The 144,179-nt window shown below is 42.2% G+C and overlaps 2 protein-coding genes and 1 non-coding gene across 26 annotated transcripts in view; 2 read left to right on the top strand and 1 right to left on the bottom strand.

Annotated features, from left to right (window-relative positions):
• Positions 1 to 12,733, top strand: part of LOC104151557 (uncharacterized) — a 19,093-nt gene extending 6,360 nt beyond the window's left edge. For 4 of the 5 annotated variants that reach the window (XR_011138666.1, XR_011138667.1, XR_011138668.1 and 1 more), the window contains 3 exons: positions 795 to 893; positions 1,338 to 1,426; positions 9,797 to 12,733. This is a non-coding gene — a transcript (uncharacterized protein). Of the gene's footprint in view, positions 1 to 794; positions 894 to 1,337; positions 1,427 to 9,499; positions 9,599 to 9,796 lie in introns of all 5 variants that reach the window. The other variant, XR_011138670.1, reaches the window with a different exon arrangement.
• Positions 12,734 to 64,928: 52,195 nt separating this feature from the next.
• Positions 64,929 to 114,173, top strand: RFXAP (regulatory factor X associated protein). 11 transcript variants are annotated; one of them, XR_011138664.1, is made up of 5 exons: positions 64,929 to 65,531; positions 65,963 to 66,036; positions 67,835 to 67,942; positions 69,408 to 69,550; positions 70,979 to 73,327. XR_011138664.1 is itself a non-coding variant. In XM_068930042.1 (4 exons), the coding sequence occupies exons 1-3, from the start codon at positions 65,085 to 65,087 to the stop codon at positions 67,914 to 67,916; spliced, it is 603 nt and encodes a 200-aa protein (XP_068786143.1). In that variant the 5' UTR covers positions 64,929 to 65,084; the 3' UTR covers positions 67,917 to 67,942; positions 113,384 to 114,173. The 11 variants fall into 11 exon arrangements, 8 of the variants coding, with proteins under 8 accessions (XP_068786143.1, XP_068786140.1, XP_068786141.1 ...); XR_011138663.1 differs by lacking the exon at positions 65,963 to 66,036; XR_011138665.1 differs by lacking the exons at positions 69,408 to 69,550; positions 70,979 to 73,327 and adding an exon at positions 66,773 to 66,854 and having other exon boundaries at positions 67,835 to 67,943.
• SMAD9 (SMAD family member 9) lies at positions 73,609 to 116,893 on the bottom strand. Of its 10 annotated transcripts, XM_068930028.1 has the most exons (9): positions 116,658 to 116,893; positions 106,709 to 106,810; positions 106,319 to 106,372; positions 102,049 to 102,646; positions 95,446 to 95,703; positions 92,236 to 92,373; positions 90,189 to 90,410; positions 85,525 to 85,781; positions 73,609 to 80,798 (listed from the first exon to the last, which is right to left on the bottom strand). In XM_068930028.1, the coding sequence occupies exons 4-9, from the start codon at positions 102,458 to 102,460 to the stop codon at positions 80,655 to 80,657; spliced, it is 1,431 nt and encodes a 476-aa protein (XP_068786129.1). In that variant the 5' UTR covers positions 102,461 to 102,646; positions 106,319 to 106,372; positions 106,709 to 106,810; positions 116,658 to 116,893; the 3' UTR covers positions 73,609 to 80,654. The 10 variants fall into 10 exon arrangements, with proteins under 10 accessions (XP_068786129.1, XP_068786130.1, XP_068786131.1 ...); XM_068930029.1 differs by lacking the exon at positions 106,709 to 106,810 and having other exon boundaries at positions 116,658 to 116,730; XM_068930030.1 differs by lacking the exon at positions 106,319 to 106,372 and having other exon boundaries at positions 116,658 to 116,723.
• Between the last annotated feature and the right edge of the window lie 27,286 nt (positions 116,894 to 144,179).

Raw genomic sequence — 144,179 nt, 5'->3', positions numbered from 1 at the left:
ACAATGCATTAACATTCATCCCCAGAGAACTGTTTCTCTAATGCAGTTCAAACCAAATGTGCTGCAAGGGTAGAGCTTTGAGAGATATGATGATTGTGTGAGTGACTCTTTATTTTAATTTATTTCCTGGAGGGGAGGATCTTTTTTGAAAGTGGCCCTAATTTTGGTTTGATCTGCATTGTCGGGGATTGTTCTTCATATGCAATCAATTGGATTTGCTTTATTAAAGGCAGCGTGGAGGCTGGATTCTAATTTTAGGTATTTGATGAATTTAGCACACAAAAATCTGCTAGCTATCCTTGTGCATATATTGTATTAAGTTTGGGGATTTCAGGTAAGTGAATTTAAACTTAAGATTATCTGAGATAAAGAGAATAAATACTGCTTAATCCAGAAAGACCTGATTCCCGGCAGGAGTCTTTAGGTAATAACGTGAAATGGGCTAGAATATAGATATGCTCTCCAGTGCTTAAAAGCTGTGCCAGAGGACAGCAGTCTGTCAAGGTCCTGGAGCACTTTGCAAAAGAAGAGGAGAAAGGTATTATAAAGGCATGGCTGTAAAGCAGAGATCAAGGGAAAAGCATGATTTTGTTCTTATAGATGTGATGCTGTAACTGGACTGTAGAAGGATGTGGCTAGCAGAAATAAATAACTCACCAGCTTTCCATTCAGTTTGTCTTTCACCGAAATTTCTGGCCCTGAAAACAGTGGAAATTCAGTGCTTCTCCTATATTTCTTCTTTATTAATTTAGTCACTACTAAACTCTTTGGCTTGGATTTGCTTTTTGTTTTAGGGGCTTTTCTCGGCTTGCTGTCCCGTTAGATCTGGATGTGATAACAAACTACAGCCTAGGCATTGGGTATTTGGCTTGCATCTCTGCATCTTCCTGCTTGTAAGTATTTTATTCCTTTTTTTTTTTTTTGCTTGCTTTTCACTAACTTTTAAGGAACAGATTCAATTGACAGGTTCTGGGTCTGATCCTAGGTCAGGATATCTTTGCTTTATGCTGATATAAATAACCGTATAGTGTGCAGATCAATGGAAAATGTAAATGACAGAGGCATTTGACTCTATTTGGATTGAGCTAAGTTATGTACATGGCTCTGAGAGTTTCCTATTCCCAGTCCCATAGAAAACCCCAAACAAAATATAACTTGATTTTAACCTGCAACAAAACCATCTGGGCACTTGTCTTGTTAGATTTTAAAAGTCATAAATTGAAATCATATTAGATCATAATAAACAATGAAATTAGATCATAAATTAAAAGGCAGACTTTGCTTGTGGCAGGAAATAGTTTTTCCTTTTCCTTATGTGCACTTTTTTATTGAGTCAGTAGGTAACTGACCCTGGTTCCCAGACGCAGTGGTAAAGGGATTCCTGGAGGGTCCATCTGTATGAGGAAAAAAGGAGGAAAAAACCCAGGTATTCCTAATTACTTCTGGTCATTCAATTGCCAAAGGCATTTATGCAAGAATAAGAAGTATTAGGGATTATATTGTTGTTAAATTCCAAGTGAACAACCATTCTTTGCCTTTCTTACCTTATCATTCTACATTTTCAGCTTCATAAAATGTTGCCAAATTCTTTTCTATTCAGAGCTGTTGTCTAATTTAGTCACATGATGTTAAACTGTTACATTTTTCCAGTTTAGAGTGAATTGCCTTTCAAGGCTGAAGAGTTTCCGGTGTGTAAAGTTCAGTCAATCTTTTGGAATGCGCACGTAAAAGGATTTTAATAGCATTAAATGCTTTTTGTAATGTTAGTTGGAAAGATATGTGATAATATAGTCTGTATACTAAAGGAAACAAATGTAGATAACAAAGGTGGAGGTGAAGAAGATGGAAGAATTAAACTGGAAGCTTGCTGGCCTTTGTGCATATATTAAATTAGCAAAGATCATAAAAAATCTTAATCTTTTTAACAGATGTAATGAAAACTTGCTGCCAGCTTTTGGAAACAATCACTATGATAACAGCACTTGTGGGTGGAGAATCGTTAATGATCAAGAGGTTTCATCCTGGAACTGGCATTACGCTATTGCTTGGGTTCTCTTCTGGGAATCTGCATAATTATTCTCCTGTTCTTTCTGCTCTGATGCTGAACAAAGGAGTGGAGGTTTTTTTCAGGTCATGAGGGGATGATATCATTATCTACTCACTCCTGGCTTAAATTTCCAAAATGGCAAAAAAGAACAGAGAACACACTTGTGAGTCCTTTAATAGAGATAATCAGTGTCAACTCTAATGAATGTTCTCTGCCTCTCCTCCCCTATTCTAAACAAAGAGCTGCCAGCCTATATATTGAGGAAGCAGTTGCTGCACAGATCCAAAGTACCATCTTGCAACTAACTCCCCTTTCCTAGCCCTTTTCTAGCCAGATTATTGGCCAGTAATTTTGAGTGCCATTTCCTAACCACAAAGATCCCTCATCATCAGGGGAATGGTCCAAAGTCATCCCTTCTGGTTATGTCTGTTTTTCCATCGACTATGGAAAGCCTGTCCTGTAAATGTCCTCACTATCCTCACTGCTCATACCGCAGGCTATGAAGTAAGTGTTCCATTTCTGGAAGAAATCAGAAATGAATGGAATCAATAAGATTTGATGTCTCCTGTACGTCAGCCTCTGTACGAGGCTAGCAGAAGAACTCCTGAGTCTAGGGCCCAAGCCCTGATGGCAGAAGTGAGCAGCTGTCTCTCTGGCTCCCTCAGTGCCGGGTGAAGAGAAGCCCCCCGGCATTTCAGCTCTTTGCAAAGCACTATGCAAAGTCTTCTCCGCTTCCCCCTGCCTGCTGACGTGTGAGAACTAGTGCGGATGTGCTTCACCAGCCTTCATGTCTGCATCCCCCAGTATGGAGCTGCATGTGTTTGCTCCCAGTTGGTAGTACCAATTCTTGTGAAGGCGGGGAGAGGGTAGGGGGGAGCATCATCCCTAGAGAGATTAAGTGGAGTTGACATAATCAAACCTAGCGACGCCAGTCTTCTGCAATGACTTTGACGGGGCCATATTTGATAGCGTGGATGTAACCTTGTGTGCAGTTGTCTGTTTCTAGAGCCTGAATACTCCAGCATCCGTTAGGCATTCAGGAGCTTATAAAGGCAATGTTTTGCATGGGGTACCCCTTTCAGTAGTATGAATAATTACACAGTTAGCCAAACCTCTGCAGCATAGGCCTCAAATGTTTGACCTAATGCCTGTGCCCCATGGTTGTGTGATCCCACCCACCTGCCCTGCACTCCCTGGGACTTTTATGTTGCTGACTGAGCGAGGAGCAGTGCGTGTGAGCAAGCACAGGCACTGGAGCTAGTCCTGTGGGAGAACTAGGGTGTACAGAGATAGTAACAAGAGGGTTATTGTGCTGGGATCCCTGGGCATCTAGCATGGGGCCAGTTTATTAGCCTGTCCCTCGCTGGGGTGATGGAGGGACTCCCTGTCCTCTATGGAGCCATCCATTCTCAAGAGATTGAAGAAACCCTATCTCTTTGAGCCAAGAGGATTTTAAGTTATTAGGGAAGGAAGGCAGATACCACTAGCAGCCTGTTGGTGTCTGAAGTGACAAGGAACCTCACTGCTGTAACTGATGTAAATGCAAATTAAGCTCTCTTCTGTTAGGAGATGTTTACAATAAGAAAAGCACTTTTCAGGATGCCTTTTACCTGTTAAGGAAGAGTTGCTGGGAGATTGTAGCAAAAAATATTAGTTTATTTAGAACAAAAACATTGATTTTCTTTGATGTCAGTCTGCTCTCAGCTTGAACACTTTGAAGCTTTTGAAATAGCTAAAATATTTCTCAGCTTGTCACCACAAAAAGTCAGGAAGAACCAAAAAACCAAAGTGTTTATCTGTGTCTGATAAATTCTTAAGAAAATGAATCTACTAGACTTATCTTTTTTCCCTATTCCTCAATTTTTAGAGCCTCAGTAGTTATGAGTATGCTCCGTTAAATTATATTTCACTGATTCTGGAGAAACAGAGTTGTTGCATCAAGATACGGAGTGAAATAAAATACAGGCAACCGGACTGTAAGGGATTTATGACAATGACTATCTGAAAAAGCTCTCTGTTTACTGCATGCCATCTTGGAGAGTGCTGCAGTCTCATTTAAAATTCACGTTAGACTGAACTGGGAGACAAAAACTGTCTCAGTGATGCTCCGTATTAAATTACGTATGTTACATATATTTTGGTGCCCTGGGCATATACTAATTGATGAGGCCTCCACTCCTGAGCACATTTCAGTTTTCTGAAGAAACAGACTTTATGACTGGTGCCATCAAGGGAAAGGTGCAAATGGCTGATAGTTTTGACATAGCTACCCAGACATGACAGTGCATGGCAAGCCAGGGTTTGCAGGGGTTTAGTCCTTACGTAGTAATGATTTACTTAATCCCTCACCTCCCCAGTTTGCCCTGCTTTCAGTGGAGGCCAGTTTGCCCATGTCACACTTATCACAGGATAAAAGAAAAGATGACAAACTGCAACTGAACCTGCCTACAGTGCCTGTCATATAGCCCTACCCTTGGAATAAGAGTGGATGTCCTCACCTGTGAAGAATAAGTTATAGCAAGGAAATTAATGGAGGAACAATGCATATCTGCAGAGTAATACCTCAATAGTGGTTCTGTTCAAAAAGTGAGCATATAAAAAGACATCGTGAGTGCCAGCAGTCATATTTGGGAGTGGAGGTAAAGTCTGTCCCTTCCTCAGACTCTGAGTAGTTTTGCTGAACTGACTGCTGAAATTGGTAAATCTATATAAGCTTTTGCCCATCAGAGCAGCAAGGTTGTGTAACAACCTTTCAACTGGTGTTACAGAGTGAAAACTCAGGCGGTGTATGAAAGGGAGTGCATGACTTGTTACTTACCATAGCAGCGAGGAATGGCTCAACTCAAGCAGTCTCTTCGAGTTGCGTGTCCCTGCCCTGGGATTGTGTAGTTGCCTCTGAGAAGGTAATCTAGATCTAGCAGCGGCACAGAAATATGAGTTCTCCAGTGTACAGTTCTCCTGTATAAGGAGTTTTCAGGACTGGTTATTTAGGAAGTCAGACAAAACAAAAGAAGGATAAAGCATTCCTCTGTCAGAGTAAAAGATCCTCTTCTAGTTATTCAGGGATAACGATTGGACTTTAAGTTTACACTTTACCTTAAAACAAAGCAACTTTCCAACCAGAGAAAAGGGAAAGGCAGGGACCATTACAGAGTTTGAAAACTTTGGTTCCTTAGCTCTGATTTCTTTAATCAGTTTAGGGTTCTCAAAAAGACTAGGTGTTTATTACACTCAGTCAATTTCCATTTTGTCATAATATTTTGAAGCCAGTGACAAAATTCCCAATGATTTTACTTTGGACTAAATTTGGGCTCAAAGTTTTGATGTTCTATTTAGTTTTTGGTAATGCACAAAAACTATTCCCAAGAAAGAAGAAGTTAATACGCGGATTTATTGGGGGTTATTCCTTTGGGAGGGTTAGATCCCAGAAGAGCAGTCAAATGGCTGTGCCATTTACCTCCTTGTCTCAGAAGAAGCAGGGACTCGATCCAAACCGGTGGGTGTAGTGCACTGACTAGATATGCTTGTGGAGCCCCTCATCAAGGACTGGGAGGTCTTATCTGCCTCAAGGCATGTTCATGCAGTCCTAGGGTTATATGTTCATGCAGTCCTAGGGTTGTGTTGCTATATTTCCCCATCCCGAATTGCTTTTCCACCCTTCATACTACACTACCAGACAGACTAACTAGCTGAGTAGGTCTGGCTGTGTTCCAGCTTTTTTGCAAATGCTGGAGTAGCGCCAGGGAACTTCAGCGACGATCTGGATAGGATTCATTTATATCTCTGTACATGTTTTGTACCTTTTCTATCAATGCTATTCAGATGTTGGGACTGGGTAGGCTTATCCCATACGATTTTACTGTTAACTTCAACAGGATGTAGATGGTTTGTAAAAATCCTTTAGATGGAGTAGGACCTTACATTTTAGGTCCCTGCTTTTTAAATGTGTGATTAAAACAACAGGCATTTTTTTTACTCCTAAAATAATACCTCATTATTATTCCGGGGGAGTGAGATAAGTAAGATCTGGGCCATAGTCATTTGGAGTCAGAGTTTTCAGTGTCTCTGAACTCGCTGCAACATACACAATTTAAAAATAGCCCAATGAACATAGTAAGACCTATAAAGGCTCTGATCTAGCAAGGCACTTACATCTCTGCTTAGCTTTAAGCTCCTGATTAGTCCTGTTTATAACCATAAATTTTCCACTAACTTCAAAGAAAGTCCTATGCCAAAGTTCTTCCTTGTACTGGGGCCAAAATTCTTAATAGTAAAAGTAGAACATAGCAGATTTCAAGTTTGTGAAGAATTTTAAAGTCTTTTAACTTCTGCCATGTTAAAGAATTTACGTGAATTAATTCCTTAAATTATATTGTAGAGAAACTCAATTAATAAAGGATCTGCTTTTCATTATGGTGAGTAATCAAGGATAAACATCTTTGATATCAAAGCCTATCTTTTAAAAAGGATAAATTAGCTATGAGACACTTAACTACTTCCAGAACATGAAATGAACACATATCGTTCCATTAGTTAGTTCTGGATCACTAAATTAAAGATAGTTCAAAAGGAATATAATCTCATAAGGATCTCTCTTTGTTCAGTCTATTGTGACTCATTTAACAATTTATGACAAATGCTGTGTCTTGAGGGGTAAATAATATTAGGGTTATAAAATGGCTTTGGTTTAGTATATTTTATGCATCAGTACTTGTATACTACAAGGGTTAGAATATTTATATCTAATATTTGCAGATGTAGTTTTGTGCTTCTGAGTATGTTAGTACTCCTGGGATGCTTGATTAAGACTACCAAAAGCTCAGCAATAAAACAATATCCAGAATATAAATTGTTATCATTCAAAGCATTATGGATGTGTGTATACTAGCATATTAATGCAAGGCAGGCCATCAGTCTTTCATCATCTCTCCTTTTGAATTACTAGCATACTTCCTGGCATGGTTTTGGCCAGCTAATGTTCACCAAGCAATGCCTAGACATTAGGTTAGGATTAGGATTAGCCTAGGATTAGGATTAGGTTAGGGTTAGGACTGGCCATTATTCATTCCCGAAGGCAGTTGTGACGTGGCCACCCTGCCCTTGAGGAGAAAAGGAAGTTTAGCCATCTTGATGGAAAGTGTGCCTTCCATGTTGTTCTTGAGACCAAAGAATAGCCTTGTCCTGTTTTATGCAGTAGTGCAGATTTAGCTCTGTGCTATAGGAAACAAATAAGGGTTTAAAAACAGGATTATACCACTCAGTGTAGTCCTTGTTATTTTCAAGCACTTAGGGCTTTCTATGGAATATAGTATAATATTCTGAATTAAATTTAAAGTGTGGAAGTATGGTGGTAACTCTATGCAAATAATTTCAGAGACTGAAAAGCAAACTTCTTGTCATTTTCAGTGAGTGTCTCCCAAAGCTTCCATGTTCTAACGGAGAAGAAACAGCACCAGCCGAATGGTATCTTACCCTTCTTAAGGGTCATTAGTTCAGACTGGGGCCTTTTTGGTTACTGCTAGCATCAAAAAATGTCAGCCTCTTGAAGAAAAAGGTGCTTTAACCAAGTTAGCAGTAGTAGTATGTTTAAAGGAAAAATTATAAGGCAGAGCATCGCAGGGAAGTGTTGGAACACTTTCATGGAAACACAGGAAGATGTTTCAGGAGTTGTGTGACGCATAAAAAGAGAAACTTGCAAATGATCACACTGTTATTTGAAGGACCTGATTCTGTCTCTTTGACTCATACTGATAGTGTTTGCTCTCTCTACCACAATGAAAATCAGTGGGATTTTCCAAAGAGCAAGACGTTGTTCATTATGAGTTAGACTGGATTATTTTAATTAACCCTGAGAATATCAGCAGTGAAGTAGAGGCTGTACTGAAGAATGCAGTGTTGTCTACAATGGCACTTGGAATCTGTGATAAGAACTAGTTAATTCAGGAATAAATTATTTCAAAGGGATAACAAGTTTTTTTCTGCACTGGGTAGTCTTTTTTACTTTCTGAGATTGTGGAGATGAAGTTTTCCAAGGACATTGCATAAAAAATCCATATTCCCCTTTTCAGGCCTGATGGATTGTGACCTGGACGTGTGCCAGGAGACTTAAGATTGGATAAGGCACAGTGCCTCCAGGGAAGCAGAAGAAAAGGAGTCCTGTACCTCCTTTTGGGTCTGTCTTTTGAGTCATTTGGGTCTAGCAAGAGCTCCCAGGATTTCATGATTCTCTGTAGAAAACCTAGCACTGGGAACAACATTAGACTTCAGCATCTTTCAGCTCCTGCAGATCTGGTAAAAACTCTTCTAAGGAACACAATAACGGAAGGACCAGCTTGTGCTCTTTCCTATGTGTTCTTGCAGAACGGAGCAAAACAGAGCCTTAAGGCACGTGAAAAGATTGCTATCTCCATTTAACTGTAGAACATCCACTTGCATAATGGAAATATACAACTGTTCACCTACAGAACAACTGTAAACCTGCAGAAGACAAACGTTAGCAATGGAAAATCATTCTGCCTACCCTCTGTGAAGTGGCGTTCATGAGAAGTGCTCCACAAAGCCTGGGAACTGAGAGTTACAAATATTGAACGGAGACCACAGGATGAGGCCTAAAGCAAGATCAATATGAGAAGGACCACTCTGGAAATGCAGTTCTTTATGGATATTGTCTTCCCAGAAGGGAGGAAAGCTCACCACCTTTTTTTACAATATACGAGTATGTGCAGTGAGAGGTTGACCATGGATGGATAAATAGAAAGATAGGACGTGGATGATATATACAGAAAATGAGCTTGATGTCCTACCCATTTACATCTTGCATTACCTATTTGTATCAAAACAAAGTTAATGGATTATGGCATGTAATTCATCTATATCACAACGTTAGCTTTTTACAAGCATCCCGTTATCGCTGAGCCTTCCCTTATGCTTCCAGTCTGTACTTAGGGATTGACTACTGTGCTTTAAAAAAGCAGCTTAGCATACGACGATCTTCTCATCCTGTTCTACTCTGACCTTTGCCAGCACCAGAGCTGCCATGTTTAAACACAAAGTGGCTGGAGGCAAAGCTTTTCCAAAGCTGACCTCTTTTCCTCTTCAGCATTCATTGCCCTGAGAAAGTCCTCTCACACTTGCTGAGCTGCAAGGGCTGCCTGTTTCCTCAGGATTTTGCTTGTAGGTGATAGAAGCGGCAACTTTTCACTGAAATGTGCCTGCCAGTGAGATCAGTATTAGAGCAAGACACATTTAAATCTTTGAAATCATTTCATCCATGTTATAAGCATACAGTAAGAAATTAGGTCTGGTGGATTTTCTGGTTCTGGTTATTTCAGGCAACATAGTATGGAATAGCAGCTAAGGGTGGTGGATTTCCCGCCCATCCTCGTGTTAAACAGTCTTGCTCTAGGATGACAAGCTGAAGTCTTGAAAGAGATTTTCTCATTCTTTGACTAGCTTTCATCCAGACAAATTTGGATTGCCATACTTCTGTCCTGCACAAAGTGCGAAGATATTTGGATTTGTTCTCAGTTAAACAACCCATGGTGGGAAAGGGTGAGTCTGAATTTCAGTTTATCCCTATGTTTTGGCAAACAGAGATATGAAGATAGTAGTTAGCTAATGCTTTTAAAATTACAGCTTAATGCTAAGGAATAATAATTTGTAACTGTTTAGAATTGGATTGTCTCAGGTACACAATTAAATCACATTATCCATTAGTAAATTAATCTTACTTTTTTTTTTTTTTTCCAGTTCTGAAGGAAAGAATCTTTCATTACCCTGGGCTTGAGCAGTAAAAGATAAATGTGATCACTGGCTGACTCGTCATCTCTTCATTGTGATGGAAGAATGGTTGTCTAAAATAAATCCTTTGTTATGCTGCTAAAACTGCCTTTGAATCCAAGATTTGTGGTGATTTTAAAAACACAAAACCAAAAATGCCAGAACCAGACTCTTCATCTGGATTTGTAGGAAACATGGAAAATGGGACTTTTCTGGAGCTGTATCCTACATCCCTGTCAACTTCAGTGGATTCATCATCTGACCGTTTATCCAATGTCTATGTATATGTTTCTATATTCCTTAGTCTCTTAGCTTTTCTCCTTTTACTATTGATCATTGCACTCCAGAGGCTGAAAAACATAATTTCTTCCACTTCCTCTTACCCAGAATATAATAGCGACGCTGGGAGTTCTTTCACTAATTTAGAAGTCTGTAGTATTTCTTCCCAACGATCCACTTTCTCAAACCTTTCTTCATGAAAATAAATGAAAGGGAAGACACAGGGAATGGAGCGGCTTTGTCTAGCTTCGTGGGGAGGTAGTGCATGCAGCATTTAGAAGACCATCACAAAGAGGTGACTTTTAAAGTTTCCTTATCTTTTTCTTTCCTTTTTAGCCTTCATTTCCTCTTTTACTAACGTTTATTTTCATTTCACAAAAAGGAAAATGACACTCAATCATTTTTTCATGCCTCTAATAGTGATACCGTTTCTCTTTTACACATTTATGTGCATTCAGTAACGGTATTCCTGCCAGACTGTAATATGGTTCTAACTGGATGTGTCATTTTTCTGCTGTAGTTGTGATCCCTTTTCTGGCTGTGTTTCAGTAGTACTGCTGACTTCTTTTCTTTTTCCTTTTTTACTTAGATAAGGACTTCTTGATAAAACCCGTAGTGCAAAAGTATCACAAAATCAGCTTAAATTATAAATTGAGTCCCAGGACAATTGAAAGTTGTTGGTGTTGTTTCTTTTCCAATTTTTGTTATTATTTTCAGTATTTATTGATGTTTATAAAACAAGATGAAAATCTACTTCCTGAAGAATATTACTTTCGTTTATTTGTACTACCACATCTTTCTATATAATGTCACCGTATTTCTGTTTTTGAATCTCTGAAATTTTTGGTTAATTTAGTAAAGCAACTACAATAACTATGCTCACTGGTGAATGTATAGAGAGATTTTTGGACCACATTGCATATAATTTGCCTAATGACTTGTTTCTCTGAGGGGGTGTTTTTTTGCTGCTGATTCATAAATATCACACAACTCCTTTCCATCCTTCACTGAGGCTGTAGCTTGCTCTTAATGAGTATCGATACAAAATGATGGGCTTCTTTAGGAGATCTGCCTGCTATCACCATAGCTAGGAACTGTATAGTTTCTATAACTGTCCTTTCTTCTAGGCACAAGATATTTGTACTCATGTGAGTAGGCCCAGTAGAGACAGAAATCATTTGCACTGGTGAGAACTTCCTGGGCCACACTGTGCCTGTAATTTCACAGATGCATGCAAGGGTGGAGGGGGGACACAGGGATCTGCGTAATGGCCAGGCAGATCTGTACTTTGACGCTCCGGAGGTGCAAAGTGCATCTGGAGGGGGTGGGAGGAGATGGGGAGGAAAAAGGCCAGTGGCTGTGCCCTTCTCCCATATCAGCCTCAGGAGAAGCCAGAGATGCTGGGGTGAAGAACGGGTGACCTTGCACATGCCACTACCCCTTGCTATGCCATAGCCTGCCTTATGACTTCCTCCTACCCGAAATGTTACCCAGCACTCAATTTCTGCTGTAAAATGCCTAGCAGTATGTTGTATAAGATCCTGTGGTCAGCTGTGAAGTAATTAAAATCAAATGTGCAAATTAATTAAAATCAAATGGTCAAAGATATGATTCAAAATGCAAAGTGTGACCTACCAGGCTTGCAGATTGCAGTCCCATACTGTGCTGTGTTATTCCTTGTTATCCTTATCACAATACATGAGCAGAGCCCGGTCCTGCTTCCGCTTAAGTCCCTGCAAATTTTGCTATATTGGCAGCATCCAAGTCACTTGGGAGCCCAGGGGAAGGGCATGGAAATGTCACTGCTGTTTCTGTTGCTGGCTTAGCAGCGCTCGTAGCTTTGGGTGATGGGAAGGTCTCAGCAGGAGAAACGTGTGTGACTGGTCTTACGAACTGCTGCTGCCCATGCAAAACTCCTCCAGGGACACACCAGCTCCTCTCATTGCCCAGCGCAAAGTGGCATGCAGTAGAATCACGTGCTGTGTTATTTGCTCAGCAGCCTTAAGGGTTAAGGATAAAGGAAAGTCAAAAAGGGTTAAGGCCATAGTCAATATGGCGAGCTGCATGCAGAAGGCTTCCCAGCCAGATTTTTATGAATACCCTCCCTCTGAGATATCAATTTGTTTATCAGCAGGATGCATTCTGCCATTAACTATACAGTCCTTAATGGAAAAGTTTTAAAAGTCCAGTGTAAACATAATCATTAGAAACACAGCTATTCAGTGCCAAACAACATACAGATTATGCTGGAGTTGGTGTTCTCAATTTTTAAAAGTGAACCTATGGCATAATAAACGGTGATGGATTTTGGTGTTGATTAGCTCCTTACAAAGGTTAAAGTATTTGCTGACCCGTAAAGAACTTAAGCCTATAGGATCTCTGAGCCAAACTGTCTTTATGAATATATTTTGTCTCTTGAATATTTTATTCATCTAGACAAAATTTTCCTGTGATATGTTCCATCATTTTTCACTAGTACTTGACAATAGGCCTTGAAAACACAGCAAATTGTTTAAAAGGCATCAGGAAACTTTATTTCCTTTTTGAAAGCTGTTTAACATCACAAATCTGTAACATAATGTATTTGTGTGTTGACTTGTAGATAAAAATAAATGAACTTGAAATCAAGACAGAGCAACTTTTCAGTTATCTTCTCTTACCTATGAGGTTATAAATTCCTTGCTTCCTTTGCAGCAAAATGTGGGAAACTAATCCAAAATAGAGATGGGTATTTATTCCCAGCAATGTGATATTTCCTATTACTAGTTTAAGCTTATTGATATAAGACCTTTAAATATTAAATATAAACTGTTGAAAACTCATTGGTGTTCAACCAGCTTTTGTCAGACTTCACAAGGGCAAAAATTATTTTTCAGTCTGTACAAAGTAGCAAAGGTGACTGAAACCACACAATCAGTTTTGCTTTATAGTTTACTAGATACTATTACAATATTTTTTCCACTCTGCAGTGACATATGGGACTGTATACAGTCATCATGATTTCAGCTGAGTTGCACCTGTTCTTCCCAGGACAGATATAAGTTGGAACAAGTTGAATCCAATAGCGTAGCCTCAGGAGAAACCGCAGGCAAAAGGCACCATGGCATTTTCTAGGATTACTAAGGACTATCCTAGCTTACCTGAGCTTGAGTTAACTTGAGTTAGTGTTTCAGGGATTTTTGCACTATGGTAAAATGAAAACCAAATTCAGTTCTTCATATTCATCAAATGTCTGTGTTTTCTGCCTCTCTCTCTCTTCCTGTCGTTGTCACACACATATGTGCACATGCACAGGCTTGTGATATCCTGAACACTCGGGAAAATAAAGCTTTGATGTAAACTTCTCAGTGAGTTCTACAAATAACAAGTGTTTTCTTAGCAGAGTAGGAATAAAATTAATTTTATTGTTCATGCTATGTCTTACATGCCACCTGCATGTAATCTGCACAGAAATCTGCTTCTGAATCATGATTGGTGTAGCCCCAGTTATGACTGCCTGAGGTAACCTTGTACGCACACGTAGTTGCGTGTACCACAAACATCAGGGAAATGCAGTAATGGTGAAAGTTAGGTGGTGCGTGGCTTTACAGTTGACCAATATGTCCACGGGTGATACCCTTTTCTCTCTCGGAGGGAACACTAGGGGAATCATTATACTGTCCAAAACAGCAATGGATCTCCTCCATTGCACTGCCAGAAAAGTAGTACCCAGAGGCCCAAACAGTGATTTTGAAAAACTCTTGAGAAAATAAGAGTATGGCTTTTTAACTCTGAAGGATAAATCACTATTGGACCCACTTTTGAAATTCTCTCTAGCTACCTGACCAGTGACTTTAAAATATAGTCCATTACTTTTAGCTGGTTGTATAGACCTCTCAGCAAACGAGACACTGTCCCAAACTCTTCCTGGAAGAAAAAATTTTTGCATGTGACTTCATGAACATAAAGCCCTGTAGTGTCTTACTGCAATCAGTGAGCATGGGATTGGCATCTGAATTCATTTCTATGGCTCCAACAGGCAAATCTAATTTCATCTCTATGTCACCAATTGGCAAACCGAATCCCAAGTGGCCTGAGCGAGTAGAGACACAGAGGGAGATCGGGTGAAAAGGTATATGGTTTCTTTGCAGATCAGGACTTCTTAAATATTACTCAGGCATATTTCCTACCAAATTTATCTCTGAATTGCAATAGAAGTTCAGAGCTGGACAGCTGAAAATTTTTCCTTGAAACTCTTTTCAATTAATGACACATTTTCCTAGAAATTATCTGCTTCCTACAGCAGATTTTTGCTGATATGTTTAAGCTGAAAGTTGAAAGTCTCCTACGAGTTGGAAGATTTTTGGTTGCATGAACTCATTTACACACATAGATGATAGACCTGCGAAGTAATAGTTTGTTCATCTGACTTAATGTCAGTGCAGAACCCTGGTGGCCTCTAACTCGCTGCCTCCTCTGACGTGGTTGCTCATCTCTGGAGCTAAGAAAACCACGTCTCTGCTGGGGGGGTGAGTTGTTCAATAACGTGTTATTGGAGAGCTGCTATGTTGCTTCACAGTCTGTTCCTCCTGCCTACAGCCTCACACTGTCCAAACAGCTTCCCCACTGCCCTTCTGTGGTGTGGGTTCTCATTTCACAGCAGTTTTTGCCCTGGGCCTTAAAAAAATTTTTGTAATTTTTTTACTAAGTAACTGTTGTAGCAGAGGCCCATCTGATTGCAATAGAGCTGCCATTAGCTTCAACGAGATACAACTCAAAGACTGCATGGCTTAAGATAGTTGCAAAGTATACCTGGAAATCGCTATAAAGAAAAATACCAATACAGCAGGGATAAGAGAACAGCAGAAGGAGCTTCTGGATCACACAGAAAAAATATTTTGCTTTAATTCAACAAATATGTTCCATTTACTAGTATTTCATCAAGAGTACCTGTTTAAGCTTGTATTAGCTTCTGTATCTAAGATTAGACTCTTTTGTGCTGCTGGCCTCACCGGCCCTAATGCCAGGTTAACTCATGACACTCATCTATTCTTTATTTTACTGATTTCTTCCTATCTCTTTCTTAAAACCGTGTCACCCTCTTTACTTAGCAACTCTTCACCTATGTAGAGAGTTTATTCTGCTGAGTCAATCTCTCCTTTCAGCCCTTCTGTGTCTGCCAGCTCACCTGAAAGGTTTTTCTCTGCAACTCTTGACTCTTCTCCCTACAAATATCTTCGAATTTGGGAACCATTCTTATTCTTCTCCTGTGCAGCCGAGGGCAGCAAAGTGTTAAGCCTGGCCTGTTCTCCCTCCTCTTTCACTGTCTCATCCAGGGAACTCTTGGTAACATTGAACCCCCGTGAAGCCTCGTACTGCAGTATACACGAGCATTTTTCTTTCAGAATCTTTTTTTCAATGAGATTACTGGGAAAGGCCTCTGCGTGGGAAGGTTATTTATGAGGTCTATATACCTTCCGTTTTTCTTGACTGGAGTGTTTTTGCTGCATCTGTTACAGTTGTCTAAGGAAACACTGCGAATTATAGCCCAGCTGCTTCCTGAACTGAATGGCCTTTTCAAGTTTGCAGCCCCTCAACCGCTCTCAAAGACAACGGCCCCACACTCTGTGGCTACAGCAGAGGATTACTTGGCCCAAATTCAGGGTGCAAAGTAGCCCGAAGATGCTGTTTTTCTCCGAGAAATAGGCTTGCTCTGCATTAAGCCAACATCTTTGGCAAAGTTAGAACAGCCTTCAAACTGCTTTACACTAAATGAGCTATGTGATCGTAGTCGGCCTGACGTGCAAATGGGACTCGCCTGCAATCACAGCCCCACTGTCAGGTCATGGCTCAACAAAACTCCTGGCTCTGTAAAGCTCTTCTGGAAGGCTAGTGTGTAGGAAACCTTGGCTGCATCCTTTTGCCATAGAATGCCTCTGTTACACCAGAAATCACAGAGAGCATAGAAATAGTTAAAACTGCTTTAAAATCTCCATTCTTGGCCCATCTTCTACCAGCTACACTGGCTTTAAAGCCTTTTCTCACATGTGAGGTGGCCCAAGCTGGCTAAGGCACCACCCCAGAGTGGAGCTACACCAGAGGTGTTTCTTGCTGACGCAATGGGAAGACCTACTTACTGCTGCTCCCTGCTCTGTATTTTGGAGATAAAAGCAGCATTAGCCTCCTGCTTATTTGCGCTCAAGGCCAGGTAAGTGCATTAGTGTGCAGCACGTTCTGGCCTATCAGCACTGGTAACCATCGTGCAGGCAAGCGAGAAGCAGCACCAGTTACAGAGGTTTGCTGCCCTGCACAGCAAGGCCAAGGCTTTCCATGCGATGAGCTGTTTCTCACTTTTTTGGGTGTTTTCAGCATTTTGGAACACCCACTGTAAGTCTGAAAATGCCAGCAGGTGGCTAGCAGCATGTCTAAGACTGCTGTGAGCTTTCACTAATTTGAGGTGGGCTCCTTTGCTTGTTTAAATTTACCTCCTGTTCCTTAAGGACAGCAGCAAAATGGGTGAATTTCCACAGATAATGCACTCACCAACCAATGCAGCTTTAGTACAATTAACTTCTGTGAACAGCTTTATTTGGAAAAGTAAAAACAAACAAAATCTATTTTTTAAAATACAATCTCATGTATAATTTTTTTACAAATAGAAACTTCAAAAATTATCATTGGAAAATTATATTTTTCCCCAACACCTATTGTACAAGATGGAGACTAAGCTGTTAGCCGGTGCATTATGCCTTCACTGTACCTTAAACACGCAGACCAGTTTGTCTTTTGTCTTAGAATATTAGTTATAGTCAATACATCATTTGCCAGGTTTTATCTTGTGCCTAGGCTCAGCAGTTGCTGACGAGTGAAAAATAAGTGCAAAATGTCATTACTACTGTCTTGAAGGGCTTCGAACGCTTATTTTCAGAAATGCCTTTTCTATGCCAAGCTGATGAAATGGATTAAATCCTTACTCTGGATTTGCAAGGTAAGCAGGCTCTCTGGAGCTTTTGAGGACAACGAGCTGGAGGAATAGGTTTAAATACACGTCTTGGCAATCTCTCTATACTCTACAAATTGAGAATGAGTGCACCCTTGTTAAGTGAGAGGACATTTTCAGAGCAGCCTAACTGATAGATGTATGAGGCTCCCTGCGTAGCTTGTTGCCTAGCGGTGGATCCTGCCCTCCAGCTCAGGCAGCTCCAGCTCTAGTGCCTGGAGCGGCACGCCTAGGGCTGGCTGCCGAGGTACCAGCGGGACTCATCCTGCCTTTGCAAACAGCTTCTTTGTGATTCAGAAGCTGCAAGTAAACAATGAGACTGGTAGATGATATTAAACAAGGAGAACTTGCAAACACCTGCCAGGCCAAAGGAATAATACAAAGGCACCTAGTGAGAACAGAAGCATGGCAGGAAATAAAATGAGATGCAGCCTGAAAAACATGCAAGTTAAAGTCTGAGGCAAAATTCAGTTGAGAATTTTGTGGATGGGAGAAACATGGGCAGCAGTGACAGGAAAGCAACTTCTGATGAGAGAAGGTGGTGAATTAGGTGCAAGTGGGCGATACTGCAGCCAAAAGGTAAGTAAGATTACCATCCCCTCCACGAAGCACAAGGTCCTTTTTTCTTCTGTGCTCAATACCAGTGCTTGGAGCTACATGGGGACACAGGAACCCACAGTCGGTAGGGGTACACCAGGTTTAGTACCTATGCAGATACCTTCACAGGCCCATGCATGGAAAGCCTCCTTGATAGCAGCACACCCTGCAGGGCCTCCCAGGGCGTTAGCCCCTCTGCTGCAGCATTTGCTGTTGCTGCTCTGCTCATGAATCCTTTACCTCTGGCATTTTTTTCTGCTCGGGGCATGCAAGAGTCCTGCTTCACAGTAATTTTTCACATCATTGTGACATTATCGGAAAATCCATAGGCCTGTGTCTAAGTTCTATGGTAAAGTCTGAAGAATGTGATTATCACATATATATATATATATATATATATATATATATATCTTAGTAATTTCTTAAAAGCAAAAACTGCTTCATTGTTTTCAGTTTCCACTCATGCCCTGAGATTTTATTCAAGTCGTAACTTCTGAGTGAACATATCTCTGTATCTCTGCAGGGATAGTCTTGGATTACGCCAGTACATTATATTCATGGAGAAATGACCAGATGTCCATTTTCAGCCATTAGTATCAAAACAAGTGCCCTGTGAGGGATCAATTTCTGATACTAACAGTGGGTTTAAACACAGCCTTAGATTTGCCAGTCAGCCTGGTTAGGCCCAAGCGATCCCAAATTCATGCTGTGGAAGAAACTGCAAGCTAGCTTATGAAAGCCAGGGGTCAGGAAGCTGCCGCCCCTGCTGCTGCAAAGCAAAGGGAGAGTTTCTATTGTGCAAAGGGCTGAGGCGAGCTCCTGCAGCCTGGCCCATGCCAGGAATGAGGGTCTGGCAGAAAGGCTGCCTCCCGTCCTGCCACACTCACTTCAGTCCTCTGCTTCTGTGCAGGGCAGTGGTCTTGGGTGGTGATCTCAGGTGGTGGTGTCTCAGGTGGTGTCCTGGATGGTTGTCTCGGGCGGTGGTCTTGGGTGGTGGTGCTGGCCAGTGGTCCTGAGCAGACTTGGTCCTAGCGTGGTCACTCTGGACAGAGCATCTGCCCTGGCATCCAGGCTTGGGCAAACCCAGGCTGCAGATGTTTAATGGTCTCTGTGACTCCAGTAACCTCTCCTCTACCTCAATAAACTCTGTCAGGTGCTATGGGTGGTTTCTATCTTCATGTGTTTCGAAAGGGCAAACCCAGTGAAGTGCCCTTTCAGCAAGTGCTTCACACCCTTGTCTAAGGTCTGTTCTCAGTTTCTGACATGAGGCCAGCAACATCATTCTGGAGACATAGCCAGCAGCAGGTGCAGCATTTCATCCTCCGATGTTTCTTATAGCTGTACCTGTACTACATCTCTGCCAGACTAACTTCTGTCTTAAAGTGGTTTCCCATAAGTGTTGGCATATAGAGTCAAATATTACTGAATAAAGAACTGTGTCCTCTCCTCTTGAGCCTCTGATTTTTCACTTAAAAAGTACAGTTTTTTTCTGGTTTCTGTATCATGAAGAAAGGCTCTTATAGGTAGACAAAAATGTTAATTCACTGATGCACACTTTGGTTGGCATCAGTAACTCAACCTACATAGAAGTATTGAAAAGGGACCTGCCAGACGTATGTAATATAAGTGCTCCACCCTCTACCCCAGAAAAACATCTAGAAAAATGTATCTGTAAATTCACCATTACATTAGAAAACATTGTAGCTCATGTTCAAGGTAAAGGAGATTGGATTGATATATTTATAATTACTTGGATCTACCGAGAATTCAGAACAATGCAAGCTGTTTGACCAAAGGCGCTTTCTACTGTCTAGTGAATCAGTATTCATTAAGTAGAAATTGAGGCTGCTGGGATGAAAAAGCATATCAGATACAGTAACTTGAACTTTGGCAACATCAAAAGCAATTAGTTACATATTAGAGTCGGAGAGCTTCATTCCAAGTGCAAGAGAAGACAGTAAAAAAACAGCTTTGCATGATTCTGAGTATTACAAAAAATGATCGTAATTTTGTAATACAAGGTGGTTATGAGAAAGAGAAACTGGAAAAAAACAGCACCTAAGACAGCCAGACAGACTGGACATACAGATAACAAATGCCTTTGTGCAGGTTGGGTCCTCCTAGCTCCTGCCGTCCGGCTCTATCCAAAATAGTTGTCAAAAAGACATTTCTACCCTTTCTGTCTCCCATGTCCTCGTCTGTCTGAATATAAGTCCTCTTAAAATAACCCTGGTGGGAGGGACTCCAAGCCCTGGACTCTCTTCCTTTTGGTAGAGGACAGCGCAGAACAGTAGAGGAAGTGCAAAAAAGCACAGAAGTTTTAATCAGAATAAAAATAGATACATAAATAGATAGGCATATACATAATACATAAGGAATGAGAGAAAGAAAAAGGAATTGGAAAAGATGGGCAGATTAAGAGGCTGAAGAGATGAAAATGTCTGTTTAAATTCTATCTGATCTTTCCATTACAAAAAAAAAAAAAAAAAAAGAAGAAAGAAAATGAACGCAGAAAGACAGGAATTAAAAAACAGAAGAAAATATTGTTTTGTGGCATTGTCTTTAAGGAAGGCATTTCTCTCCTGGGCCTGCCGAAATGGGAATGCAGATTATCTCTAATTGCGCAAGGCTGTGTAGCCTCAAGACTGCTTGAGACTGGCTTGTCATGTCAGCAGCAGAAGACACTGCCCCTTTCCTGGCCTCTCTTTCCCTTCACTCTAGATCTGATTTACCGCTAAGATGGGAGTTGAGCTTGATTCCACCTTACAGAGGGCCAGGTAACACAGGCTCTGAGCCTTTTAAACCCAGTAAGAGCTTCATATTTACAACCAAAACCCCGCTAGGCTAAGCACAGAATTAGACCCTCGCTTTTCTACATGTTCTTAGGGGAGAGGAGGGCAATCAGTGCTTCCTCATTCAGCCCAGGGTCATTCACACTCAGGTGCAGGACCCAACACAGAGACAACCCTGGAAAATGTCTTTAGTGTCAGGGTAATATTAACTGTATGATTACTGGGGCTTAGGTATGTGGTCACTCACAGCAGTGCAGCATTTCACACCCCCTCTCTGACTTCATCCACTCATCAGAGGGCGTTATTACCGCTGAACTGTGCTTTTGTTCAAAATAGATAAGTAGAAGGGCATTTAGCAAAATAGATATGATTAAGTGTTTGGAGACCATGATGTCTGCTCCACCAGTGTATTCAGTTGCTCCAGAAGATGCGCCAGAGAATGGAGAAAGAGAGTCATCTCTGAAGACAAGAAATAATGGGTAGGTTGGCTCTGCCTTCTGTAATGCCGGGCTCCATGAGTTTTAAGCAGGCCAGGATTTGCCCCTCATCTGCTTCTATCTACATCCACCCCAGATAGCCCCAGGAACTGTCCTGGCAGCTTCAGACGCCCACATTCATGAGCTCCAGCCACCGTCCCTCTCTCCCTGGCAGTCAGGACAGGGCAGGAGCTGCTGTCAGATACTGTGGCTCCACCTGGGGATGACTGCATACACATCAGGTATAAATGCCATAGGGCAGCTTTGTGTTCACCAAAAGTAGCTATCTGCCCTACCTCTTGCCTGGAAAAAAATATTTTTATACCCCTTGTTTTGTTGTTGTTGTTATTTTATTTAAAGTCAAGACACACACACACACACACACACAGAGGCACAAAGACAAACTTAAAAAAGCAGATCTCACTAATACCTGAACGTACTGGCTTCTGTTACACTGACATGATCTACAGGGAATGTGCCATAGGGAATAAAAAATAATAGTAGACTGAGAGCAAGCCAGAGTACAGGAGTGAGGGACTGACTTCACTTTGGATTATTCCTGATGGTCCTAAGATTTACACCTACTTAATCTATGTATTTTTTTTTTTCAAAATTAAAATTTAAAGAAATAAAAGCAATCCAGAAGTTTCTCCCACCTCTATCAGAGTTGTGTTAGCCCACATGGTTGTGTCTACTCAGACAGGTGCAGGATGCTACAACGTTCCATCTGCTCCTGGGACCTTGGTCAGCTCTGGTCTAGCAGCCATATGCCTGCATCCCTGTAGTGCTGTCCTGAGTCTTTAGGCGTGTATATCTTCTAGAGCAGACCTACTCTCATCCATCTACATCAGAGTCTAGGCAAAGTAAGCTTATCTGTCTCCATCCCTGCATACGCATGCTTTCAGTCCTCTTTCTATTGCATTGGCATATACATCAGGCAACAAATTGTAGGTACATATTATAAAGATGGTGGAAACACCATCCTTGGAGATACTCAACACTCAGCTAGGCAAAGCCCTGAGCAACCTGCTCCAGCTTTGAAGTTCAGCCCACTGAGAGCAGGGGTTTGGACTCCCTCCTCTAGAGGGAGGTCCTCTAGAGATCCCTTCCAATTTAATTTTTTTATGATTCCATGATATGAGTTAGTCTGACACCAACATAGATTAAGGAGACAAGAAATTTATTAGGACTATGAATCTTCTCCATTTTTGTTGGCTGTAACACGAGCCAGCATTTACACTCATTAAATTCTAGTTTGATGTAAAACATATGTGGATGCTATTAGGACTTGAGTGGTTTCTATGGATATCTTTGGTATTCTTATTTCGTGTTTTAAAAGTTTCACTGACAGCAGAACCTGTGTTTGTTGATATACATTCTTCTAGCATAAAGTGAAGAAAATGACAGTTCCGTGACTGCAAAGGACAAGAACACCATTATTTCTGGAGCCCTGAAGACCGCCACCCCTACAGTAACTCCACACCTTCAGTGGAAAAGAGAACTGGACTTCTGGTATGCCAGCACTCTGTGGTTTCTTAGGTGGGACACCGAACCAGTTTGCCGTATGCTACTACTTTGCCTCATTGCTTTTCCAAAATACATGTTTTACATGAATATAAATGCATCAATTCATGCCTCTGCACATTGCAACTGGGAGAGGTGGGACAAGAATCACACTACATCCATGACTTTGAATGACATTTTTCTAGTTAAACAGCTATTTTCACTGATTTTGATTTTATTATCCTTCGTAACTTGTACTCTTAAGAGTACTTAGAATAACCAATGCCTTCCTGTGATGGATATTCTGAACACAAAGCTGGGGTCCTGCCCATCTGCATGTCACCTTGGTCAAAATCACTTTGACTTGCCATGTTCATATCTCAAATTCATTTAAAATCCATCAATGGCCACTGTGCCTTTGGGTCATTATTTTCACTGGAAGATCCTATTACTATTCAGCACTGTTCACCTTATTGTATTCTACTCTGTCCTTGCAGTTGAAGGCAACTTAGACTTGCTATGCTTAAAACAATGCACATGCTTGGGAAGCAGAGTAAAGGCACTGGTTTTAACAGAAAAAAAGATTAGATGGTATTTGCTGAGTTTCTAAAATGAAGGATGTGCAGGGAGGATCTAGGCCGAGGACGCGATGATCCTACTGGAGTTAACCTGCAAGCAGTCAAGCCTATAGGAGAGTCCTATGCAGATATTTCTTTTCTCTACCCATCTTCTCTTTGCTGAAAAATACAGATTACATTTTACTGTAGTGAGCTTCACGCATTTCTGTCCAATTGTTTGGACCGAATAAAATACTGACATTATTTATGAGCTGAAATATTTTATTACATTTTGGAAACAAGCACTATTATGAAAGAAAGACTATTCTGAAATATATTTAAATGTGATTTAAATATTTATGATTTAAAAAGAAGAAAAACCTGTCTGTTCAGGTCAAATAAAACTTTGTTTAACGTAAAAGAACATTCTTTTCAAAAACAGAGCTGTGTTTTTGCGAAGAAAATTTACTTCAAATTGACTGTGATGAATTTTTTCAATTATTTAATTCATCCGGAGAAACAAAAAGTCAGTTATTTATACAACTTTAATGCAATTTTCTCTCATGACTCGATCCTAATGCAAATTTGCACATAGACCTCCTTTTGACCTCACTGGAAGGTACGCATATAAAGGGAATGCAGAACCAGACTCGGCAGACAAAATTAGTGTTTTTCTAATTGCTTTAATTGGTGTTTAATTTTTCCGCTGTTTAGAGCTACAGTTGCTGTCTTTTAATGGGAAAAAGAAATGTATGCTGGAATGAGAATGTAATCAGATTTAAAAAAAGGTTAGCATTATATTAGAGCTCCAGAAACAGAGCAAATGGTAAATGTGAATGTTTTCGTTTGAGTTACAAGTACCACCGATTTCCATTTCTGTTGCCACTTTAACTAATTTGTATTCAGAAAAGCACATCCCTGAAAATGTGTGAAGCACCTGCTATGAGAAAAGGTGGGGTCAACAACTAAATGTGTGCTCCATCATACAGAGACCTCCTGAGCTATAAAGCGGAGGACTTGGTCATCTCCATGATGGGCAGTGACTTGTGAGTTGTCCACAGGAAGGGTCTAACGGCTTTGTTCATTAATTCTACCTACAAGGAAAAAAAAGTGACTCAAAATAGTCAGCAATAGTGCAATGAAAGTATGTTGGGTTTTGAGATGAAACCGCATGACAATGACTTTAACAGACCCTGTTTGTATGCAAGTATTTCAGGAATACCCCCTTTTCCCCCCTTTTCCTTTTTTTTTTTTTAATTTCAGAAAGCACTGCTTGCTGTAGGCACATGGCATGTTATGCTAAGCGATCTGAATCCCTTTGTGGCAGTAACTAGGTATGACTTAACCTGCTGCTGATTTACTGAGCCTAGAGAACCTGTATGATAGCAAGTGCAATGAAACAAGAAGGTAACTTGTCAGTGCCAAATAATAAGGGACTATACCCTCTTGAGTGTACATTTACCCGTGCCCTTTACTGAAGAATAACAACATTGTTTAGTATGCAACACAGCCCTTCTGCTGATAATAGGTAACATCTGCTTTAGATTAAAAGGGTAGGTAACAAGTACCTCTTGCAGGCAGACTCTGCTCATCCTGGCTCTCTGTAGGCAATTTTAAGTAGAGCTGGTGAACAACGAAAACGATAACTGACAACACGTATTTTAAGCCACGTACCTCTCACCTTGCTGTCAATGTACAGCACCTCGCCTGGCTTTTGGATTTGTAACAGTAATGAAATCCTTGATTCTCTAAGTATCTGAGTCCTAGTAAATTCAGTGGGCCTATGTGATGAGCATGTCATGTGGAAAGCCTCTACCGTTACACAGGGACACGTGATAAGTACAGTTTCGGGTAATATGCTTCCTAGGCAAGATAAAGATCAATTACTTTCAATGCTTAAAAGTGGCGTTGCAGCAGTTCTTTACAAAATCCAGATACGAAAATGCTCTTTGGTGACATATTCTGTCACCATTCACTAGGACTATTTAATTTCTCCAATTCTATATTAATCGTTACCAAAGACAGCTATGTTTCCCAGGACAGCTGCCACCTCGAAAAAATTCAGCCCTGAATTAGGTGTCTCATCTATACACAGGCAGTGGGAAGTGTATACGCTTAAATATGACAAATTCTTTCCCTTCCTGAGTGTTAGACAACCTGTGCTCTCGCATGCAGGGGAGCAACTGCTTTCTCTCGCAATTCACAGTATGAACATAGCTATAGCTGCAGGGGGGCTTTTGCCCTTAGAGTCCAAAAATGGCTCCAACCTTTCTGTCAAAGGATGTCAAAGGCAAAGCAGGCAGTTCATTGCCAGGCAAACACAGCTCAGCTTGGGGAGCCCCGAGGCGGAGGGTGCTGACCTACTCTGTCGGGAGGCTCGTATGCCTTAATGTCCGCTTGCACATGGAAGCTTGTGCAGTGTAGAAAGACTTCAGGGAGGGAATTTGCCCAATTCTAGCAAGCCCACAATGGTCTATATACTAGCTGAATTTTTAGGCTTTACAGCTTGTCCAGACCTGGGCAGATTTTCACGGGAAAGTCAAAAGGGACCCTACCCAAATAGAAAGTTCTTAGTGAAATGATTTGAAGTTTCTTGTTAACTTGGGAAAATGTAATGCATTTTTTTTCTCTTCCCCCTTCTGCGAATCATGATTGCTGGGAAGCATTGAAAAAAGATCATCTCAGTAGGACAGCTAGCAAGGAACTCTCAGCCTACACAAATACAATCTGGCAATACAGAAATTGCATAAAGAGGATTTTGCAACGGAAAGCATTGTAACTTACAGAAGTAATAATAGGGGGCTCTATCAGATTCATCTTCATCAAAGTTTTACAATATAAACCTAATCAAGTACGATATAATAAAATGATTAACCGCTAATAGCTAAAATATTAGAATATGCTTCCTATAAATTAACAATTGAGAAAGCAGTCTTGGTTTCTTGAGGGTATTGGATTTTGTGAGCCTTTTTTCCTTGTCCAGAGCTATAATAGAATAGCTGAAGAAATGTGTCAGTAATTTCTATGAGATATCTGTGTTCACAATCTGATAGTAAAATTCTGCATAATTTGTGTTTCTGGGCTGAAGTCCAGTAAAGGAATGTTTAAGAAATCACTTCAAAAGCAATTTCCTTTAGTACAGACTAATGTCTATGAATTTTAATAGACCTTAAGTATATAGTAGCAAGGATTTTGTCTCGTAGTATGGTTTTCCTTCTCTGAAATGACATCATCTTGGTGTATATAATTGTCAAATGCTCTTGAATATACATGAACACACTTTATGCTTTAAATGAATTCCTAGAGGCCAGGCTTTATGTGGCTGGACAACCTCAGATAGGATTATTTCTTTCTCTTAGAACAATACTGGTATTATTCTGTAATATGCATTCTGAAAACATTATTTTCTTCCTTAATTTGTTTCAGATGCTGTCTAATTTGTTTCCATAAAACCCCCATCTGAATAGCTAGACCTCTGTACCACTGGGCCCTGGTGTTCTGGAAGTCCTGCAACATTTCAGTTTTTGCAGGGTTGAGTCATAGCAATATTTTATTTAACAAATCATCCTTATTGTTTAGGGACTTGGTCACACAGATGAATATGTGCATGCCCGCAAAATCCAGCAGCAGAGTCATGGCATTGGGAAAATGTTCAAGAAACACTTTCAATAAAGGCTTTTGGTCTTATAAAGACTATGATTTTACACAGTGCCCGTCACCATGAGCAATGACTGGAAAGTTTGAGTGATGTCAGCACTCTGATTTTCCTTGGGAAACTGAAAGAAACATGAGAAGAGCGCAAACAGCAGGGACAGAGCAAGAGCTGGACTTCCAGGAGTCCCTCTGTGCTGGTGTGAAGGTACTCAGCCACAGGCCCAGGGTTTCTGGAGGCTCCCTGGGGCAGCCCCCACCTCCAGAGGCCAGACAGATCCGTGCTCTGGTGCAAGGACTGTTTTCAGCAAAGATTTCTGCCCACAGAGGAATCAGAAGATAAAACCCCACAAGTAAAGATGTACTCAAACACAGCTTTCTGCAAAAAACCCTTGTGGAAACTCTGCCACCCCAGAAATTTGCTCAGGAGACTATGCTGCGGTGTTGTTCCTCCCCTGCTTTGTGCATGGTCCAGACGGCAAAAAAAGAAGGGGATCTGGTGCTGCCTTAGGGCAGCTCTGCAGCCACATCTTGCAGGGGAAACAGGGGATGAGATGGGGACAGGCACACTGGTCTGCACACTGGCACACCAAGGCACAGCCTGTAAATGTGAAAGGCAGGAAAAATTCTGTCCTTCCCTCATTCTCCTGTGTAGGCATATAGGTAAATTCACAACCAAGACCCTAGATCACAATCAATACAAATATATGGAAGGTATAAACCATCTAAAGAATATACGTTTGAAATATAGGTTTGACTCATGGCCTGCAAATGTTTGTTGGTAATGTCATATGAGTCCATTGTATTTGTTCTCCCACATGTATCAATGTATTTGTGTGCTTGCATGTACGCGACTCAACTCCTCTATCCTCCTAGTCACTTCTACCTGAATCTGTCAATAGTTTCTGGAAAGATGCTCAGCATCCCACATGATGTTCCAGCTCCAGCCACCCCACAGACAGGGAGACCCCACTGCTAAATGCCAGCTTTGCAAGGAGATGCCTTTGCACAAACAGCATCAGATCAGCTGTATCTTGGGACAGCCTTGCATTTAACCATTTTTTGCTCCTCATCTCACTGAACCTTGTTAAACTGTTGCTCTGGTTTCATGCTCCTACTGGGAATCTCTACCCCAGCTGAGGTTCTCCATACACTGTCTTACCATTTTCCAGGTTGAAATGCATTTTGTCTCATGCTTTTTACCTATTATTATTATTATTTCTTTTTCACTGGTGCTGTGAGGCTGCAAAAGAGACTGGCTAAAGCCCTCTCTTTGTTAGAGGCAATGTAAACACGTAGAGAGAGAAAAGCCCCTGCTTTGAAGTGTTTCAAATCTAAATAGGATTGGAGGAAGTAAGTGCAGTTATCACTCTTTTTACCAATAGTTACACAAGGTATAGAGAAATTGTTATCCACATCCTCCAGAGAATTTGGGAGAGTCTGAAATCCCTCATCACCTCTGAAAATCTGATGTAGGGAAGAACTGTATAGTATAGTCAGAAAACTGAACCTGCATCCATTCCATTAACCGTAAAGAAATACTTTTTTTGGGGGGGGGGCATCTTTTCATCAGTTCTTTGCCTTCACTGTGCTCAATTTGTCCCAATTTAGCTTTCCCTTGGGTTTTCTTTTAATGCTCTGTTTACTTCTCCTTCCAGATCATTAAATAAGATGTTAAATAAGCCTGGATGTAAAATCAGCCTCAGCAGCAAGCCACCAAGCACCAACTTGATACATTAATGTTTATCATTACCCTTTGTTTAGGGTACCCTTTGTTCAGAGAGTTTTCACCCAAATCAAAGTGCCTATCAAGACAATTATGAGAGTGATATTTCTTAAGTGACTATATCAAGTGCATTGCTAAAATCTAGTTATTTTATCAGAACTATCAACAAAATAGTGCATTTTACATCTGGAGAAGATCTGCTGCTGTTACATCCTCTGCTTTTATTTTCCCTAATCTGCCTATTTAAGTAATTCTGAGAAAAGCCAAGGCCCAAGAGCAATGTGGGAGTTTGGGTAGTACCTGGAGCCACGGAAGAAACACACCTGGGGGAGTTGCAGACTCCTGCACTGGATGAGCAAAGCCACTTTCCTCCGTGGTGCTTGCTTTCATTTTACAGGTCTGTGGGGATATCCTCTCTCAGCATTTGCTCCATTACATTTTGAGGGGTGGGAGTTTATCCTCATCCAAGTGTAACTGCCAGGGTCATTCTTCCTTTCCAGTGAAAGCAAACTATATTTGTTTTTTCTCTTGTTCACATATGTCTTAGAGCAAGAATTGCCTCATTAGAGAATCTCCTGCTCTTTGGGGTGAACACCATCGATTAACTGACAGTCCCTTCAGCAGAGACCTCCTGTTCACGTGGGATATGTGGAATTACAGAGTTTGCTTAATCATTTTTCATCCACTTCTTCCTGGGTTAAACCATTAATAACTGTTGGAAGCCTCCTGCAAACTGTGCCTTTTCTGCATGACCCAAGAGAGGGGCCTTGTATGAGCAGAAGCCCAGTCTTTGGACTGGGATTCACAGTCAGGGTCTTCCTCTAGCTCAGGGACTGTCACTCAAACTACTAGGTACCGATGACTTCTCCCAGGCACCGTTTCAGCTGTCTTTGGCTTTGCAGCTGCAGGCAGGGTGGCTGCTCCCATTAAACCCTACATGTGCTGCATAAATAACACAGTCCCCACACTACCTGAACCCACTGACGCTTTTGTACGTTCATATTTTCCAAAAGTCCTTATCTCATTTGCAGTTAACAGTTCTTTTATTAGGTTTACTTTACTTCTTAAATGCTCTTTTTCTTTCTCATTACAGACAAAACCTTTTTAGAGAGTCATAGACAAACTCTTTGTACGTGAATTCAGTCCCCTCACTGATTTCTGGATGTTTTCCTTTCTGGTAACCTTTTTCACACATGAGGTGGTCTTTGTTATGTTTTTCATAACTTTTCTAACTATGTATCTATTGGCTTTACCAATGCCCTCTATTTTTATTTTGTTTTGTTTTGTTTTTTTATCTCAGATTTTTTGCATGGCTCATTGGTGTAGACCTGAAGATGAGGATGGTGAAGAAAAAGTAAAATAAAAAGCATTCCTGAAATCTTACCTGTAAGCATGAAATGAAACTCTTCATAAAAGGAGCACTGCCTTCTAGTATGGATTGTTTAGCTGTGTTACGACTAACACCTATTTCTGGGTGGTTTTAGTTTCACTAGTCCTGAAAACACTCAACCTTCCAGCTAGTGGCTCATGAAACCTCTGAGCTTGACATTAGAAGAGCAAAACATGCAGCCACCACTTTTATTCTGAGGGAATATTTGCTGACATTGCCTTTAAGTGACTGGAAAAGCATGAAAACAGCAGAAGGGCTCTGCTTTCTGCAGAAGCACAAACTCAGCTTATCTATTACTTCAGCTGGTGTTAGACTTATTTGCTATGGTACATTCTGGTGCTGCCTGAGTTGACAGTGAAGATTTGAATGGAGCAATTTCATTAATAAAGTGCTTTGCTCATCCACAGTGACTGACTAATAACTACTCCAGGGATGGGTATTTTGTCAGCTCAGACACATTTGCCTTACCACAAGATGCCATGATCTGTGACAGAGCTGAATACAGGAGCCATGTGTTTTATTTTCCCTAATTTTAAACATGAAGATTTTAACAGAAGACTGTCTGAAATAGTGACTATCTGAGTCTTCTTAAAGGAATAGTTAGTAAGGCATGAGATGCTACATTTCAAGCCTGACTGCAAAATTTGGGGGAAGGGAAGGGAGGAAAATGCTTTAGTTTTATTTCAAAGGACTCAGAATTGTGTTTTCAGATATGAGACTGGTCCCTCTTTAATCTCAGTAGCCCACTATACTATCTTTATAGATGATTTGCAAGGCTACTTCTTAAAAGACATAACAACTGTTTATTCAAGAAAATTATATAAAACAGTAATAAAAGCAAAATCTTCTTGAAAGGATTTCTGGAATGTTTTATCTAGTTTGGGCCTCAGTGTAGATCTGAGGCATGAATGTATTTACATAAATTGCAAAGAAATATAGAAAGATCATTGAACTTACCCTAAGCGCTGAGTACACTGCTGTGAATTGAAAGCCTACGTCAAAGGGCTAATTTCACAGTCTCTGTTTCCCTGTTCACCCATTTCAAAATGTGACAATTTTGTATAGTGTTCAAGATCCCTCCCGCTGCATTCAGGCTGTGGAGCCATCACTTACCATGAGCTGAACGACCTTGTTAGGCAGTGGAAATCACTGGCTTTCAGGACACAACGTCAGATCTGCCATGAGATGCACCAGACAAGGACACCTCTGATTTATATTCCAAAGATGACATGCCTCAACATGCACAAATACCAAAATCTCTCCTCTTGCCTCTATTTCTTGGCCCATTCCCCGAAACAGTGTTTTGTCTCTACTATTTATGTTTTACTGTACCTATAGCCTCAAAAGCAACTGGAATTCTAACATGTTAGGCAATGTACAGATGCACAGAAACGCGTGTACAGATGTCCCTGCCCTGAAGAAGCCCAGTCCAAACACAAAAAAAGTGGGAGAAAAAGAAAAGCTGTTTTTCTTCTTTACAGAATGGGATTAGGTTTTTCAATCAGGAAGTTAAATGTCTTTGCCAAGGTTATATTAGATGCTTGTGGCAAATATGGGTATCGGACTTACGTGTCTTGAATCCTAGACCAAGGTCTCACCTATTAGGATCTCTGCTCCTTTGAATATTCAGTTTCAGGATGTATATTTCCTTCCTGCTTTGTATCCCTCAGCCCTGTCTAACAAAGCAAATAAAAGTTACACTGTGCTAAACGACTGTCTCTCTTACATATTAGCTAATAAAATGGGACAAAATTCACAGTGTAAAAAGGGGCGCTATCAAAATGACTTTGAAATGTTTCTCTTTCTACTATTTCAAGGGCAGGGAGGAGGATTGGAGTCTTTTTTTTTACTAACTTTGTTAGTTAATCCAGAGAGTAAAAGTCTCCGACTGAAGAAGAGACATACACAATCAATACCTAGAGTGGAGCTGCTCATCTAAACATAAAGTTTATTTATGCATTTGGTCAGCTCAGTCACTCTCCAGGCTTCATCAAATGTACTGACTGATTTCCATCAGCTAGTACGGGTGCCTAAGCACCTCAGTAGTTTGTAACTACCTACGTGCAGATCCCTTATCTGCAGGCTGAATCCCAGTTCAGTTACTTCGTTCTCTAGTTATCTGCAATGTATATATTAACATCTGAAGACTCTCTTGACAATTAACAGAAGGAAACAGGCATGGGTAATTGTTTATTCAGTAAAATTATACAAAACAGTACAAAACCTTCTCAGGCTCAAATCACCGGACCTATTTCACGCATCTATTTTCTGATGGGGGAGTTCATGATTTAGAACTGATTTTTGACTGTCAAAGAAGTCTAGAGTGACTAGCTGAGGTGTCGACACTGTAGAGGTCAGATGACTCCCACACACTTCTGCTCTCTGAAGTCCTATCATGGACGAGCTGATACAGACAGTCTTTCATCTCCCTTTGCTTGCCGTATCAGTCCCAAACAGGGATCAAATCTTTATCTTTCTGCACAAAAGCTGAGAGCATTAGTGCAGACAATGTTTGAGGTTTGTATTTTTTAGAACTCATTTACTCTATAGCTCCTTTATCATAGGTTGTTTGCTGGAGCAGGATTTATTCTTTTTGTGCAAACTGGAAATTAGCCATTAGATAGCTGAAAATAATAAGTCACTTGAGAAAATCAGTGTTCTCCAATGCAAATGTCCCTCTTGTGTTAGCATTCAGTCCTCAAATAACTATGCATGTAGCAGGGAAAACCGTTCAGTTCTCACAGTTTAAACTAAATCAGGATTGAAGCAGTTTATTGATTTATTAGCAACACATACTTAACCGCTATCTTTGCATCAATATCAGTAATACAACAGATGATAAACCGCATCTCCTGCAGGAGCTGTGGGTGCTCAGGCTTTATGCACACCCTTGCTGCTTCCTGGAACCCAGAAGTGCACACGTCGGTGAGGAAGCCCCCATGGCTCACATACGCATGCCTCAGGTGTGGGTATCATCACTCTGCCTGCTGCCTGCAGGCTCCCGTGGGGACAATGCTCCGTCTGGCATAGGCAGAGGTTGCTATGCTGGCAGGGCACCTTCTGCTAGTGTCAAATCAGCTTTGACTGCTGCTGTTTGCACTCCAGGGTCTCTCCCCCTGCTACAAATTTTCACACTTCTTTCATTCTTCTTTTCAGGTTGACTCCCCCTTTGTTTCAAAAGTCTCTTTGAAGTTTCCCAGTTACAGTATAACCTGCTGATGGTCTCTTGTCCTCTTTAACACCCTCAGCTGGGGGCTGATGGTTGTCTTCATCTTTAATTTTACCAGTTTCGGGCAAATGTCCTCGAGACAGTTTCGTGTATTTGATCCACACACACACTATTTACACCCACATTCTTATCTTACCAGGTGTTGTCATCCAGGCTATTTGCCAATGGTGGGCCTCGTGAGCACCCACACATAGGTATTTTAAAGTGTCGCAGACATTCATCTCTTCCCCAGTCAATTTTTATTTTTTAATTTGGTTTGTGGTTCAGTTTGATTTCTTTGTGGATGCTTGAAACTGTGCCCTTACCTGCACACTTGTTATTCGTGCAGGTACATTGAAATGCAGTTAGCAGCCATTGCCACTGAATTAAACTCTGCATATGCAGCTTCTGATAATTACACGAGCTAAAACAACTCTGGCCATACCCAGTGCACAGAGTGATTAAACCTACTGTTAAGTTAGAGAGGTCATATTGTCATCAGCTTTGTCGCAGCCTGGTGGGCTGAGCAGAGAGCAGGAAACTGAGGAACCCCTTGCTTCTAGACTTGCACTTGCTGTTGATGTACCATGTTATATTAAACAAGTAGCTTAGGAGCTTGGGAGAGCCTAAGCTAGTACCAGCTGTCAAAGTCTTCTGTAACTTCTTCAGCAGAGTGAAGGGTAGTTTCACAGTAGTGGAGGGATCTGCTACAACTCCAAGGGAAATAGCAACTGCAGCAGGCCTTAATAAAACCACTATGTCTCACGCTTCCTTTTAAGACGCTGGGCTGCCAGAGCTTACCCTTATCACAAGAATGTTGTATTGTACTACCTTTGACCCACTGCCATCCTAAGCCTGTTTTAGGGTTGCTTTGTGTTGCTATATGAACGGACAGAGTCTCATGGATGCTTTAATTTATATCATCTGGCTTGCCACCCATGCCACATGCTCAGATTGCATCTCCTGTTCACACCGTTGGAAGGCCCTCTCCTCCTGGCCATGCTGGGGAAGCCACCCTTGACTCCTCAAACCATATGAAGTTCCTTTTGCAGAGCTTCGTCTCAGGACTGGATTGAACTCATGCAGAATGCACAGATGATACTATGAATATGTTGCCTGATTATTTCCATAGTACAGCTATACCACAGTGCATCAAAACATTAGCTTGGTTTGGTAAAGGGCTGTTGCAGGCAGGAAGAAGAGCAGCATGGATGAGGAACAGGCCGAGGTGAGGAGGGGGAAACTGAGAGAAAACAGCCAGCTGTTATCTGCAAAGTGGGAACCCAAGTAATACAATTCTCTGGCAACATTTTGGCCAACTCCATCACCTAGGAAAAAAATTAAATAAAAGGTAGGTAAACTTAGCTGTAAAATTCAAGAGCAGACAATGTCTTGCAATTTATAAATGTAAAGTTGTATTTTTCTGTCTGATAACTGCCATTTTAAACCACAGGCAGAGCACTCCTGCTCTAAGTGCTGTTCCCAGCAGGAAGACTTCTTCAGGGGCTGTCAAACAGGAAAGGCCTAACGGCTGTGCTGAAGAAGAACCGTTTCTTCAACACGACTTCAAAGGACGCATGGTCCAGAATCTACCTTCACATCTCCCGTCCCTGCCCCAAAAAGAGTGTTTCAGTTTCTTCAGCGGTCTCTGATGATTGTATGGGAACCTGCATTGACTATACTCTTCCTGGAAATCCAGATTCATCCCAGCCAGCCTCAAACACCCAGACAGGGCACTTATATTCCTTTTCCTGTACAGCAATAGAAACTGATCAGTAGACAGTTCATTCATCCCAGATACAGACAGTTTCAGCTCCCAGTCCTACCTATGAAGTAAGAAGGAACTGTAAATAAGCATGCCATTTGCTGGAAAAGTGTGAAGAGTGGTAGCACTGCGTATAAAAAGAGAAGCCTGCTTTCACCCCCAATGTCTGAAAAGAAAGCGTTTGCTGGTACTTCACTTTGTGTAGGATTTTACCTGGTAAGGATATGAGAAATTACTTGATAAATGGTTCCCAGCTGGACTTTGGGGACAGTTAAGCATCTAGCAGATTAAGCACCTTAAAACTGAACTGCTTCTGGGCTTGCACAGAAGCATTACTTTACGTATATGGAGAACAGTGTAGGGAAAACTGAGTTGGCTACCGCGCACAGGTGCTTCATGCTTAGACAGCTCCTGAATAGAAACGGGATAACTGGACCTCAGCAACAGCTGTGTGTGTGCACAGGGTACAAGCAAGAAGAGGTGAGACAGACCTTCACCTGGTGAACTCTAGATGATTGTGCCTAAACCCTTGCGAGACCATTGTACCTAGCAGAAAAATTTTGGCATGACGTTGTGATTTAGCAAAGTACCTAGCTGATAAAACACCAGCGAGAAGAGATTCTGGCTTTCTGTCCTGTATACACTTTCCACAGCTAACAGGCATAAAAATGTTCAGTAATGGCTTTTTATGACATGTCTGAAGAGCATATGCTATGTAAAAACATCACATGAAGTTAAGATGTTGATTGGTTCATAAGAAATTGTTCAGCACATGAGCTTTCACAAGGGGGAAATTGATTTATAAATTATTGCCTAATCATTTTCATTATAAAACTGAGCTTTCACATCTTTTCATATTTTTTTAAGTTGAAAATGGCCTGTAAACCTAATAAAAATAACTGAATTATATCTATGTTGAGTAGTTGTCACAATGAAAATTAAAAGGTTATGTGAATTGATAAAGAAATGAAGCAACATGATTAACATAGTAGCCTTGCCAAAATAAGGCCTTTGCACAATAAAATGTTAACACTGCACACCCACAGTTTAGTTTTACAGTCCTTTCAAAATGAAAAGTGACGTAAAGGGCTGTTATGGGGTTCTGTGCTTGTTGTATCTTGGCTACTTTCAGGTAAAATATTCTCCCTTTATCAATAAGAGATGTTGTCTGCCAGCCCTGAAAATTCCACCTGATTTCTAAAACTCTGACTAGCTTCTCTTCTCCTTTTGTTTGTTTCGATACCTATAAAGTCATGCTGTGAATTTATTCAAGATTCCTCAGCCCTAATACCTTCCAATTGTGCAATTTTTTGATTTGCATACAATTCCATGTCCCCCGAGTTTGGTGATGACTGTATGAGAACGCTCTTGAATGATTCAACTCATTCAATTTTAACCATATTATGTATATGAAGCGCTTGCAGAAATGCAACAGAGAAAAGAATATTTCTGTCACTAAATAGGCAGATTTGACTGCAGTGCATACACAGAAGTGATCTGTTGAGCAAGATGGCATTTTTACATATCTCCTTTCCAGAGTATGACTACACTCTAATTATTTTTGGCAATACATCAGAGTGACGTACTTAGATATATTCTGTAAAATTAATGAAGCCATAGTAATGCCAGGTGTAAATGCAACACTTTGCTATTAAAACCTCAGTGAGTGATTAATTATAGAATTAGAGACTTCTTAGCAAGAACCTGTCCATTCTCCCACTAGTGCAAGTAGAGTTTGAAAGGCTTTGGAAAAAGTTGATTTGTAGGTTAATGAAATATAAATTAATAAAATGAATAAAACAAACTAATAAGCTTCCTCTGTAACAAAAGATGGCAGAACTTTTATAGAAAGAAGCCTAATTATTCTGTTCAAAGTATGAATATGTGTACACTTGCAAAACTGATTTGCTTGCTGTGACCTATGTCTTTAAATGCCAGATATTTTGTTCTGTGTGACTGCAGTCACAAAGGATAGACATTCACTTTAGTTCCTTCTTGGAGCCTTAAGCATATTTATTCTAGCTCTTTTTTATCTTAAGAATGAGTTGTTTGCTGAGAAAGCATGTCTTACTCACTTTGGGATGGAGTTTTACTCATTTTAAGTGTGGAAATAAACCAAAATACATATTTCTTTTTTTGTTGGATGCCTTCAATCTGGGAAGTAACGTTGATTTCATCTTCCTGAATCATCTTCCTGAAGAAATTCATGGCTGTGTTGCCCACTAACAGGTAAAGAAAAATCCTTGTATTAAAACTGATAAGCCATCGTAGGCAAATTAGACTAAGTGGAAACCAGAACCTTAAGACTTTTAGAGATGTTTAATCAAAGAAACACTTTTCAGCACTTGCAATTAAAGTGATATTCTTAAAAGCCTTTATCAGTAGGTTTATGAGAAACAGTTGGTGAGACAGAAAAAATCAGTTAATCATATTCAGACAATGTAATAAATTAATAAGCGCCCTTTAACCTTGTCATTAAATGTATCTTCCAACTGAGTAGATTAAAAAAAACTTTGGTAAGACTGCAGAGATGAAACAAAGAAATCTAGTGATAAAAAGTTTAGAGCATACCTACAGATTTTTTTTCCACATTCCCTTTTGACTTCTGTAATGTTGAGGGGAAAAGATTATGGTTCTTCTACCTTATAGAAACGAAGAGCATTTTAATCGCCACTATAACCAGTCTCATCAATTATATTTCTAGTAGAGATGAGAAAGCTGGCACTGGCGCTGAAGGAGTTAGTTATGGGCCAGCAAGGAAGAAATGGGCCCGTTGTTGATGATGATTGCCAACGCTTTCCTTAGGGGTGGGAAGCTGCCAACTTCTGTTAAGGAAATTACAGTAACATTGCTGCTCAAAATGCAACACCAGACACATTCTCACTGTTTGCTGCCCAGTTTTTAACATTCTGTTTCTGTTAAGATTACCAGCGTGAGAAAATTTTCAAATTCACTGATTGCCTCAGATATCCTCTGATCTTGTTAGCCTGGGCATGAGTAAGATCCAGATACACAGCTAACGTAAAGCCAGCAGAGCCGAGCTTTGAAGCTAGGCCTCAGACAGTCGTGATGATTTTTTAAAACCCATTTTCAGTCTTCAGGGCACAAAACACGGTCTCTTTTTGCTCAGATACATATGATGAAAGGAGCATGCTAAAGACTGCCAGGGTATCTTTTTTAATAGGATACTAAATGTGTATAAAAGGGCCCTAAAAAGATTTGCGCACAGAAAAGCCTTAGGAATCCACACCAGTATCCTTTGAGGGTGAAACGGTGATGTATAATTTAACAAAATGCCAAGTCAATATACTGTACTATGTCATAAAGACTAAGCCATTGTGGGATTGCCATATGTCAGGTAGGCATCTGAAATCCTGATCCTGACAATTTTAATTGTTTTGTAATTTCTCTTTGTGCAAGAAAATTAGATAAGACAAAAAAGTCAGTATGTATACCTTAAAATTGTGGAACGAAATCATCTGCCTTTCATGGATTTCATGCCGACTTGCCCCAGGAAAGAAAATAACAAGAACCTGACAAAGAATATTCTATCCTACAGGTGGCAGAAGAGCTGGTAAGTCCTGTTTTGTAAAACCGACCTCAGACAAGATCTGACTAATAAAGGTTTCAGTGCACAGTGGTCACAAACATTCATCACAGCCTCATATTTTCATTTGAAAGGACCACTCAAAATAGGCACTTGAGTATTTACACCTCATTCAAATTACACAGCAGGATACCCAAGTTCTTTGTCTGTCATCCAAATATCCTTAGGATATCTTCAACGAAAATGAAGTCCAAAGTCATTCTATCTTCTTGCATCAGAATAAATTAGTATCGAAAACTCTTAATAATTTATGAAGGAGATTGCATGGACAAAGTGATCAAAGCAACACAACGCAGTCATGGGAATTCATTCCCTGAAAGCACGTCTGCTTCTATTGATTTTTAATGTCCTTTTCAGAGGTTTTGTGAGTTAAATCCTGATGCCCTTACAAACAAGAAGACAGTGGTGGTTTTGGCTCAGAAAAACGTAAAATATGGTTACTGATTGACGGACTTCTCAAGTCAAACATTGTTCTGCTTTTTCTTTTCAACAAGTAAACATAAAAACTAGGTTGAGGAATAGGTACAATCAGGTGACAAAAGGCCTTCCAAGGGCATGGTTGGACTGTACACTGTCATCAGCGGTTGTACCAGTGAGAGGTGCTCCCTTCCCTGCAGCTGGAGGTCTCACCCTGTCAGCTGAACTCATACTAGCAAACTGGATGAGACAACTGAGCCCATTTTAAAGGGATATATCTTTTTGAATTTTAAAAAATCCGTTTTTCCTCATTTTCCTCAAAGGATCTATTTCCTTATCATATTCATAACATATCTTCACAAACAGCTCTGCCAGCATAATGGGAGGGGAGTTGCCCACTGCGGCACAGGTGAGGGATGGGGAAGATGGCAGTACCTTAAGGCGTCACTGAACCACAGCCCTCAGACATATGCCCTTTAACTAGACCCTTCAAAAAAGCACACATGCTGGTCTTTCATTTAATTAACTCATAGCTTGTAGCACTGCTTCTAAATGTTATGATGATTTATGCAAACTTATCAATGTATTCATTGCCAGGTCATGTAATAATAAGCTGGCTGATGTTTAGAAATCACTGTAAGTGGTCTACAGTCTGTCAGCCTGACTGGAAAGCAGTTAGTGGGGTTGATACTGCTTTTATTCAGTGCTCCTCAAACAAAGTGCTCCTCTTTCACACACTTTTGATGTCGAGTAAAGTATTTTGCACATAGCTGAGAATCAAGATTTAGTAATTGAGTTTAATTCTGGTGTGTAGACTTAACTGGAATACTTGAAGAACAGCTCCGGTATCAGGATCATGCTGATTTCAGCACCACAATCTGGAGGTGAAGTTAAATATCATGGCTGAGTCAACCCAAAGGTTTGCTGCTGAAAGGCAGAATTTCCGCTTCTTCCTCTTCCCTATGCAGCACCCATGTTAGGGCCCTGGGCACATCAACAGCTTCTTCACTCCGCTTCCAGGGGTCCAGCTATCTCTGCTCAAGGCCAGTTTTGATATGGGTCAGCTGTCCACCCTTAAAGAGAGCTACATGAGAAAGAGATGCAAGAAACCGCTTTGGGATTGTCCCTTTTGCTCAGGAGAGGCTTCTAAGCTGAAGCTCTTGGCCATAGTCCTTGCCTAAACTATGCTGCAGCCATGCCTGCACTGGGCCACGTACCCCACTGATACAGCCCTGATCGACAGGCCTGTCTTCCCAGGTTCTTCTCAGGCCTGCTTTGTCACTATGAACTTGTCTGGTGATCTGGGCTTTTGGCCAGACTCAGTCACTATCAGATGGCCTGTTGTGCTCATCTTGCTGGGTAGTGTGGGACAGGGCTGTGGGTCTCCTTCCTGCCTGTCTCGCTGCCACCCTCAGCTCCCACCTCTCTGATCCTCGTGGTGCCACCCCACTCTTGCTGCTCCCTGGCCTTTCCATTGAGCCTATGGGATTCACTGCTCTGGCAGAAAGTGATTCACATTTTTGTCAGACTAGTTCTCGGCTTAGCATCATTAACATGTCTTATTATAACATATATAACATTGATGTAGCCTGCAAGGTTAATGGACGCATGACTTGACTCTCCGCCCATGGTGCCAGATGTAGAGTGCCTTCTCTGTGGCTTGGCTGGTTCACAGCGTTGGGTGGGCAGCTCCTGTTAAGACGGCATACAAAAGTGAACTGCTTTTGGGGCGGCCTATACCAGGACCCTTCTAGGAAGGATCCTGCAGCCCACTCAACAGCCCAGTGTTACCAGCAGGATATTTGCCTGGAAAAGGGTCAGATAGGTAAGTAGAGTCCTTGAGTCCTTGAGTTGTGAGTAACACTCAAAAACTCTTGAAAGGTAGTACAACTATGCTACTGTGTGCCATAATACACACCTCCATTTCTCACCTTACTAATTGCTTGGGTTCACATTGAGCCAGTGATTAATTTTATCATTTGTCACCTTGATAACAATGTTAAATTCTGCTTTTAGGAACGGAGCTATACAATGGTAAAAAATAGGAGACTTTAATTATGTATTCTTACATTTTAGATATCTCATCTTTATGCCAATTTAAAAATGCTTCCATTCTGCTTAATGAAGAAGTCACATTACCCTAGAGAATTAATCTTTTCTGAGGTACCGCCTGTCAGGAAACCAGCATCTGAAGCCAGATCCTTCCCTCTCCCTTCTGTTCAGTTATGAGGTAAAAAAAAGGTTTACTGCTTTCTCTGCTGTGTTTGGTCAGATTGCTTTCTGAGTGTTGCAAGTAAAAGGAGAGGACCCCAGAGGAGCATGGGTACCTCTCCACAGCAAAAGGGCTCAGGAGAGCAGTAGCTGCTTATAACACGGTCTTACATCCATCAGCTAGAGTGCTCGCTGAGATCTGCCCAGGAAGCAGTGATGATGGCAGCAGCATAAAAGCTAGAATGAGAAAGGAATAGTGAGGGGCTCTTTGCCAGAGGTCATAAGAGGGTTTAGAGACATCAAGAATAGTGCTGGAGCATATAAAAATATTAATCTCAAAAAAATATTAACGATCCAAATTTGTGGAGTAGGACTTGTCTCACTTAATTTGCACACTAGATATCTACTTCAGAGCACCCAGAACTGCCTTTACTACCGACAATGACACAGGCACTCAGAGACCACCACAGTCAGCCGTTTTTAGGTATCTACTTTACAATGAACGCACCTATTCTCTTCACAGACCAAAAGGGAAGACTAAAATGGCAAATATAAACATCCCAACCATATCTCTTGCATTTTCACAGATACCCTCATACATCTCCAGCCTGAACACAGGGATACTTCTTTCTGCAAAAAAATGCTAAGGAAACCAAAAGAGAATGAGGCCCACTGAAAGCAGAGCACTAGAAAGGAAATGCTGAGTGACTGACCCCTTCTTTGTGAGGACTTTTGTATCAGATTTTGAACTTTTATTTTAGAAAAGGTTAGTGCCTTTTTTGAGAAACGAACCCAAATCACAAGGTGTCTCTGCCTTATATAGAAAATTATCTTAAATGAAATCACTTTGTCATGCTGAAATGCAGTTTGGTGGCTCATTACAGAGATTACAGACAGAAAAGATGCATCCAGTTCAGGTTTTAAATGAATCTTCTCACTGATTTATAAATGTTAAATGGTCTGAGGTAGCTGCACTACACCTAGAATGAAAATAAGGTTAGATTTTTTTCAGAGTACCTACACATGCAGTTCAGGAGATGTAAGTTCATTATTTCATTCATGGACATCCGTAGTGAGTGTCATAAAGAGCTTGATCTTTTGCTGAATGCTGCCCAAGCGTGAGAGAGAATCCTCCTGGGTCAAACAGCTGGATAAACATGTGAGTGTGATAATCACTAGCTGACTTTTTTACCAATTTAAAATGAGCTGGTTTCATTTCAAAATGACAGCCAGTGGAAGGGAAAAATACCTTGTATCTCTACAAAAAATCAAACCATGCTTTCCCAACATGAAGATATCACTGACCAATAAAAAAAAAACAACAACAGAACCCACTCTGCCACCTATTTTAAAGCTAGGTACATTTGCATTACATTGCAGTCATAGCAATGATTGCAGTTTATACTCAAAAGAGACTACAAGCTGTACAGAAAAAAAGTGAAAGGCCCTATTATTGCCTCCTGCCTTTGTTCCTCAATTGAGGAAATAAACAATTAATCCTAGATCCTCAAAGATGATTAATCCTGAATTCAGTGGAAGTGTGGGACTAATTATCTCTGAGGATCTGAGCCAAAGTGACTTGCTAAAGGTCACCAGGAAGTCTATGACCACTTCAGAAAAGGAACTCAAATCTGACAAATATTAGTTCAAAACTATAACCAAACACTGCTTCTGACTTCCATTTAGAGTATTTATGAATCATGAGGAGACCATATTGACAGTAACATCTCTGATACTCATAATGTGGCAAGACAAAGAGGTTACTAATAGGTGAGAGAAGCTGTGGCTTCGCAAAGCATTAGTCACCCTGCAGTGACTGTTCTTTATATTGTGGTTAAGTGTCAAATGGTTTGTGCCTCTGTGAAAACAGGCTAAGTACCTCACATTTACAGTAGAGTGAAAACATTCTCACAGGCTCTGCAAGCAAAACAGATACTGTGTCGTAAACTTGCCTTGCAGTAACTTGTTCACGTTCATGCTTCAACTCCTTCCGCTAACTTCAAGGATTAGTAGGAGACATGCCCTGTGGATGAAAAGTGGCCACCTCTTTTTTTTTCCCTCCCAATTTTTTATGATAAATTATGTTAAAATATTTTGGGGGGAGGTGCTTGTCTAGTTTGACTATGAAACAGGCTTAGTGTAATTCTCTGACAGGAGCTCTATCATTACTAAGCTGATTAGAAATCCAGGAGCAACACAGCTGAGCTCTATTATATGTTATCAGTAACAATCACCACTGGGAATTACTGTGTATTCCTGAAGGAACAAAATCCATTTTAAATCAGAATGAGAGAGGGAGAGTCAAGGAAGCCTGGAAGGTGACTGGGTATTGTTATCAGTTAAATAGATTTCTAAAAACATCAATTTTTCAACGCTATACTTATGAACACGGTATAAGACCAGGCCCTCAGGGATTCTGCATCTCATCAGGGGCACAACTTGGCAGCAAGGAAAGAGCTGGGCTGTAAATCAGATCCTGATGGCTTGGTTCCTTGAAAGCCTGCAGCACTGAAAAGCACTGAACTTTTCAAAGTACTTGATCACCCAGCTAGCATGTGCTGAAAGAGGGTTCCAATAAAATGCCTTGGACATGCATTATCAGGTAGCATAAAAAACTGCTGCACATGCAGAACCCCTGGCATGAATCAAAGCCTTGAAGGTTGCATTCAGCTGATACAGAAGTTTCTGAACTTGAAGGACATTTTGCTCTCTCTTCCCACAGATGTCTGACATCATCATCATGATTCATATCTGATGCAGGCCAACTATGCACCACTATGTTAATACGCAAACTAACAATGAACATGCCAACAACTCCGTTACAGAAGCAATCTTGATGGCTGTGTTCTTTGAAGAGGACAGGGTGACATATGATGGCACACAACGGTGTGGCAATGGCAGACCAGCACACGGCTGAGTGTAAACTCTCAGCAGCCTTTCATTTGTTGTGAAATGAGTCTAATTTGACTCACTGCTGCTTCCTCCTCCTTCTCACCTTCCTCTGAATTCCTGGACTCCTGCTGTTATCTTGCTGCTGTTTGATCTCCATCATGATCTTAGCCATCTCCCTGAGTGAGCCTTATAAATCCTTTTTTTTCTTCTCTGTTGAAATAGCTAACAAACGTAGCAAGATAAGGTCTAGGAATGAGATAATTCTCTCTCACAGAGACCACCAAAGACCCTTCAATTTCTCCATTACTGCTGAACTGGGCCGGACAGCTCAGGATGATCATTTTTAAGAGTATCTCAGGACATGTGCTTGCTTACTTTTGAATCTAAAGCATACTGTGTTTGAAACTTATGTCAAGAGGTGATCCCAAAGCCCTAACTCCCGTGGTAACCTCATCCTGGAGGTGCCTACAGCTTGCTATCCAGACTTTTGCCCAGGCCGGCGTACTCTGGGGACCTAGATGCCTAGTTTCTATGTAAACCCCAGCACAGGGAAAGCTACCATACCAGAATTTGGCACTGACTGGCAAAGATCACTTTTATACAAAAACAAGGCAGTAGATACAACATGCTCCTCGGTGAGGGGAGCCGGGGGGGTGTGGGCCCTGCTCACAGAGTTACTTCCGTTTTATTCAACGATTCTGTAATCTGTGTGACTAGTTCAGGGGAAGGAACCCAAGTCTTTGCCTTATAAACTGCTCAGCTGTGAGACACAGGATCTCTTTGGGGATGAGTCTTTCGACCTCATTGTGTCTGCCTTCCTAGCTTCCTAGATACTTAGAGGGAGGTGCTGTGGGTACCCTGTCCCTCTCACCTCTACAGCCTGGAGGTCAAGACACTGTTCTGGAAGGAGGAATAGATGGTTTGCATTCCCTGAGGTTGATGAGGATGCTGAATCCAATTTGCATACTTCCTACGTGAGTACTCTGATAACTAGACTGTTAAAAGGTACGAATGTTGCTCTATGAAGTATTTGTGTCTGGAAGAGGATGTAGCACTCAAGTTGAAGGAGGCTCTTAATACAGGTTCCCATCTCTAACAATAGAGAAGGACTGAAGTTCAAGCACCTGCTTTCCTGTTGGCTTACTCCTGCGTTCCAGTATCTAGGCTTTCTAGATTGCTCTTTGGAGTTGCCCTGGCACATGCCTATGCTGTGTGAAGAAAACAGAGTGAAGCACAGGATGTGCTTCTGCTTTGAGGAGCCACCATGGCACCCGAGTGCTGGTGCTACCTTAGACTTCTGGACTTGGGTCGCACCTCATCACGTGCTCCATGTCTTAACTAGACACTGTCTGCCTTGGTTTCTAACTTACACGCTCTGGCTCACCTGCCAAGGCTAGATGCCTCCTTCTCAAGTATTGTAATGCCTAGGTGGGAGGCATACCAGCATGTGCAGTGGATCTTTTTTAAAATAACTTAAGAGTACAGGTCTCACTGGCTTTGGTGATGGCACTAATTAACTTTGGCCCAAATTCCCAATAGTATTCCCAGTAGTATTCCTCCTAATTTCCAGGAATGTCAATATAAAGGAGGTGTTTAACTACTGTTGGGACCTGTACTATAGGTTCTCTGAAAACCCTGTTGCCCAGCTTTTTAATCTATTACTAATCCTATGATCCAATGCCAGGATTTTTAATTTCTTACTTCAATACCTCTCCTGGGGCTGGTACTAGCTGTGTCTACAAGAGAATTACAAATCAATCATGAGTCTTGACAAGCCGAGTGTTGTACACAATTAGCTGCCCATATACAGTTTTAAAGAGACACTGATCCTATTAGGGCTGTGGTGACTTATGAGTATTTAGGATTCCTAGGATAGGTTTCATTTTTTTTGAGGATGAGTAATTGACATAGCCAGATGTCACTGTTTTCTCAGCACAGGCCATTCACAAGTATATACGTTCTTGTACAGGAAGATCTGGTGCTAGAAGCCAAAAGGAAATTTGTAGTTTTAAAGCTTGCACTTGTAGTTTCAGTGCCAGTACTTGAACTTGAACACAGAACTTCTTCTGGAGTTTTCACATGTTCTGTTCTTTCTCACAACTGGCTCTTACAGACTCAAGTCTTGACTGTGCTGTAAACACTGTTAATGTAGTTACCATAACTGATAATACTAGTTCACTTAGATCACTAATACTAATGATATAGGACAGTTTTTGAATAGAAAAGCTCTTTTGGATGCCGATCTTGTTTTCCATATGTTTTGCTTTAAGTTGTTGAGATAGTACTGACCATAATGAAAAATCTTCTGCCTACTGTGGACACAGCTTGCAACCTTCTAGTCTTAATGTACCCCTTGTAGCGTTTAACATTTGTTTTTTCCCCAAGTAGTGCTTATGCCTTGGCTGCACAGCTCTCTGTAGACTTTCTTTAATCAATGGGAATCTCTTCTTCAAATTGTTTTCAGAGGGAAATCTTCACATACTATAGTTGAAAAACACAATAGACTTCACATTTAAAAGACAATGAGGACACATTTTCCTCTTCTAAAATCTTTTACATTAGAAATGGCCTTAAACACTAGGGACTCAATAAAGTAGTTACTTGTCCATCTTCTATTCCAAGGCATTTCACAGACTAATAGTTACAAATAGGTGTGTTCCTGAGGGAGGTAGCAGTGATCTGCAAAAAGAGATCGCCGAGAGTTAATATGCAATGAGGATGTATCTACCATCTGCTACAGATACGATGCCATGCATTCTTCACTGCCTACAGAAACAGGTGTGGCTTAGTCATGCCTTCCCCATGCCTTAACTGGACCGCTGTCTTTTGCTTGCATGCTTGGTTCCCAAAGACACTTGCCTCAAAAATCTAGAGTAAGCAGTCTGAGAGGGACTTTTATAAGATTATGCCTACCTAAATTCATGAAATTATTTCAACTACGGGAAGAACGTGTTGGGCTATGACTTCTATGAACTGTGTTATATGCATAATTACCCTTCAGTGTGCATCCAGATCATGAGGACTCATTATACCCACTACCAGGGTTTCATCCTGGACTTTTGGAGACAGCCGCTTCGATGTGCAGAATAGCTGAATATCGTAATTGTGGAGGACCTACATCCCTGGAATGAATCACTCCAGACCACAAGCTGCTGGACAAGATGCTAATGGAGGTAAACCAAATCTTGTGGCCAGAGGCTGGCGGCCTCAGCTCCATCACCTTTTTCTAGCCATATTTCTGCATCACACACAGGAGGCTTCAGATGGTCCCTCCACCATACCACCTACATCCATACCTTTCATTACTTCCTGTACATCATGTACTAAGGCTGGCTCTTGCCTTCATCCAATCCTGGTGCAGTGGCAGAGACACTCTGCAACCTCAGCACCTCCCACCTTGATATTCCTTTTACTCTCGCCCACTGACAAAAAAACCATTCAGTGGAGCAGAGTAAAGCTTTTGCTAGTCCTGTGCCCATGGCAGCAGCACAACATCAAACTTGGCATGAATGTGTGGTGGAACCCCTCTAGTCAGTCAACCTTTGATGAAACACTCCAGAGAGCGGTTTCTGGTGCCCATTCAGTAAGGCAAGTTTCTCATGAGGGGAAAAAAAAAAAAGAAAAAGAAAATAGCAACAGTAATTCCCAGGATAACAGGTCAGTATGTTTGGAAAAGGAACAAAGAACAGAACAGTCACAGTAATACTTCTTCAAAGTACTCTCACGGAATCCACCCACCAAATAATGGTTTGAGGACCAAACCAATGCTTCCTGAGTCAGAGAGATTATCACTGTGTATACAACTGCATTATATAATTGTATAATACAATTAGGTTATATACAATTGATATTTAAAAGGTATGTCATATACAGTTGTATATAATACTATTGCATATAGCACAATACATACAAGTTTTCCCTCAGATGTGATTTCTTTCATGGATTTGTCCCCTTTTGAAGTATGTACATTTGTAGCATCCATAACCTTCTGCAACTAGAGGTTCGACAGGTCAACTGAGTAGTGTATGAAAATCCACCTCATTTGTTTTTAATCTAATCAGCCGCTAGTTTCATTTGATGTCCCTTTGCTCTTGAGTTGGATGAGAGAGCTAATAATAACAATTTCTAACTGTCTTTTCTGTACACTCATTTTTGTAGACCTTTATATCCTCAGTTCTCTCTCTGACAGTCTATTCACTTGTCTATTTATTATTTAGTGGTTCCATACCTTTGATTAGCCTTATCAGTCATTTCTGCAGCCTTTCCTGTTTTGCTGCCTTCATTGAGAACTGCAGTGAGCACTTCCTAGAGGCACACTATACCTATTATTTTCTGCTTAATTCATAATTGCTTTCCTAATAACTCTTAACATACTGCTTGCTTTTTGACCTCTACAAATACTGAGCTGGCATTCTCACAGATCATATTTTGGGACCTTGTTTCTGGATAGTGATGGTCAGTTCAGAGAGTAAAATTTTATAAAAGCTACAATTTTTTTTTCCCAGCTGCACCACTTTTCTTTTATTTACATTGAATTTCACCTGATCGCTCATGGGAAATGAGACAGGAAGTAAAGGATTACAATTCCAGCACAGAAGATTCAAGTTAAGATACTAGAATTATTTTCTAGTAGACAGTAAATCATGCAAATAGATTCCTTATAGAGGGTCCAGATCTGTCTCTTAAGAGTTATTTTAGAGCAGGTTAGACTATCTATATTCATATTCATAGCAGATATTCTAGTAAATTATGGTTTGGTTCAGAAGATGAACTAGGTGATTGTTGAGGGCTTTTGAATGATTTCCATTAGTAACAGAGACAATGATTATAAGAGACGTTATTGGGGCTGCTCCAGAGTTCACATGCTGTCATCACTGGTTTTCTTCCTGATGATGCTGGACGTTTGTGAGGCAAGGGCAGCAAGTTTAATGCATCTAAAAAGCAAGTTACATTGATGGTGCTATAGTAAAAACAGCAAAATGAACAATATTTCAGAGAAATACTAACAAAATATCTCAGATTTTCTATCCCCTAATACCAGTGAGCTATGAACTGAGCTTGACAAATATAGCACAAAAGCAACAAAGCTGCTAAAGGGACAAAGAAGTCAGACATATCCTCATGATTCAGATGCCAAGAAACATAAAAAGACCACTGCCTCCTAGTGAACTCTGAGGAACTGCCTTGTAAATGAGAGTGATAATGGTTTTATTAACCTCATGTTTTTCTTGCCAGTATTTATTGCTCTAAGGCAGGGTTATGAATTTCAAAGGGGCCAGGGTTTGAGCAGTATTTCATAATTTACTGAGCCAGAAGGAGATCTATATTCAGGTATTATGGTTTGCAGCTGGGGACAGCTTCCTAAGGAGCTTTAATTATCTGGCAGGGAAGGTGGGACATGTGAGGGGACTAGTTCCTGCCATTGTTAGCTACTGGCCCAGAAGAATGCTCCTCCAGCAAACACATTTTTCTTTATTTGGGAAAAAATACTTTTATGTAGTATAATTACAAAGACCAAGCATGACTTCATTTTGATTCCGCAAAACACCTTTGAATAGTAATATAATTAAGTTAGCTCAGTGTTTTCCATACAGATGTGGTTGGAGTTAGCCCAAGCACACAGCATCATTTGGAGGACAGGCATCACAAGCAGGCTTCTTCTGAGAGACTCCATGGCTTTGACAAGTAATTAGGGTTTGAATTTTGAGTCATGACAGGCAGAATTTTAATCAGGAAAACAAGAGAATGAATATGCAAAGAAAAGAACAGGCAGAGATTAGCATCAAATGAATGGGACAGCAAAAAATAGAACTGCAGGGCCAGTGTTACCAGAGGTTTGGAGAGAAATGCTGAGCATTTCTATGGGATCCATGAGGAAACTGGGAAAAGAGAATTTTGAGAGAAATTTGTCTTTTGAGAATGACCAAGGAAGAAAAAAGAAGCCAAGGCGGATAGGATTAATTAAGAACTAGGTATCAGTGATCCATAACATTTTCCATATCAATTTCAACTTGCAAGCTATTCAGAAATCTTGATGCTGCAATGAACTCTTCAAACGCTTGGGTTTTGTCTACAAAACAGATCTTTTGAGGAGAAATTTGGAAATAAAAAAGTTCTAATCATGTGTTCACTTATTCACACGTAGTAAGGTATTTAGACTCACAGAAGTTTTAACTTATCACAGCCCCACCAGTATCTGACAACACTTACAATTTCAGCCATCATCTTCCGAGGCCTGGCTCCTGGAAAGTTGGAAATATTTCCATGTAAATACTGGAGAACCCCATGGTATTGTATGAAGATGACTCTAACTCCCATCCGCATCTTCAAATCAAGAAGATATGTTCAGTTCAGATCAAGACTAGAGTTTGCTATTTGAGTAACAAGACTTTGCAAGAATGAGAAGGGAAAGAAAATAAACTATTTCCTCAGCGTAATATCAGCACTGATGAAGTTTCTGGCCTTACAGGGATTGGGGATGACCTACCTTACCTACTGCGTTACAGTTTATCTCCTGACCCCACAACCTCTCGGAGAAGCATACTCTGTTAAGCACTCAGCAGGAGCAGGACAGCAATGGGACCTCATTATCTTACACTCCTCTTTTATTTTATTGAGTCCTTTATTCACTATTGTTTTTTGAGAGGAGTGAGAGGCATTGGTTTGTTGCGTTCTTTTTTGCCTTCAGATAGTTCTCTAGCTTTCTTTTAGCATATGTCTTTAGCTTTAGCTTATTTAGCTTGTTTAATGGCTTTCATCTTATTTAGATAATGTTATCTTATGGCTTCCTTCCCCTTCCCCTTCCCTTCCCTTCCCTGTATAAGATCAAATTACATTCTCTATCTTTTCCTGTTCTGCCCCACGACTCTCTCTCTAGTGTTCTCCAGGTAAAATCTCAATTGAAAGACCAGGTTTCTCTCAGGACTTTTCTGTCTCAAGTCACCCAGTAGGAAAGGTGAAGAGAGTAGGTTGTGCATATCTCAGCTAAGAAGGCCTTAACAGGACTGACCAAAGAACTTCACAGTTGTCTGGAGTAGTCTTTGCACTGAGCACAGAGATGATCTGATGTCTGTGCAGTTTCCTATACAGCCTTCCTTTGCTCAAACCTTGAATCAAGGGCATAGAGAGTAAAAACAAGGAGAAATCAAGAGAAAATGTGTTTTCGTGGGAACATGATAAAATGATATGGAAGCAGCACAGGGAACATCAGGCCAAACTATTTGAGCCCTAAGCCATTTTACAGTAGTGCTGTTATTGAGCATTTCTGTTGTTATAGGTGAGAGTCTAACCTTGAATAATGCATTTTGCTTTAATCACTAGCTTTGCACATTAGCTGGAATTATATTTACATTTTGAGATAGTTAGGCTCCAAGTTTAAACCAATTTGAGAAATGTATTTTATAAAACCATTTTAAAAGAGATTGGAAAATCAGGACTTTTACTGCTGTATCACAACCTGGAGAATTCAATGTCAACTTTACTCTCCTTCAATAGCTAGGTGCTATATAAAAAAAGTCTTTGACAATTCCTATTATAAGATCACACAATCTTTGTTAAATACTGTTGCCTGCAGTAATTGTACATACTGTGCAAAAAGGCACATTATACTCCTTTTGCAGGGAAAGGCAGCTTTGCATCAAGAGGAGACCTACTTGCTGAAATGAGTATACTTTGTTGAGGACACAAGCTATATAGATATACAGCTCCACCTGAACAGAAGAAAATTCTTGGGGATTTGTAGACTAATCAGAGAAGCTCAGAAATAAAGCTGTGTGGCATGTCAGATCTTGGGAAATGTTAACGTAATAAGAGTTGCTCAGTGATTGCCCAGTACGGCGTAGACATAGTGCCATATAGGTCAGAGGGACATTAGATCAGAATGATTTCCAACATACTAAACCAAAAAAAAGACAAACTATGCAATCTGAGGTATTGCCATTGAGGCCTTCCCATTTTAAGGAAAAAGAAATATTCACTGTAGTTTGCTCAGTATCCAAAGACATGATGGTTTTAACTATAGCTAAAGCAGAGTCTGCCATTATAATGTTTTGTTTTGATCAGGAGCTGTCTGATAGAAAACTAAGGACTGCAGGTAAGAAAGAGGAGCAAAATGAATATTAGAACAGTTTGAACGGCAGCAAAAAGAGCAGTGAAAGCAGAAAGCCAGGCTACAGAACGTCAGGGAGGAAGACTGTAGTTTATTGTCCCTTTTGTAACGTACAGGTGCTTTTTCCACAAATACGTCAAATATTCATAGCCAGAGTTGTATGAAAAGTTTTCATCGTGCTCAAAACTTTCAGTCTTTAATTTCAGAACATACGCATTTCTTGAGAGGAACTTCTGTACAGAACCTTAACCAGACAGCTAGAGCAGAAAAGAATTCGTTTCTGTACAGTATCTTTAATGAGCAAGTTAAGCTCAATAATTTTCAGTCTATTTGCTTTCCTATGGCCCAGAAAGGAGTGGATGGCTTTTAAAGCTAGTAATGGCAGACTACAGGGGACTGAGAAATGTCTTAATGCCTGTTATGCTTCCTGATTCCTGCCAGCCCTTCTGAAAATTCTTCAGCTGAGCCCTTGTACTGGAAAGCATAAGCATGGAAAGAGCAGTATGAAATGCTGGGTTTAGGAATGTACAGGTGTATATATAGCTTGAGGTATAAAAAGTTTCAGAAATTAACCTTTGCTCTGAGACCTTCAATGTTTGCTTTGTCCTTTCATGGACAGGGCTGACAGAGCTAGAAATGTCATGAGGTAGCTCTGCTGGCAATGTTGATATACATAGGAACTGTTGGAGCCAGAAATTTTGCCAGTTTCTTCTTCTCTCACCATGGTGGGATCTGAAAAACTTTTCCCTCACCCTCATTATACTGTTGTGGTCTCAGCCTCCTGGAGCACCACTGTAGTTTCAATCTGTTTGTAAGAAAGCCCACCTCTTCATAAGATCATTCAGGTAGAAGCCTGGCTGTGGGCCATTTCACATGGCTGTACACACAGACAACTGCTGCTACTAGGTGTTTCTTTGCTGGAGCTCTGTTGAAGCATGAAGTAGTAGCATTATCTAAAGTGCTGCTTTGCAGGAGGTATGTTTTGTCCCAGCTAACTGATACAACACCAGACATGAACTCCCAAATTGCTGTGCAATACAAAGAAATTCGAAAAACCTGTGGAAAGCCCCATTAGTTGCACAGAAATGTGTTACTCCTACAACAGCATTGAGCCTGCTGCCACAAATCAGGGGATGTCCCAGCCGTCCATATCCAAGCTTTTCCCCTTTGAATGTTTTAGAGGAGGACACCACAGATAATATCTCACCTAAGGAAACTCCTACCGATGAGTAGTGAACTCAGGGGTATAAATGGAGGGGTGGAAGAGAAAAGGGCAAGTTTTGCTTTTGTCACAGTGAGGAGGCCATGACCCTACATAGTGGGGAATGATTCTTCCAAGAATGCAGCGGAAGGGAAAGAAATATTTGCAGAACACCTTTCCAATAGATTTGGCTAGATTGTATCTAAAGAAACAGTTTTTCAAACTATTCCAGTCAGCAGGACAGAGCTCTATAGTCCTTGATATAGTCCATTGTATTTTACCGTACCATGTATCTTGCCATGGTCTGCAAATTTCATCAGCTGCGAGTTTATACTTACTTCCAGATCATTAATTCAAATGTTGAAAAATATCCTAATTTGTACAACTCTATGTAAAACCCCACAACAATCATTCACATTCAGTTGTGATTCCATGTGTACAATTAATCACTGATAGGTGTTGAAAAATCAATTCCCAGTCTGTTTTCTGTACTATTCCTTTATTGTTAATACACAATACTGTTCTTTATCAGAATTCAGTGGAATATTTCCAAATTTTACATACCCGAAGTAAATTATATTTCATACTTTTATCAAACAAACATATACTATCTTAAAAATACAATTTAAAAAAAAATAAATCAGACTCACTTTAAAAGGCCTAGTTCCTCTTAAAAAGAATCTTGATTGGTATTTATTCTATGCTTGATATCCAGTTAGTTCTGTAACAGCTAAAAATTATGTACAGTATTCACTATTTTTCCTGCAATTTATACCAGGATATCTAGCATGTACTTCTCTGCGCCATCATCCCCGCTCTTTGGAATATTGCTACCGCATTAACAGTCTTCCCATCCCTTGGAATAGCTGTGGTGTTCCAACATTTATTCAAATTTAATTTAAACAGACATGAGTTCTACCTGGCCAACTTCTTACGCCTCTGGGTACTAATGATATAAACATGTAGATTTAAGAATATTTTTCTTCAGCAGATGTTTAACATCTTCCTTAGTTGCTACAGAACTGGACAGTACTTTTCATTTCCTCTTATGATGGAATAAAAGCATCATCCATTTTCCATACATTAATGAATTACTAAAATACTTATTAAACCTCTATTTTCTTCAGTATTAGTAACTTTATCATTTCCATTTAGTAACAGGCCTATGCATTTCCATTTAGTAACGGGCCGATGCAGGATTTTGCCTCTTTCTCACGTTCTTCAGCTTCTTGCTTTTTCTGTGTGATGCTAACATTCTTCAGCAAGATTTCTAAAACTTCATGGTTATATATTAAGTGCTAGCTATATCTCCTTACATATTTTTCATTATATATCATTTTTTATTTAAAAATCCTGCTGTGGCTTCATTAGTGTGCCAGGATTGGCTCTAAGCCAAAGTTGTCTTTTTTGATAGATTGGAAATGTGTCTTGTCTAACCAGCTAATAAAATCTTCTTTAAAAAACAAACAAAAAACTATTTCCATTCATACTTCTTCTTTTTTGTCGAAATAGTTCATAATTTTTTTGTCTGAAAAATTAACTCTTAGACATACGCACAGATTATTTACAAATGCTGAGCATGTTTATGTGTAGTATATATTTTATAATCACTATTTGAGGCAATCTTTTTCACACTGACTGCAATTAGTCATGGTTACTGGTTTACAGCTAACCACCAATTTCCCACTCAGTAATTAATTCTTCTTTATCTTAATGTGACACAAAACAGTTATCTCATGTTCAGTAGAGTATCTCTTGTGTAACAGAATTTTTAGAAAGTTTAACAATGTCTTAGCACTGGCTTCCTTGAGACTTCCCTCCTTGGTGTTCTGCACTTTTAACATAATGAGATGATGTATTTGTTACGGTATAAACAGTTAAAAGATCAAAACTTGTGTTGATCTGCCTGACTGGGACATGCTTGAAAGGCCATTACTTTAAGTACAGTTTATTACATGAGAGTGAAGAAGCAGACAAGACTAATAAGGGTAGGTTAAAGAGCACCTCTCATAGATTACATGGGTTAGTGCTGGCTGTCTTGCCTGTCAGCAAGCTACCAAGAAATTAAGGATATTTCACACAAGTTCACATCTGATTCCAGCAGAAATAAGGCCAAACACTGCTGTAATTAGTCATGTCATTGCTAGTATCTGACACACGTATCCTTGTAACAAGAGATGCAAGTTATGGGCAAACTAGGAGGACTAAACACAATAAAATGAATTATTAGCCCTCAGGGATATGATTACTGCTAATAGTGGTGACTAATTTTCTGCTACTGTTCCTTTTTCTCTTTTTCTAAGAGCAAGACGGATCTTCCAGACACTGCCTGAATAAACAAGTCTTTGACATTAAGGTCTGATTCATTGAAGAGACTGTCAACAAATAAATGACTTGCAAGTCCAAATTCTGCATTGAGTCGTATTTGCATAAATGTGTGGAAATTGGCAGGTGGACTCTGTTTTTATCAATTTCAGTGTGGCTGATCAGGCTTTATATCAGAGCTGAGTTTGTCAATTAACAGTCCTTCATCCTAGATATTGAACAAGCATATGTAGATATGGGCTCATTTTATTAATATTGTTTTAATAACTATCACAACAGTAGTGCCTGTTTAAAATGGATGCGAGAGCAGACTGCAACATTTAGATTTTTTGCATCTAAAAATCTTTTCTAATACAGGCAGTTTCAGTGGAGCACAGTGATCTAAATTTCCAGCTTGTGTTTACTCTCCAAAGCTCAGTATTTGCATTTTTCATTGCCACTAATGAAGTCCAAAATCTGCACCTGTGCACTTCTTACACTGTAGATTGTCAATTAGCTTTATCCTCCAAGCACTGACCTGAAGCTATTGACTCTCCTCAGTCCAGGATAAGGAAGAGTAGAGGGAACCTCTCACTGGAGTGTCAGTGCTGGAGAAAAGCAAAGAGGGGCAGATTCATAGTTTTCAGACTTTTAGATGTTCATAATCACGTCTAATAATTGTTTATCAAGAAAAAGCAGCTGAGTAAAAATTCTTTGGTCTTTAGTCAAACTTCCATACATTCCTTGGAATAATATAGTCTTTACTAAAACCCTTGTTTCAAGAATAATTAATAATGAAAAAGTAAGGAATCACAGGAACCACTTGCTTTATTACATATCCTTGTACAACAGCTGCAATATGAGGAGGCACATTAGAAGTAATGAGAAATTTTGGAGGCAAACTAGCCTGTTGAAGAAAGGATGTCATAATTATCACCATGTTAATATATGGAGAGTTAAATAAAATTCCTTGATGTTTTGAGCATGTTCAAATTGCATTTTAAAATCCCTACTCAGTTTTTAACAATGTAAATGCTCTGGTATAAATATGATGGGCAAAATAGGCTTGAAAACTGAGAGTGGAGAGTAGAAGAGTCTAGGTTGCACATTGTTCCCTTCCTTTCCAAGCACTGAAGGGATGCTCTGGAGACTGTGTGGTACAGACTGCTGTAAAACTGCTTGCAAGACAATGCAACAAAGAACACTGAACGCTAATACTTCATTAAAGCCTACAACAAGATTATTGTCTATTTAGAATACGAAATGCACTTTGTAATTGCATATACAAAGTCCTTAGGAAGGACTTGTACTTATTTCGCTCAGCACTTATACTCCAAGTCCCCTCAGCTCTTTCCCCATATTTCCCATATAGGTGTTTATGAATCCCTCTGCCTTGTAAGGGAGTCTCAGACCTACAGACTTTACTCATTTTCTCTTCTAGGATGGTACCTACGGCCCATGAAGACTAGGGAATCCTATTTCTCTGAAATTCACTTATTCCAGATCATTCCTAATGCCTGCTACCTACTGCCAGCTGCTAGAAACCATTACATAACACTGCACTATTGCAGTTCAAACAGCCTGACTGGTCGGTACTGAACAGAGTTACTGAAAAGCTGTAACAGTCTGGGTAGCACTGTTCAGAGGGGATACTATGATCTGCTTCTTTATGGAGGTGGTCTCCTTTGGCTGAGTGCTATGACTTGAAGAATCAAGGTAAGTTCCTCACAAAGCTTCACACACACCTGCTTCATCTTGGAAAAAGTCTGGATGTGAAGCTGATCACCTCAAGTCTACAAAGCAACATTGTCTTCCCTAGTTTTTCTGTATTGCAACATGGGGCTGGTAGCATTATTCATCACAGTTGTTAGGTCTGCAGTGACCGAATTAACTTCTAGCTTTCTGCATGCCAATGGCTGTTTCTAAAATAAAAGCCAGGATCCGGTCAGAATCTGAGCATCTACGGAACAGCATAAGCCATGGATCCCATCTGGGAGAATTTCATCCAATGCATCACAACATTTACCCTTCTGGCTTGAACGGGCAGATAAGAATTACGCAGAACTGGATGTGCCTCAGCCAAAGGGGCTGGCAGGCTACAGGGATTTTGGGGTTCACAAAAGGTTCTGAAAAAAATTAATCAGATTACTTTTCCTAGAAATGGCTCTTGACAGTGAAGCACAACAAAGTTTGTGATAATTCCCCAGAAACTCTTGCAGCAAGTGGATATAGCTGCAATGTCAAGGTGGCATAAAGACTGCGAATTAAGACAAATGCTTGAAGTGAGGTTGTGTGATGGGACCAATAAACCCACTGATTGAGATGGAAATGTTTCCCAGGACCATCTAGTAACCAGCTAATTACCTGATCCTACATCTCTAAAAGAGAAGAAGTATAAAGGCAGTTGGAATCAGAGACATAACTGGTGACTATGTGGCACTCTGAAGGCCCATTAATGGCTGGTCTCTGTCAGGTTCTTGTACTTGGAGCCAGTCTGCTCCAGTCTTGTCCAGTTGGAAGACCTGACTCCTCCAGAATTAAATTGTGTAAACTGCTGGCTTTAATAGAATGGCTTTGAAAACAGGTGGGGCTCAAAGGACTTTCCAATAGGCTGTTAACCCTGGATGCCCGCAGGTCAGCATTCAGGTCCAAATTAGACGTGTCCTTGTTTGTCAGGATGCAAGGCAGGGAATAGCTGTATGCCCTCAGCACAAAGAAAGCGTATTTGTGCTAGAAAATGTTATTCCTCTAAATATTGCTAAAAATATAAGTCTTGCAATATCAGTCCGAAAAGGGAGGGGAGAAGAAATAGTAACAGATGAGTTATGTTTTAAGGATCAAGCCATGCTTCAGCCCTGTAGATACTCTAATCCCTTTTTTCTTCCCTGCAAAATGAATTATTTTCCATCTCTGGTATTCTGAATCTGATTACACTGACATCCCTATATTTAAAGTCCCTGTGTATATTTATTTGCCTAGCATTTCAAGGAGAACAGGAGTAGGGTCTTGAGCAGAATATCGCAAAAGAGTTAAAAGCCAGGAATTTCACCATTTTCCCCGGTTTTCTGTAAAGGAGAAGAATAGGGTGGCAAAGCGTGCACATGAAGAACTTACAAATCTTATTCACTAGCAGTTCTTAACATGTAATTCCATAAACCAGGGAGTTTTGTCTTTCCTCTGCCAGGAACATTTTAAGCCTCTGTCTATCCCTTCTCCAGGAATGGGTGCTCTCTCCTTTGCTGCAGTACAAAAAAGGCAAAGTGATCACAATTCTGTTACTTATTTAAGAACGGTGGCTTAAACAGAACAAATCAACAAACATCTCCAATTTCATATTAAAAAGAAAACAGTAAAACTTCTGTATCTGCATAGATGAATTTGTAAAGTTGCTATTTCACAGCTTCAACAAAGTGATAGAAAAGCGTGCAAAAATAACTCTAGTTTGAGAAAAGAACTTCCTGTTAATTGGTCAGAGCCATCCTCATTCATGATGGGGACCATCAAGTGTGAAAAAAATCTTTCAAAAAACTAGACACTCTTAAAACTCTTCCATGTGAAAAATAAGTGTCATTAAGTCAAAGACAGAAAATATAAATTTTGCTGCCCAGATAAATGTGGCAATAGAAGTAGTGTTCTGAGTAACTACGCAGAACAAAGCCTGTGTGAGTAACTGTAAGATAGGGGCGGCCCAAAGGTGTAACTCTCTTAGATGAACAAAAGATATTAGAACTAGGTCTGAGAAGGTGAGTAACGTGCCCAATCATTATGAGAAGGGGAAGAGAAGATGCTGAAATTAGGATACTGTATGTGTTGCAGGCATTTGGCAGCCACAGACATTAGCAATGGACAGTGCAGCTAATTTGACATATTTTCCTGCCAATAGACGATTGCTTCCCTTATCCTGAGTTTTGCTTCAATCCACTTTCAACTTTTTTATTCAGTGAGGCTCTATTTCTACTGGAAGAGAATGTTTCATAGTTAAAAACTGAGCTTGTTGCATTTTCTTATATTTTTATTTTGTAAACGTATCCCATTATTTAGGTTTACTGCTTCATTAAGCAAAAGTGACTATGCCTACTTTTACCACTCTAAGAAATTTTCTTCTGTTATTCACACTTTCCTGGCAAAAGGAGAGAGATCTCCTGACATGTTATTTTAAAGCAGACCTGAATCGAATGATTTAGACTGAGAAGGAATCAATCTGTGAAACAGTAATCACTACAATTAGTAGATGCTGACCTCTGCCAAGGTGGTAGCTGTTCCGTATCACAGAGGAGTATATCATGACTCACGCAGAATAGCAGACATCTCAGGACACATTCAAGGACGCTGGCTCTGCATGTGGAAAGAACATCCAGAATGACACTGATACTCCTCACGTGCTATAAGCAATAATCACCCATCCATTTGCTGCAAATGGAAATTGCTCAGACTGACAAAACGGGATCCAGATATGGTCTGCTTCAGCAAATGAAAAAGTCATCCCAGAAACTGTGTTTTGAGTTTTGGAAGTGTTCTAGTAATTAAAGCTGTTGAGATCATAAGGCGCTAACAGATGTCCAATGAGAGGTTCAAGGAATATTCTCTAAACCCCATCCTGCACTCATTTATTCAGCTGTATTTTAATTGTTTTTATTATATTGTGGACGCTATTTTTATTTTTAAGCTGTTTTATTTACATCTAATTGCAAATAAATGCAAGAGGAGATTTACTTTTAGCAGACTTACTTAATGCATCTGCTATCGTGGGCCAAAGGTAACCACGAGAAATGAGAAAGGCCTGGGGAAAGGAAGCCATTTCTAATGACCATCTTACCTGTCATACATATATTACAAACAGAATACATACAAATAATACAAACCAAACTTCTGACTATTTAAGCTATTTCTGTGGTTTGCAAAAATAAATTAATCTTTTATTCCTAAAGGTTGATATGCTTCTGACTTCCTAGTATTTGGAAGATATTTGGAGTATTCAGGAAACAGGAATACTTGAATAGTGTGAAAAGGGATGTCTACAATATTCAGTAAAATAGCTATCAAACTTTCGTACCCTTACCTGAAGAATAAGTCTTAATAAACTGACGACACTAGCTTAAAGCCATTTGCTTGCCTATATATCCATGGAAAGAGTTCAGCATTCATTATTGCCTGGGAATTAATATAAGTGAGCATATTGACCACTCTGTGCTTAGTCTTCCTTTGAGGGAAAATCTGTTTTGAGGTTGCTGAGCTTTTGAGGCTTTCCATGATTTTATCACTGAGCAGCATGACTTGAACCCGAAAATCAGGGTGGAATAAGCGGGGAGGTTGCTAAGCAGTACAGGCACAATAAAGGAGAAATCTTTTTCTTACGTACACTCACATTTTGATTCCCTTTTCAAATTAAGTGTTTATAAAGAGATGTGCTTTGAAAATGATTAGTTCTCAGCTTACTCCAGCAGTCTCCATCCCCGGAATTTCTAAAGTACCTTTCAAAGCTGTGTTTTAAAATCCCAAACGGTCTCCTTGATTTGACCTTTCCATTTTATAATGGAGCAAATAAGGTTACAAGGTAATTTGCATTTAGATTATGTTTTCTTTGTAGGGTCATCACAACACTGGATGTACGAATCTCATAGTCCCACTTCTCATGGAAGTGCTTAGTATGGCACGTGATATTAAAATACAAGATAAAGGCAAAAGCACTTCTGTGTAAAATACAGGTAGACGGATAGACAGGCAGCCATAAGCAAACAGAATTCATACCACCAATCATACGAAAAAGTAGAATAACCTCCACAATTTGAAATTACTGCAGCTATACTCATGAATGCTATCTTAGCCCATACGTAGGACAAATCAGGCTCTCCAGTCCCTGCATATGGACATCTGGAGCTTAATTTGGTGTGCTGAAACTTAAGACTATATCCTTATAATAGTCAGTAAATCCTTGGAATAGATATCACTCCTTGCCAGCCTACTCTTAATTCATTCCAGGCAGCACTGACTTCTCAAAATCTGTTTTTGAGGATTATTTTCCTGAATCTTATCCTATATGTGTTTCTTAAATGAACATTGTTTCACCAAGACAATTAAGGATTGGATACTAAGAAACAGCACAGAAACTCTAAGACATTACAATGAACTACTTCATAAGCACAAATGAACGAGACAGCAGAAAATTACAGAATCTACTTAAAATACAAGCCGGCAGGCTAAACACAAATAACATCTTAGACAATATGTGGGAAGGCCAACATGATGCAGCTGATGCTGACTGGTCAACAGTGATGCGGAGACTAGGGATAACATTTTCAAAACACGAGTTTCCTTCCCCAAGACCTGGATTGCCAAAAGTGTGGCCGAAGGAAATAAAAGATTTTTCTTGATTGGTTTTCCATCGCAATGTTTCTCTTTCCTGAGTATACTAGGCAGGGAAAAAAGCAGCAATGGCAGCTTTTTAAGAAGGACTTCATTTCTTAGCTGTCCCTCAATCAATTCCTGTTTATGCTTATGCCCCAAAACAAGCAGGTGACAAGACTTTGAGGTAAACAGAATTGGATGCTACTTTATGTTTCATTAAAAACTAGATCAATTTGCTAATTAATTAGCCTCCTCAATGTCTTTGGATGGTATTGTCAGTCTTCTGAGTTTGTTGTTGTTCTTTTTTTTTTCAGATGAGGAAAATGAAAACTAAGGAACTGAACCATTCTTTCAATTGCACTTTCCAGAAAGAAATCCTCGTATTTTACCAGGATGTCTATCAGAAAAGGGATTTAATTTAGCTCTAGCCCAGCTTAGCAGTAGAGCCTAAAGTTGATGAAGCCTGCAGGCCGCAGGACTGAATTGCAAATAAACTTGAAAGACATTGCTGAGGATGTGACCGCAAAACCAGCTAGAACCGGTCCTCAAAGACAGAGAACAGAATGAACAGAGGTAACAACCTTCGGATGAGATACAGAACACAATGGACAGAGGTAACAGTTAACCTTTGGATAGGATAAGGCACTATGAAGCAGCCGTCCTGGGATGCAGACATGAACCAATCAAAAGAAAAGAGACCACCAACTCAGTAAAGAAGATCAGAAGAGAATGGCACTAGCGGGCGGGAAAATAAGACTGCAAGGCGTACAATTACTCCAGAACTTCTTTGTTCAGGGTCCCTCCCTGGAGGCACCCAGCTTGAGTTATTACTTCGCTGTACTGTCACTTAAATATTATTAATTTCGCTGCTAGACGTACGTTGAGACTGCTCCTCAGAAACCTAGGGTCGAACTGTTTCCATAACAATGTCTGAGGTAGAGTCCCACCAATTCAAAAAGAGCGGCCGTTATCAGCACAGCATTCTTCATGGAAGCCTTCCATGTGGGAATAATTTCCCCTGTTAGCCTCAAGCTACCTAAATCTGCTGATCTTCCTGGCCTTTGACCATGTAGCTGTCTCAGTGGGATTTCAGAGAGGTGATGAGGAAAGGGACAACTCTGCTTCCTGGGATTTTAAGGGTAGCAGCTTTCAGTTTCTTGTTTGCATTTTAATTAGTTATAGTGTGGTTGTGTGGAGGGAGTGTGGATGGAGGAAAAAATGCTATTGTTTTGGATTCACCATTACTTTTGTTTTTTTTTTAATTAATGGCAGGGACACTTAGAATTTTAAGTAGGTGCTCTTTCAAGATTTAAATCAAAACAAATAAGCTAAAATGACTTCAATAGAACTATAAAGTCAAAAAAATCCAAACGTTTACTGACAGCCTCTGGTCCAAGGAGCTCACCGTCTGAGGACAGAGATAAGGGGAAGGAGAACAGCAAGCCTACATGTAATCTTTATGTGCTTCACTACTAATAGAGATGCAAGGCTGGGTCCTAAAGAGGAGCTCTTTTGAGTCATCTCAGAGAGGCTGTAACAGAGATGAAAGGATATTGAGATAGGAATGGGGAAAGTTGATGTCCACTGACAACAAAGAAACAGACTGTAATTTTAGTTTACATAGCCGAGCTGGGAGTCATCTTGACCATGTTAAAGGGGACCAGTGGGTCAGAGATGATGAGGATAGTGTACTCAGTTCATCTGAGATTTTTCTAGGACTATATCGTCAGCTATTTTGACAGCTGAGGGAGAACTATATTACAGATGGTCAAGGGGGAAACCTAATGGCTACAAGTGTAAACAGAATATTCATTTACCTTTACAATGACAGAAAAAGGGAACCGTGGCAATTGCTGGAGACTCAAATGGGGTCAGCATTGTTTCTGTACCAGGGGATGAACACACATTTGCACAGAGAAAGACAAGAACCCACGGAAACTAAGAAGCTAGGAAAAAATGGAGGGGGAACAGTGGGCAATCAAGGAGATCAAGATCACTGGGACTTCTGTAGGAGTCAGGAAGTTTCAGTGCCTGTGATAGAGGAAGTAGAAAGACAAGTGAAGATAGCCACGATATTTGCATTACATGTTAATTTTTCTGGAAATACAATGTAAGACCTTTGCAGTAAAAGGGCTAAGTTAGAGTGCAAAATCAGCTGAGATTAACAACATAGGATGCAATTACAGGGCAGAAGTAAAGATGTTTACCTAGGAAGAAAACACTTGGAACGGGGGGAAGTTGGACTGGGCATCACATTTCCACCAAGATCCGTACCATGTGAAAGCTGGAGCGGGAAACGTGCATGTTGATGGTAGAATGGGCAGGAGATGGTCTCAGCTGTTCAGATGAACTCTGTGATAGGGCAAAACAGCCACGGAGAAGAAAATACCCAAAGGAGATACCCAATACGAACCAAGGAAAGTCAATAACGAAATCAGCAGAAGAAAGAGAAAAGAGTGGAAAGCACTACCACAACAGCAGTAACAGACAGGAAGCTATGGAAAGGCCGAGTGGGAGAGCAAGCACCACAGACTGCACGTGACACAGTGCTGGTGGGAAGGTGGGGACAGAACTGCAGCCCAGGAACGGTGCTCATGACGGCCTGCGGCAGGGCAGGATGAGGCCAGGGAGCTAACACCCACTCCCATGTGGCCGCAACACAGGCTGGCAGCGGGGCAGGGCTGTGTCTACAGGATCAGAGCAGGCAGGCAGGTGTGACCGGCAGGGCGGTGGCCTCACACCGCGACAAGGGGACACGCCACACGGATTGGCCTCGCACCTCCGCCATGACCGGGCGCCCGGCGCCTCCCGGCACCACGGCCAAGCACGTGACCCGCCTCGCCCAACGGCAGCACAGCGCATCGCCACGTGACACCCCCCGCCTCTCGCACCGCACCTCCCTCAGCCTGCGCACGCGCACTCCCCTCCCTTCCCCTCGCCCCTCCCTCCATGGGTGACGTGTAGCGCGCGCCTGCGCCGCGGAGCCCGCCTCCTGGCGCCCCGGCCGCGCGTGCGGCCTCGACGGCGGCCGGCCGCCAGGGCGCCTGCGCCGCTCGCCGGCACATGCGCAGTGAGCGCCCCGCGGCGGCGCCTGCGCCGTGGGGGCAGCCGCCGCCGCCGCCGGTTCGGTTCCGGGTAGAGGGCGCGGGGGCACCCTGCGGGCCAGCCCGGCCGCCGCCCCTCCCTCCTCCTCCTCCTCCTCGCCGCCGCCGCTGCAGCAGCAGCAGTAGCAGCAGCTGGCGCTGCTCGTGATGCAGCCGTGCGGCGGCGGCGAAGAGGAGGCGGCGGCGGGGGTGCTGCCGCTCCCGGGCGCCGACCCGCCGGTGCCCGCTGCCGCCAGCGGCGGCCTCATGTTCTTCTACGAGCTGGGCCCCGGCGAGGCCGAGGCGGGGGAGGAGGAGGGCGAGGCGGCGGGCGGCGAGAGCACGGCCTCCCCGGAGGAGCTGGAGGAGGACGAGGCGGCGGCGGCGGCGGCGGGCGGCGAGGCGGCGGCGGGCGGCGGCGGCGGCGGCTGCAAGAGCTGCACCTACCAGGGCTGCAGCGAGACCACCACGCAGGTGGCCAAGCAGCGCAAGCCCTGGATGTGCAAGCGGCACCGCAACAAGATGTACAAGGACAAGTACAAGCGCAAGAAGAGCGACCAGGCCCTGGGCGGCGGCGGCGGGGCGGCCGGCTCGGGGGGCGGCCCGCGGGCCGAGGTGAGGCCGGGCCCGGCGCCCCTCCGGGTCGGGGCGGCCCCGAGCGGCCTGTGCCGGCGCCCTGCGGGCCTCTGCGGTGCTCTGGTGTTTGTCTTCTGGTGGGGGGCCGCTGTGGTTGGGGGGGGGGGGGTGCCTCATGGTAACTGTTGTTGCCGTGGAAAATCAGGTCGAGTGAGACCCTCCTCCCCCGAGCAAAAAACAACAACAGAAAAGCCTTCCAAAAGATCAAAACGAAAACACAAAAAAAGGCCCGCAGATTTGCACAGTGAGTAAAGGACAGTCGTAGAGTGCGTTCTTTTTGTGGTGCAAGAGCACAACACGTTTCTTCTTTTCCGATGTAAATAACAGCAAACCACAGTTATAGCCAAAAATCCCAAACCGAAGTTGCTGCTGAAGGGTTCCTCACTGTGCTGCACGTGTTTCTTCTGCAGGAGGGAGGATGGAAGCGTCGGTCTAAGACAAACTGCAGTCGTCTTGCACGCCGTACTGAAATGTTGGGCTTAAGGTAACAGGCAGTTAGTGTCAGAACATAGTGCAGACTCACGTGAGTCACACAGGGACCGTGAGATATGTCGTGCTTATTTCTTAAATTTAGCGATTGATAGTTAGATATTTGGAACACTAATAGCTTGTACTTGCTTTCATATACTTGTATTTATTGTTTAGGTCGGGGAATAGGGATTATCAGTGGCAGAACTGAGGCTAACATCAGCTTTTTAAAGTAGTTTTTCAGTTTGTGAGCTGAGATAACGCAGCTTATGGTGGTTTTTGGTACTAATGAGTTTGGCTGTAAAATCTTATATTTAGATGAGCTAGAGAAAAGCTGGTTTACACTAGAAGATGCTGGCTAGTTTGTATTTGAATGGAAAAGTATAAAGTCGCGATTATTAGAAGGAAAAAGGTTGCGGTTTGACCTCTGCTTTTTTACCTGGCACGAATTGACATTCCTACTAAATGAACCCTTTTTTTTAGCGCAGCTGTCTCTGGAGTTTTGTGACCGTGATCTGGGAGCTGATCTAACTGCAAACTAACCATCAAAAAACATTTTTCCTGTCTTTTTGGTTTTTTGGGTTTTTTTTATGAAAGATAATGGTAATAATACTGGGATCACACCAAAAATGTTTTTGCCTAGCATGTGGTCTCCAGAGGTAGCTACAAAGCAGATCCTGTAGAAGTAAGAAAAACAACAAGCATATATGGTGCTTCCGTGAAATATTTCTTACAGCTTCTTTCTATTTCAGCTCAGGAGCCTTGATGAGACAGATGTGATTTTGTGTCGTATTTTGTAATTCTCAGCAATCTCTCTTCTGTGTACTTGTCCAGGTGTTTACTGAACGCGTGTAAACTCTAAATGTCCGTAACACTGATGAGAGTATCTTTTGGGGCTAGAGTTAGGTTCCTAATTGAAGTTGCATTTTGTACTTGTATGGACAGGATTGAAATGAGAGATGCTGGATTACATTTTTTGTTGTATTTGCCAGGACCCTTTCAAGTAGAAGGGAAGTATCAAGTTTTTTTTATGATGGGAAGAAAGGGGAGGGCAGGAGGAAGAAGTTTAAGATATCAAGAAAGTGTCAGTAAGTTTTGAATTTAAAACAGATAGGATTAAAAGTTATGACTGAAATTTGTCAAACCAAGAATGTTTTCTTTACAGGAGATTCTAGAGCCACATTGTTTCGAAGGCAGTCTAGTTCATGTGATTGGTGATTGTACAAGGAACAGAATAAACTTAAGAATAAAAAGCATGCAGATTTTATTTTCAATCGTCTGTGGCTTTGGCAAGTTCAGAGTAATATTGTCAAGAATTTAAAATGAGCTAATGGAGTAGCAGTGATGCAAAATTTTCTTCTTTCATCTCCCTGTATGTTTGTTTTGCTATTAGAAGAAAAGTATTGTCATTCCTACCCACTTGCAAATGTGAGATGATTCTCTTCTACAAGCTGGAGATTGGGCTGTGTAGAATGGCTTTTTTTAAGAAAAGTAATCAAATAAATTCAACTCATCAACTACCTGTAGTAACTTGGTTAGTTTTGCAATTTAGAAGACAAATTCAGCTCCTTTTACTGGAGTTCTGTTCGCTGTGACTGAAGGAATAGTGAAAATAACGTGGAAAGGAGAAGAGGCTAATTCTCGGATAGATATATTTCCATTCTGGTGCTGTTATTTCCCTCTGCAGATTAATAAGGCAAACAGATCCTCTGTTCTTCAAACTTTTCTATGATAAAAAGTAAATGTATCATTATATTGGAATATGTAATCTCACTTCTCTATTCCTTTTTTTTTTTTTTTTGGTTGATGTCTAGGATTGCGTTGAAGGTTCAGTTTCTGTCACAAAACAGAGAACAGGAGCCATTGGAGATCGCCCATCAAGACCTACTCTTTTAGAACAAGTATTAAATCAAAAGAGGCTGGTAAGTTCTGTTCTCTTAGAGGTTTTCAACTCGAACAAATAAAGGCAGTGTAGCAGCATTTCAGACAGTTTAAGGACTGTACTTTACACGTGAAAATTTTCAAATCTGTCCTGCTCAGAGGATACTAAGATGATTGAATTTCTTGGTCACTGCCATGTTAGCTGAAGTTGAATATTTTCGCAGTACTAAATAGGCAAAGTTGGTACTTCAAGGTAAACAGTGTTCATATTATAGCTGAGATGTTCTTAACTTATTAATGCAACTTTTCTGTGAAGTGTCGGATAAAATGGTCATGGGCTTTAGGTCTGATATAAGCTTTACTGTAATTGTTTTAAAAGTCTTAGATTTGTTATCACACTTAGAATTGCGTGGAACTATGTTGAAAAACCATCTACATGTAAAAAAACCATATTTTTCGTGTTTGTAGACTTAATTAATAGCATGCGTCTTAAGTTGTAAAATGTTTTTGTGGCTCCTGTAAGTAACTTCGAAGAATTTAGTGCAATGAAGGGAAGTAATTCAGTACTTATTGTTGCTTTGGCTCCTTCATTATAACACTTTCCACTTTAAAATCTTTAAAATCTTGAAATCTTTTAAAAATCTCCTTCCTCCAAAAGCTGATAGAACTATTTGCATGTTTTCTCTGTTAGCTATGCAAAGCAATTTAACAATCCCCATTAAAGTGTGGTAGTGCTCTTCAGAAATTTGAAAGTAAGTCTTTAAAGAAAAGTCATAGAAATATTATTATAGATTTCTAGAAAAGTAGAAATCTTTTCTTGAATATTTCCTCAGTAAAGGCACCTATTTAATGTTTACTTCTAAAACTTGGAGGGATGTCTTTGGCTTTTCAATTTCAACAAGAAAAAAGTAAAAAAAATTATGAAGTTTAGTTTTTTACGTTATTTGTTGTTCTTCATGCCTTGCTTACTGAGTTGTCCATTTTCCTTGTTGATCATATTTATATGGCTTTTAATTAAATCTGAAAAGTTTCTTATTAATGAAATAATATTTTTTTCTACAAATATAGCAATGAGAAGCTCTTAAACTAAATAGATATTGGGAGTTTTTGAACAGAATTGTGTCAAGGCTCTTCAAGAATTGAGGCTTCCTTACAATATTCTGGGGAAGTGAGGTTCAGATTCCTCTTGATCTGCCTTTCCTGCTTGGTTTCTGTTGTTCAGTATTATTCTGTCTAGAATTACTTCTTTGTTCTATGCATACCTGCACAACACAGGGCCTGGGGAATACGTGATGACCTAGAAAGAATTTCTGCAGTGTGTTTGCTTCCAAGGCTGCTCCGTGCCTACACATGAAAGTTACTGCATGTTGTCGGTCCTGCAGATTTATCACGTAAAAGTGGAAAGTACTTTGTGCTGTCCACAAGGTTAAAATATGCACAGAAGAGACAATCTCTAGGATAAATAATACTTGTAACTTTTTTGTATGCTGTGTTATTCTCCGTGAGGAGTGGCTTCTGCGTACGGCCGATTTGTGCCTGGGCATGCAACTGGAACGGCATTGCAGCTTGCACTGGATAAAAACGTAGAAAGCCGAGGCAAGGGGCATGAGAAGCAAGGATTTGTGGAGCTGTGGACAGAGAGGCTGCTGGTAAGAAATGGCAGCTGCAGGAGGCAGTTCTGAGGGATTCATGCTGAGAACTCTGAAGCTGGCCTCCCACTTCTGCAACAGTTGTGGGGAGGAGGCAAATGGGAGAAGATGTACTGAAATGTCATAAAACAGCAGTAGATAAAGAACTGCAGAACTATCCTGTTGCAGTGAGGGGATCTGAGAAAGCTGATATAAGCTGTGGAAAAAAGGGCCATACATCCATTTGGTAAGCCCGTTTGCTAGTAACTCTTTTTTAGTAGCATCCTTGCTTATCTTGCCTGTTCAGTGCTGCTGGAGGTGTAAGTTATGCACAGATTTTTTTATTTTCACTTGTAATCTCTGCAGAGTTGTCTCCTGTTGCCTCCTGATATCTTGCAGATCTGGATCTTGCCCTCGACGTTACTGGTTCTTTTGAATTGGGATTTCAGAGTTGCGATACTGTAAGCTCTTTGGTTGCATCAGTGGAATGACCGTGCAAAACGAGCAACCAAACCAAAGAATTAATGCAGCTGAAAAATAACCGTTTTATGCATTAATTTTTGAATGGATAAATTATACCAATCTGATTTGCCATATGGCCTCACAGACACATGTGCTGCCATTGTGCAGGACTGAGAATGAACTATCAGAGTTAGACTGCAGACTGCAAATGCTCAGGCCAGTTTCAGCAGTACTGCTGGCAAATGTCCATCCGCAGCTTCAAGCTTGTTTCTCTGGTTCTGCTTTCCATTGTAACAATTCTTTTGTCTTTCAGTTTCATCTAAGATGGCTTAAGAGAAACGTTCTTTTAAAAGCTGGTGCCCAGTGATAGTTACTTCTGTTGTCTCTGAACAGTGCAACTTCCCAGCTGTATTTGTCTAATCAATTTTAACCAGCTTTTCTATTCTAGGCTAGACAATGAGATGCAAATAGCTTTAGATACTTTTGTCCTTTGACTGAAGGCAGAAGTTTTTAACTCATTCCTTTTGACTGGACTAGTGTTCTAAAAGGTTGGGAAATTATGGAATGCTCAGTGAACATAAGCTCTGTTATTACAGTATTTTTGAAACATCTGCAGTAGAGAATCTAGAAGTCAGCTCAGCACGGAAGCAGAATTGAAAGGCGTTTGTTTTCTGTATGCCCGTAGATTACTTCTATTTGCTACCGTGTATGTTTTTTGTAATGTATCTTCTTTTAAGTTCTGAATCCGCTTTCAGAACGTGCATGAATGCTGCTCCTGGTTAGCTACTGATGTCATGAAACAGTTTCTTGGTTTTAGGCTTCTAACTTTGACATGTTTTTGTGAACATGTTTTGTAATTCCTCAACATTTAACTCTTACATGGGCAATGTGCAAATTGATTTAGTGGAAAAATAATATAAATATCAATATGATATGTACTTAGTGTCTGAGTTCTTTAATGTAAAATACACTTTTTCTTTCTTCAAGTCCCTTCTAAGAAGTCCAGAAGTGGTCCAGTTTCTACAGAAACAACAGCGACTGCTCAGTCAGCAGGCTTTGGAGCAAAGGCAGCAACAATTTCAAGGAGCATCTGTGTAATCAGAACAGATTCACAGAATCACAGAATGGTTGAGGTTGGAAGGGACCTCTGGAGATCATCTAGTCTAACCTCCCTGCCCAAGCAGGCTCCTCTAGAGCATGTTTCCCAGGATCACATCCAGACGGGTTTTGAATATCTCCAAAGAAGGAGACTCCACAACCTCTCTGGGCAACCTCTTCCAGTGTTTGGTCACCCTCACAGCCAAGAAGTTTTTTCTCAGGTTCAGATGGAACTTCCTGTGGTTCAGTTTCTGCCCATTGCCTCTTGTCCTGTCGCTGGGCACCACGGAGAAGAGGCTGACCTCATCCTCCCTTCAGATACTTGTAGATATTGATGAGCTCTCCTCTCAGTCTTCTCTTCTCCAGGCTGAACAGGCCCAGCTCTCGCAGCCTTTCTTCATAGGAGAGATGCTCCAGTCCCCTCATCATCTTGGTAGCCCTCCGCTGGACTCTCTCAAGGAGTGCCACGTCTCTCTTGTACTGGGGAGGCCAGAACTGGACACAGGACTGCAGGTGAGGCCTCCCCAGGGCTGAGGAGAGGGGCAGGATCACCTCCCTCCACCTGCTGGCAACACTCTGCCTGATGCACCCCAGGAGACCATTGGCCTTCTTGGCCACAAGGGCACACTGCTGCCTCATGCTTAACTTGTTGTCCACCAGCACTCCCAGGTCCTTCTCGGCAGAGCTACTTTCCAACAGGTCAACCCCCAGCCTGTACTGGTGCATGGGGTTATTCCTCCCTAGGTGCAGGACCTTGCACTTGCCTCTGTTGAACTTCAGGAGGTTCCTCTCCGCCCAGCTCTCCAGCCTCTCCAGGTCCCTCTGAAGGGCAGCACAGTCTTCTGGTGTGTTAGCCTCTCCCCCCAGTGTAGTATCATCAGCAAACTTGCTGAGAGCGCGCTCTGTCCCTTCCTCCAGGTCATCGATGGATACACTGAACAAGACTGGACCCAGGACTGACCCCTGGGAGACACCGCTAGCTACAGGCCTCCAACTAGACTCTGTGAAGTCTGTATACCTCAGTAGGCATTAACCCACTGTAGTTTGTATGGCTTTCTAGGGAGAGTGCCTCCTTCCTCGACTCTTCCGGGTGGGTTTCACACCCAGACAACAGTTGAGTCGTTCCCCTCCGATGGTCTTTGGCAGTAGCCGAATCAAGGTGCTCCCTTCTCACCAGGGGATTACTCGGGTTCCTCCACCTGACGTGATTCCTTTGATCCTCATGGGTCCCCATGTTTACTGCGATTAGCCTTTAATCAGATCACCTAACAGTACTGTTGTGGTGCACATGCCATAGCTTGGGAATTCTTAGATCAGGCTATCAAGGATTTGTATTTTATTTAAATGGTTTAATCAAGGTAAGTTCTTCGACTAGTTTAAGAAAAATGAGCTTCAGTTTCTTTAAATTACGTGCCATACATTAAACAGAAGTTCTCTGAAGGAAAAGGATGTGGCTAAATTGAAGTCGGTGTGCTTTGACAGTGGGGCAACCCAGGGCAGGAAAGGGATACAGGGAGTGTTTGTTAGGACACTGCTGAATGTGCTCGTTTGAACTAACAAGCAGAGATGTTCAGAGCGCAGCCAAGCTACCCTATATTTCTGATGGTCTGTAGTATTAACCTTGTAGAGGCTGGCACTGACACCGGGAGATGTGCTGGGCTCAGGCAGTGTCAAATGTGCTTCCCAGGTTGTGTATGGACCCAGCAGGTGTCCAGGTGGTTCCAGGGCCATCATATGCATCCTACTTCCTTGCTTCCTCTATTACAGAACACAAATAGTAAATTGTAGGAAGATTAACATTTGACTTTCATAACAAAGACTGGTACTGTTTATTACTATACCTATGTTTTTCCTGGAGCAGTTCTGGACCTGCATAGCTGCAAATCTTCCCACTAGTGCAAATCCACTGGTCCACACCTAGTGCTTGTTATAGGGCAGCAACAGTGCTCAGTGCTTTACAAGCAGTGCTAAGTGCCTGCTATGATCAGTGCTGTCTCTGGAAATAAGCCAAACATCCTCTTGAATCTTCAAATCTACTACAGGAAAGTAGATGAAGGATGCATTTAAAGTACTTTGTAACATCCCGATTTTTTGTCACTATAATTTTCAATCCTTTTTGTCGTCTTCACCATCCCATTTTTCTGGAAATGTTGTCTCATCCTGTGACCCTTCATGAGTGAAACTGCTGGTTCCTCTTGCATAAGATTTATTTGTATAAATAAAGACTTTCTAAATGCTCCTGTTCCCAAAATCATTAGGAGTCAGACAGAGACCTAGAGCTTTTTAAGGCCAATCTCCTTCAAAGAGAAAAAAGTGGAGGAAACAAGGGAAAGAGTTTTCTCAAATCAGAAATAACTTTATTACAGTAAAACACAAGACATGAATAATCCCTTTTACAATAGAATAATTCCAGCCAAAGAAAATGGAGTGTGTTAAAAAGTGTATCGTTCAAACATCAGACTAACTACGTTGACTTCGGGATGCCTCAAATCAAATGCAACAGGAGGAATGTTTGTGAGAATGTCCACTTGATAAGCAGTTGCTATATTTTTCAGGGCATGGGACTGAGTACTCTGGGGCTGAGTGGAGGATTCTGAGCTGCCCTAATCTCCCAGGCTCCTGAAACTAAGTACATCTCTGAGATTTTTCATTCTGAAGAGGCAGGAGTCCAAGTAGCACTATTTATACAGTGATCTACACTGTTTTACAGAATATCAGCAACTGAATAATACTTACTTCCATCATCCAGATGGTGAAGAAGTTTTGCCATGATTGTGATGGAAAAAGAGAGGACAGAACTGTTTGTAGGCAGAAGTGGTACTATTAAATCTCTAGGTACTCTTTATGGGTTTTTTTTCTGCTTAACCAGATTGTGATAGCTAGTACTTAACACAAAAAAGCACTCCTTGCTCAAATCCACCATTTTGGCTCCTTGAAGGTGTAGATCCTTGCAAGATTATGGCTTCACTAACCCCCACAAAAAAGGCCTGTTTCATCGCTTTACTATCCCCCTTCTAAGCCACATTTAAACTGCACACACAGTACTGAAATGAGAGATTAAGTTGCTAACACTGCATTATCTGCAGAAAATATACTGTGATACATTTAACTTGTACTTAGAAAGTATTATAAATAATTAAAAATTGGACTCCAATTGCCCAAACAGATGAAGAAAATTTATCTAGAGTTGCATTATCTCTGCTCGTCATTATGTTTGTTCCCTTGCTCTCTCATTTGTAAAGCATCTCATGGACATAACTGTGAATTAATAAGACGTAACACACACTGTAGCATCAAAAAATCACTTTCAAACAGACGATGTGGTCACTACTGTGAAAGTGCAAGGGGTTAGACTTTACAAAGTTTTTTTTCTAGTTTTTCTTTGCTCATGAGGTCTGTATTTAAAATTATTTAACTAGTTGGTCTATTTCTTCCTATGCTATTCATATGCAATATTATTTCAGGACTAACATGGAATATAAAATAGCAGCATCCATGGATAATAAAAACACTATAACTGAAGATCTAAAAACTGTTCACAATTAGCTGCAAATGTTCACATTGGCTATAGTGGAAGAGTAGCTGACTCTGGAGGACATAGTGGTTATGTCTACCTTGCATTTTGAGACAAGGCCTGCAAAGTAGATTCATCATCTGTACAGGCACCAAGTTTGCAAGCATGGCCCAGGTGCAGCTGAGTGTGGCATCAGTATGGTAACATACCAAAACGCACCCTTGGGCAAACTGTTGGCAGGCTGTTTGGGAGGCCCCAGGGTGGGCAGGTAACAGGATCTGATGTTGCACTATGCTCTTGGCTGCTCCTGGCCACCCTGGAGCTTCCTGTGAGTAGATGATCGATACAAACTAAAGGCTGTGCTGGTGCATGACACGCAGAGTCTATCTGCACTAGAGACACAAGGCAATTTCTCTCTGCTGAACAAAGACTTACTGCCCACGCAGGGTATAGAGCAAATGACTCCTGGAGCAGCAGTCAGGAAGAAGCCCTCTTTCAGTGATTGCAATGAAACCTCCAAATTGAGAAGCATTTTGTTCACAGATTTAAAGACTCATATAATCTCTCCCCCTCCTGCAAGATGGGACCTCTGCTAGGCTCATTCTTGCCTGATGGGTCTCTAACCTCTTCCAGACTCTCAGGGAGGGACACTTGCCATTCTTAGTTCTTGTTTTAAATGTTATTCCGTAGGTAAGAGACCCAGCTTTCTTGGGCTGTGAGGGCTTCTGCTGATTCCGTATGATTCAGGGCACTAGATTCTCCCACCTATGCAGGAAGTGGGTTGCTTTTTTGCAATTCCCAGGTAGCCGCTATATAATATATGTCCTTTAGTCATGCAGTTGCTGGCCTGACTGCAATTGTATTTAGGGAACATGCACTGGGAATGCTTGCACTGCCCTTGAATGGATGCCCAAAGCTGAACTCAGCATCAGTCCTGTGGCGAGGCAGAGAGTGATCTTGCAAGACACTCCCAGATGCAATCAGAGCCTACCGCTTGGATCACGTGGGACACCATTTGCCTTAACACGCCTCATGGCTTATCAGGTGGCTGGCACCCTCAGCCAGGCAGTACGAATAGGAAGCACCAGATCAAGGCATATGACACTCCAAGCTGCTCCTGAAACAGGTCCTGAAGATTTGTTTAGGTGCGACTGTAACAAACAGCAGGGAGCACAATGGTTGCCTAAGCACGTTTTGCCTTGATACTTCCAGGGTTGACAGCTGAGCATATCTAGTCATGTTCCCCCTCTCCTCCGTCCCTTCACCGTGTCAGTACATCTGTGGCTAAAAAAACCAACTGTGAACTGTAAGTCCTCTGTAAAACCTTCTAAACCCCTTCAGCGGACTTTCCACTCACCCATAAGGGCTTGGGTTCAGATGTTCAAGTAGTAGCCTGTTTCCCAGGGTCCTCCAAAGCAAGGAGCGCTTTCCTTTTCCTTGGAGACCACAGGTCATATTCAGTACCTTTCTAATTGTTGGTATAAATCTATATTCTGGGCAGCACTTCTCAACTTTGAAAATTATATTTAATTAATTTACCCTATGACTTACTAATCTTTCATTATTGTGTCTGTTTCTGGTTTTACTAAGCTAGGTTATGTGACGTTGGGAGGAGAGGTGAATAGTAAATAGGATGTAATGTTTCCTTCCTGCATTGGCTTGACCATGTAGCGCTCAAGCACTCTTGAAAGCTATAACTGCAGCAGGGAAGTCCCTAATAAGCCAAGAAAATTGGCTTGAGACCCTCCAAAGTCCACTACATTTCATCAAGCTTCTTTATAAATGATTTTAGCCAACTAAGAAGCAGATGGAGTCTCTGCCTTAGTTGCCTCTGTAAATCCAGGGGCTTTTAAACCTCAGTAGTCACTGGTGAGAATTTCTGAGCTTAAAGACAAAAAGATGAGTGTTTCATGCCAGGAAGAACGAAGGCAGATCAGATAAAGCTACAGTCACAAATCCCTGACTTTCTCCATTTTAAGAGTTGGGCAGTGGAGATGATGTTTACAGTGAGAGATGTTTACAGTGCTGATTTTATCCTGAGAGAATACTAGTATCTAGTAACTCTACCCTGCACTGAACTCATGTAGAAATAGCTGAGGATGTTTATGTTTCAGCCTGAAACTGTCTCTACTAATAGACAGCTCCTGCCTGTGGCAACCTGTTATTATTGAATCTCTGTGTAGAACCATAGAATAATGTAAGTCGAAAGGGACCTCTGGAGGGCATCTAGTCTGATGCCCTACTCAAAGCAGGAAGTACTTAGAGAGGGCTGCTGGGGGCCTTGACAGTCTTGATTTAGTACACCTGCTCGAGACACTGAAGGAATTTCCTTGACACCCGTTGACGTTACTTGGGGCCATGGTTCCCCTTCATATTGCTGATACGTAAGAGCTCTTCTCTTCTTGTGAAAACTCAGCTGAATCTTTGTCTTCAAAGCACACGGGCCTACCTGGACATGCTGTGGGTAAAAACACTGTCAGGCATAGCTAGGTGGGTTGTCTATGAGGAAGGGTTTGATGGGGAGGCAAAACACATGCTCTCCACTAACACACAAAAATGCTACAGTCATTGCTATAACATACCTGGTTGTCTACTACGGTATGAGATTATGGGACTGAGCAGTCCCATAACCTCTGAGCAGTCCCATGCTCTGAGCAGTCAGAGCAACAGTACCACTGAATGGCTTCGGGCAGTGTACCAGACTTGCTTCAGTCACCTCTGGATGCAAATGACACATTAACACTGCTGCTGCTGAAGAACTGGCAACAATTAAGCAATCGTCTACTCTAGACTGCTTAATAAGAAAACAAGTGATCTGAGTACCAAGATGAAATGTGCTTTAGGCCACTGGCTGGTCAAACTCTGCCTGCTGATGCATGGTGCTCATAAAATGGTGCTGGCCTGGTGAGACTAAAGCCTACAGAAGCCACCAAAACTGGAGGTAGTCCATACAGTGCTGACAGCCCTCTTACAGGTTAACAGCACCAAGATGGCTGTTGGCTTTAATTGCCCAGAATTAGGTGCTTTGATCCAACTTTCGGCAAATAGTTGGTTGAATGAATCATCTTATCCTAATGTACACACTAGGTCAGAAGAATCGCGTTTCAGAAATGCCTGTCTTTACTTACTTTTAAAGGCAACTAAGGTGACTATCTTTAATGAGATGCATGCATGGAGTCATTTAAGCCAAAAGAGCTATTTGTATGAGGATTACCACAAGAGAAGAAATACAGAAAACGAAAAGCTGCTCTGAATCTATCTTCTCCTATTTAAACAACACTTACATACCGTGCAAGCATCATTACCAGGTTGTCAACGCCACTACATCTCTCCCAGGACTCATCTCACCTATTTTTGAATATGTCCAATGTAGCAGTCCACATCTGAGCTAGTGACCCTGAGTTTCCCTTCTAGTTGTTGGGAAGACATAAGCATGCTCAGAGGGCAATATATTTTACCTAATTGAATTATCTACCTTATGATGAAATGAAAGATGCATTAGAAATACTTATTTCGCTTCACTGACTGTCGATTTTTCCTCTGAAGCAACAACCAGAAACTGAGTTCTAGATTTGTCAAAGAGCTGGTGCACCTGTGAGGACACCTTTGCTCTCTGTGAAGAAGATGAAAATATTAGAAATGTCTGAAAACAACCCTTAGGCTCCTTCCTATAGCAGAAGGGAAGGAACTTTCAGTTTCTGTCTCTTAGCTGAAGCCTAAAAGGCAAAGAAGAGTCTAGGATAAAGGACAGAACTAGATCTGGATAGGGGAGGTCAGTTTTCTCTGTCTCCAGCTACCAGGAAAGAAAAAGGAAAAGTAATATGAAAAGCATATGAGAAATTGTTGAAGCAAATGCACAGTCAACATTCTAAAAAAAAAAAAAAAACACATTACCAACATATCAGTAAGGTGTCACTGAGGGAATGGAGGAAAATGTCTGTTTCCAAACCAATATCCCTCAAGTCTGCTAAGCAGTAAATGGCATGCCTGGAATTTCTGTGTAACATTACTACCCGATTTCACTGTGGCAGGAGGCTGTAAAGCTTTTCCTATCCCACAGTGAAACTTCGGATGTCAAATGGTGACAGAATAGAACTCGTCATGTGTATACATTTCCTACAAAATTTTCCATTACTGCTCTAATTTAATGATCATTTATGATTCTCTGTCCTAACAATGCTGGAGGCAGTTGAAGGTGTGTACAAGGGAAGTAACTCTGCTAGTTTACTGATTCTTCTGCTCTGTTTTTAATTACCACCTCATGACAGGTATTACGTAGCTTCTGAAAGACATGAAAAGTCTTTCCAATGAATGTTGTATTTAGTTAGCATATGTGATGTACCTGAAGATTTCAGATATGCTCTTGTAATTATGCAGTAAAATGTGTAGCACCAGATATTGTGTGAGAAGAAAAGAAAACAACATTCTGTTAAATATTTTTTTTTCTGGGTATATTTCTTGTGTGTTCTAAGACTGAGATTTGAGAAGTTGTCATTCTTTCTGGCCCTTAAAGCAAAACAATTTTAGATGGGTTGCTATTCCTGTAAAAAAATAATCCCCTACTCTTTCAGCAAGGTGTAGAGACCATGAACATATAATGGTGTTTCAGCTGTCCCCTCAGAGAAGGTTTTCAGGTGAACAGCATTTTGTAAGGCTGGCTCTGCAGCTGAGAGTATGGGCAAAAGGTTCTCCTGCTTACAGGAGGATCACAGACAAGGAGCTTTTAAAAAGGTTTTGCGCATCAGTTCATTCTTCACTTGTTTGTGGCTTACACTGCCTCACCATCCTCTACCCGCAAGGCAAAGACACTGTAAATGATGAAATCTATCTAAGGTGAGAAACCATCCATGGGGATGTACAAAGTCACTGGCCAGGAACCCCTCTGCGTCAAACCCAATTGTTGCACTCAGATCCTCAGAACTGGTACAGCTCAAAGCATAGACATGACTGACTTCCACCTCCTCCTGCTTGCACCATATGAGTGTGGGGCTCCTTGTTCTGCCCTGTTCCCAATACAGAGACTCTCACAAGATAGATGATAAACTAATTATTCAGTTCTTCAATGCACACTTCCTTTCCCTTTTCTGAATCACAGTTCAAGTCCCTTTTAGATGTACCCTTGGTATCAGCACAGTAGTCTAACTACAGATAGTCCTAACTTTAAAACAAACTACATCAATACTGTATAATGGATAGGATTCATTTTACATGCCAGATACATATGCAAGTATGTATGTACTTTGCAAAAAAGCACTGGAAGTTAATTAATTTTTAAACACATCATATGTATATATTTCAGATTTTCTTTTTTTTTTTTAGGAGCTTGTTGTATTTCAGTGCAGCAGTACCATACGCTACTGTGTCAACAGTATCAGACTACTTAGATTTGTCCAAAATGCTCTGATAAGGCTCCAGTGCTGAATGCATCCTGAGGGCTCTGTCCTCCTGCCAAATCCTATGGGAGACAGGGGTGTCTCAGCTCCTCAGAGGATCTGTTGTCCCATCATGCTCTGCAGCAGGGAGACAGACTGGAATTGCTGTTTAGTCCTTCAATTCACTGGATAAAAGTCATCTTTATACATAAGTCCTGTGCATCACTTAAGGTTCTCTTTTAGACCTGAAATTAAGTTGTAAAATATATACGTGGTACAGAGATCTGAATTTGGTTGTCTGCAGAAGGGTGAATTTCACCTACTAGGAACAGCTACAGCCAGGTTTCTGAATCCGCACGTAAGTGCTGAGAATTCCCACCTTTTACTGGCTTGGCTGGCAAGTGAAGGCGCTCACAGGAAACGTTCGACACTTTTGCAGGAATTTGGCTTATTTTGTACTGGAGAACAGATATGCTATTCCTGAATTCCTAAACTTATTGTACTGGCATCAGAGTAGCTAGAAACCATAAAACATAGCATGAAAAAAATAGGAGAGTAGACTATGTATAGATATATTTACATGTACATACATCTACATATAGAAGCTTCTGTTCACTGGAAATTCTATAAGCCACTGCCTGCAATAGCATCCGTCCTAAGGGAGTTCGAGAGATGATTCTTAAGAGACTGAGGAGATGGGGTTATGAGGTGAGCCCATCTGTGTCAGCACCTTGTCCAGCCATTGCAATGGTCCGTGCAGGTGGATCTCAATCCAGCAGGGTGTGCTTGTAACATCTTGGCGATGATACTCTGCTCCCCAGCCCTACAAAAATATCAAAGGACCAAAGAGTGAGTCTTTTTAAAAAATGTTAAACCACAACTCCAGTGCTTATGGCCTAGCACTACTCCAGGTAGCCCATCATCCAAGTTACCAAGGTTTAATGCTTTGTCCCAAGGAGAATTTTTGCTCGAAATGTGTTGCTCTTTTTTAAGGTTATTGTTATCATAGTTAACAGGGACACTAAGGGTGAACCTACAGTAGTTAATTAAATATGCTCAGCAACATTTCCAGCTGCTGAGACCAACTGACCAACTGTTTCTGAGCCTGGAAAATTTTCTAACTTCAAAAAGAGGGTGGCTGCCAGCAAACAGCCTATTGGGACTGGTCTCTACTGTTTTAACCCCAGAGCCATGCGCAGATAAGTCTGGCACAGACGAAAAGCATGTCAGGCCCTGCCAGCACTTTAGTAGGACTTGGGAATGGTGCTGGGTACTACTTCATTCATTGGTAGAGATGTATCCTACGAGTCTGTTCCTCTAGAAGTTCTACGTATTTATCCAAGTCTTTGGAAACCTCCAGCCTGGTTCACCATGTCCCCATTAACTTAAACTCAGCTTAGGTACAGACATCGTCCATAATTTTTCTATCTTTGAACATGTCCCTTCTTCCGGTGGGGGTTTCTGGATTTTGGATCTGTGCTGTGGGAAGTCCTGGAACAACTTCTCCAGCTCTTTCTGGGAGATAAGGGATATGGAGCGTCTGTCAGAAGATGGGCATGTGGTGCTGGCAGGGAGAAAAGAGAAACGGAAGCTCCCCCACCTCAAGGCAGCACAATGTCTGCTTGTTAAGCAGGCAGCCACCCTGCCACGGTTTTGGCTGGACATATTAATTCTAGCCACCCATGTGAATTCTCAGAACAGTGTGATGGGGTAGCAATGTGTGATGGGACTTGATTAGCCAGATAACTGATGTTTCTGTGAGCATAGGACTACAGAAAAGAAATCATAACATTCACCATCAAAGCCAACAGAGTTTCTGCTCTCCTTACTTCACCTCAAATACAGAAGTGGACTCACAGTGCTTGCGCACAGTATCACACTCTGTGAGTAGCTAATTTCACAGCAATGCAATAGATTCAATTAACAGCCCAAAGCCTTACAGCTAATAGCCTCTCTTACTGAAATAGAACTCAGATTTCCACTGGACGACATGTAAAATGTTGTCTTACTGCAGGATGAGGCTCATAATCTGTGGGCCACCGATCAGAGAAGTTGGGCTTTAGCTGTCACTGTGCTCGTCAGGAGGGTTGACATTTTTGTTGTGAAAAAGTACACGGAGATATATTAAAACTGATGCCTGCCAAAGGTACCTAAATTAGAGAGCGTGCTGAACAGTTGAGAGTACTGAGGTTGCTAGAATCCAGTTTTCTAGACAGTCAGGTGCAAAACCAGGAACAATACTAAAACTGGATGCTGTAATAAATGGTCTGGATAAAATCCATTACTATTTAATAGATAACAGGGGGCAGGGAGCAGAAGACTAATATATAGGCCCACCAAAGCCCAAAGAGTACTTTTAATCAGGCAACATTTTTCTGACCTGCAGAGCACTTATGACACTAGAAAATGCCTATATTTTTAGGCACCTTAATGTTCTGGAAACGTTCGCATAAAGCCCCCAATCTTTAAATCAGTGCAATTGGGCTTCTGAGTTTAAGGGTGTTAATGATCAGCTGCAGTGAAGACACATGGCCAGAAAGACAAGCATCGAAGGAAGTGGTGCATCTCCTCTGACTGGCAGGATGGAAAATCTGAGGAAAAGGAATTACAGGTTGCAAATGCAACCTGCGTAATTTTGAGGAGTTTGGTGTAGGCAAAAGTTAGCAGTCATTGCGGCAAGCTGTCTGTCAGATTGCCAGCATCTTTAGGTGGCTGGCCATCTCCCTCTGCTGGCAGCTCCGAAACACAGACAGCAGCCTTCCCTTCAGCCCAGCTGCCCGTGTTTCCAACACATGCCCGGACTGGACCTCCTCGCAGTTAAATGCCATGAGGGCAGGACTCACCTATGTCTTTGGCCTGTAAATTGAGGCCCTCCCTAGGTCGCAGGTAGAGTCCTTCATCCCTGGGACTGAAATGAATTCAGAGGTGGAGTTCTCTTAACGAGGAATAAAATGAGAACAATTTGCAGAGCTGTGTTGTTGTTTTGTGCAGACGGTGGGAAGAGGATAGAGGATACCAATAACCACATGAGGAGTCCAGAAATGAACCTTATGGCATGGGGGAGATGATTTCAACAACCCTGCTAGTACTGCCCGTCTTTCCCACTTTGTGCAGGCAACAGCCCTCTGCAGCCAGGTGCTTAGCCATGTCCCAAAGCCGTGCGCTTCCTCACACTGGGAAGTGGCCAAGCCTGCTGTGTCGTTCCCTTCATGCTGAGATGAAGAGGAATGTGGCCTAAGAGGAAGCAGATTGCTGTGGGAGTGAGGGTCTGGGTTCAGGACTTAACTCCGTCTCTCTGCACTGTGCTTTAGCTGCCGCACCTGTGGAGAGGAGGCAACAGCCAACCTGCTTGCTAGGTTTATCCACGACACTCCATGGATAAAAATTGTTCCTTAGTGGCCTCTGCTGTCTCTGCTAACACATTCATGTTTATCTGAATTTATGTTTGCTCCCTGCAGCTTCTCCATGGGCATACCAGGAGAGAGTGGACAGGAATATCTTTTCCCTCTGTCCTGTGCCCTGTCTCCAGAAAACGACACACTCCTGGCAAGTTTCTCCCTCCCTGGTGGTAGCTCATACATTCATAGTGGAGGCAGCAGGGTCTCCAGCACTTTAGCTCATCTTGTCCTGTGACCTATAAGGGACCAGTAGCAACTGGTGTGTGGGTCATGAATCAGGGGAGAAGCACAGGACTACCCTGTGCCTGGGCCTCTGCAGGGCCACACTATCCTCTGTCCACTGCACCTCCCAACACCCCAGCGGCACTCCTGTTCCTGCACTGAACACACCAGGACTCACATCTTGGGAGAGAAATAATTTGGGAAAACTGAGTACAGGAAAGGGTTTTTACAGGCTGGGAAGAAAGAACCTAGGTGAGATTTGCATAGCCACTTTCCAAAGGTCATGGGAAAGGGTTTGAAATACCTCCTTCTTGCATTGGTCTTCTGATGCCTGCGGCACTATCGTGGCTGCCATTGTTTCAACAAAGCAAGATGATAATATGGCAGTAGTGTTACTTAGTGCACCGACACTACCGCTTTTGCTGCATGCTGGGCTTGGAGGCAGATAACACATCAAAGAGACTGCCCCTGAGTTGCTGAGATAATGAAAATATTGCGTAACTGGCTACACTGCCTTTACAAACAACATACCCATTCATGTCTTTCATTAAAGAAAATGCTGTCTGTTGGGTTTATTGCTTTCTTTTTTCCCCCTAATGCTTGTGTGTGAACAAGATGTCAGTTCCTTCCCAAGACCAAAACAATAGAGCAGGTCATGGGCAGGGAAATTTTGGCTTGGACTCCCAGGAAAAATTACAGGGCATTCTTAATGCTCTCAAAAAGTTAAGAGGATAGGTCCTCAAGGACAGTTAGAAAGAGCCAGAAAGCTGCCTGGGTCTGAACTCTTCCGCTTTGCAAGATGTAGGGAAGCTGGGCTTGAGCCTTAAGCAGTTTTGTAGTATCTTAGATGTGAATTCAGTCAGCTTGATTCAGTCATTTGTATACAACCAAATCTGCAAGACATAGAAGGCCACACTAAAGCCACTTCTTAGAGTGCCTAAACAGGACTAATGTGCCTCTAATGATGCAACTTCTCTAGTATGCAGGCTGAATATTGCTGCCTAGCTCTCTCCAGCAGCACTGTAGGAAGTCAGTCTAGCGCATTTGTAGAATAAGCAGTCTTGAAATACTCACCATTCTTTTAGAAGCCACTACAATTACCAAAAGTATATTGTTAGTTCTAAAAGGAGTCAAGAAATGTCATTTTGGAGAGAGGGGCATTCAGAAGATTTAAGAAACTCCCACAAAGACTGATACCTTGCACACCCACCAGTGACTGCAAAGGGTCAAAGACATGGAAACAGTAATAGCTTTGGTGGCCTACTCTCTCTTTCAAATAACAGAGGGAAGGTCAGTGGTTCTTTTGAGTTTTGTATTCTGCTAGTAAGGACCCTTTCTGGCAGTGGGGCTGGCCACTGTGAATGTCAACAGCAATTAACACAATCTTTTGCCAGGGAGCAGAAAGGTGGCAAACAATGTAAATCCCCAATAGGCTGAAGGAGGACCCAGTGTTTCTTGGCTGAGACCATACATGCCAGTCTGTAGTAATGTTAAGATTGTAAATTGGCTAGTGGCATAAGATTTGTGGCTGCTCCAAGCTCTGCCGCAAACTAATAACAATGGGATGGCTCACAAAGTGTCTAAGGTATGTGCTGCAACATTACATGCTAAGCCCATCTAAATTGAAGTTTTAGGCAATCAATGCAACACCACCATTCAATCTCTGCTCGTTTTCCACATGAGCCTATGGAATACTTAAATTTTGGACTCCAGGAAATTTCCAGGTTGACCACAGAAGCATCTACTAATTTTAAGCACCTTAAAAGTTTAAGGCAATGCTGGAAAACAGGCAGTCTGAATTGCTATTTGCAGCTTGGATGTTTAAATCCCCACTTGGGAGGGATTTTATAAAGTCTAGTTTTGCACCCAAGTTAGCAAGTGACAGGATTCACCTTTTCAGAAATGCAAGAGAAGACAAAGCATCCTTACTTTAACAAAGCTCATCCGAATAGTGCACATCTTGGTCAGCTCATACACCACTTCAAAACCATGATGGACTGACTGGGCAAGAAGCTGGGCAAAGAGCTGGTTGTTGAAGATCTTGAGGCTGCAGCCACTAGGGATCTTGCAGACAGTGGCTGGGTGGAAACCATGCTGATAGTTACAATTGCGGCTCTGCACAAAAATGCTGCTGTCACTCACACATTCAGCGTAAACCTCTCCACCGACGTAGTAAAGATGAACACCTCAAAAAGGAAAAAAACACAAGTATTACTTCTCCGTTGTTCACAAGATTGCTTTATGCCAGTAATTCTTTGACTATTTTAACTTGTGTGCACATACAAGCCCAGGATCATTCCAGGCATGCAGTGCCTGCACATTGCCTTTTAAAGGATGGTAAAATTTGTGAATATCTACATATCTACAAAATGGACCCACAAACATTAAGAGGAAATTTTCAAAAATGTTATTTCAAAATATTGGCACAGGAGAAAAAAGTCTTGGCATGTGATGTTCTGCTTTGTTTCTCAATGAAAGTTGCCATACTTCTTTAATACACCGGCATGGTACTTTTTGACACACAACCATGCACATACACATATATGTCAGACATATGTGAAATATATACAAAGCATGAATCAAAACTGTCAAAGAACTGGCAATTCTGTTATGCATTACACATCCAAATCTGTTTTCCTTGTTGAGTATATGCACTCCCACCAAGACCCAACTCATTGCACGCTATTTCTTAATACGTGATCCTATCTCATGTAGCTCAAACATGGTCTGATGAGCACTTAAAAACAACTTTTCTGTATTTTGTTTTATCCACCACATCAGAACTGTGTATTTGCGTTTGCATGGCCCTGACTTACCAGGTCCTGTTCAAAGCAACACTTTACAAGAAAATGACCGATTTTCTTGTGGACTTTTCAGTGTCTGGGTGACTTACCAACACTAACTCCCATATTTTTACCATGCCTTGGGGAAATAAAGATGGAAACACTTCTATCCATTCAAGGACTCGGACTGCTCTCTGGATGACTGCCTCCACAAAAACGTACATAAATTGCTGAGGGATTTATCTCAGCTAAATTCAGCAACCTTCAAGTTAGGGATCTACTGTGAGCAAAGTGTGTAGACTTCTTCTCTAGCTGACAGATGACAAGAGATACTGCCACCAGATGATTCACTCCATCCATCTTAGAAGAGTGCAGGCTTACTGTCAGCCTAATCTGATCTAAGTCTGTGCTGGTGCTGAAAAAGCTCTCTTTTCCTGCCCCTGCTGCTTCTTTCCACACCTGCACTCATGAACGCAGCAATGCTTGAGGGCCAGGCAGCCACCCAGATAAGGGAGCTGAACCAAATGAAAACTAAGATATTCAGAGTGAAATCTTCATCAGTGCAAGAGTGGCAATGGGGACTTAGACTGCTTAGAAGTGAGCATGAAACCACACCCTGAAAGGGGCCGAGTCATGCTCTGAAGATGCCTATGCATTTAACCTTCCCATGGTTAGAGTTAGGTGAGATGAACCACTCCTGCGGTCAACAGAGGTGGAAGAATTCAGTTCTTTGTTCTCATATAAACCACCAATAAATAAAAATAAAATCCTTCTCTTTATTCCCAGGTACAGAGCTCAAAGCCTTACATATAAATGCACACATACATACACAGAGTCTAAGCGGACTGTCTGCAAAGCTAGTGATAACTATGCTTTAATAATTCAGCGTTAATTTGTTTTTTTTCCCTTTTGTCTTTCATATCAAAAAGATTGGCTACCTATTCCCAGTCTCTGTTCATGCCTCTGTGGTCATGACAGCAAGGGGCAGCAGCATACCCTTAAAACAAAACCAGCCTCTCAACAGAAATGGGAAAGGCTTGGGGAAATGCAGGTTAAGTGGGAAAGGGATCTGGGAAAAATATGCTCTCCCATATGACTTCCAGAGTGACTCAGACAAGAACCTTAAAGTGTGTCTTCAAGCCATCACTTGACTTCTACCTCTGTGCACCCACGAGATCTCACGTTAGATCTGAGTGACGGTGGGGTGTGGCTCCCAGCCCGAGCTCGTACTGCACTGGGAACATGAGTGAAACTACAGCTCCATCAGACCAGTCATCAGCAATAGTCCAACCGCTCCAGATGGTTATGTGGTGTTTTACATTGTGACTGCTATTACTTGACCTGTGTCTCCTTTCCCTTTCGTAAAAGGGGGAAAAAGTGAAGGATAAGAAAGTTAAGTCTTCCTGGGTGACCTTGATGGAGTCCGTATTAATTCCTGAAATAAGCAGGTTAAGTGAGAACGCAGAGTAGGAGGAGAAGAATAAGGACACAAATATTTGCCACTTTTCAAATCTAGAGATGTGACTACTGATTTAGGGTGCTAATGTGAGAAGCTTTAAGGTGCTGGATTTTCAGAACGTTTTGAGAACCCAGCTTCTGAAAAAAACTGAATGCTTTCAAAGGCACTACCCAAACGGTGTACCACAATAACAAAAGCACCAAAGCCACTTCTGAAAGCACAGGTTACAGTTTTCTTTTTCCTTGTGGACTTTTTAAAAGCAATAAATACAGCGGCAGTGAAATGCAAGTGTGTGTTTCCAGTCTTCTGCTATTCATTCACTGGAGACTAGCACTGTCAAGGAAACCAAGTAGCTGAATACTTGTAGAAGATCAAATCAAGGGTCCATATACTTCAATGGGATTTCATCGCTCTCTACAGAATTTGGAGATTCAGCAGTCTCCCGGTTTCCTCATCTTTTTGACCAGAAGTCCCCTTTTTGTCCTTGAAGTCTGACTGCTGAAACAGGTCCAACTACTAGTAGAAGTTGCATTGTGTTCTGGATTGTTTTTAGCTTTGATGTGGTATTTCCAGGAAACCATTTCACGCTGATACACTAGATGACAATTCAATCGCATATCCTTATCCTACTGAGCTAATCTTGTTTACTCACTCTTTTTCCCCCTGTTAACATGTGACAATTGTATCCATTTCAGTAGCTTTCATCCGTCCAGCATGCCTTTGAACTACACAGTTTTGGAGCTGCTCTGCTTTCTTCTGCAGGCCTGTACTGGTGCCATTTCTATTCCACTTGAACATGTTTTTTTAAGATTTGCATAAACAGGGAAGAGCAGTAAAATTAAGGATCTCAGATATACTAAGCTCCTCACTGGGCAACCTGCTCCCTTCCCTTGGGCAGATTCCTAGCATAAAAGGACTTTTAATCAATGAAGACAGATCTTCAGATTTAAATGCATGAGAATCATTAGCATGTATCTCATTTCTTCCTGTCCTTTCATTTTGGGGGCAGAAATTTACAGGACGTAACATCCTCAGATGACAACTTTGACTGAGACCTTTTGTCATTTAATGCAGGCTGGGCTCAGCTTTGATCTACACTCGTCTGAGAGCGAATACTCATAGGGAAACTTTGCCTTATTTTCTGCATAAGTCAGGACGAGATGGATAACTCATTTACACTGCTCACAACAAACTACTATGGCAGACATTTGTAGCATCACACTCACTTCACAGAATACATTTGTACCAGAAGTGTTCACCTTGCTGGAGAACAAAGCAAGAGCTAAGCAGAGCATCTTCTGCTAAGTGCAGCACCTCCTGCACTGGCCTTCAGGTTCACTGCTGTTTGTAAAAACCATGTCACATTTGTCTCAGACCTTCCTCATATTCAGTCACTCAACACTAGACCATCAAGAGCCAATTAAAATACTGCTCTAGGCCTGGGAAATGAGGTGAGGTTGACAAGATAATAGGAGTGGAACAATTAGAGTTAATTAGCCCAGTGGGAAATCCATTCCCAGGCAGCTGCTGGTGGGAGGCTGCCTTGGCAAGATAGTAAGTCTAGACTGGATATACCAGAATAGGCAACACTTCATCTGCACAGAGAAGTGGCCGGTACGGAGCTTCTGACTCACTACCACAAACAATATGAAGTTCTGGGAGAATATCAGGGCTTACACAGCCTTAGTGAGGTGGGATGGAGTGTGTGTAGCCATGCACGTTCAGATGTGGTCTCAACATACTTGTTGCCAGTAGCACATGATCCTGTGTGCACAGTGTGTGCCAATCAGATGTGGAGCATACCAGGAGAACTGCTTGAAGGAGAATCCAAGATTTAGTTTTACTAGCTAGAAGCTGATGAGGCAGAGAATCAGATTGGACTGATGTTCTTAAGTTGCTAGGGCAAAAAAGCTACAAAGCAACTCTTGTAGGGTTCTTCAGCTAAATAACTCAACTACAAAGTGTTTCATCCATCTCCCTTTGTTATTTGGTGGTTGGAGAACCAGCCCTGAGGCACCAGCAATTATCCTTTTAGTGGCATTTCAATGGCAATATTCCCAGTTGCCAGAAGCCCTAATAAATAAAATGAAAATACATACTGCTAAATTAGAACATACAACTATAAACAACATTTTTCTCTTCACTGGCCAAGTAAATAGCTTTTGTAAGAAGCCGCTCTGCTGATTATCATCCAGTCAGAAAAGAATCAGCTGCTTTTCTTCTATTTCAGAAGTAAGCTCAGAGCTTTGGTTTTTAGACATGCACATCTGACAAATCAGCTCCATCTATTAATGTAATGAACAGTTCTTTCCAGCTCTGAATATTCCCAGGAAGGAGGGATTTCCTCTTACCTTTTCCTATGTGTCTCCTGGTGTTTTCTATAGTAGAGTTGCGGTTTACATTTGAGAGCAGTCCTAGGCAGAACCTGTTTCTGTTATTTGAGGGGTCTGTAAATCCATCTATAAGGATACTTCGAGAGGAAGCCTGGAAAGTCTCCCCCACCCGATTGTTGAGTTCATAGTAGGCCACTGAGCACCAGTGCTGGGGTTCCTCATAGCAAACAGGGCGAAAGTCTGTAGGGAATAAAATGAATCAGCCGCTTAGGTCTCAGTAATACTTTTTCAAACAATCATTCTCTGCCTCTGTCTCCTTTCCTCCTTCCCTTCCTCCCCGCTCCCCGGGGATCTTCATCTAAAATAGTCACTTCTGTCAGGCTTTATCTCGACAGCAGCTTCTGCCTCTTCATCATTTTATGACGGGAGCCCCAAATGTGCAAAGGCCTGGTGCATCAGCTTAACTTTAAGCCTCTAAGGAGTCCCACTTGTTCTTAAAAGTGATAACTCTAACACATTAAATTAAGCACATGCTGACATTCTTTGCTGAACTGGAGCCCCATCACTGCACTGAAAATAGTAAGGGATACATCTGCTCTGCACACCAGAAGGAGCTAAGGATGACAGATGGGCTCAAAGCAAGTCAAAACTGAGCCAAGCCTTCAGCCTGATACCAAATGCTGATGTTCAGAAGTAATCAATCACTTCCCCGCTCCCTCCCCCCCTTCCCCATTTTTTGCATGCTTCTGGGCTTTCTGCTTCCATGTGGGATTGTAGGCAGCAATGTCAGCAAGTGTCAGCAAGGCCATTTATTTTGGAACTACCCCTGCCCAGGTTTTCTAACTCAAAGACAAAGAAAGACTCAATAACATAAGAGAATCTCTCAGCCTCATTTGTTCTACAGGAATTAGTGGGAAACCTTATCTTGCCTGCCTACCACAGACATGTGAGACCGCCTGCCCCCAGAGCACCTTTATGAGTAACCTCTAATAAACTTCCAGCTAAGATTCACTAGACCAATGATCAGGGACAGTAAAAGGTGGTAAAGAGATTAAAGTCTCTGGGCTATTTATTTAAAAACACTGGTGCCTGAAAACTACTTATTATCTGACCATTCTATGTATCCATTTGTTATTAGCACCTTTATCCTCATTTTTCTTCTCCAGTTCTCTGATACATAGATGTTCATCGCTGTTTCGGAAGGTGGGCATTATTTTTTAATGTGCATATGTGTGTGTGGTGTTCAGCCCTCATGTAGAAAAGGACATTTGTGTAGGACTGCAATATGCTGGACTACAGGGACAATGGTGATTTTTCCTCTGCAGTAGGAGAAAGTCAAAAGAAAACCCAGCAGAGGAACCCCATTTCCCCATTCTGCTCTGCAGCAGTGGGCTTTGAATGGTGGAGGAGCAGCATCACCTGACACTACTAGCCTGGAGCTAGCAGAGACCGTGCTGGAGAGGCCAAGAAGTTGCTTTGAGGGGAGCAAAGAGAGAGGATCCCAGTCCCTTCTATTCTGGCCATCCATGCCCTCCCTCCCTAAAGCATGCTTATATGAGGATAAAGAGTTTGGCCTTCTGTAAAGATCTCTTGCTGCTTCACTACAACATATCCTTTTATCTTCTAGCCAGGCAATAATGTAACATCAAAACAAATTTGGAAATAAGAAGGTTTTAAACATAAAGCTCTGAAGTGCATGAAACCCAGAACTGTAGGTGATAAAGAAATCATTTCTGATATTGATGGTGCTCTTTTGCATTTTATAGCCTCCCCATCCTTGATTTGGTATTTTTGCTTTTACAGCCTAGAAAATAATGTTTGCTTTAATTATTTCTAACTGTAGCAGCTGACGGCTCATGCATGCAAGTAGAGTCTAAACTCTGTAACTCCCCACCTAAGTCACTGAATTCTTAAATCATCCTATTCTGCTAGCCAACTGATGGACCTAGTACCCTGCCTTAGCGTTAAAATTGTCTGAAACCTATTGCTACAGAACACTGGACGTTTAACTAATAATTTTTGCTTAACAAATTCTCTTTCAAAAATAGTACAAATAGTTATTTACTTTCAGTTTCTCCATCGGCAGATTTACCTCCATGGGGCAAAGACAGCACTAGTTGACTTTCAGCTATTGCATCCATTGACCGCCCATTTTGGTTTCCTGAAGTTTCTCTGGCATGGTAAGGTGGAGGTGGAGTTTCCACTATTAGAAAGAGGGAAAGGAAGAAAGGAAGAAAGGAAGAAAGGAAGAAAAGACACCTACATCAGTAATTTGGTAAATTCTCCTCAGCTCTTCTTGGCAAATATGCAACACTCCTTCAGCATTGTTAGCTAGAGAAGGATTTGAAAGAGTACAAATGTGAACCTGACCTCCCTTCAATCTCCAGATTAAGACCATTTTGCGCTCAGGAAGAATGGAAAGGAAGTGTAGACATTTTGGACTCAGTACACTTGAAAGAGGGAGGGACAATCGATTACAGCAGTGCCTCAGGTCTAGCCCGGTCAAGAAGGCCTCGAAGTAGAAGGGACAGGCAGGATTCAGAAGGCTTCATACTCTGAGCAAATAAAAGCCACAGAACCAATCAGGAATGAATTACAGCAACTGAGCACATAGGTGACAAGGGTGTACGTTAACTGTTGTGAATTCCAAGTGACAGAGAAGAGGCACTTCCCCAGCCATAACTACTAGCGAATAGTGATACTACTAGTGATAATTGTTCCAAGTGCCAAGTACTCTGGTAACATGAGTTTTTACGCTATGACGGTATTGCAGGTTGATCCTTCACTTCTCTCTCAAACGGAAAAATTTCGCAGAGGATGATTTAAGAGCAGAAGTTAACTTTAATTGCTCCTCTGGGAGAAAGCTCTCTTCCTTCGCAGGCTGTAAAGAAAGCCTATAGAGAGCCCTTATAGTCTGAAGTGAGACTTAGCAAAATTCCCTCCAGGTTTTTTCCTTCTTTACTTCTGTCCAGCAAGCGAGGGCCAGCTTTCTTCTGATTTGTTCAGTGTTACCATCAAAAAGCAATGAACGTGACAGAAAAATACGAAGAAAAAGTATTGGCTCACAGCCTGCCCTGCTCCCGATTTGTTTCTTTTATAGCACAGTAAGCTGTAAGATGGAAGGTGGTTTTCTGCAGTGGGGATTCACAAGAAAGGAGGCTTTAGAAAGCCAGAGAAGGGACTTCATATTCACAGGAGAAAACTCAGATGTTCCCTGCACAAGCACTATAAGTAGGTAGCTTTACTCACTTAAACAGAAACTCAATAGGCCTGTGAATAATTTACAGTCATGTATAAGACTGCAGGACGAAGGGTCTGTTTAAGAAATCCAGGGTTTAACTTAAGTCCAGGTTAAAATTCCCTTTTGTGTATGTATGTGGTTTGTTAGCTGACCCTCAAAACAAAGCAACTTCACCCAGAGTGGAAGATAAATGTGGACGGCCTCATCAGATGACCATCGAATCTTCCAAGTACTGCACAGGAACATTATTAATTCTATTTAAGCAGCGTCCAGGATTTGGGAATCCCACTAAATGATATTCCTGACAGATGGAAGATATAACCCTTCCACAGAAAATGCAACAAGTCAGAATAATAAAACAAAATCAAGAATTAGTGAAAGAGAATAAAAGTTACAGAAAGATTACAATATGGTTATACGTGTATCCGTGAGGTCTACACCTAAGCTAGTCACCATAAACTCTCCTTATACTCATTAAAGAAAAATAGGCACTTTCAGGCATGGTGCATCTCAGCTACTCTAGACATATACTTTAAGATTAAATGAATATTGTTTTCTAGGAATGCTTATTTTTCTCCACTGATTACAAAGGTGGTGTAGACAATTAAAGCACGTGGAGAAATTTACATTGCTGACATCTATATTTGGTCATAGCAATCCCACCTGGGGTTCCTGAGGTAACTCATGACTATTGCATTAGATAGTCAGCTGTCTCTGGTTATGACACTTGCAAATTAGGCTTCTTAGCATTCAGTATGCTTTGATACACTGAAGCTCAAGTTGAGCCACTTCCATTTTCAAGTGGCTTTGCAAGGTCTCAAGTTCAAGTAAACTCACAAGTCAGAGTTATTACAGAGCTTGGAATGGGCCTGATTTACCTGTCAGGACCAGCTCTACTGAATTGACCTCAGTTACATAGAGGTGAAAGAAAAAGATAGGAGAAGACAAACAAGTCCTACTACTTGTTAAGAGTGTTTGTTTGGTTGTTGCTAAATGAGTTAATCTGACTACAGATCTAGAGTAGAAATGAAAAAAACATTCAGTGAACGGACAAGGAAGGAAAAACATTATGCTACGTTGAAAATGTCCAGCTTAAAAGGAAGTTCAAATGCTACAAATATGTAAAAATAAATATCTTTCTTGCACTTAAAAGCAAAATAGACACTGAGGATATGAATTTAAATGTTTTATAGTTCAGATATTGAAAGATTAAGCTACAAGATTCTGATCTGCATTCATCCCTGTAAAAAAGCTGAGATCACTGGAATTACTTTGGCGTCGCAACAAAGTGCAGAAGTGAGTTTTCACATAAAAGGCAGCCCTCAGCTGTGCTGTATGACACGTTCTTGTGTATTTAATAACAAAAGTATAGTTAAATTCTTAGGTAACCAGAACAGTACCAAGTAAGGAGTTTACAAGTGAGTTAACCCTGCTGAGCTTGGAACTGTGGAGCTGATGAAACATGCTCTGAAGGCACAGGAATCTGCCTGGTGACGTAACTGAGTGCTCGGCCAGATTGGAAAACACCTTAACTTCCTGAAGTTTCTACAGTCAGGGGGATCATTATACATTAACAAATATTTCTGCATTCTGATCTCCCCATTTTAAACTGTCTCTCTTGATGGAGCTTCTAAAGGTCCCTGTTCTGTCTACCTCTCTCAGAGGTGCCTAACATAGGTGTTGCAAATACTCTTTTCCATGGATTGTATCAGAAGCTTGGATGGACAGTTCTGGATAGAAGGTAGCCTGGCTCACCTGCTGCTGTTCTGAATTTTCTCCTTATGCTAATAATGAGAGCTCATTCAGGCACTTGTAGGAGTGGTATGATTATGGCTTTTAGTCCATTGAGCATCCATCAGAAAGACTAGGAGACCATACTAAGAAACAGATATAAGAAAACTAATTCCAAGTCCATCCTGTCCAACACTTCAGTGCACAGCTACAGTCTGTAGGGAGCACACAGAATCGCTCCTGACCCCAGACCCTGGCAAGAACCTCTACTGCCTTGGGGGGATGTCTGGAAACTCTTCTTACCTGTGAACTGATAGGGACTTCCTGGTCCAGAGGAGCTTCCTGGTGAATTGGGGTAGCTGATGCTGTTAGGTGACTGGGAGAACATGTGGCTGGGTGAGGATGGAAAAGGGGTGCATGGAGGATGCTGGAAAGAGTCAGGGTAGGTGGCGTTGTGTGGCATCAGTGGCTCGCTGTGGAGAGAAGTGTTTCTGAACTTGGCCAGGAGGCTGAGGTGAGGGTTAAACTCACTGTGCCTTGGAACTAGTACAGGAGGTAGCACTGAAAGGAAAAATAGAATGGAAAAAATTTGGTTATAAGTGCACTTGTGCAAATACATTGCTCTGTAAGTAAGGCAGAAATATACTACGTACTACCTAAATATTTTTTTCTATATACTGCTCATTGAAGCACAATAAATCTGTCCCACAATAAGAATCTGGTACTTTGGCTCTTCTTCCAGTTTTGCAGCCAGTTGCAGCAGTTCCATGTGCAAAAAAGGGACTCACTCCTGTCACTCACTACCGTGCCACACCTGGCACGGTATCATATAATTTGCATGTACACTATGCACACACAGCCATATTAGAGAAATGCAAGTTGTACATTTCTCTCTCTCAAAATTACCTATTCCTTCTACTGAAAGACTGAAAAATTCAGGGGGTGGCTAAATACTATGATCAAATTTTGTTAAATTCAGAGCCAAGTTTAATAATAATTAACAGTGCTCTGCACTGCATTATTTTACTGCTAGCATTTTACAGATGGGCAAAAGGAATCATAGACCAGAAGCTAGAGACCAGATTTAAAAGGTTTTCAGGTGCCTGAAAATGCTGCCACCCAGACAGTAGGATCTCTAAAAGGAAATGTGAATGGCAATTTAAATATTGCAGCAATATAAATTTAGCTCTTGCAATATTGTTTAAAAAGCTCTAGCATGAGGAGATAAATGTCAATGCTTGGTAGTCAAGACATGAAAAATGCAGGTCAGAAAACTGAAATGCAAATTCATCCACATAAAAGTTGGTCTAATGGAAGAGATCTTCCCTCCTCACAAACTCTCTTCACTTATATCTCATATTGTCGTGACTGTAACACCACTACTGCATTGAAGAACCCCAAGCTGGCATGAAAACTTCTGGATTCTGACGTAACAGGAGCAACAGCAGAATCAGAGTCAAAATGCTTTAGAAAAGTGTATTAGGTGAGTTATCTATAAAGATGTAGACCATAGGTTGGAACACAAAGAGTTCAACTTCAGGCCTTAGCTGGATCCCTCTGTAGTCCTTGGGGAGAGAACAGCACCTACAATGGGCAGTTCGTGTACCCCAAGATTTCTTTATTAGCTACAGAGAAGAGGATAATTAAGCACCTAAGTGTCTCAGTTAAAGCCTTAAACATAAGTAGGGGGAAGGAATCCCTGCTTGTTAGCAGAAAGATCTAAAAACCCCAGGAGAAGATATGGAGGCAAGGTTGGTTATTGTAATGAGGATGAGTTGTCCCAACATCAGGCCAATTCAGCAGGTTACACAGATTGACTTAGCGTCTAGAGTTGCTTTGGCCTAAAACGCAGCAGCATGTAATCTTTCGGCCTGTCTTTACCAGTTTATGGAAACAAAGAGCAATGGGCATTCTTGGTTATAACGGAGACAGGAACGTGTGGTTTGCACGTGTTTTGACATATTGTTTGGGCCCAAAAGCTCTGTCTAGGTAAGGCTAATTCTTCTTAGGTAGGTTAGGGAACACCTTTTAATTACAGTAAACATTCATTTATCCAGCATAATAAAAGAGTGGAATAATTGCTATAAAGCAAATGTATAGATAATGCAAAACAGGTGCATGAGAAGAGGCTGTAGGAATACGCTGAATACACTTTCTTTGGATATCACTGCACATGGACTACTCAGAGCAGGCACAGCTTTAATCAGGAGGCAGAATAGTGCCTGGCACAAACAACATGTTTACAGCTTCCAGCTTGTTGTGGCACTATGTTGCAGCTGGGGAAGTGCTTAAAGCACTTTCCAACTGAGTGCTAAAAACCTTACAAAGGATTGGACTGATGACAGGGGATCCACTGTAAAAGTTATATTATTACCTGCCCAGAAATCCAGGCACTGGGATTCCTGTTAAGGGACTACATGTAGACCCTTCTCTGGCCTACTGCTTTGCTAATTAGTTTCTGGCCAGCACAGCACCGGGACTCTGAAAGCCTGCTTTCCTCCCTTCAGCCTCTGATATTCCCCTACCTGTGGGACGATTTTGAAGCCACACGCTGAAGTCCTTCGGTGGAGGAAAGTATTTTTGCTTTTTACCTCTTCCTTAGGTTTCTGGATTTCCTAAACTCCCCAGGTAGCACTGATATTGGCAATGCAGGCATTCACATCTGAGATGCATTACTCGATCCCCTTAAGCTCTCCTTATAGCCAGTGGAGAGAAACAAGACTCTTTCAGTGCTCAGTTCATCTGCTCTATTTTGCGACAAGGCCAGTACCACCACCAAAGTGATTACACTGCAGATGTGTTTTTACTCAGCTGAATCCCTCCCATCCCATGCTCCTCTAAGTAGCTCCAGGCTGCTCCTTCTGGAGTTTTCCCCCACTGCAGCATGCAAATGGTATGATTTCTGCCAGGTTCACTGCTACCCAGCAGTTTCTGACCACCAGCCCTGGAAAATGGGGAAGCAGTGGTCTTTATGCACTCAGCAGTGACCAAAGGCACTGAGCAAAGGACAGCTGTGCTACAGCAACGCTGTGCAGGGTTCGGAGGCTGGCACCAACCACTGTGCACTTCATATTGAAGCAGCTTTCTTTAGCCCTGTGAGAACTCAGTGCAACTCCTTTTTTAAATGAAAGCTGAGAATCTGGATGTGTGAACAGCACTTGCCAGGGAAAGCCTTTGACTCGCCCTGAGTGAGTCAGCAAGAGGAATTTTCAAGCTTTGCAATGCCTTGAACTCATTCCCAGCTCTGTCCAGAACACTCTTAATTTCTGCTCTGTTGCACAGTTTCTGCCACCTCACTCGATCTTTCCACTGACAGCACTGTGGATGTCTAGAGGGCTAAAGCCTCTGTGGTGGCAAGGAATTTGGAGAGTTTGTTGTTTGCGGCTAAAAAATCCCCAGAGGGCCTTGTTCTCCTTGCTCTTTTGGTAACAGATGGCACTCTCTAAGCCTCGACCGTTCTGAAGGCAGCGTGATCAGAGGCATGAAACTGAAACACTCACTGAGTGCATCAGGGACGGTCTGCACTCGTAATTTACCTGCACTGTCTCCACTCAGTGGGGCCCTTTCTTCTACCTGCTATTCTCTATCTAAAGCTAGGGGTGAATCCTTCCTTCTTTGCATGCCTCTGCTGATGATCTTTCTTCAACTGAAGAAATAAATGGTCATATATGCCACTAGGCTCTCTCCTATGCTCTTTAGCTGCAGTAGTTGTTGCTGGAAACCTGGCTGCGCTCCTGCTTTCTGAGCCTGTGACCTCAGGTGCTAGCGAGCAAACTATCCGCCCCATCGTTTTATTCCAGGTACAACATCCACACTGCTATTTCTGATATTTCAGCCCCTTTCTGAGAAGTTTACTGTCCTTAGAGGCTTACGCTCTGGTGATATCCACCTGTTCCCTATATCCATGACCATTCATAAACATCATACACGTGGCCTATAGTAAGATCATCAGGTGGTCTTCCACCTGGGAAATTACCACGTCTTCCTCCCACTCAGGTTTGACAAGAGCAATCATTTACTCTAAGTCAAAAGTTCACTTAGGCTCCTGCTGTCTACAGCAACAGTGCACATTAGAACGTCCATTATCTACAAATGAATGAGCTCATCTAAAAATAATAGCGTAGATGCTTAGGCAGCTTTTACATTTTCTGAAACTGGAGCTTCTGCTGACAATGAGCCATTCAGACTTCTGACCTGCTCTGGAGAATGGGGAGGGCAGGACCCTAAACGACCCTATCTCGTTTAGACTAGGTAGAGTAACCCCTATCTGCAGTGGAATGTTATACAAAATGGAGGAAATATTTGCTGTAGTTTTTTTTTTTAAATGGCACCTGTTGCTCAGCAGGCCTGGAAAGAAGAGATCTACTGGGGACATTGGTAGCAGCAATGAAAGCTACATCCTTCCGTCTTTGACACAACTCATTCATTCTGGATAAAAGTTAACGGATCTGGTCATAAAGTGGTTGACTCAGCAAGATAAGCTACACTGATGGAAAGGCAAGTAAGCCAAAAATGATGGACAATTTGTATGAAAATAATGCAGGCCTCTGGATAATAAAGAAATGCACTGCTAAATAACCTTAATGGGTGGATTCCTTAGCTTCAGAGGCTAAGATTCAGAGAATCTCATATAGCCTTAGATCCCCAAAAGCCTAGATATTCAGGGTTTCCTGTAGTTAAAACAGGATGGTTGCTTAAAAGGACTGGCACTTAGATCAGTCACTCCCAGCCATTTCTGCAGTGACATCATTGCTATCGCTTTCTCCTCACCATCATTTCTTCTGTTCCCTCACCACCACCTCTTCCCAGCACTGCTATCTGCAGTGCCTCTGGCCCAGAGCTGCACTGCTGCCACTTGCAGTGGTCTAGGCTCTCTCTCCAGTTGCTGCCCCAGCAGATCTGTTTAGGCTGTACTTCTTGCTGCACCTCATCTTCCGTAGGAAGGTGACTCACTTGTGAGCAGCAGCTTCTAAGCTGTCCCAGTGAGAACATCGGCACTGGTGAATATAACAGCCCAAGAACAATTCCTGGGCCCTGTGGTGAATGGGCACAGTACAGCTTGTACCCACCCAGCTGCACTCTTTTCCCTCCCAAATAAGGTGGTCATATCCAAAATGCCCAAAGTCCCTTGGTGTGCTAACCTCTGCACCCTGAGCACAGTTTGGGGGAATGCTAGTCTGCATGGGTCAAAGCCATGGCAGGGAGTATGCTAACAGTTCAGCAGGCCTGCACCTTGGCCCCGTTTCATTTACTAGTATAGATGTAGCCAGCCTGCTTCAGAGACTAACAACAAGCTTTGGCAGTCATTTAGCAGCTGCTGGTTATCCCAGAACTAGCATGTGTTAGCAAGCACTGAGCAGATCAGAAGACCACGGTTTAAAACAGCACTTTGCAGTGCTGTCAGCTACCATATTGAGGAAACTCCATTAACTATGCTGGAGTTACACCAGAAGAAATGAGAAGACACTAAAGGCTACAGCTTTCAAAGAGAAAGATACACAAAATGGGATATTTTATGAGCATCTTTTCTTAGATTCTTGAAGAGTTTATTTTAGCAAGGCAGGAGACCAGCTCTTTGCAGTGAAAACTGTTGACAATATGCACCATTCAATGCAGCTGTAAAATTTTAGTTGTGACAATGTTTACAGCAGTTCAGATACAATTTCAAAATGACAGCTCCACTGCAGTAGAAAAACTACAAGGGAGGGGAACAGCCCCTGTTGTTTAACAGATGTTAACAAATGTCTTTCCCTTATTTAATCACTTCATCTGTGTGAAAAGAAACATCCCACAGTTCACTTATCTGATCCCAATGTCACCTCAGAGTAAAGTTCATGCCAGATAAAGAGTAATCACAGAATAACAAGTATACACTTACCAACTGTATCCATTAGTAAATTAAATTACTGTGATTTCTGGCAGCAAGGGAAAGCTGGGTTAGACATTAGAAATTGTCCTGAACTGTAACAATAGCAAAGCAGTAGGTTCGTTTGCCTGGGGAGGTTGTGGAGACTCCACCACCAGGGATTTTTAGAGCTCATTAGAAAAATATCTGTCAGGAATGTACCAGGCACTTTGTTTTGCTTTGTGAGTAGGGACAAAGGGGAATAGGATGACCACTAAGATCTCTGCCAGCCCTGCTTTCTAAGATCCCTATGGAAGTCAATACTGAACACTATAATTTTATAACAACTGTTCAGCTGTTTCATTGACACAGTCCAATTAAATGACCTTTCAGTTAGGTCATGAGATTTCAATGCTGACCATGTCTAGTCTAAAAAGGATCATCAGTGGAAAATTCAAAGTTCTATGAGAACTTGGGGGAGTGCTGTCACATAAACTATCCACCCAGACACGTAAATCTCACTGAAGGCAGGCCATCTGGCATTTTAGGAAGAATCCACTAACCTGGTTCCTTATCCATGCCAAAATAATCCATCTTCCTACAACTCTAATTTCTAAAGAGAAAGCTGGTAAGACATTTTTCCTGTGGATTCATGAGCCAATTTTTGGTTTTCAGAGGATGAGGCATAAATCCAGCCAAGACTCATTGGTGTCTAGATTTCAGGCAAATGGCCTTACCAGCAATACCAGTGTCTAGAGGAAGGGTTTGCAAGGCCGCTGGCACCCCCATCTGCAGAGAGAAAGGCTGTTTTCAGCACCCTGGACAAGATCCTGTGCCGCGGGGGCTCCGCGGCTCTGGCCTGGGAGTGAGGACCCCGGGCACAGAACTGTTCCAGGCCCTCAATCCGTGACACCGCTGGGCAGAAAAGATTCAGGGTCTTTCTATCAAACAGAGCCGGCCTTTTGCGATTTCAGCATAGGCCTCATTAAGACACACCAAGTATAGACCTGCCAGTGCAAGAGCTAATAGAGTTGTGAATCATTTGCAGGTGATATAATTACCTGGGGTTTCCACCCGCCGATAATGGTAGGGGTTAATGCACACTTCTTTCTGTTTTGAGCCAAATGGGAACTCACAACATTCCAGTGGTTTCAATTCATGGTGAGACTGTAAATCAGGCCAGCGCCACACTCTGCAGTATATGACGTGGGGGAGCCCCTTGCGGTGAGACACCTGCAGCCGACCATCCAAGGAACGTGGGATTGTGACACATTTACTGGGCTGACCAGGGCAGCTCAGAGCCCTTTCCAGTTCTTCCATGGCACCTTTTTTCTTCTTCAATTTCTTTACCAAGGAATCGACAGCTTTTTCTGCCCACTTTTCCTCTTCATCTCCTTGTTTCCAGCCCAGCAGCCTTTTCACTGCAGGGCTGGTGAAGGAGAACAAGGAGCTGATAGGGGTGCTGGAGTGCATAAGAAGCAGAGATTACACACCAGAGTCAACAGAAGCGCAATATGCTCTCCTGCCTTCCTGGATGGAGTTTTTACAATATTCAGATGGCAGCTTCCTTCAAAGAGATGTTCTTCCACACATAGGTTTTTGTAATCTCAGGCGCTGTTTACAAGCACTCCAGCAGTATCAAGAAACCGCTGATGAAATCTGGAATAACAACACAATATATAGTTAGGCTTCACACACTCCTTTCATTGCTCTTATAATAAAGCTCATTTGAAAGAGAAATTGTTCAAAAAACGTATTTAATTTTCAGTGGTTTTCTCTTTATGTTCTGCTGTTTATTTTGGGTCTAAGTCTCTCCTTCCCACTGCCCTCCACACTCATTTTAGAGCTGGGCCTCAGAAAGCATCAAGTGTCTACTCATTTTCATCTGTGTTTAGAGTTTAATGCATGAAGCAAAATGTTACAAGGTTGGGGTTATATTCACTGCAAAAAAAAAGTTCTACATTTTTTTTTGAAGTTGGTGGGTGTAAGTTCAGCTTTTTAAAAATTAAACCTGTAATATCAAATCTGATGGGACTAATGAGTAGAGTATTTTTTTAAATTCTGCTTCCCCTTTGCCCCTCAAATCTCATTCTACTGTCAACGGCTGTGTAACATTAACTGCAAAACTCATTTAAAATTCATCTATTCCAAAATTTCATTTAGTGCCTCTGAAAGATCTATTGCTGTTCTCTAAAATTATTTACATTCTTTCATATGCAGGAGAAATACTTGTTTGCCTAGCCAGTCTGCTTGGCTGTCTCCAACACTGCAAAGCTTTTTGGATGAAAATCACAGACTTTTGGATACAGTTCATGCTGGATGGATCTTGAGTTATTTCTGCTAGGAGTTGCTACGTCTGAGGAAGTCCAACAGAAAGAGTTTAGCTTTTGAGGTTCCCTCCCCCTCTTTTTTTTTTTTTTTTTAATGCAGCTGGAGCCAGTCTAATTTTAGCTGAAAATGACATATTTCCACTGACTGGAACTTTGAGGAAAAATGTCCTCGTATGTCAAGCTATTTACTGTTTTAAATAAACTTCACGGACCCCCTGTTCATATCAAGTGCAAGGGAAAACAATACACACAGCACGTAAACCAGGAGATGGGGACAGCTTCTCAAATGGGTACCGCCAAAGAAGCAGCTCCATGACTGCTCTACTCCATCCTTGTTAGAGGAGGTGGGCCCTGCTCACCTCCCACTAGCAAAGGCCCAGCTATAGTCCCCAACATTGCTTCAATACATTGACTGAGGAGATGCAGGGAGATAGCACCCTGTGCTGGGGATAGCAGGACTTCAGAAACCACATTATTCTGATGTTCCCTTAAATGCACAGCTCTTTTAAGAGTCCAGGGGACACGTGAGGACATTGAGTGCACACACAGGTACAACATATTCAGACAGCAGGACAAGGACAATGTCAAAGCCTGTCTCCTTGGCTTAATCTGGTACCCTTACAAGTCTGAAGCATGCTGCAGGATGAGTCCACATGGGCAGGGCATCAGAGAGCTTCCTAGGCAACACGCTGTGTCCCCTGGGGACCAGTGGTTCACTAGAGCTGATTTGCTTCTAGCCTTTCTGTTCTGTTCTCTCATGCCCAGTCCCAAGCCCCTCTGTGTAACCCATAAGATGCCCTGCACCTTGAAAAATAGGTTGATATACGTGCAACCTTTCTCCCTTCTTCTATGACAGCAGCAATGGTGAGAGCAGGGGCTTAAATTCCCCAAATCCTTCCACAGTGCAAGGGAGACAGAAGCACTTAGTCCCACATAAAATGAAAAAGCACAAAAGCAACTCTTTGGCCGTCACAAGTCCCAGCAGCAGCTGGTGTTCACCCAAGAGATTCACATTCCAAGCAGCAGGGGATGGGAGATAGCATGAAAATATGAACATGGGGACTACGAAACTGGAAGGAAGAACAAGCACCCATTGCTTAATGCATTCACTACAGAACATTAAGCTCTGGGTTATGCAATTTCTGCGTTGCTAATCTGTGTATATGGCAATCGTCTACAACTGTCAGAAGAGGCTCATGACAGAGTGAGGCAGAAATCACCCCACTTGGTTTTGTGTAACAGTCAGTAACTAGTGAAGGACCAAATTTGCCCTGGCAAGTAAAGAGAAACTTTAAATTCAAGACTTTTATTCTGTGTATTTGTAAAATTACATTGACCTGGAGTATTTAACTGGATAGTTACTAACACTTTTATGTCAAAAGTGAATTTTATTCCAAACATTTAGAGGGTACATTTGAGAACAAAATAAATTCAGAATGATTTGTCACAGGAAAAACCTTCAAGCTGCTTGTAAAACATAATGCAGAGAAAATTTAGGCAGACAGTCTCCAGCTTTTATGAGAGCAGGGTCAGCCTACAAAGCCCAGAGCCAGCTCCTTCCAGGTAGCCCTTACAGTGGAGCTGTATATTCCTCTGCCAGTATCAAAACATTGGAAGAATCTGCTAGTTTCCAAATGCCTCTCTACCACTGTTATTAAGTGGCTGCACTAAACCCCATCCTCACGCGAGAAAACAGAACAATGCCGGGATCACTATGGGTCAGTGCTGAAAGCAGGAACAGGAAGCAAAGAGAGCCTGGGATAAAAGCCCACAGTACCAGCAGTGGTGCAAAAATCTCTGCTCCAGGCTGACAGGGAAAATGGCTCACATTTCTTATCTGAGGGGGTCTCCCGGGTGTTAGTGTGTGTAAACAACTGCCCCGATAAGTTAATGCAACATTACAATCATCAGATAGGAAAACATACATGTTCACGTAAAAGTATTGTCCTGAGATTTTCTATTCCATTTTGACCAAGGTTTTAAATAAACACATTAATCTCGTTCAGTCAAATTAAATAACTCAACAGTGACATCAGTATGAGTCTGAGCACTATTGTTGCTAGTGGGAGAGTTGCCAAGGGTATGTGTATAGAAGCAAAAGCAGTGCTTTGCAGACCATGTGATGTAGTCTCAGATAAGTATATTGCGCAATTTCCTATCGCACACCCTCTAGTTTCTTCCAAAATCTTTTTTTCCCAAAATCCAAGTGACACACAAAATATAAATGGTATTAAATAGTGTAAACAGCTTTCAAATAATATTATTATCAGGACATCCTCCTTTAGTGTTATTAAATTACATAACACTGCACACTATTCAGCAGACTAAGCCTTGTGTTGCTAGGCTTACATACTCCACTATGAAATACCTAGGCAGCCACTCTGCTCCAGGGCTGTAGAGATAGAGATGTTAATTCACAATTTAATTTAAATGATCTTTTAGGATAGCAGTTGCTTAAAATGTATGCCTTTTGTATCAGGCAACATGCCTACTGCACTGGAAAATTCAGACTCTGAAACATTTTAAAACCACGTTGACGTATCTGCAGTGCTGATGATCCATCATGTTTCTCGATGCTAATCGCTTGAGAATGGAGGGCGGGAAGGGAAGTGCTGCATTTTTCTCCATACCCCAACAAATGTATCAAGCCCAGGGCCATGCCGATAGGAAAGTTCTGGTCTGGCCACCTCTATCTCTCCCAGTGACAGAATGATGTACTATCATGAGTATGAGTCATGCATCATTCAGGTTACATCCTCAACACACTTTCCTTCTCTGGGACTACATGGAAAACCCATCCTGTTTTCGAGACTGAAAGAGTTAATAGCATGGAAGTGGGCCACTCCGTGCTAGCTGACCTCCAGGACAAGAACAGTCCCAGCGACGTTTAATTTATACTGTAGAAGCAGCCTTTAGGTGGGATTTACTTGGCCAAAGAAACATGTGCATATTGTCAATACCCATATCTGACCTAGTCACCCAGAACTGCCTAAATACATACCTGAGAAAAATATGCATTTACAGGACATGGATCATTCCACCCTAAATTGAACACCTAAAAAAAAAAAAAAACAGCAGAAACAGGCACTGTATGCAGCTAATATTGAGTGAGATGAGTCCCACCTCAAGCCAGAATGACTGCTAGGCTAAGACCCAGCAACGTGGACACAGAGTAGAGGAGACTGGAATATTTATTCTTACTCCCAGACCTTGTTTATCACCGCCTAGCGTAGAATTAGCCTGTAAGTCCTCAGGTCAACAGGAGAAACGTGTTCCTCTAGGAACTCTACTGCAGTAACTTTTGCTGCACTTTTAAAGAGCCTGACACAGCGAGAACAGAAAGACGAAGATAAAAGACCATCATGGTGAGCCAGGTACTCACAGTACTTACAGGTACTTACTGCTGAAGTCAGTAAGGCAGGTTCCAGAGTCCATGGAAATCAGACATGCGCTGCTCTATATGGCATAATGTAGCAGCATACTGACACCTCCACTGTGGAAAGATTTCCAGAAGCTTAGACTTTGGATAATGAAAAAGGACCACCTGGGATGGGAAAGACTCTCATCCTCCCTCAGCAGATGTCCATGCAGGCCAATGAACTACTGAAGCTTTATGTTAAAGTCAAAAAGGGAAAACGCATTGATTTTAGTGAAAACAGGCTTAAAAACCAGCTGTACAAAAAGCACAAGGCCCAGCCTCCCTGCAGAGTGTACCTGTGCATGTGTGTGCGTGTGTGTGCGCGTGTGTGTGCCTGCGTGTATATGCATCTCGTCCCAGAATAAAACTCCAAGACTCTGCCCCCACTCTCAGAGCCTGCCTCGGCTAACTGAGCTGCGAGAGGCACGGCTATCAGTCTAGCAAATGGCTGACATCATCAGTCTTGGTGTCACTGCAACAGCTAAGTAAGGCCACAGAGGGAGATTTCTCAGAGGGTCGTTGTCTAGACAGAAGCTGTGCAGTTCTTGGAGATCGCACAGGGCTGGAAAATGGAACAGTGAGACAGCTACAGCTAGAAGTCCACACAGCTCAGCGACTAAATCACAACAGAATTGGAAGGCAGAAAATTATTCCAGTCAAAGAATACCTGTTGTGAACATGCGTTTATTTAGTTACTAGCACTGATTTAGTTAGTTCTAGTTACTGTGAAAAAGCGAAGCATGGGGGTTTTCTCAGAGCTAGTACTGTTGCGATCAAGTCTTGATTTCGTGTCAAACGTGTCCAACAGACAGCAGCCAATGTAAACCTAGGAGTGCAGGTCAGCAAAGAACTTCCTGGGTCGCCATGTCGCTGCTGTTTGCTGTGTGGATCTTCCACAACATACCACGAGAAAGCAACTAAAAAAATAAAAAAATGTATTACCTGAGCTGAATAGGCACAGTTGCTGCTGCTCTAGTAACCCACTTATGGCTCAGGACCAATGGTCATATGTTACCCTTGACACATGTGAATCACCTTGAAAAGGGTACTCATGACATAGTTTGGGATCCCCGGGACTTCCTGTTGTTATTGGGACTAGCAAGACAAGGGTGTTGTTATGAACCTGTCTGAAATCTCTGCCTTTTATACCTAACAAAATACAGTGAATGAATTATTCATTGCAGTGTTACCAAATTCTTCCACAACCACAGAACCCGACACCCAGGATTTTAATTAAAGGGGATGTAAATAAGGCTTTTTTTTTTTAATTAAGAAACTAAATTTCTTCCTGGTTTGACCCTGAACTGCTTCAATTGAAAACAGCTGCACTGAGATGAGGCAAAGCATTTGAGACTCAAATTTATCCATGTTTCACACAGCCCTGGCAATATCTTATTGTTTATTCCTATAAGCTTAAATGAATAACGCAAACTCCTGAAACTCATTTTCCTGTTATTTCAAGTTTGTTCTCAAAGCCCTTCTAGACCGAACTTTATGTGAAGCCATCAGCATCAAAGAACAAATCCTTCAGCACTTCATGTTTCTTTGGCCACTCTTCTACACTGTGGAGTCTTCACTAAATTCACTGCCTCCAGGATAAAATGAGGACAAAGTTTGATGCCAGTGTCTAAATATGTATGACATCTCTGAGCTTGCGGAATCACTCAAATATTACCTCATCTACTCAGCATCGTCCAGCTTCTCTTGACAGGAACAGCAGTCTCATACGGCCTAAAGAAGGACTGATTCGGGTATATAAGTCACACACCTTAACACATCCACGTAAATTTCCATAGGCTATAAACTTACAGCCCTGTGCAAGAGGTGTAAGTTCAGACACAAAACATAATCAGGCACTCAGCTCACATTTGGTGCTTCAGTGCTGCCTAATTGGGAAGGGATGTACAAATTCCTGCGGTGGGACTGATCTGAGCTAGCACATCCACACGACAGCACAGCACCATGAAGACTTAATCATTCCAGCCCCAGAATCAGCAACGCTGTTTTAGTGTGCCTTAAAATGGGGAGAAGGGAAGGGAATGGACATGGTAACAATATTCAGATATGTGAAAGGCTGCTACAAGTAGGAAAGGAACAATCTGTCTTTCATGTCCACATCCACAGACATGACAAGAAATAACGGGCTTAAATTGCAGCAGGGGGCAACAGGCAAAATGTATTAATAGCAGGGAGCTAAGCATTGGGATAGGTTACTCGGGAGGCTATAGATGCTCCACTGTGGGAGGCTGGAGAGAACAGATTACACATATCCATTAGGAATAATTTTGCTGCCTTGGGGAAGGAGAAGGGACCAGAAGACTCCTTGAGACTCTGTCCAGCCCTATGACCTTCTGCTATGACCAAGCAAAATAGCCCCTCTCTTCAGGTGCAGCCCTGCATTAACATGGCTACGCAGGTTTCGACCCCAGGGCTAGCTCAGGCAGCGCTACCCGCATCTCGCTGTTTGGCATAAACATGCTTACAGAGAACAGAGAACTGCAACATCTCCCTGATTTGTCCCTTTGAAAATCTCCCACAATATTTGAAGGCACCACACACCACACAAAACACCGCAGCCAAAATCTGCACAAAAATATGAAACTGGACCAATTGATCACTGTGATCTCTCTTTGACTGCACTCCCTTTCTCAGTATTAATTTTTAAAGGAGATCAGTGACTGTGATGTTTACATGGAGTGAACCACACTGTGTTCCCTGGCTGGGCCACACTGAAGTTTCGGAGATGCAAACCCACAGGGACACATCCTCTTCTTGGCCCCGTGCCCCGCTCCCCACAGGCACGAGGAAGAACGATTCCCCCAGTCCCTGCGTTAGCCCTTGCTGTGGCTGGGTTGCTCAGACCAGCAGCTCTGATGAAGCAGAGCTCTCAAGTGCCTTCACCCAAGCGAGACACAGACGAAGGAGCAAACATGCCACAGGGGAACTCTGAGGAGGTACTCGTAGGAGAAGGTAGGAGCAGTGGGATATCACGGGGGGGTTCACCAACCTGCCCTGCGGAGCCAAAATGCCTTCTTATGGCTTTGGTTATCCCCATTTAATAGACAGACAGAGTCCTGCATTCCTCACATACCCACCATTCCCAGAGAAAGTTTAGCAAAGCCCATCGGTGTTTCTAAAAATGGAACAGTTGGAAATACGCAAAAAATAGAGTTCCTGCTTTTAAAATAAACGCTGACTCGCCTCTAATACAAAGTATGTAGCCAAGTGCCTCCAGAACAAACACTTCACAAAGGAAGAGGAGGACTAGAAAAGAATTCCAGCTTCATTGCTGGCCTGAAGTTTATATCCACGCTAATCGGATCCTGTAATCCTTGTTATCAATCACTAGCATTCTTGGAGCAATTCCCAAATACCCATTTTAGGCAAAGGATTTGCTTAGAGATAGACGTTCAGAACGTTGTGAATAAGATCTAAAGAACAATTACTTCACCTAGGATGTGGCATATAAGCCTGATGGGGAGGCAATCCTGAAAGTCTGGCATATTAAGTTGTTAGAAAGGAATGTACTTTCCGAGCTGTAATTGTACTTGTACAGTACTAGCAAGGGAAATAGATCAAGCAAATGTTCTCTTCTGGTTGCATGGTAAGATATCCTACCTACCTAACCAGCAGATCTGAGGCCCAGCTCTGTGAGGTTCAGCCAGGTGCCTAATATCTTCGGTTCTTGCTGGAATATACAGAAATGAAGGGAGGCTTCTTTTGGGCAGATCTGCAAGGTCTCATCCTGGCAATGAGGCTTTGGTGACCAGCTCTCCCAAAGCTAGGACTGTATCTCATGCTTTTGAGATCTGCTGACTGGTTTTACCAGGTATCTAATGTCACAAAGCCAGAGATAAACTGCAACACTGGGAGTTAGTCGGGGAGTCTGTTGCCTATAAAGGCCACGCGTCCACAGGAGCACTCCTAGCTGGCGTAGCACAGGGGCCGCATGCCTGACACCCCATCCCAGAGAGAGTGAGCCTTCTGGGAGCTCTGCCTGAAAGGTTACTCATTGCAGCGTTAACATAGCAGGCACCTTTTGCAGAAGACATGATTTGACATCACTGAATGCAATACATTCCTGGGCATGCAACATATAGATGGAGCTTGTCAAAAAAATACTCCAAAGGAAGAACTTCCAGAAGTGTTTCCAGTCACACCGAGAGCTGGCCTAGAGAGGAAGCAGCTATACTGCTGCCCCCCTTCCCTTCCTCTCAGGTGAGGAAGCGTGGGCAAATGCACATAGGGGGTAAATTTCACTCACAAAGGCTCTCCATATATATCATGTTAGCAGTTTTCCATGGAATCACATTAGCATTTCATTGTGTTCAAACCATATTGCATTCAAATCTGTTTTTCCTAAAAGGCTTTCATTGTGCATCACTGTGGGAAATTGCTAATGCAATAAGATTGACATATAGGCTCTCCTGCAGGAACATCCGCAGTAATCTGTGCTAATTGAGCCCTCAGTGGCTTGTGAAACCCTGCAGAGGGGAGGAAGGGTGGAGTATCCACAGGGCCTACCTCCTGGAGAACTGCAAGAAAGAGTGTGGAGGACAGGTACTCACCAAGATTACTGGGGTTTGCCTAGGTAAAGATGGGATTCGGTGGCAGGGACTGCCTTGGAGAAGGGGCCAATACCCCCAAGCAACAGCACTGGGAGATTTTCCATGAAGAACACCTGGATATGCTCAGACTATGGAAGTTATTTCACAAGAACAGGACTAAGAACAAAAGGAGCAAGAACTTGTTTATCTAGTTCCCTCCTCTGGGGGGGAAAGGAGGGGATGGCTGGCCATTCCCAGGGACTTCAGCTGAAGCCGTGGGTACTCCGCATCTCTACAAAGCAGAACACTTCTGCTTATGCAATTAAACGGGCTTCATGTGTCTAGATTTGAGCCTGCAAGCATAAAAGGAAGGTTGGATTCACTTTAGCATGTAGGATGGCATGCTGTGGTAACATAGCTTCAGAAAACTGGGATACAAAGCAAGAGTCAAAAATAGGGCCCCAAATCACTAAAATAAATGGGAAGAAAGAATCCCTCTTCCCACCTCCCCAAGTCTGTTTCTCCTCTTCCTCTCCCTTCCTACCCCTCAGCTCTGCCTCATCCAGCCTATAGGTGCCACGCAGGTTCCCACCAAGAAATGTAGGTCCCATCATAAGTCTCGCAGGACATGCAGCAGGGCAGGCATAGGAGCCACACGCTGCTGCCTCACATAGGAAAGAAGTTCTTCTTCTCTACACTAGATGTCCCTGTAGAGGCCCCCATGTCCTGTGCGAAGTAATTCAAGATCTCTTGATGAAAGAGAGAGAAATTAGCTACCTCATATGTGCTGCAGGGTAAGAAACTGAATGTTGGCAGCTGGGCCACAGTAATTTGACGGAGACAAGTAGGTTTGCGTGGGCCAGGCCAACAAGAAACCATACGGAGGTCTTGAAAAGTCAAGTGAACTGCTTGTGTCTTTGGTCAGTTCTGAGCCTACAGGGCAGCATGTGGGATTAGGAGACTGCTGTTTCTGTTCCTGCTACAGGCCTCTGGGCAAATGATCTTCCCTCAGGTGCCTCAATTTCTCCATCTGTCACACAGGTATCCTGACAATGTTTCTTTTGTAAAGCATTCTGAACTCGGTGGATGAGGAATGCAACTCAGAAATGCATTTAAAAAAAAAAAAAGAAACAAAAAAACAACAAAAAAAATTTTGGTTAAAGAGAGGCACATCAAAAAACGCAACAAATGATTAGGTTTTGTTGAAATTATTGACTTCAGTAGCACAACCATTTGTATTATAAAATGTTCTTAATTACATGGGACTTTGCTATTAGCAAACACCACTTTATGGAAAGGGTACCACCACCAACAGCTCTCTGCCTTGTTTTGTTTACTGCACAGCTGCATGATCAAGTACAATACAAGACAGAACAAACACAAAATAACAATTACCAAGAAATGCCCAATCTCGCTGCTATTGTAGCCAGGTAATGAGGGTGAAAGGAAGCCTGAAGCAGAACAAACTGTAACGACCCACGGGTCTGTTAATTTTCTTTCCCCTCCTCATTTCTGTCTTTTAGTGGACCGCAAGTTCGAGGCCAATAGTTCTGGAGAACTCTGTTAGTGAGGAAAATTTTCAAAACTTAAAACAAAGACCAGGAGCGTTACAAAGATTCCAAAAAGAGAGACTGCATGGAGAGAATTCAGAAAGAAAAGCAAAAGATACAGGATTTTGGCAGGGGTCATGCTGACTGGGAAGAGAACGTAGGTGGGAGAAAAGAGCTTATTGGGAAACGGGCGGTTGCAGTATCAAGCTGGAACATTGCCACAGTGTGGACTAATGCTTTGGCAGCTGCAAACGGAAGGAGGAATGTAAGAAGTAACATGAAGGAAAAGTGTCAAGAGACATTTGGGAGTATCAAGACATGTGAGGAAATAGAACAGTCAAAGATGATGCTAAGTTTGGCAGAGGGAAGGATGGCCGTGTTACTGACAACAAAAGAGAGAGTGGGAAGAAACAAGTTCTGGAGAGAAGGATATAAGGCGTTTCTCCTCCCAGTGAGAAATGCACGAGATCTTAAGGTTGTCTTTCAGAAAAGGGGAAATCAATTACCAGATTTGCTTTTTCTTTCCTTTTTTGTTTTGTGTTTTTATGCAGCTAGGACAGTACAAACTGCGAAGCTGACTCCACTCAGTGTCCACCTCCCCAGTGTCACTGCTTGTCTCCTTGTCCACGGGAGCTGAACCTCAAAGAAAACTGCTCAATGCTACATTTGTCTACGACGCTGCAACAGTTCTTGCCGAAACCTGCAAATGGTCCTGTGGAACAACCTCATTTAAAAATCACAGATATGTGCCACAAAACTCTAGCAGATACTGTTTCACCTGTTTTGATTTCAGTGCATATATTTACTCATCAGGATCTCAGTCTGCCCTCTGATCCTGCAGTCTATTCCACTCATCTGCAAAAGCACAAGGTGTTCAGCTACTACAGTAAACACACAGGGCCTAAACTCTTTAATTCACCTTGTCATCTGTAAAATTCCCACACTGTTATCGTTCAAATATTGTAAAAAATTTAAGTTGGGAAATAGTTTGGGATATTTCTGAAAAATTAGTTTTATGATACCATATACTGTCTAACGTTTCCTTGCAACAAATGTTCTCAAAGACAGCAAGCAATAGAAAAGCAATGATTCTCTCAAACTGTCATTGTTATTATTATCTTTTGCTGTTAATGTACAATAACATGAATGATTCTTTATACTAGCCTGCAGCAGGAAACCAGGCAGTCTACCATAACAACCTTTTGTATGTATGTTTTTGCTGTGCTGTTTTTAGTTAAAATATTTATGATGTTTTTTTCCTTTCTTATTTGTAAGGGTATACAGCACAGCAAATGGAATCTCTATGCACTTTCATTACACTGTTGGCAATGGACAAATTACCCAGAGCATGCATATATATATTTTTATATATATATATATATATTTTTTTTTCCCTTTTGGTTCTCTGTTAAGTTTCTTTGAAACAGAGTGCTTAGTACAGCTGGTGCTGGAATAGCTGTTAGTGAATATCAGCACCAGCGATAAACTCCAGCTAGTGTTTTGGTTAGAGGTCACTTGTAATTAGTAGTCATTGTCCTTTGAATTTAACAATGGAAAAATAAAACTTTATCAAGATAGATTAGCCTGGCCATCAAAATTACAGCACTTTAGCATTCAGGAGGGAGGATTACATGACACACTATCTGTCTCACTGATAACAGCGGATAGCTAAGGATTCAAATGTGAGACGCAGAAAGACTGTAAAAGAATAAAAGGAGAGGAAGGAGAATTAACTGTCCTGATACTATGTGATATGTTATACTGACACTTCTACACTCTCATTTTAGTGGGTTAGGCCTCATCTTTACCCCATGAAGACAAGACAGGGCAATACTAGCGAGTCCTGTGGGAGCAGCTTTCAAGTCAGAGGTGCTATCCAGTTCCTCTAAGCATGCCTCCACCTTTTACACGTATTTGGCATGTATGTATGTGCCTCTCAGCTTTGGATAAGTGTGTTAATAAAATATTAATAATTAACTTCTTCACCAAGTTGTGAAGAAGACAGCTTGAGTAAATCTTTGCATGCATTCATATCAGTTGCTGTATGTAAATAAAAGCATCTATCTCCTGCTCCTACCATTTTACAGACCCTGCTTATCAAAACAATTCATGATAAAATACACCTCATCTGTATTTCAGCCACTTTTGCAGAATTATTATCATTTTAAATGACAATAACAAAGTTAAGAAGAAAACACAACTCCATCACAGAGGCCAAGAGAGAGAATGGGAAACTACTGCAGAACTCAGTAAATATAATACAAAGGAAACTTCTTGATATAGTGCACTTAAAAATATTTCTAGGCATGTTTATTTTAGCTGCTATGGCAAATGAACTCAATATTTAAAATAAAAAGAATACACCCCCAGACTCTTCTTAAAAATCTAACGGGAAACAAACACGAATCAGCCAGACACTGGTACTTATCAAACCTGAAAGAAGGGAGTTGTCTGGCTGGATTAAAACGGATGAGGTTTGTTTCAGTGATGACATTTGTCCTACCATTGCCGAAGAGGAGAATTTGACAGCGCTTCTTGAGCTTTATACTCCTGAAGATGGGGAGATTATTCCTACCACGCAAAAACATGCGTATACGAAAGTGAACGTTTTTACATCTCAGATACAAAGTCCAGAAGCTTGTATTAGCTGCAGTGTCCTTCCCAAACAGCCACAAACCTGAACGCGTTCCAAAGACTTGCACATCACTTCCTACTCCTGTGGGACTAAGGGAGAACTCATTCACTGAGAAGCTGACCATTCGGAGCTGAAATTCTTTTCATTAGTCTATTAAATGTAAATAATTAACACTGTGTACGTGCGTGTCATTTATTTTTACTCCCAGCAATGCCTCTTTTAAAGCAGACCTGGCTAGTATCAAATAAATCTACCTATAAAATCCAAGTAGAAAAAACCCCAGAAAGTTACCATACAATATCTCAATTGTTACAAATTAAACAAACTTTGCATTCCCTCCAGTTAGAGCTGCCCAGGCATGGAGATAAAATTATACTAATTCATAATTTGCCATATCTGGGGCTATTGATTTTGGAAATGCTGGTTACTTGCTAGTAACTAATGTTTTAACTTTGTAGCCAAAAAAAAGAAAAGGTCGAGGTTTGTAACTGGAGTACAAAACAAAATCTGAGAAATTCTGCCCTGTTTTATTTGGGAGCGTGTCCAGGAGCACAATTTCTCGGACAGAAAATAACCTCTGAAAGGAAAAGTATTTCCAAACGTGTCATGTGGTTTTCTTTTTTTCCCTACTTACACGAGAAGGGAAGAAATCATAACAGCGGGAAGACTTGTCAGCGTTTAGCCATCCATAAAAACGGGGTTTTTTTTTCCTTCTTTCTTTCTCTCCCCCCCCCCCCCCCCGCGCTCCTCCTTTCGCTCGCAGTCCTGGCGTCAGCTTGTCTCCTGTATCTGGTCCCCCTGCCCCAGCCCCCTCCCGCCCGCGCACAGCTGCGGCGGCGGCGCGGGGCTGGGGCCGGCGGCCGCCGAGGACCCCGCGCGCGGCGGCACCGCCGGCGCAGGGCTGCGCGCTGCCCGCCCGGCGCGCAGACGGGCGCCGGGGCGCTGCCACCCCCCCACCCCCACCTCGGGGCGCCGCCGGCCTCAGGTGCGCGGCCGCGCCGGCACCGGGCTCGCGGGTGGTGGTGGTGGCGGCGGCCCCACGGGGAAGCCCGAGCCGCCGCGCCCCGCTTCGCCCGCCTCGCCGCGGATGCGGGGCAGCCCCGCGCGGGAAGTTTGGGGCAAGCGCGGCCACCACCCCTCCCCAGTCCCCCGCGCCCTTCCCGGGACGCGGCCGGGAGCGCAGCTCTTACCTGCCACCGGGGCGGGCTGGGCTCTGCGCTCCGCCGCGCGCGGGAGCGGGGCTGCAGCTGCGCGGCGGCGGCGGCGGGGCCAGGGCAGCAGCAGCGGCGGCGGCGGCGGCGGCGGCGGCGGCGGCGGCAGCAGCAGCAGCCCCGGCCGGCGTCAGTCAGGCGGGAGCCGGCGAGCCTGTATTAGTGCGCCGGGCTGGACCGCGGCCAGGGAGCGCTGCTGCCGCCGGCCCGCCCCTGCGCTCCCCCCGCCGCGCACCACACACACACACACACACACACACACACACGCGCGCGCGCTCGCTCGCCCCATCACACAGACACAGTCACACCCCTCCACACACACGGAGTTCACCCCATCCCTCTCACCCACCCACCCACCCAGACGCACATAAGACACAGAGTTCACCCCCTCCATCACACCCGTACGGAGTTCACACACACACACACACACACACACACACACAGGGTTCACCCCTACTGCACGCTCACCCCCAGCCACACACACACACACACAGATCACCCCCTCGCACACACACAGGCACCCAGTTCGCTCCCCCATCCACACTCACCCCGCCAACCACGTGCGTGCGGATCACCCCCTCGCACACAGTACGCCCTCCAGCGCACCCATACAGAGGTCACACACACAGCTCAACCTGCACCGCACACACAGACACACCCCACCCCCTGCAACACATGGGCACACACCATTCACCCCCACAGTTCACCCTACACCCCTCGCCCACGCACACACGGAGCTCACCCCCTGCCAACACCAGCGCGCACACAGTCGCCCCCCTCACAGACTTCACTCACACACACACGAGACCACCCCCCACCACACACACACACACACACACACACACACACACACGGCCCCCAGCAGCCATTTCGCAGCCCCACGGCCCGCAGAGGGCAGAGGCCGGCGCAGGGCTGGGCCGCGGGCTCCCCGCCACCCTGGACCTGCCACCACCCTTGGGACACCCCTCATGGGGCAGGCAGGCAACCCTTCGCACTGAGGGTGCGCGCGCCCGCTCGACGGCCCGCCAGGAGCGGCCGCGGTGTCTTGGCCTCTCGCCTGCGCCACGTGAAGCGGCGCTGACCCGGCCCCGGCCTTTGGACACGGGGGCGAAGTCTAGCTGCGGGGACAGGCTGGGAAGGTGCCTCCTGAAGCCCGGAGGGTTGGGCTGCGCCATCCTGCACGACGGCGCGCTCGCCTCCTCGCGGCTCGGGCCCTGGCGCGCGCGTGGGCTGTGGCCCACGGAGGGGACACAGTGGTTAGGGCTGGGGTGGCAAACCTACAGAAATCCTCTTCATCCGCTGTTCTTGCTTGTATTTGGGGTTACCAGCTGTTAGGGTCCCTGCGACTGAGGAGTTGGCGTGCTGAATTCACCGTCCTGAAAATCTTCCTGGTAATTTTGTGAGCTGGAAGCTCATAGGACCTTCATTTAGCTTTTATGCGTGAGGCAAAAAAAAAAAAAAAACCCATAAATGATATTAGTAATATTTGCATACGAGTTTTGAATGGTTCCATCAGTTCATGGTCAGAGAACAGCAAACTATAGCCATAATTTGCAAGCAGATATATTTTCTCCTCTAGATATTACCTATTAAATCTATGTGTAACCATTTGTAACAATATGCAGCGTATTACGTTAGCTCTAATAAGGAGAGGCTGAACGAGGAATATCAGTGAAGTCCAGTGGCTACAGACATTCATACCAGAAGACATTAGAAATAAAAAACACTCATGAATGTAGGGCTGTAGGCAGTAGTAGTGATAGGTACTGCCTAAACCTGACTCTGTTGGTATTGAAGAGTTCCAGTTACATTGCACTGAGCCTTTTGAAGTCAATCAATAAATATGATTAAAGATATCATCCTGCTGACATTTTCATCACAAATTTTTTACATTGTAAAACATGACAGAAAAGCTAATGTAGTTTGTGTAGACATCAGAAAGCCACAATGGAATTATAGCTCCACAATGCAAATTTATCAAGGCATGTGTGTGAGGGTTGTGGGGTAAAAGGAGGATAAAATATAACTCCCCGAATACCTCTGTTTCCCACTTTGGCTCCAAACGTTCTAAAATGCCTGCTGCTTCCTCACTACTGTCTCCCTTCTCCTACAGAAGACTTCCTAACAGATGAGTGGTGGAAGAGACGCTATTATTTATAAATCACTGTAAACATTTATAAAGTGCCAATCACACATCCTACCTCAGTGTGACTTGAGATTTTATTTCCATAATGCTGTTTATTTTTAACTTAACGCACTTAAAACATCATATTTTAGAAAGAATCTGAAAAGAATAATATCCATCATGTGAAACACATCACAGTTCCATGATAGCCGAGTTGCTTATTTAGGTCTTAAAACCATCAATCAAGTTCTCAGTTTGGCCCACCCTATTATATCCCATGCCTTGTAAGTGAGAACGCCCGCAGTCAGCCTGCACAGCATATAGCTTCCTTTTCCAAACACCACCTTCAGCTTTCCTCCCCCTTTCTCCCTCCCACTGATATCCTTAAATCAGGCTAAGGTGCCTTATGTCACTATTGCCATCAACTAATACATGTAGACAGTTATGGTGGCTCAGCTGATGTACGGTGTAAAATCACTGGCAGTGCAAGTTAAAATGCCAATTTCACTACTGAAGTTGTAATCCCAACCAGTAGCGGATAGCAGCAGACAGTCGCCTGCCTAGGTTTGTCAATCAATTCCTGAACCTTTGCTGTGATAGTAGCTTCAAGATAAATTCTCATAAGGCTACTTGTGAAACAACTGAATTGCATTCATATATATGTGCTGCCAGTTTCAACTGCACCATTTTGAAGAAGTTTGGCTAAAAGGGTGAGCACTATATAGACTACTAGAGTTTGATATACTACAGATTATATAGTGGGGAACACTTTTCTTGCACACAGTTGTATTTCAGATTATGCGGTTCATGTATATAGCCATTTTATTACAATGAGTGAACATACGCTGGCATTGCATCTGCAGAACCTATTGAACTATGTATTTTCTCAGGAGTTGGCTAATATACATCCCACCTCTTTGTTTCCCTCTCTCCATACATGCTTTAAGTCCTTTCCCTGAGTCAAAATCCTCATCCACTTGGCTTTCAAAGTCTGCGTTCTCCTTTTCAGGCTCCACACTACTCTTCTTCTGCCAGTGTGACTCATCACCTACCACTCCTCTGCCCTGCCTGTGTTCTACTAATTCCATTTTTCATATGCTTTTGTCTCTCCTAAGTGTCTGATTTCCCATTCTACCTCAGCAAGTGAGAATGCCCACCTTAGCCCGTATAAGGTGTAATTTTCCTTCTTCAAAACCCATTTCCTAAAACACTGACCACCCTTCTTTACTCATAAACCAAAACCTGAGCTGAGTTTTCTCCTGTTTGATCTGTATTTTGTCTTCTTATGCTGAATAGCTCCATAAAGAAGATAATAAAGATATGTAGAAAATAGTAAAAACTGGATGTAAACTGGATGTAAAAGAGAAGGAAGGGTTCTAATTTATTTTAGCACAGAATCTATGTAAAACACATAGATTAACATACGTTTACCACTTGGAATAGACTGTAAGCTCCTAAGAGCTGTAAATATCTCTACTTTGTGTAGGTATAGCTATGGGACTCCAGTGAAGTATTGACACTGTCTGCCACTGAACAAGAAATAATTCTATAACAGCAGTATCATATGGTGCACTACAGAGATAACCTCAGACTGCTCCAAGTGTGTTGGTGTAGGGCACTAGAAAAATTCTAGCCACAGCATCATGGATTTACTGGGTGAATTATATTTTCCTCATGGGCTTAACTCTAAGCAAAAACAAAGTAGGCACTTGCCACTGCCAGTAGACTTTGGAACAGCAACATCGCTGTGTTTCTGCTGCCCACTCTGCCTGTGCCAGAGCCCTGGAAATCCCGGGCTGTTATTGTAGCTGAGGGTGGTGTCAGATTCACAGAGCAGTTATGCTGAGAAGAAGAGGGGTGACTCTTCCGAGTAGCAGCAATCATCACCCTCCTCCCTCCATGGGTACATGAACAACGAGCCCTTCAAGGATTCCTGGCTCCGTTCCTTTTGCTCTCCTTGCCAGAGCAGGACTGGACCAGCCCCAGCCCCTCACCCTTGGATTTGGCTAAGTTTGATATTGCTTGTGCTGTCAAGTGGCTTGGAGCTAGCCCAGTTTATGCTGCTTCTTATTCACACATAGTTCGGGTATCTCAGTACCCAAACCAAGGTCTGAGTAGTCCGGACACATTTGTATTAGGTTTAATGACAGTCATTTGAAGCATCAGGGAGTCTTCCATCACACATCCTTTCCAGCTCAGGCAGAATAAAACATTTGTTCCATACAAGTGTGTTTCATGCTGCTTGCATCAATTTGATCTGCATGTTTGTGGCTCAAGATGCTAGTTCTCAGAAGAAAAACAGGTGGAAAAAGCAGCTGCTATCTTATGCAACATGTTGGTGAATATAGCATTGCAGAGATGGTGCTGGGCAGCTGGATTCTCTGTACTCTTACAGCAAAGAAATTAGAATTACACTTGCCTCACTACTGACTGCTTCAGACTCTAAAAACGAAGTTATTAATTCAGAGAAGAGGAAGATGGAGACAGGCAGACAGGTATGGAGATGCACGGCTAAGGAAGAGAAGGAAAAAAGGGAATCATCAGTGGAATGGATATGTAGCAAGAAGCACCTGAGAACACTGTATAATAATTCAGAAATAACAGGAGACCTGAAAAAGTACACTGACGTGAGCAGGCTGTAGGGCTTCATGTCCTGCCACACAGATATGGATTCTATCCTTCCTTGGGTCAGCCAATGAACAAGATCCAAAATTTACCATTTAACTTCATGGCCCTTTTCATCCAGATTCAAAAGAGGTGTCAAGAACTGAATGAGCATATTATGATACAGATGAATGAAGATAAAGTTTCGGTTGATAACTGAAAGGCTCAAGAAAACATTTGAATTGGCTAGGTTACTGCAATTTTTAGAAAAGGCAAGGATGATTTTCTACACAGCATTGCAATTGAGCTAAAGATTTTTGTTACCGAGTTTACATAAGTACCTCCTGAAGCATCTGCACAAGAATGAAGTCATATTATTTGTGATTAAAGATTTTGGGGGCAAATTCTTCTCTGAGCTACAAGAACATAAATTTGAAGTAATTCCAGTGAAATTTGTCTTCATCTTATTTTACTAAAACTCCACAGACTCCTTGGTGGGTTTTTTTTCCTTTTTTTTTGATCCACATACAAAGATTTGATTTGGAGCCACCAAAGTTTTCAAGGGACTGAGTTCCAACTACCTGTCTTCTTATTGTTCCTGAATTTGTTCTCTGATGTGGATGGTTGCAGAGAATAAGACTCTGAGATGCTTAGAACTTATCATCATCATCATTCTCGTTGATAAGAACTCATCTTATTAATGTTGAGATGTGTTTTCATTCCAAAAGATGTAGCTAGACACAAAACTAGCTGAGATTAGTTGGAAGCATGAGATCTTCCTATTGATAGAGTTTTTTGCTTCCTTCTCAAAAATATGAGACCATGTGGAGGAAGAGAACAGCAACAACCTACTTTTGCATTTGTTGTACTTTTTACGTAACAATGTTTATGACACAGTAAACCTTAGAAATACTTTCAACAAGACAGTGGTAATACTCTAGGATTCTTTTTCCATTTCTTTTAGCCAGCGCTGGCTGAAACGTATAATAAGAAATCACTTCCCTGCTGTTTGCCTGACCTGGCTGAAATATTTATGTGTCTCAGTCTCAGCCGGCATTGGTTCAAGAACCATTGTAATTCCCTGCCTTCACTTCACCTTCTGAACTTCATGCCTAATGTTGGGAAGAATCAAATGAACTATCAGCCATTTCATCTGATTTCACTCTGTCCTACAGGCCCAAACAGTTTCCTTGTTGTTCACTGGGATGAAAAGAAACAATATGTAAAGATTCATAAACAGTAAGGTCAGAATGAACCACTGTCCTCTGACTTCATACATAACCAGCAGTCCTAGCATTTGCCTGAATTTTTGCTTCAAAGCCAACAGCTGTGGTTGAGCTAGAGCAAATCTTTTGGAAAAACATAAAGAATTTTGAAATCTTTAGCGATGGAAAATCCATTGCAAGCTTTGCTAAGTTGTTTCATGGTTAGGTTTATCCTTACTATAAGGAAAAATGACTATCTATATTCTGAATTTTTCTAACTTCAGCTTCTAGCAATTTGATATTGTATCTTTATACACCAGGTTAAAGCTAATATTATGTGTCTGTTCCTTTACAGGCTGCATTCAAGTTGCCTCTCAGCCTTTTCTTTCATACATTTGAGCTCCTTGGTCCCTAAGTATGAGGTGATTTCTAGTTCTTAAATCACTGGAAGAGTTGCTGGGCTCTTCTCTGAACCCTTTCCAAATTCTCAGTGTCTATTCTTGAACTGTGGACATCAAAACTGACCAGGGTTCTCCAACCCTACCAGACACCGGCGACATACACAGAGCTCACCTAACCTTATTAGCCTTGTTTAGTATGCCTGTAGAGATCACATTAGAATTTTAAATGTTTTAGCTCCTGCTGAGCCCACTACCCATTATGATGCCCACAACCTCTTTGTTTCTCTTTCCAGGTTGGACTCCCCATCCTAACATAAAGCGTGCAAATGTTCTTCTTGCCTGCATGTATGACCTTAATTCTGAGTGTGTGGAAACATGCACTGTTTTCTTACGTTAGGCTTAAAAGATAGTACTGCAACAGCTTGCCTGTGAATGAGGGGGAATCTCTCCCACTGAAGAGCAAATGAGGCAAAACTCTGTCAGGATAGGGGGTCCTTCCTTGGAAAGAGAGGGAGGGGGAGAATGATCTTGAGGATGTCACCAGCCCTATTTATAATCTAATCACATTGTCCCCCTGACTTTTTCTCTCCTCTTTTTATCAAAGCCATAATCTGTGACACTGGCAAACTTCTCAGTAACAACTTCATATTTTGTTCTGGGTCATTGCTAAAAACATAGTTAAATACTGTGAGGTCAAGAAATGATCTCTTTGGGCCCTCGTTAAAAACCCATCAGGTTGATAAAATTTTCCCCATTTACAGTGACATTTTCAGACCTAGGAACTAGTCATTTTTTAATCAATTTAGAATAATACAAATTCAATACAGCCTACATTAATTTCCTAATTAAAATGTCAGGTAGCGTGAAGCTGAATACCTCTGAAAAGTCTATAATATCAAACCCATTTCCTTTACCAGCTAAACTTATAATTCAATTTTAATTTCACCAGATATTTTTTGTTTATACGTCTTACTTACACTGTCCTCCCTTAATTCCTTATCCACTAAAGCCTGTATAAACTGTTCCACTCTTTTACCTGGAATTGTTTTTAACCCTGAAAGATGTTTAATTAGATAGCTCATTCCACATATCCCTTTGAAAATGTCGGGGTAATATTAGCCATCTTCCACTTTAATGCTACTGGTGTTACAAAACCTGTTGAAAAAACATTTGTAGGTCAGAGAGCTCTTTGACCAACTCACTTAAAATTCTTGAGAGCAAGATATCAGGATCTGATGATTTCAAAATGTCTGAAGTTAGAATTTGCCTTTTAGCAAATCCTCTTCAGTTATTGTTAAAATCGGAAGTATTTTATTGTGTTGTAGTATGAGTAATATATCATTTCACTTTTCTCAGACACTATTTGAATAGTTTTTGTTCTATTATTCACTCTGTCTACGACTGATGAGAATCACTTTTTGAAGTGCTTTAACTTCCGGGATGCTTAACTCCTTTCTAACTGTTAATTGTGCTAGCCATAGATTTCTCCTTCTGTTCTTTTGTTTCCATTATTACTTTTTTCTACAATCCCTACTTCCTTTTTTTCTCCCATGTTTTATAGAATAAATTTGCATTCATCTCCCTTCGGAGTCTGGCTGTTCTCTGTTAATTAGAATAGCCTCCATTCTCAGTTGGACTGCCTTTTTTGAAGCATCTTCTAGAATATTTTAAATAAGTTCCTAATTATTATTCCTATTTTCTGTTTATTTTCTTTTCTTCCAGCTGATTTAGCTTTTCACTGTTTTCAGCTTTGTGAAATTGGCTTTTTTTAGTTACCAAGTACATATATAGCTGTTTGGACTGTCTTCTGGTTACACATCACAAATGCAATCAAGTTAGGATCTCATGCAATTAAGATCCTTGAATTTAGTGACAGATTTCTTTACCAGTCATGACTGAGTTTAACATGTATCCATTTGATATTGGATGCAGAATTTGATGAGCTAGGAAAGCCATCTTTAGTTAGCAGAACTTCACCAAAAATATAGATCTGACAGAGTATCATTGAGTATTCCTTCCTGAAAACACATTTTAAAGCAAGGATTTAGGGAGATTTTTTCACTTTGCCATTTTATCAATGGAGAGGAGGCATGAAGAAGACCAGCATGTTTTGGAAATATATTTTAAGAGTATGGGCAGCTTAACTTGCTAATTTCTCTTACTGGCATTTTTCCTTTTGAAACTCAGCTGAAACAGTTCTATCTACAGAAAATTAGTACCAAATAGGTACAAAATACATTCATCTTTATAGTGTTAAGGGGTGGGCATATGAAAGTACTCCTTTAATACTATGTGAACTTTTTAATAGTTCTCAGTATGTTTTATCTTCGTAAACCAGCCACAGTGCAGCAGCGATCCCTTGTGTGTTGTGTTTATTTAGAAGCTAAAGTTATCTGGAGCTTCACAAGCTTGTGTGATTTCTTCATAGTCTTGCCGTAGAAAGGCAAAAATAACAGTTAGGACAACAGCTCAGTAACAAATTCTATTTTTTCCCCCCTTTTTCATGGACTTACTCCCCCAATAACAAAATTCTCTTAAAACAGACAGGAGAAACTCTGTTAAGATGGATTTCACTTTCTGGGAAATCCCGTTTCTGCTGTGAACTGTGTTCACTAAATGGTGTCCTCTGACTTCCCTCTCCAGATGAAAACTTGAAAAGAAGTTTGCAATTAATGTTGATGGCAAATATCTCTTTAATAATGTTTTATTTTAAAACAATCCCATGGTTTAAATAAAGACAGTATATATGCCTTCTGGGGGAAGAAAAGAGATCTCTATAAACTAAACTATTTAAAATTCAAAATATAATGAGAGAGAAAAAATTAGTGATATTTGACAGACAAGAACACTATACTGATAAGCACAGCTTATTTGTTCATTGTTGGCACTAAAGCAGGATGCAGTGAGTGGAAGGGAAATGCCGTTTGTATTAGCAAACTCACTGTATTTTAATTAAAAACTTGATTTATATGGATCAGATTTATCTGTATTTTCACTATCTGGCAGAAGTAAAGAGAAAAAGGGCCTCATAAACTTATAGTTAGTGCTTCCAGCAACAGGGGTCAAGCAATGCATCATTTTACTATTTGCTTTAAAACAAGTTGGGGACCGCTGAATATTTTGCCCAGGGGTTCCAACAAGAAAATCATTGCACTCCAATCCACTCTTTGCAAATATGTTAACAGCAGCTCTCTTGGAGATCATGAGGTTATTTTTACTCCATGGGACCAGTAACAATATTAATACAGTTCGAGATCTATGCCTTTCAAAGAAAGATGCATTTGGTAATTTAAAGCCTGATTTAAAGTTGACTGCAGTTCATGGGAACTACTACCAATTTCAGTAAGTTGTAGATCAATTAGTTATTGAGTAAGGAATATAAGACAGAGCATGTGATAAATTCACTCCTCTGGGAATCACCTGGCACCAAATACCAGCCCTCACATTCAATCAAGATATCAGGGAAGCCAAGGTACATGAATGAGGTATTTGTTTTATTGAGTATCAGTTCATTGAATATTTGTTAGACATCCAAAATGCACCATTCTTAAGAACGTTTTTTATAACTACAAAACATTTTTCGTCCACTCAATGTCTAAGACAAAATACTTTGAGATAGCACATTAGTCTTACAGCTTCTCATGTGATCATAAAAAAAAAAGAACAGGGGGAGAAGAAGTTGTTCTCCTATGGATGAAAATAGATCAATGTTTAAAGATGAGCCACTAAAATATATCTTCAGGTATACCACTAGATGAGGATGGGATAAAAAATGTATTTATCCCTTAAACTAGTTACTTATTTTCTAGAGTCTTACCATGCCTGCATTACATGGGTGTACCGTGATGCATATACTGTTGCCTATTTATGGTTTTTCATATTTTTTCCACTTTCCAGTCCGTATTTCAAATGTTTTACTAACTCCTTCAGGGACAACAGCCCAGCCGGGTATAAAATGAAGCATAAGTGTTTTGTGGCTTCTCAAGTTTTGCCTCCCTCCATCGTAAGACTTAAAGGCACCATATTCTACAAACTAACACATTTAGATTCAGTGAAACCCTATGTTACTGCACACTAATGTAATAATGAGAAATGTAATTAAAGTCACTACTATAATAACATCTTATCGGAATGCACAATGAAGATAAACTTGCTTATTCCAGAGACAGAAGGCTTATTGCATAGGAAGCAGTTTGTTCTGATGGATTCTTTGATCTACAACCAGTATCTTTGTTAACTGGAGGGGTGGGGAAGGGCTTGGTATATATTGCTAAATTTTCCTTCAGCTGCCAAGGGAAGAATAATTAAAAATAAGGGGGGGGGGGGCTTTGAGATCAAAGAAATGGAAAAAGTTATGCTGCCTAGTGAACAGGCTGAGGGAAAAATTTAAAAAAAGATCTTCATTAGTAAATATTTAGAAGGCACAGATGCTGAATAAACACCTCATTTAGCTAGAGACTTCAGCAGAACAATTACTGTATGAAAAAAATCAAAAGACTCAAAAGAAAAATAAAACTAGGTTGGTGGCAAGTATGTAAACTGTGTACAGGAATACCACAACTATGCACAAGGTATCAGATTTTCTTCATAAAGGGCAAGAAATTACTCTGACTCATCTCTCCGTATTTTGTACACAAATGAGACTGGATGGCAACTGAAAGCCTCAGAGACATTTCAGAAGCTGTCAATCCCTGGAAACCGGCTGAGATAGATAGTTTCAGCATGCTGGCCCTTGGCACTATGTATCTCAAACTGGTAGGTTCAACTAGCTCCAGTCTTTTCCAAGCTCAGAGAAATAAAGAAGAAAGAGATTTTTTTTTTTCTGCATAAGGCTTGCCAAAGCTAGAGCGCAGCATTAATCGTTTATTCCAAATACTTAAACACTCAGTGCTTGGTTCCATGTTTGCAGAGTCCAAGTGGAAATGACTCAGCATGAAAAAAGAAAAAGAGCAGGCTGCCCTGTTGTAATTCACATAATTAAAATATTCTGCCTAAATGCATTACATCTCCCTACACACATCAAAGGCTTCTGTTTCCTCAAACCCACCATTTACATTTAGGGAAGCCAGAGTTCTTTTAAGCTCTTGAGAGCGAGAAAATATGATGTGGCCTGGGCCTCTCTGCCTTGGTATGGATAACAAATCACAACACTATAAAATACAAGGTTCCAGGCAAAGATGCCTTATAGTTAATATGTGCTGCAACAGTGCCACAACTCAGTTACCCTCTGTTGTGCTAAGGGCTGTATGTTTAATTCAGTTGTGTTAGTAATGAGAATTACAGTCACAGTGGAGTTCCATTAAAAGCAATGAAAAGCTGCAGTAATTCTTGCCTGGCCTGCTGGCGCTATGACTAACAGGTAGTGGGTGAGTGCAGCATTGTGGGGCTTTGCTGGGGACGGAGACCGATAGGGAATGTGGGACAGGCACTTAGTGCTTGTTGTACCCTCTCATATCAGGCTCAGTAGGCCAACTCCTGACATGAGCAAGGAGAATAGATCAAAAGATTGTGGCCTTAGAAGAAAAGCTGGATGCTATCTTCTTCTTCTATAGCCCAAAGTTATTTGTACCTAGGCTGGAGTGGCACGAGGTCAAGGATGCTTGGGGGCCAGGGTATGGTGGCAGTACCTTCATCTCTGGACGTTAGGGCAGATCTCAGCCTTGACTTAGGGAACTCTGCTTTAGCACGCTGTGGGACTGACGGAGTTAGGAGTCTTTTCTGGTGGGGTCATCCACTCCATGAGCCTGAGTCTGCTAGCTGGCCCATGCTCCCCTTGCCTGATGCAACTCCTTCCTTCAGGGTGCTTTAACTCTCTTTGGTACTTCCAATGGACTGGCAGCATTTACTGGGGTGTTGTATTGTGTGCCTTGTGAAGATAAGGTTTGCCAGCTGCAACTCAGCACTGTGATACAGGCTGCTGTAATTGCCTAACATAAACAACTTCTCCATATTGGCTGAAGAAATAAGACTATGGATGGAGCACATTTTGGATATATTTCCTTGCACAGCTTGTTTTCTTTTTCCTTGATACTCCTAATCTAGCTTTCTCTAGCAAAAGAGGTAACCATTCATCCTTATGCCTTTAGTTTCAATGCTACAAAGCAAAGGTTTCCCAACTAATCAAGCCTTAACAAAGAGTTTAGGAACAGAGCTCATCTCTGCACCATGGCTCCTGTTTTGACCTGTAACTAGGTAAAGTCTTGATGGTAGTTACAACAGTTGCTAAATCGCAAAAGGATTAGGAAAGGCCAGTTCTTCCTGCCTGCCTTAGCAACTCAGCTGAAGGTTGTTAAGCTAAGAGTAGGTGCCTGGTCACAGCTGGGTTACTCTCACAGGATAAGGTAGGTAGCTGAGCTCTTTGTAAGGGAGAGAACTGTGTGCTCCCATTGTAGAGGGGCTGTGGGCTGTGGGCTGTGGGCTGTGGGCTGTGGGCTGTGGGCTGTGGGCTGTGGGCTGTGGGCATAGTTCCATGATGGTCTTCAGCTGATCAAGGCAGAGCTGCAATCAGTCCCACCGTTCCTGGCTATGCTTTCTTATCCCCTCCCTTGTAAGAGAAAGCATAGGCGTTTATCGTTAGGTCTCCATGCCAGGACTTCGGTAGGTAACAGGTCCAGCTGAACACTAAGCACTCTTTGGATGGGTTAGTGTTCAGCTGGAAAAAGCACTCATCTAGCTGTTGCTGTGCAATGGTGATGTAAAGAAGAGATGAGGGTAGGAGAAGAGAATCACAGAATCACAGAATCGTTTAGGTTGGAAGGGACCTCTGGAGATCATCTAGTCCAACCTCCCTGCTCAAGCAGGGGCCTCTAGAGCATATTGCCCAGGATCACATCCAGACGGGTTTTGAATATCTCCAGCGAAGGAGACTCCACTACCTCTCTGTTCCAATGCTCAGTCACCCTCACAGTGAAGAAGTTTTTTCTCAGGTTCAGATGGAACTTCCTGTGGTTCAGTTTCGGCCCGTTGCCTCTTGTCCTGTTGCTGGGCACCACGGAGAAGAGGCTGGCCTCATCCTCTTGACACTCCCCCTTCAGATACTTGTACACGTTGATGAGGTCGCCTCTCAGTCTTCTCTTCTCCAGGCTCAACAGGCCCAGCTCTTGCAGTCTTTCTTCATAGGAGAGGTGCTCCAGCCCTCTAATCATCTTGGTAGCCCTCCGCTGGACTCTCTCCAGGAGTGCCACGTCTCTCTTGTACTGGGGAGCCCAGAACTGGACACAGGAACTCCAGGGGAGGCCTCCCCAGGGCTGAGTAGAGGGGCAGGATCACCTCCCTCCACCTGCTGGCAACACTCTGCCTAATGCACCCCAGGAGACCTTTAGCTTCCTTTCCCACCAGGGCACATTGCTGGCTCATGCTTGACTTGTCCACCAGCACTCCCAGGTCCTTCTCGGCAGAGCTGCTTTCCAGCAGGTCAGCCCCCGCCTGTCCTGGTGCATGGGGTTATTCCTGCCTGGGTGCAGGACCCTGCACTTGCCTCTGTTGAACTTCAGGAGGTTCCTCTCCGCCCAGCTCTCCAGCCTGTCCAGGTCCCTCTGAATGGCAGCACAGTCTTCTGGCGTGTTAGCCTCTCCCCCCAGTTTAGTATCATCAGCAAACTTGCTGAGGGTGCACTCTGTCCCTTCCTCCAGGTCATTGATGAATATATTGAACAAGACTGGACCCAGGACTGAAGATCAAGATCACACCCTACAGTAGTAGGGCAGCTTTAGGCAGGATTAGTGAAGTGGTTACTTCACTACATTTATGGTATGCAGGCTCCATATACATGTGTATAGCAATTTCTGTTTTTGTTTTTATGTGTGTGACAGCAAAGTCATTTGGAGTCAGCTGTTAGAAAACACACAATACAGAGGTGTGTCTCAAGCGGCGCTTGACTCAGGGCTTCACACTCACGCTCCCATTAGGAGACTGAATATCAGAACATCTTCTGATGATGAGAAGACGTAGGGGCAGTGGTAGCACCGCAGTAACATAATGGTTACAGTAAAATGGAGCAGATGGGTTCTGGACCCTCCTTTGCCTAATGAAATTTAACCTTTGGTACTTCCTTTCTCAAAAAGCCACCCAGCTATGGAAAGCTCTAACATTAGGTTTTGTTGAAATTGGGCTGCTGTTCAGCAACATGTGCAAGACTCATGACAACACAGACTAAGTGGAGGGGAATAGGGCTTCTTCTATCACTGAGGAACATGTCTGAGAATGGGAAGTCTTCGTTCTCATCCATATGCTGAGAACTGCATCACTAAACTTGTCTGTCGAGTCATAGAATAAAATGCATCCATAAAACTGGAAACAAGACTCAGGATTTCTTTCCCAAGGGGAGATTTAAACTTTTCATTGGAAAAGATTTAAACTTTTCATTGGACGTATATTGTCAGCATTGATTTTATTACTCAGCGGCTATTAATCATGTGCCTCACTGTGGCATTCATATTTCAAGTCATTAGCCTTTCACTTTCTGGCAAAAGTGTAGTAGATCTGTAAGACTGACTGTTCCCTGCTGTGGAGAAATACATGGCATCATAAAACTTGAGAAGCCTTATATTAACTTAATCAATCTGTTAAATGACATCTATATTCAAAATACAGCGTGCATGTATGATGCCTCACAACAGACAGCAAAGTTTGTATCTTAGTAAAATGATAAGCATTTTTTAAAATTACATTATTTGCTGGATATGAAAGATTAATGTTTGCTACGACTTCACATCCAGTGAATGTTTCCTATAAGCTTTTTGCTGTCTAAAGCAAAGCATTAGGAAATGTGAACTAATTTTTTAAAGTCTGTGTTTTATTGTTTACTAAGACAGCAGCCATTTTATATGCCTTGCTCACTTTGATCTACCCTCTTCCTCAAGATTCAAAAGTTAATTTCCTACAAAGAAGGACTATACAGGGTTCAACTGTGTGTAGCTATAAAAACAGATCAAAGTGGGGGCAAAATGTTCACAACTCCCTAGCAGAACATGGAATCTGGTATGAAAGAAAGAACGTTTTGCAGAGCTAGGAATGTGAATTTCTGAGCAACTGTTTAGGGTCCTTGCAAATTATTATCTAGGAACTTCTGAGAAGATTAGTCCATGTGCTTGCTAGCTTTTCCTAATTCTTAAATACCTAACTGTGACCTGCAATAGTAGCTATATGATAGTAGCTACCATTAATAATAGTAAGTAATAGTAGGTACTTTACAAATTTTTTCCTAAAACATCTTGCTTGACGGAAAAATAAAAGTTTTTGCACATTGCTCAATCTTGTGCAATTATATAATGCATTATATTTGCTCTTAGCAGCAAGGATTGTATTCTTCCCAAAGCAGTCACTGCATACAATAAAACTTCTCTCTTATCTCTCATATGAGGAATGGCTGAGAGAGCTGGGCCTGTTTAGCCCGGAGAAGAGAAGACTGAGGGGGGATCTTATCAATATGTATAAGTATCTGAAGGGAGGGTGTCAAGAGTCTTCTCCGTGGTGCCCAGCGACAGGACAAGAGGCCACGGGCACAAACTGACACGTAGGAAGTTCCATCTGAACATGAGGAAAAACTTTTATACTGTGAGGGTGACCAAACACTGGAACAGGTTGTTGTCCAGAGAGGTTGTGGAGTGTCCTTCTTTGGAGATTTTCAAAAGCTGTCTGGACAGGTTTCTGGGCAGCCTGTTGTAGGTGACCTTGCTTGAGTAGGGGGGTTGGACTAGATGATCTCCAGAGGTCCCTTCCAACCTCAACCATTCTGTGATTCTTCAAAGTACGGAATTTAATCACTTGATGTTGATTGTATACCTGCATAATACACAGGTATACATTATATGCATAATGCTTAAATTAACAAGGAACATCTTAGCAAAAGGAGCTAAAACCCAGAATTTTTAGTGCAGCCTGCAGGCAGGATAAACAGGGTCCCACGTAATCAATGAAATCACTTCATATCACTCTGTCAATGCTTGCTATTCACAGTGAGGAGCTTTATTCCAACATATTAAAATCTTCCTCCCTAACACGGGAAAATTCAGTAGGGGTTTTTCGAGGGTAAATAAATTATCATGCCCATCTTCCAGACTAGGGCTAGACTGATGTATTGCATTATCTTGAATAAATCAGAAGTAGCCTGGAATACAAAAAAATTCTTCATTATTTTACAACCCACAGAAATCAGTACATGTAAAATTAGATTCCTTTAAACCTGCAGGTCTGCTCAAGTCATTTCTGAAATTCCTTTGTGATGGGGAAGAGTGCATACAGCAAGATCAACCTTCCTTCACTGCTTTCTCTGAAACTGTTTCAGTATTGGAGGCACTGCATCCATGCTTTCAGGGAATAGAGTGGGCACTGCATTAGATTTTTCTTCTCTCCATTCCTCTCACATCTGTAAGACGCAATCACACTCTCTCTCCTTTCAATGATTGTTCAGGTGTAATCTATTTTAAGGGTACCTGACCAGGGACCCTGTTTCAGGAATTTGATCATGACCCTCTTCTATTATCTGGAGAAGACAACATATAGGATATGAAGTTAGATCTTCCTTGGTTAGCACGAGTGTTAGGAAGGCATTGGCAAGTATGTGAAAGACAAATATCATGCACTTAGACAAGATGGTGAGTAACGTCTCAGTACCACAGCAATTTTCTAAGGTCTGACAGATCATAGCATTCCTTATTCTTTGTTTACCACTTAAAGATGAATGTATCCAGTAAGTCATCTAGCTGCATATATCCATTTTGGTAAGAGTCTCCCAACAACTAATTCTTCTGATAAGTAGCTGAAAAGGTCCAGATTTTTTTGCCTTAGAATAACTTGCACTACATGAGGATATGGATGAGCATGTAAGAATGTCAAAGGTATCGAGAAAGTTGAAGCAATACATGAACACATGGGTAGTGCACACAGAAGTTGTTTACATCTAGTATATTTTTGTGCAGTCAGCCTTTTCTTTTCTAGCTTTCCAGTAAATATTGGAAAAAAGTTGTCTACTGTCTACTTTACGAGAATAATGGGTCCTATTTTTAGTCCCAGTGTAGTACTTATGTGGACAACATTTTTCATCTGTTCCTGTTCTTATACAGCATCAAACTGATTGAATGGCAGAGCTCAGAAGGTTGTGATCAGCCGCACAAAATCTACTTGGAGGTCTGTAGCTAGTAGTGTCCCCCAGGGGTCAATACCGGGTGCAGTCTTGTTCAATGTATTCACTGATGACCTGGATGAAGGGACACAGCGCACCCTCAGCAAGTTTGCTGATGATACTGAACTGGGGGTGGGGTGGGGGGGCGGGGGGAGTTGCTGACACACCAGAAGGCTGTGCTGCCATTCAGAGGGACCTGGACAGGCTGGAGAGCTGGGCGGAGAGGAACCTCCTGAAGTTCAACATGGGCAAGTGCAGGGTCCTGCACCTAGGGAGAAATAATCCCACGCAGCAATACAGGCTGGGGGTTGACCTGCTGGAAAGCAGCTCTGCCGAGAAGGACCTGGGAGTGCTGGTGGACAACAAGTTAAGCATGAGGCAGCAGTGTGCCCTTGTGGCCAAGAAGGCCAATGGTCTCCTGGGGTGCATGAGGCAGAGTGTTGCCAGCAGGTGGAGGGAGGTGATCCTTCCCCTTTGCTGAGCTCTGGTGAGGCCACACTTGGAGTCCTTTGTCCAATTCTGGCCTCCCCAGTACAAGAGAGATATGGAGCTACTAGTCCAGCTAAGGGGCACTAGGATGATTAGGGGACTGGAGGAAAGGCTGAGAGAGCTGGGAATGTGTAGCTTAGAGAAGAGAAAGCTGAGGGGGCGGGATGTTATCAGTGTGTATAAATATCTGAGGGAGAGTGTCAAGACGATGGGGCTAGACTCTTCTCTGTGGTGCCCAGCGACAGGACAAGAGGCAACGGGCACAAACTGACACATAGGAAGTTCCATCTGAACCTGAGAAAAAACTTCTTCACTGTGAGGGTGACCACACACTGGAACAGGTTGTCCAGAGAGGTTGTGGAGTCTCCTTCTTTGGAGATTTTCAAAAGCTGTCTGGACAGGTTTCTGGGCAACCTGTTGTAGGTGACCTTGCTTGAGCAGGGAGGTTGGACTAGATGATCTCCAGAGGTCCCTGCCAACCTCAATCGCTCTGTGATTCTGTGATATTACTGAGAAAATGTTTTCTTTTAAGCATATTAGGGATAGTAAAATTAGATATATCACCACAACTGTTAAACATCAAAAACACTTTTCTGAGACCAGAATTTTATTGTTTGGTAAAAGCTCACCAAGAAAAGTTGTTCTAACCTCATCTGTGATTAAACTCTTATTATCATGAAAGCTTTTACCAAACAGAACCTAGCCAGACTTGTAAAACTATGAAAGGAAGAGCTGACACAGTTGATTAGCACTTCCAAAACTTATGACTTGGCTTAAAGACTGGAAGATGGCCATGGATATGGTTCTTTTTCTTTTTCTTTTTTTGCTTCTGGCAACAGGATACAACAGTTATCAGAATTTCTGTTGCCTGAGACCTTAAATGACATCAGACCTAGTCAGCCAAGAAGAGTTAGGAATTTCTTGTGGTTTTGACCTAGTTCCTGATTTGACAGTAGATGATTTAGAGTATGCAGTAGGGTGGTTCATGACACTTGGTCTGTTCACTAAGGTTGTAATGTGGCTGCAGAATGAAGCTTGTCCCTGACATAATTAAATTACTTCAATAGCTAAACCTTTGTCTACTTAACAAAGATAGGAAGATAAAAATTTGTCCCATATGTGGAAGGCTGCTTTCCAGAGACCATGCAAAGTGAATTTGCCAAAACTGTTTGCAGAACTGAATTTTCTTCATCATCCTGTGGTTCAAATAGCTCTTCTGATCTCCAGTCCAAAAGCTGACATTCAATATTTCTCTTTGATTTGTAGAGGAATCTTTATATAGATCCAAAATAACCCCAGATGAAACATTAGAACATGGCAGAAAACAGATGGGAATTCCAGAGTTAATGTCACCTCATTCTTAAAGAATATTGTATACAACAGGCTTGCAACGAAGGCTTGGATTCTGTCTAGGTATTGAAGTTAAGTCTACAAAAAGAACGAACTGTCAGAAGTTCAAAGGAGGACAGTAATCTTGATAGCAGAACAGTAAGACCTAAGGAGCATAGAGTCTGACTAAGGGAAAGACACGGACTTGTGAGGGACTTAGGATCGTGTAGGCAAAAAGGATCACCTCTGGCTAAGCCATTCCTGTAGGATGTTTATCTGGCTTGTAGCTGTTTCCTGAACACTAATTGTAAATGGAGAGAGAGACTCTTGAGTACAAGTAAGTTATTTATATAATTTGCTGCTTGTATGAGAGTGCTGAAAAGTGTAGACAAAGGATAAATGTAAAAGGAGAAATGTAAATGTAGGCAGAGGAGAACCACATGACCTATTTGAGAGTTTATGACAGAATACTGTTCACAGATGTTAGCACGTGTCCTTTAAAAAAGGTAAAGAGAATTAAGAGGCCTTAATGCAATACCTGGGAGCTCCGGAGAGTCCAAGGGGAAGTACTTTGCACCAGCAGAGTGGCTTTTGTCATGAGAAACACTTCTAATAGCCCTGCTGCTGGCTTATAGGTCCAGCTGATGCAAACCAGGTGCTGTTGCAGCTCAGTATCTGACCTAAAGTAGGTCAGGTATTTCTAATAACTGCAGTCATGCTTTTACTGTGCATTGAAGAACTGCTGTGCTGACCAGGCTCTTGTTTTTGAAGTGGGCTAGACAGTTTCACAACTTTGTTCTTTTAAAATGAGTGCCCTCTACATTCGCCAGGTATGGAGTGCTGCTACTAGTGAAACATCCAGCAAGAGTTCATCTCCTTTTTCTGAAAAGGAGATGTGCTTTAGCAAAGAAAATGCTACCCTTGGCACTAATGAATGTGCACATACGATGTGTGTATGTATGTAATGCAAGAAGCTGGCAGAGAGATAGGCAACTTACAAACTGATTCACTCTTACCTGCAAAAGTGTACTGGTACTTGGAAGACGGCTCCAGGCAACAGGGGTTGGAAAGGTTTCTTTTTTTTTAAGACCAGGGAAATACCTACTTATGCAGTTAAGGGAGTTGCACAGATCTACGAAGACTCACAAGCAAAATGGAATAAAAAATATCCAGGAGAATGGAGGCTAGTTAGCTCTTTCTCTTCTGATGGATCTTTAAAATTAAATCAGATCCCTCTCAGCTATGATCTCACAACTATTACTTAAATGCAGTCATATAAAAATACCATCTCTTTTTTCCAGTAAGAAACAAAGGTTTGTCTGTAGCTTCTCCCCTGAGCCTCAGTGACCCTTTGGGCTAATGTGTTTGAGACTCCCTTATGTGCTGTTGGCTAATGCAATACACATGATAGAGTAGCATCCAACTCTTAACGTCTGAATCCCTATCCGAAGAGGTAGATAACTTATGGTTCAGCTGGGAGGGTGCAGCCTTCAACAGCTTTGGAACACTACTTTAATTCATGCCCCTTGAGCTATAACAGGCGTGCCACTGCACCCCTAAGAAACATACACGAATCATAAACAAGGTTAGATGTTATGTTAAGTAATAAACAGTGAGATAGAGAAACTTAATTGCAGCCTTCTGTCTTTGTCTGTCTTTTCACTTGGACTATTTTTAGTTTGCAGCCAGCCTTACGACTGTGAACGCCAGGAACACTTGGACAATAGGTACATAAATAATTACGGACAGGTCTCCAGAGTCTTAAACATTACCAGAAGGACTCAAGTCAAGTGCTGGCTAGGATTATTCAATGGCTTGGACATGTGGCTGTGCTTGTACATATTAATACAACCTCATTTTCCAAGGTGAAAAAATAACCTAGACTTCTCTCTGCATTGCTGGTAGTGGAGGGATCTGCACAGGAGTTTTGAGTGCTGTAAACTGATGTATTATTGAACACAATTCTGCAGAATGAACTGGAGTTGTCATCTATGTTTGGCTGCTTACACTTCATAGTAGTGATCTCTGAGCGTTTTATATAGACTAAAACTGATCAGAGATGTGTTATTACTCATTTCAGAGTTACTCTGTTTTGTGATAATGCTGCAGTGTCACTGAAACCAGTTGGGGATATAGAGCTAACCTCTATAGTTGTTCTAGATAATGTGACTACCATATACTGCACATCGACAGGACACGTTATACAGCAAAGAATAAAAAGAGAATTTTTACTATTCCCCCATCCATATTCAAAATGAGTAAAAAATAGCTTCTGAGGATTAAAAAATAATATGTATCAGGGGATTGTGCATTACTGTCGCTTCTGATTGCGATAAAAAATGGAAACAATGAAGAAATCTTGTGTAAACTACTGAACTAGTCTCAGTAACTTTATTTTTTGCACATGTGTGACTATGAAATTACTTTGTTTTGATGCTTCCTTGGAGGGCTAGGTCATGCAGGAGACTCAGTAATCTGGAAGACTCACATCTGCATGGGTCATCCCTGAAAATGCAAGGATAGGAGGAAATTGTAACAGTTAAGCTTCCACTGAAATAGAAACAAGAAAACTGCACCTCTGCAAGTCTATAAAGAGAAAAGTAAGGACAAGTTGGATAGAGCACTGGTTTGAATGACAGCCTTTGTGATCAGAGAAGCAGTTCACTTCATGTGCAGAGGAACCGGGTAGTCTACACAATCTCTGGTTAAATAGGACTGCATCAAATCTGAATCCATCAGACTTTCTCCTAGTAGAAACAACCCACAGATGTTCCACTAGAGCCTACAATTCAAAGTTTCGGTACTTTATAAAATCAAATGGTGGCTTTAGAATTCATCAAGAGAAGGAAATAGTACTTTCTTGCTGTAGCTCAGTGATTAGAGAACTCATGTAAGGAGGGAGACAAGACCTCACTCTTGTCTAGGCTTCAGAGAGGAAAGAAGGAAATTAAATCCACGTGTCCTACCTACTTAGAAAAGTGGCCTAGCCCCCAGGTGACAAGTCATTCTTTGGGCTTGTGGTGAGTTCGCAGCAGTTAAAAGGGGAAGCCCTGCTTTTGCTGCTTTACCTTCTGTCTGGTGGACCACTTACTGAGACATTTTACATCACTAAAATGGCAGAAAACTATCTCAGAAAAAAAGAAAGAAAAAACAAGTGGAAGATGGCATCCTGCCATTCTGGTGAGTTAATGTGGCTTTAGGGACAGTCCAAACAGTCCCAGAACAGGTGCAGAGGGAGTGCAAACTCTCCTTTTGATGGCTGTGTGCAGCACAGCTGCTTCTGAAACTGCACCTAGGAGCATCTTTCACTGCTTCTGAGATTGCTGTGCAATAACACTGAGATACGTTGGGCCTGAAAAAACACACAAAAGGAGAGTGGTGCTCTCAAGAAATGTACCCAATGATTTTGATGTAAAATAGTAAATATTACAAAGAGAAGTGACTGGAACCCAAGTCTTCCTCACCCTTGGTAAGTGCTGTAATAAATGAAGTGGAGTTATGTTTCACTGTTGTGCTTTGTGCATACCAATACATAGCGGAGCAGCTTAAATAGAAAGCAGTTAGAGAACAGCCCATGGGAGACACAGGTTTAATCTCCCTCCAGTATGGGAATCTAGTCTTGGTCTCCCATTTCTTCGATAAAAGATTCTAACCACTGGGCTAGTAAGTAGGCTCCTGCTCTGTTAAAAGGAATCTTTAACCTGTTTTCTGAAAGGCTTCTACTCCTACCCTAAGAAAAGAGTTCTGGGCTGTGCAGGAACCAGACAGAGACCTCCATGCATGGCGAGTGGGCACTCAGTCCATGCTGAGTGCCTCCATGCATGCATGTTAGACAATTCTGACTAAAGCCAGTAGGTTGGTCTGGGACATGCAGTATTTCATGCAGGTAAGAGGTGCCTGTTCAGGATTCTAGATTCCAATAATCCTTAGGGTAGGCACCACAGAACCTGATGGTTAACTTCTTAAATCACATATTGGATCTGGTCCAAAAACTCTGTCACCTGCTGTGATCTTCATGGGAAAATCAAGATACACGATTCTAAACCTCCCATTGGTTCAGCCAGCTACACAGAGTTATTGGAAATAATCTAAAGTGACTCACTAGTTAAATGTCCAAAAATGTATGCATTTAACAAGAAAAGCAAAGTCTTCCTTTTAAGGGAAAAGCCTGGGGAAGATCAAGATATAAATGACTGTGTTTGTGTGTGTGTATATATATCTATCTGTATCTATCTATCTATCTATCTATCTATATATTATACAAAGACAGGTCATCTTTGGTTTCTGACAGCTACAGATCTCTATTAGATGTTTTAAAGGATCTGTTTTCAGATCATTCTAAATGAGTTATGTTTCCCATCACCCTGCCTCTGACATTTCCATAAAACCATTAGGTTAGCGTAAAATGTTCTGGTGTCACAGACTGCTGCTTGTGTGTTGCGATTACTTAACACTGAATTTGGAGTCTCTGCCACATGACCATCTCTCATTTAAATAGTCCATAACCATTGTGTAGCTGTTTTTCAAAAGATCAGATTTTCCATCACATTTGCTTAAGAGTTTTCAACGTTTACCTGCTATTGTGCTTCCTCTTCTCTGCAATCAGTAAATATCACAGAATCACAGAATCGTTTAGGTTGGAAGGGACCTCTGGAGATCATCTAGTCCAACCTCCCTGCTCAAGCAGGGTCACCTACAGCATATTGCCCAGGATCACACCCAGGCGGGTTTTGAATATCTCCAGCGAAGGAGACTCCACTACCTCTCTGGGCAACCTGTTCCAATGCTCTGTCACCCTCACAGTGAAGAAGTTTTTTCTCAGGTTCAGATGGAACTTCCTGTGGTTCAGTTTCGGCCCGTTGCCTCTTGTCCTGTTGCTGGGCACCACGGAGAAGAGGCTGGCCTCATCCTCTTGACACTCCCCCTTCAGATACTTGCACACGTTGATGAGATCCCCTCTCAATCCTCTCTTCTCCAGGCTGAACAGGCCCAGCTCTTGCAGTCTTTCTTCATAGGAGAGGTGCTCCAGCCCTCTAATCATCTTGGTAGCCCTCCGCTGGACTCTCTCCAGGAGTGCCATGTCTCTCTTGTACTGGGGAGCCCAGAACTGGACACAGGAACTGCAGGTGAGGCCTCCCCAGGGCTGAGTAGAGGGGCAGGATCACCTCCCTCCACCTGCTGGCAACACTCTGCCTAATGCACCCCAGGAGACCTTTAGCTTCCTTTCCCACCAGGGCACATTGCTGGCTCATGCTTAACTTGTTGTCCACCAGCACTCCCTGGTCCTTCTCGGCAGAGCTGCTTTCCAGCAGGTCAACCCTCAGCCTGTATTGCTGCGTGGGATTATTTCTCCCTAGGTGCAGGACCCTGCACTTGCCCATGTTGAACTTCAGGAGGTTCCTCTCCGCCCAGCTCTCCAGCCTGTCCAGGTCCCTCTGAATGGCAGCACAGCCTTCTGGTGTGTCAGCCACTCCCCTCCACTGTTGTATCATCAGCAAACTTGCTGAGGGTGCACTCTGTCCCTTCCTCCAGGTCATTGATGAATATATTGAACAAGACTGGACCCAGCACTGACCCCTGGGGGACACTACTAGCTACAGGCCTCCAACTAGACTCTGCGCCATTCACCACAACCCTCTGAGCTCGGCCATCCAGCCAGGTCTCAATCCACCTCACTCTCTGCTCATCTAACCCACACTTCCTGAGCTTGCCTATGAGGATGTGGGGGGAGACAGTGTCAAAAGCCTTGCTGAAGTCCAGGGAGACAACATCCACTGCTCTCCCCTCCTCTACCCAGCCAGTCATTCTGTCATAGAAGGCTATCAGATTGGTCAAGCACGATTTCCCTTCATTGATCTTTTAGAAGACTGGCGTGACATTGGCTTTCTTCCAGTCCTCAGGCACCTCTCCTGATCTCCAGGACCTTTCCAAGATGATGGAGAGTGGCCCAGCAATAACATCCACCAGCTCCCTCAACACTCATGGGTGCATCCCATCGGGGCCCATGGATTTATGGATGTCAAGTTTGGACAAAAGATCTCTAACCTGATCCTCCTCCACCAAGGGAAAGTCTTCCTTTCTCCAGCCTTCCTCTCTCGTCTCCAGGGTCACAGATTCCTGAGGGCTGGTCTTAGCAGTAAAGACGGAAGCAAAGCAGGTATTCAGTAACTCTGCCTTCTCTGTATCCTTCGTCACCAGGGCACCCGCCCCTTTCAGCAGCGGGCCCACGTTTTCCCTAGTCTTCTTTTTGCTATTGATGTATTTGAAGAAGCCCTTCTTGTTGTCCTTGACATCCCTTGCCAGATTTAATTCCAACTGGGCCTTAGCCTTCCTTGTCGCATCCCTGCACGCTCTGACAACGTCCCTGTATTCCTCTCAAGTGGCCTGTCCCCTTTTCCACATTCTGTACACTTCCTTCTTCTGCTGGAGTTTGGCCAGGAGTTCCTTGCTCATCCATGCAGGTCTCCTGCCCGCTTTGCTCGACTTCTTCCTCAGAGGGATGCACTGATCTTGAGCCTGGAGGAAGTGATGCTTGAATATGAACCAGCTTTCTTGGACCCCTCTTCCTTCTAGGGCCCTGTCCCATGAGATTCCCCTAAGTAGGTCCCTCAAGAGGCCAAAGTCAGCTCTCCTGAAGTCCAACGTTGCAATCCTACTCATTGCCCTGCTCCCTCCTCGTAGGATCCTGAACTCCACCATCTCATGGTCACTGCAGCCAAGGCTGCCCCCAACCTTCACCTCTCCAACTAGACCTTCTTTGTTTGTTAGTTCAAGGTCTAGCATTGCACCTCTCCTCGTTGGCGTCTCCACCACCTGGGTCAAGAAATTATCATCAATGCTTTGCAGGAACCTCCTCGACTGTTTGTGCCTAGCTGTGCTGTCTTGCCAACAGATGTCAGGGTGGTTGAAGTGTCCCAGGAGAACCAGGGCCTGTGATCGTGAGGCTACCTCCAGCTGTCTGTAGAAGGCCTCATTGACTTCCTCTTCCTGATCAGGTGGCCTGTAGTAAACCCCCACAACAGTGTCACCCATGTTACCCTGCCCTTTAATCCTTACCCAGAAGCTCTCAACCCGCTCTTCCACCCTTAGGCAGAGCTGCATACATTCTAGTTGCTCCCTCACATAAAGAGCAACTCCACCACCTCGCCTTCCTGGCCTGTCTTTCCTAAAAAGCACATAGCCATCCATGACAGCATTGCAGTCATGCGAGCTATCCCACCATGTCTCTGTAACCACAATGAGACCATGGCTCTGCGACCGCACACAGATCTCTAACTCTTCCTGTTTATTCCCCATGCTGTGTGCATCAGTGTACAGGCATTTCAGAGAGCCAGTCAAGCATGCAAGCTTCCCAGGAGAGGTGCAAGAGGATCCTCCATAGCCATGTCCTATGCTATCTCCCCTGGCTGCATGCACCCACTGGAGGCATCTTGGCTCAAGTGGCATTTTACTGATTACCCTGTCCCCCATCTTTCCTAGTTTAAAGCCCTCCTTACTAGGCTGGCCAACCTGTGGCAAAGACACACGTGTCCCACTTAGTGAGGTGGATCCCATCTCTTCCCATCAGTTCTTGATCTTCAAACAGGGTCCCACGGTCATAGAAACCAAAATGGACTATGGAGTGCTCTCAGGTCCGGAACAGTCCTGCACTTGTTTAAGGCAGTGTTCGAAAGGGGGCTCAGATTAGCTCAGAAGGGTAGTTGCCTCTGCTGCAGAATTGGAGGAGAGAGAGGACAGCTAGAAGCAGTAAAGCCTTAAAGCTGCTTCAGCCAGATTAATCAGTGACTGTAAGAGACTTACACTTTTAATATCTTACAGTGTTAATATCCATTAGTAGTAGCACTCAGTAATGAAATATGGCTATCTTATGTAGTGGTTAGAAACCTTTTGGATAGCATCCTCAGCTCCTTCTTGTACTTGCAGATTATGAAATATAAGATGCATAAGCCATCACAGGGGACCCAAGATGCCATCAGGCACATGCCTTAACAGAAAGGCATGACTCCTGATTGCTTTTAGGTTTTTGCTCATGCTGTTATCAGCTTTCCTCTAGCCATGTGCTGGTCAGGTTATGTTAGGCATATGTAAACATCACACTCTTGAGGTAAAGGTGTGTTCCTACTTTGTGAATCCCAACAAAAAGCATATAAAATATAAGCAAAAAGTGGCTTTTTGTTGTCAAGAGTAAAGCGCCTAAGAGCTTGTCCACAGTGAGATTTAGTGCCT

Source organism: Struthio camelus, chromosome 1, assembly GCF_040807025.1.
Source record: "Struthio camelus isolate bStrCam1 chromosome 1, bStrCam1.hap1, whole genome shotgun sequence".
Lineage (NCBI taxonomy): Eukaryota > Metazoa > Chordata > Aves > Struthioniformes > Struthionidae > Struthio > Struthio camelus.
The sequence above is the reverse complement of the archived record's forward strand: the minus strand, read 5'-3'. Positions and strand labels throughout refer to the sequence as shown.

Bases quoted from the DNA above. Each gene is read 5' to 3' on its own strand.
- RFXAP (XM_068930036.1), top strand. From the start codon at position 65,085: ATGCAGCCGTGCGGCGGCGGCGAAGAGGAGGCGGCGGCGGGGGTGCTG. The intron at 65,532-67,834 runs GTGAGGCCGGGC...GTTGATGTCTAG, and splicing joins GGGGCGGCCCGCGGGCCGAG to GATTGCGTTGAAGGTTCAGT. The intron at 67,943-70,978 runs GTAAGTTCTGTT...TCTTTCTTCAAG, and splicing joins TATTAAATCAAAAGAGGCTG to TCCCTTCTAAGAAGTCCAGA.
- SMAD9 (XM_068930028.1), bottom strand. From the start codon at position 102,460: ATGCACTCCAGCACCCCTATCAGCTCCTTGTTCTCCTTCACCAGCCCT. The intron at 92,374-95,445 runs GTAAGAAGAGTT...TCTTTCTAATAG, and splicing joins AAGTCCCTATCAGTTCACAG to TGGAAACTCCACCTCCACCT. The intron at 85,782-90,188 runs GTAAGAGGAAAT...TTCCTTTTTGAG, and splicing joins CAGGAGACACATAGGAAAAG to GTGTTCATCTTTACTACGTC.